The 122,428-nt window shown below is 46.1% G+C and overlaps 2 protein-coding genes and 1 pseudogene across 10 annotated transcripts; 1 reads left to right on the forward strand and 2 right to left on the reverse strand.

Annotated features, from left to right (window-relative positions):
* Positions 1-1,248: 1,248 nt before the first annotated feature.
* Positions 1,249-1,837, reverse strand: LOC308508114 (large ribosomal subunit protein eL19-like; annotated as a pseudogene). Its single transcript has one exon. The product of its transcript is annotated as a large ribosomal subunit protein eL19-like (transcript).
* A 43,535-nt stretch (positions 1,838-45,372) lies between these two features.
* Positions 45,373-88,993, forward strand: ANXA11 (annexin A11). Of its 7 annotated transcripts, XM_081073842.1 has the most exons (16): positions 45,397-45,626; positions 61,624-61,699; positions 69,577-69,639; positions 71,853-71,965; positions 72,958-73,350; positions 74,671-74,758; positions 75,002-75,096; positions 75,852-75,965; positions 77,751-77,841; positions 78,241-78,320; positions 78,462-78,518; positions 80,634-80,727; positions 83,121-83,216; positions 84,245-84,303; positions 84,516-84,638; positions 86,131-88,964. In XM_081073842.1, the coding sequence occupies exons 3-16, from the start codon at positions 69,585-69,587 to the stop codon at positions 86,188-86,190; spliced, it is 1,518 nt and encodes a 505-aa protein (XP_080929968.1). In that variant the 5' UTR covers positions 45,397-45,626; positions 61,624-61,699; positions 69,577-69,584; the 3' UTR covers positions 86,191-88,964. The 7 variants fall into 7 exon arrangements, with proteins under 7 accessions (XP_080929966.1, XP_080929968.1, XP_080929967.1 ...); XM_081073840.1 differs by lacking the exon at positions 61,624-61,699 and having other exon boundaries at positions 45,373-45,626; positions 86,131-88,993; XM_081073841.1 differs by lacking the exons at positions 45,397-45,626; positions 61,624-61,699 and adding an exon at positions 45,892-46,139.
* Positions 88,994-89,076: 83 nt separating this feature from the next.
* Positions 89,077-116,293, reverse strand: PLAC9 (placenta associated 9). Of its 2 annotated transcripts, XM_081073848.1 has the most exons (6): positions 116,076-116,293; positions 109,171-109,199; positions 108,286-108,513; positions 92,066-92,163; positions 90,522-90,645; positions 89,077-90,031 (listed from the first exon to the last, which is right to left on the reverse strand). In XM_081073848.1, the coding sequence occupies exons 1-6, from the start codon at positions 116,126-116,128 to the stop codon at positions 90,021-90,023; spliced, it is 543 nt and encodes a 180-aa protein (XP_080929974.1). In that variant the 5' UTR covers positions 116,129-116,293; the 3' UTR covers positions 89,077-90,020. The 2 variants fall into 2 exon arrangements, with proteins under 2 accessions (XP_080929974.1, XP_080929973.1); XM_081073847.1 differs by lacking the exons at positions 109,171-109,199; positions 116,076-116,293 and adding an exon at positions 98,148-98,217 and having other exon boundaries at positions 108,286-108,631.
* Between the last annotated feature and the right edge of the window lie 6,135 nt (positions 116,294-122,428).

Here is a 122,428-nt window from a genome sequence, read left to right on the forward strand (position 1 = left end):
TGCTGTAATGAGAAGCTCATCTCCTATATTTAGGCAACTCTGATTCCTAGATCTTCTTTCCTCTATTAAGCTTAAATTTGCCTATCTGTAATTTCTTGCCATTGGGCCTAGCTCCTCTTTCTAAGGTCTCAGAGTGACAGGCAGCTCGCTGCTTCCTGGGCCAGTCCTCCAGAGATAGGACAGTTGAATTATAACCTCCTTAGGGCTCATCTTCTGTCAAGTGTACTTCCAGCTCCTCCCTTCATTCCCCCTACCATGCAGGTTCCCACCCTTCTCCATCCTGACCATGCTGCCCAAAGGGCAGTGCCTACTTCCATCCACATATTCTAGGTCCATCTCAACCTTCACAGTTGTGCACACTACCTTATTTCCCTGAAAATAAGACTGGGTCTTACATTATTTTTTGCTCCAAAAGATGCATTAGGGCTTATTTTCAGGGCATGTCTTATTTTTTTCATGTACAACAATCTATATTTATTCATTTATTTCATGTACAAAAATCTAAATTTATTCAAATACAGTCATGTCATCTTCTTCTGGAACATCGTTGTAACTCTCCAAACCCCGAATTCCAGCTTGAATTTCTTGCGCCTTCATTTCCTGTAGAACCATTGGCCCCAATCTCTCATGCCCAGCAATAGAGCTCTCCTTAAACGAGCACTCCTTGTCCATGTCGCCTGCTCGTAGTACATTGGTAGCACAGCTGTCAGTGATTTTATCCCAGGAATTCTTCACCCAAGGCACGACCTCTTGCAGGCCAGGAAACTTCACAAAGTTTCCACGCTGATTTCCCTCCATTTTATTTTCAATGTAGTCATTGATTTCCATGCGCAAATGGGCCTTGAATGGCTTGTTTATTGCAATCTCAAGAGTCTGGAGACAGGCAGTCATTCCTGTGGGAATCATTATTTGATCTATTCTTCTGTCTGCAAGGAAGTTCTTCACGTCTTTAGCACAGTGAGTCCTGGCTAAATCCCAGACTAGCAGGTCTCTTTGGCCACCTCGCAAAACAAGTGGCAGCATTAAATCGACCCACTTCCTTATAACAGCTTGTGTGCAGCAGGCTTTTTTGGTTTCAAGAACATAAATGCCTGAGACACTTTCAACCTGATCTTTTTTCTTTTTCTTTTTTTTTTTTGTAGGCAGATGAAAGCTGTTTTATTGAATGATCGATCCATATACTGGACAGTGGCTAGAAAAGCTGAGTTTAAGTACAGGCCACTATGTACAGGTAAAAGAGATGGAGCTTTATTTCTTGGTCTCTTCTTCCTTGGACAGTCTTGATGATTTCCTCCTTCTTGGCCTGGAGTCGCTCTTCACGGCGCTTGCATGCTTCCTTGGTCTTAGACCTACGGGCCTCAGCCTGGTCAGCAGGAAGCTTCTTGCGAGCCTTGTCTGCCTTCAGCTTGTGGATGTGTTCCATGAGAATCCGCTTGTTTTTGAACACGTTACCCTTCACTTTCAAGTATAGGCTGTGATACATGTGGCGGTCAATCTTCTTAGATTCACGGTATCTTCTGAGCAGTCGGTGAAGAATTCTCATCCTTCTCATCCAGGTTACCTTCTCAGGCATTCGAGCATTGGCAGTACCCTTTCGCTTACCTATGCCCATACGCCTGCCCTTCCTATGGGCCAAAGTGTTTTTTCGGCATCGAGTTCGGGAATGGACAGTCACAGGCTTCTGGATGATCAGCCCATCTTTGATCAGCTTCTGAATCTGCTGGCGGGAGTTGGCATTGGCGATTTCATTGGTTTCATTGGGGTCCAACCAGACCTTCTTTTTGCCACAGCGGAGGACACTGGAGGCAAGCCTCTTCTGAAGCCTGAGCATACTCATGGCTGCAGCCCCAGCAGGGAAAGGAAAGAAACTCAACCTTATCTTTCTTGCCCTTAGTGATGATTAGAGGTGGGGCTTTCTTTCTATCCAGACAAATTGCCAAAACATAGGTAACACGTGCACTTTCGTAACCACTGGAGGGAATGTAGATTGACGAGGCACCCCTTTGATCAATTGTCGTTTGAAATGCTTGGCCCCTAAACTCTGCAGTTTCAGCCATAGCAATCATGTTGGAGAGCTGGTATTTAGAAAAGTCAATGCCATCAACAAAGAACTTGAATGCAAGTGCAAGTTTAGTAAGTTCAGTATCTTCCCGCTTGAACAGTGTTGTCGATCTTAGAGACAGTTCATATCGCTGAAGCAAGCCATCCAGCCAGCGTTGTGATGCTTTGAATTCTTCTGGGGATATTTCTAAGTGTGGTGCCATTGCAAGGGCAAATGCTTGAATATCAGCCCTGCACACAACCAAAGCCTTTGCTCTCCTGGCAGCAATCCATTCACAGAGGATGTCTTCCAGCTCAGGAAATAATGGTTGCCGACCTGATCCACACCTGTGCTTCTTAGCATTTTCCTCGTCCACCTGTTGATGGAAGTTATCATCTCTGCTCGCCATTTTTGGACCATTTGGAGATCCAACTTCTTCTCTTTGCAGAAAGCCATAAGATTCTTGCCCTGGGAGTTCTCCACGATTCCTTTCTTATACTCGATGGAATAGCTCTTTCTTTTTGCACTCATCTTGTCTGGGGGTCAAAATATTATTCCCTTTAAATCTACCATTAAATCAAGTGATAATTGAAGACTACGAGACAGGAGTGGCAACAAAAATGGTAACAGTTAAGAATGATGGTCCACACAAAAGCGAGGAAAAGTTGCAGGCACCGAAATTCAGAAAACGTTTCTTTATTTCACACGAGTACATTAAGTATGTCCATTACAGCACATGACGTATTGAATTATGAAGAGTCATATTAGACTCAGCCACGTTCATTCGTTATCTAGTGTGCACATTATTCGTGCCTTGTGTCTGTATTCCGATCGGTCATTCGGCAATAAGTCTCGAGTTCATCTGTTTACATAGGTGTTTACCTCTCATCCAAAGATGCCTGCTTGGGTATTTACAAATACTTCATTATAATTTATGTTATCATTTATTTTAGTATTAGTGTCAATAATATTATTTATTTATATTTAATTATATATTAATATTATTATTTTATAATTCAATACATCCGTTGTGTGTTCCAACAGACATAACTAAATGTGTCCGTCTGGCTGACAATCTTAACTGGGGCTTATTTTTGGGATAAGGCTTATATTACGAGCATCCTGAAAAATCATGCTAGGGCTTATTTTCTGGTTAGGTCTTATTTTCGGGGAAATACGGTAGATGTGCAGATGGTATCATTTTTTAAAAATCTCAATCCTTGGAACAGCCTGAGGACCAAATATAGAGAACAATGGTGATAATATCTCCCTTTCATTTAGAATGTCAGGTCTTGATAGTTCATGAAATATATACCGAAAGTCCAGTACTGGCACCCCTTAGTATTGCAATCACAACAGAGCGAGAACTGTGCTCAAACCAGGTGCTCATGTTGGCTTCCTCCCCAAACCTTGGCCCAAAAACACAAGCTGCTTTACAGTGAGTTTCTCACTTGTTTGTGCAAAATAGAAAAATTGAGGACAGTATAATGAAATTCCATAAAGTTAAATTTATTAACTTAGAGGACTTTATTCAAACTGTTTCTTTTCCTTGTTTTGATATTAAAATAAAAGTATTGATATTAAAATTTGTATGATAATTATTTTATAAAATGATGACTGATTCCCAAAGGCTCTAGGAACAACATTTTGAGAAAAACAAAGTGTAGATCAGATAATATTTTAATGGGATTCTTGGCAAAATCATACGTCGAGAACCTTACTTGTCCCTCCAAATTGGGGGAGGAGGAAGAGGGTTGCTTACAGGCCCTTGAAATACAAAAGTCCATTACCTGGAAACTGCTATGGAAAATAGGGGAGAAAAGGGTGAAGAGGTTTGATGGGCTAAGATCTCAGAAACCTTGAACCTGAGATTCTGTCTCTCCTGTGTATAAGAAGAATGTGGGGTGGGAATTAAACATGCAGATTCCTGGGCTCCACCTCCTGACAGAAGATCTGGCACAGGGCTCAGGAATCTGCCATCTACAAACTGATTCCCATGTAAGGGCTCTAGGGACCACCTTTTGAGAACCTGGAGAGCTGCTGAGAGCAGAAGGCCTGGAGACTATAGTCTAGACGGCAAATATGAATTCAAGCCTCTGTGGGGGTAGAGGGCTGAGAGCTGAGAACCCACTCTGCATGTCTTGCTCCTGCTCAAAGGTATGAAGGTGGGGAGAACGGAGTCTCCTTTTTTTCATCTGAGCAGAGGGATCCCTGCAAAGCCACTTGTCTCCCCCCTGGTGTCCGAACGACGTACTGCAGGTGAGGGCTTACAGACCCAGCGAGCTGGTTGACCAGCAGAAGGCCTGGGAAAAGTAAGCGGATGAGGCTCTGTTCAAACCTTGCCTCTTCCAGAAAGCCTCTTTCAACTTCCGCCTCTTCTCTATGCTCCTGCAGCACTCATTTTTGAAACACACCACCTCACTTTCCCACATCTCCTGATGTCTCTAAAGCGATTGTTTTAAAGCTTATGGTGACACTGAGAGCTTCATCTCAGAGAGGGCAAAGCCTTAGGGATAACGTCTACAGCTGAAGGTCACACATATTAATTAGAGTTACAGAGATAGGTAGCAACCAAGGAACAAATACCAGTGATAAACTGGACAGGGAGAAAGGGGGAGGAGAGAGAGGGTCACCTACCATCTACTATGGCCGAACTGCAATGAAGCGGATGAATCAAGAGACAGCAGAAAGTCTACATACCCTAAATCTCCATTTATTTGACATTGTGAAAAAGGCAAAATCATGGAGAAAGTAATGACATCAATTGTTGTCAGAGAAGATTTGGGAATGAGCTGAAGAAGATAATTGCTTTGTAGTCAGGAGACAGGAGGAAAGGGAAATACATTAGGGAGAAGGGGTGAGTTAGAGAAAGTACCAGAAAGCATCTGCCTCTGTAGGCCATGCAACAGTAGTGGGAAAGCAGTCGCTTGGCCAGCGCACAGAACTCTCCCAGCTCTGCCCTGGCTGCTGACCAATGTCTTAGGGATGTGAGAGGCCCAGGAAGGCATGAGGCCAAGGATTCCGAGAGAGGTGGTCACAGGATCTTGGGTAGGAATGGGAACAACAAAAGCAACTGACTCGATTAGAGCTTCCATGTGCCAGCATGGTGTGCTACACATAGGCTTGCCGTATACTATCTCATTTAATCCTCACAAGAATCCTGTGGAGTATTATTGCCCCCACATAACAGAGGAGGAGACTAAAGCCCAGAGATGTTCGGTAATCTGCACAAAGTAACAGCTAGTAAGAGAGTGGGACTTGAGCATAGGCACCTCTGGCTCCAGAGCCCTTGTCCTTAGCCACCACTGCCCTTTACTGCCACGCAGTTCATCCCCGTCACCCCAGTGATGGTGGACTCTCTTCCTCAGTATACCCATCCTGCTTTGGCTTACACACCTGTGTTGGCAGGTACTATTTCCCTGGCAAGTTCACGTTTCCATGGTCTTAGAGTCAACTTCTTATGCATTCACCCATAGCTCTAGTTACGCTTTTGGGCCTTGAAACAGTCCTTAGCGGTGCCATCGAACAATCCCATCTGCTCCTGGGCACTGCGAGAGATTGTATTTCCTGGGCACTGAAGTTAGGTATTTCCAAGTGACTCCTTTCGGCCAGTAAAATTAAAAGGCAGTGCACAGTGAAACTCTTCCATGCATCAGCGTTTGGGGGAGCTTGTGTCTGGAGGAAACCCCACTTGGCTTGGATCCTTGAGTGACTAAGGCAAGGAGAGACCCTTCTGACTTGTGCTGAACCTGTGATGTGAGCAAGAAATAAACCTTGGTTGTGTGGGCCACTCAGATTTGGGGATGGTTCAATATCACAGCAAAACCTAGCCTATGTTGGCTGAATCCGCCCCACAGAACAAGTCGGCTCAGGGCCCAGAACAACCCGACCTCCTCGGGGAAGCCGTCTTGGGGGAGGAGGGGTTAGATTAGGCTTGCATGTCTAGGGGAGAGCTAGGGTGTGGTATAGAAATGGGAAAATGCATGCTGTTTGCAGGGAGCAAAGGGACGGACAAGCATCCAAACATCAAAGCTGGGCCCGAGGTTCCAGCCAAACGAAGAGCAGCCGGAAATGTGTCTCTGAGTTGAAAGACCCAGGAAACCCCATGTTTCTGAACTCCCTGTGGTTTCAGAGACCTGGACTGAGCCCTAAGTCTTTAAACTAGAGAGACCAGTTTTTTTCAGCTGAGCCTCTTATGACTTGATTAGTTGACATTTCACCTGACTCTTTTCTTCCAGACATTGCGATGTAAGACCTGGGTGTAATAGTCTGAGAGCAATTTGCAAAGCCTGTTGCCTCTTCCTTCCTTCTCACTGCTCTACCTCAGTGAGGCAGCCAATGATACCCTGAGCTGAGGGCAGGCAAACGAGGCTAGCCCCACCCCTGGCTTCCATTCTGACTTGCCTAGTTCTAATTCTTTGAGTCCCAGAGGAAGAGAGGGCTCAAGATTTAGAATTAGATTGGCTCTACTACTAACTTACTGGATCACTGCAGGAAAGTTACTCAACCTCTCTGAGCCTGTTTTCTCAAATGAAGGATGGAAATAATAAGACCAACCTTGAGATAGGTACAAGTATCAGGTAAAGTGGCCAGCACTGCCCTGGTATCCAGTGGTCTCTTACAGATGCTATTTCCCTTCCTTTCCTTCTTGCCCCCACCTCCTTCAGGCTCACAAAATGGGGGAAGGGGAAAGCATTTCTGGAATGAGGCCCCAGGCTTCTCCTGTACCATTGCTGTGTCCTAATCCCTGAGTTTTAGGCCAGTGTGTGTAGGGGGGACTCCTTAACCCCCCTCCAGGTGGCAGCTGTCTATTCCCTCTTCCCCCATCACAGGAGGCTCCCCTCTGGGGCTGCGAGAGGGATGCAGACTCTAGGCTGCAGATGTTCAGAGCTCAGAGAAGGCTGCTGAGCTAATCCCAGGGCTGCTGGCAAGGCTGGGCCAGCGCGTCAGAAGTCTGCTTCCAAGAGGTCCTCTCCTGCCTGTGGCAGCCTGTGGCTTAGCTCGAATTTCCAAGGCCCCCAGCTCAGGAACAGCTGCGTGCCTTCCCCTCCCCTGCCTCCGTTTTCTCTCCTCTCTTTTCCCAACATGAATCAAATAGATAGTTGAGCAGGGCTAGCCAGGGGTCTGGACAAAATCCAGAATGCTTGCAGAAAACCAAGTCCAGGTCTCTGAAGCCTCAAGGAACTCAAAAACATAGGGTTTCCTGGGCCTTTCAACTCAACAACACATTTCCTGCCACTCTTCATTTGGCCGAAACCTCGGGCCCAGCTTTGATGTTGGATGCTTGTCCACCGCTTTGCTCCCTGGCTGGCTAGCCTTTCCAAGTCACCTTCTACTCAGTGTAAGGCGGGATCAAACTTGGACCCTGGCCCAGGGAGCAGTGTTCACTCCAATACCAGCTATATCTTGCCTAGGGCCCCTTGAAGCCTCTGCCCACCACTGGTGGTTGTTTTCGGTGCAGGACTGGTCTGCTTCCAGGGACCGTGTCATCGCCTAATCTTCTAGGTGAGAAAAACACCTTTGTTGCCTGGGGGCCTGTAAAGCCTCCCCTGGCCTTCCCAATAACTCCACTCTCTGTTCCCTTAGCTACAAGCCTCCCTGTTCTGGCACCACCCTATCCAGCCCTGCTCTTCTGTTGAACCTCAGGTTCAGGTCCTCACAGGGCTCCCCCCACACTAACTAGGTGTCCCCATTCCCTGAAGGACTGCCTCCTGTCCTTTTCCTCTGCTTCAAAAAAGTCTATGTTTTGGGGTGGCCGGTTAGCTCAGTTGGTTAGAGTGTGCTGCTGGTAGCACTAAGGTTGCCGGTTTGATCCCCGCGTGGGCCACTGCGAGCTGCGCCCTCCTTAAAATAAATACATAAATAAAATAAATCTGTGTTTTGGTTTAACATAGTCATGGCCCTAATTGCCTTTTAGCGCCAGCTGGTGACCTTGGACAGGTTTCTTCCGCTCTCTGAGCCTTAGCTTTGACATTTGTGAAACAGGAACTGCAATCATAACAGTAATTCGGGAAGCAACCTTGTGTTGGGAGCTTCCCACGAAACAGGCTGAAAACCAAGTCGTCACAACAAGCCAGCGAAATGAGGGCAGTTGTCTCTCAGATAAGGAACTTGAGGTTCCGCTAGGTGAAGTAACTTGCCTAAGGTCGCACAGCAAGTAAGTGGTGGAACTGGGACTAAACACAGGACTTCCAGCTGCAGAGGCCGCCTGTTGGGGTATCATGTCACACTGTACTTCTGGGACCCTTGTGAAGCTGGAGTGAGACGACAGTGCAGAGGAACTCAGCATAGGAATAGCAGATTTTTCCCCATAACCTTATTGTATCAAAGTTATCACATCCAGTGGGTCTTCCTGTTGAAGCTGGGAGCAGATGGTCATCTCTGAAGTCCTGGAGACCACATACTAGAAGGAAGAGTCAAGCCCTGGTCTTAGGCCCGTGTCCCGGGAAGGCCAGGCCTGCCCCAGAGGGCCTCTGGCCCCCACTATCTCTGTTTTCTGTCTTTTAGGTGTACTTATTCCAGATGTTTCAGGTACATGGATTCACACAACAGGTCACTTTTTGCGACTGGCTTCTTTCACTTAGCATATAATGTTTCCAAGGCTCACCCATGTTGTTGAATGAATCAGTATTCCATTCCCTTTTTATGGCTAAATAACACGCCATTGGATGGATACATCTTGTTTATCCGTTCATTCATTGGTGGACGTTTGGGTTGTTTCCACCATTGGCTCCATTTTGAAGTGAAAGTCATTGAAAGCCTGGGACCACGTCATCATCACTCAAACCGTGGGGTGAGTAGAGCTCCCACCAGATCCCCCCATAAAGTGTCGGTCCTTTCATGGGGTGTGCACCAGTAGGAGTGACCACACCAGGTACCTTCCCGCCCAGACAGATGCTGCGACAGCCCCAGTGGAGCCGACAATGGGCCCTGAAGAGCAGCTCTGAGTTGCTCTGAACTGTGTTCAGATCCCACAGCCCAGGGCAGGATGAGATGGGAAGAGAATGGGAAAAGAAAGGGAAGGTGGGAGGAAAGAGAAAGGGTGAGAATGAGGTCTTGTGGAAGCCCCTGGAAGCTCCTGGTCAGTGAGAGGAGTCCATGGAGTACAAAGCCTAAAGGTGTCTGAGTGTCACAAAAGCCCACGTGGGTACCACCAACTCAGAGTGGAAACTGAGTCCCAGGGAGCAGCAGTAGCTTGACTAATCTACAGTCAAACTGGGAATCAAACCTGGATATTCTGATTCCCAGCCTCCTGACGTCAGCACGGGGCCTGGGTATAGGCTTGGAGGGACTGCTCTGCCTCCAGTGGGACTCATTGCATAGCCCGGGAGGCAGATGAGTGTGTCAGCCTCCTGCCATCATATGGGCTGGTAACAGAAAAGCGAGTACTGGCCCTGCAGCCCTGGAGGCAGGGTTCCAGCCACCACCAGCTGCTCCTACAGGCCTCTCGCGCCCTCGCACTTCTTCTCCTCCCTCCGTCTCTTTCTTTCACTCATATTTCTGAGTGCCTTCTAAATGTCCAGCACATGAGGAAGCAAAACACTGGTCCCTGCCCTCAAGGAGCTTACATTCTAGTGAGGGGGGGACAAATAATAAATAAGTGAAGTAAATTATACAGAATGTTAGATGGTGATTAAACAGAAAAGAGGGACCACCAAGAGGAGATCAGGAGTGCAAGGGAGTCGGGGGGAGAGGTGGCACTGCCATCTGAAAGGGGAGGTCTGGACAGGCCTCCCTGAAAGGATGACAGCTGAGGAGACCACCAGACCTCCCCCAGCCAAAGGATTTAAGTGTTTAGAATGCTGGCGTCAGGCACTCGTTTTGACTTTTTTCCGGGGTGGGGAGGACAAAGGCCAGGCTGGGGCTGGCTTCTCCCTGTCCTGGGCTGGGAGAGGGCTCTTCTGTGGGTGGAGGTCCCCCCTGGAGCTCGGGGCAGCTGGTGTGGCCCAGACGGTGTCTGCAGTGGGGATGGGGCCAGCATGAAATCCCGGTCTGGGCCAAGCACTTGGCTTTGTTTAAAACAAAAGAGCACACAGTCAACACATGGAAACAGGCCTCGGCTGGACATGCTGACCTAGCAAGCAGTGACGTGGGGGCCTGGGGGCCCTGAGCCACGACACATGTGCTGCCAGAGGCATAGGTGGCCTGTTCCTGCGCCCTCGGTGCCAGACCTGCCCTCCCCACATACACATGCTTGTGCTCACTCACACACATTGTACGCACAGACTCACGCATTCGTCTACGCATACAAGAATGTACCCAATACACACACACACACACACTCACACACACTCACACACACACACACACACAGACTCATCACCAGACTCAGACGCGCCGTGCACATTCGCACACATGACTCATCACACAGCATGGGCACACAGCACACACACACACACACACACACACACACACACTGTATCACACACACACACCATCCATCATATGTCACACACATGATACGCCCACCCTCACATACCCTCACGGGAACACACTAGTCCACACAGACATACACAGCACACGTCATAAATTCACCCCCCATCACATACACGCTCGTGCCATACACACCCACAAAGCCTGGAGCATCTAGACAAGCGCTCTGCAACTGTCTCTGTCACTTATAAAGTTGGGTGCGTTCCAACTTCCCGACCTAGTCCCTAGGAGGTATCCACCTGACGACTATTTTATCTCTATTCCAGGGCAGGGAGGGCGGAGTAGGTCAGAATTTTCTAAGCTCACTTCATAAATATGCTCGATAAGGAAGGGGAGTTTTTCTTTCACCACGTGAAGCTCTCTGGGACAAGGGGAAGACCCTCTGGCATAAATATCAGAAAACGGGCTTTACTCCTACCCTGACTGGTTACATGTCACTGGGTAAGTTACTTACCCCATCTACACCTCAGTTTTTTCATCTGAAAAATGGGAACAAAAAACTGCTTTTTTCCAAACGACTCAGATGGAGTGCCACACTATGTGAAATTGCACTGTTGAAGAAATACCAATATAAAATTGGATTATCAGTAATTCACACCAATTGCATATGCCTTGTTGCTCCTCCCTCGTTTCGCCTCCTCTACCGGCTGTCAGGTCCTGGATATCCTGCACTCCACGGGGTCTGAGCAGGGACCCCTGCTGCTTCCGGGGGGAGACTCAGTGTAGTCACACGGGAGTGAGATGGTGCTGCACAATGGGCCATCTCTTCTCATCTCAGGACCCAGCAGGAAGTGATTCTTGCCAGCAACTGCCCTCCAGTGGGCTGTCTCAGAACAGAGAAGTCTCAGCCATGATGAGACCACCAGTGTAGGACAGAGACGCAGAGAGCAGCAGCCTCCATCATCCAGCCCCAGCCTTCCTGGCCTGCTCGGGGCTGACGCCAGCCTTTTGCAGAGAGCACTTCTCTACCAGAAGAATAAGAGAGGTTCTCTGAGCAAGGTGAGAGCTGCTCTAAGCAATGGCAGGGCTGGGGTGTGGGGCGACTGACAAGAAGGGGACTAGACTCTGGATCACTGTAAAAACATGCAGTAAATCTTCAAGCGTCCTGAGCGATGGGGACACCATCCTTCTCCAAATCTACAAGAGGCTGTGGGTGAGTGGACACTTTGGCAGCTCTGAGCCACTGGACTTTGGGTCTCTCTAAAGGAACAATCCTAATGGCAGCTGTCTGGAGCTGGGGCTGTCGCCCTGTGGCTTTGGGGACAAGGCTCACTGTAATTCCTCTGCTCTGTGGGGGTTTTGCCCTCATCTTCATGGTGGCAAATGGCCCACTGACGCTGCATTCCAGGCAGCAGGATATTGTGGGGCAGCCTGCAGCCTCTGTGACAAAGGGCAAGGAAAGGAGCCTGTATCCCTGCTTCCTCCTTCTTTCTTCACCTGTCTCTCTGCTCTGTGCTCAGGGACACTCACCCTGCAAACCGAATCCTCCTGGCCCTTTGTCTCTGGTTTCTGGTTGGGTTATCCAGTGGGAGGTACAGTGGATTCTGGAGGGCGGGAGAGAGAATGCTGGGGGTATTTCTCCCCTCTCCCCACTCTCTTCACCAGCATGTCTCCATCTACTGGTGTGATCTCCATGATCTCAGTTCCCTCAGGAGACCCCTCCTTCATGGCTCCGGCTCTCGGGCTCTCAAGGGATACAAATACGATTTCCTCTCGTAATCCCTTTAGCCTGGGGGTGGTAAAGGCTTTCCACTGTTGCTAGGGGCTCCTCTCCCTTCCCTGTCTGCTCCCTTAACCTGCCTACACCTTTACTGATAGTCTTTTTATTACAGCATCTTCCTGGGAGCCATCTGAGGGGATTCTGTTTCCTGCAGAGAGCCTAATGGATACAGCCCTCAAGGGAAAATGATGTATAAACAAACACCTGGCCCAAATGGAATATTCTAGACTCTTGGGAGTTTAAACTCTGGATCATTATCGACAACTTTTCTCCCTCCCCTCTCCTTGAAGATTGGGCCTTCTCTTAACCTTCTTTCTAGACACGCCATGTGTCACCTAAGCCGTAGTCTGAGTTTAACATCTTCCATTAACTGAAAACTGACTGTCTCAGTGCCTGAATGAATTGGCTGAGACTGGAGGACCCAAGGGGATGAGCCTGCCTCTCTCAGCCTCAGTCAAAACCTTAGGGACCTCAGAGTCACCAATCATGTCCTCACCTCCTGCAGGAATCAGCTGTGCAGCCCCCCGGCAGGTGGCTGTCCAACTTCTGCTTGTGTACTTCCAGCGATGGGGAGCTCAGCACTTCTTGAATTAGGGGATTCTGTTTCTAAATGGCTTGCTGTAATGTAAGTTAGAATCAGTCTATCTTCCTTTATTTCTACCCACAGGGACAGTTCTGACCTTCATACAAACCTGTTTGTTCTTTCACACAAAAACCCTTCGAAAACATCAGTAATTGGGTTCTCCAGAGTCTTCTTTTCTCTTGTCATTTCACATCTGCCCCAGACTCCATGCGATTTCCCTCCCTCCCTTCTTACCTTGATATGAATTGTTTTCAGAATATTTTCCAGGGAGATGGAAGGAGAATCACGTCTCACCTCACATAGCAGAAACTTAATAACATTTCCCTTTACACTCTTCTGATTTCCCCTCCAAAGTCCACTGATCCTGTCACTAAGTACATCATCTTTCCCCTCCTCCCCCTCTTCCAGAGTGACCCTGTCACCCTCCTACTCAGAATTCCTCAGTGGCCTCCAGGCCCACAGCAGAGTGTATGAGGCTGTGCTCTCTTCTCCGTCACAGCTGAGGTCTGGCTCCTTTCCCAAGCTGCCCTGCTCCTCTGACTCTGTGGTTTTGCACATGCTGTTCCCTCTCAGGATTGCCATTGTAACAGTGTCCATTTTGGGCCATCTGGATTAAAATGTAATTATTTTTCAGATATCAGGTGACAGAGGTCTCCGGGGAGCCTTCCTGACTGCCCTCCCTTACCATTCTAGTTCTGCACCATTAGTTAACCTTGCCTCAGCACTATCTGTACCCCCACAAAAGTACTCATTACATGGTTCTCTCAGTGTAATTGCTTTGCTTTTCTATCCTTGACCGTAAGCTTCATACATTTTATATCCTTGTGGGGACAGAGCCAGGAGTGCAGTTTCCAGACTCTTACCCTCACGTGGAAAGTCAGGTAGTAAATGGCCATCAACTGTGATTGCATGGCCATCAGCTGTGGCTAGTTGGCTGTCAGCTGTAACCAGTGAGCCATTGGCCACTAATATAACTGCTGTGGCTACGCTAGCAGCAAATGGGGGCTAGCAAGAAGATGGTGGCTGAGCTAGCAAGAGTGGCGGATTGCAGCTAGCAAGTGAGGATGGTTGGCAGAGAGAGAGAAGTGAATGGCAGGTTGCAGAGAGTGTGGCTCCTGCTTCCTGTGTCTCCAACCCAGCCGCCAGCGAGAATATAGCAGTATGACTCCCCTATCTATGGCTCCGTGGGTGTTCCTTTTTGGCCTCACCATGTCCTGCGTTCTTATGTGGGGAGCGGGAGCAGAGACCCCGCCTGACACCCTACATGACAATCTTCAACACCAAATACACAAATACACTGACCAATGTAGAGTGGGACTGTCACCTCCCTTGTTCTTGTTTTTGTGTCTTTATTAATCTTGCTAAAGATGGCAAGATTTTGTTATCTTTTGTTTTGTTTTTCAGTCTTGGACCCAACCCAAACCACTAGACTTTTCCCCAAGGACTCTTTCTGAGTCAAATCTTTCCCTATCCTGAATTTATGGGAAAAAAATTTTAATTGGGGAATATTGGGGAACAGTGTGTTTTTCCAGGACCCATCAGCTCCAAGTTGCTGTCCTTCAATCTAGTTGTGGAGGGTGCAGCTCACTGGCCCATGTGGGAATCAAACTGGCAACCCTGTTGTTAAGAGCTCGCACTCTAACGAACCAAGCCATCCGGCCGCCCCTGAATTAATTAAATGAATCACTTGAACCCAAGGAGAGAATGTTCACCTGAACCTGTAGCAAATTGCTCCTTGTTCATTTTGGCCTCCCACCCGTCTTATCCAGGTCTTTTTGAATCTTGATTATGCGCACAAATCCCAAGGTTTTTGTTCATTAGCCCCACAGCAGACAAATGAGGGCGTACCTTCCCCCATTACTCCCAGACTCAGCACACAGCCAGCAAAATGCAGCAACTTCCCCTCCTTTGAAGGCCAACTCTGATCATTTCTGTCACTGCTTTATATTCAAAGTCAACCAAATTGCAAGACACTCTCCCATAATCTTGGACACTTAGTACCACTCAGGAAATATAGTTCTCGAGCTCTCTCCCAGTCTGAGCCTCACGGGCCTCTCCCCAGGAGACCATGGCAGTCATCCCACCCCTGCCCCACAGTAACCATGTGCAGTTGAAAGGCTGCCATCAAAAATGCTGATATGTCGGAGGAGATGCAGCAAGACTCGCTGGTGTGTGTCCCTCAGGCGTTGGAGAAATGTGACATGGAGAAAGACAGGTCATAAGCTCCTAGTAAGGAGCTTGACAAGAGCTCCAACCCCACATGACACTGCATTGTTGGGTGGGACTTCAGTAATTATGAGACACGTGAGACCAAACCCCTCATCTATGTCTACCTGGGCCAAGTGGCCGTTTTTCTGTTCAAATCTGGTTAAAAGTATGGACTGTGCCACTTGCCCAGTGATCCATCCAAAACAAGAATTGCAGCTTAAATTCAAAATGCCAGAGACTGAAAGCTTCAGCTTTGCCTGAAGCTTTGCTTGACCCTTTATTGTGTTGTTTTCTAGGAGGCATTCTCTGTACTAGTTTGTTATGGTTATAAACAATTAGCAAAACAAAACAGAAATGTTAGTTCCCTTTAACCCTACACAATGTTCTCAATACCTTCATGTTACTAATTAATTAAAAAAATAAAATAACATACTTCCAGCATATATTTGTTCTGGAAGATTAAAAAAAATTTAAACTATATTAAGATTTCACCAAAAAAAAAAGAAAAAAATTAAAAATACATGCTCCCTGCCAACAAAGAGCTTAAAATAAAATATAAGCAAGCAAATGATAAGACAGTATAATCAGCATTATGTAGTCCCTCCTTCTAGAGCTTTGAAAATTAGACTAAAAAATTAGTTTCCTGGAATATTTTAGGGTGTGGTAGTATCTCAACCCTGGGGATAACCATAAACAGAACAAACATTCATACAAAAAAAATTCTTAAGATTTGGGGAGAGAGTGTACCTCCCATATGTCCAATTCCACATCAACAGATAGATATCTGTATGCATTCATTCAACCAGCAAACTGTTAGATAAAACACAGGTTAGGTTGCTACAACAAAGGTGCCCAAATTACAGAGCTTAAAGCCACACAGGATTTATTTCTCTGTCATATGAAGTATGGGAAGGTAGTCCAGGGCTAATAGGGAGGCTTGACAATGTCAGGAACTCGGGTTCTTTCTGTGTTTTTGCTCATGAGTGTTTTCCGTCTCAATAGTTCAACATGGCTGCATTAACTCCTGCCATCACATCGAAATCCAGCAGGTATGAAGAGGAAAACAGAAAGAATACCCTTCCTTTTTAAAAAATACCTTTATTGAGAGATAGTTCACGTACCATTTAAAGTGTACAATTAAATGTCTTTATTGTAGTCAGAGTTGGGCAACCATCTCCACAATTAATTTTAGAACATTTCATTATCCCCCAAAGAAATCCTGTATCCATTAGCAGTCACTCCCCATTTCTCTCCAATCCTTCCTCAACCCTGTGTAACCACTAATTTACTTTCTATCTCTAGAGATTTTCCTATTCTGGACATTTCGTATAAATGGAATATAATATACGGTCCTTTATGAATGTCTTCTTTCCACTTAACATGGTTTTTATTCATTCATGCTGCAGCATTTATCAATACTTCATTTCTTTTTATTGCTGCATAATACTCTATCGTATGGATACACCACATCATATTTACTGGTTGATGACATTGTGCTGTTTGCACTTTTGGGCTATTATGAACAATGCTGTTATGAACATTTGTGTACAAGATTTTGTGTGGACATATGTCCTCATTTCTCTTGAGTCTATACCTACAAGTGAAATTTCTGAGTCAAATGATAACTATGTTTAACATTTTGAGGAATCGCCCATTTTGCACAGCAGCTGTACTATTTTACATTCACACTAGCAATATTGGTATTTTGATGGTGATTGCATTGAATCTGTAAATCACTTTAAGGAATATTGCCATCTTAACTATATTCAGTCTTCCAGGTCATGAATACATGATATCTTTTTATTTATTTATGTCTTCTTTAATTTCTTTCAACAATGTCTTATCATCTTTGGAGTACAAGTTTGTGCTTATTTTATTATATTTAGTCCTAAGTATTATATTTTATTCTTTTCAATGCTACTGTAAATGGAATTTTTTTTAAAGTTCATTTTTGGATTGTTGATTGCAGACACCTTCCTTTTAAAATCATGAAAAAGAGGATATAAATGCAGATGGAGAAGAACCTTTTATACTAAAGAGAAGCACAGTGGGTGGAGCTAAAGGAGAAACCATGTATACAAGCCATATTTGCATAAAGTCCTCTGTGAATGAAGCAGGATGGAGGAGAAAGATTGTTTACTGTGAGTCTGTTAACATGGAAAAGGTAAATGCTAATATAACTCAGACACACAGCCCTATGTCCTGGGGAGGATTCTGTCTGTCCTTCCACACAGGTCTGCTCTCCTCCCCAGTGAGTGTCTTACAAATACCTAGTTGAGGAAGAACTCATCTCATTTTTAGATAGTCAGAGAGAAACACAGTATTTATAAAAAGATACTCCATAAAAATTTTAAAAATGACAGAATATTTGTCAGAAGAATGCCAGAATGGTAGAAAAATATTACTACATAGCAGTTGAAAATTGTGTTCAAATGCATCAGCATGAATTTTATAAGTGTCATAAAGCAAATCCTTCTATTATGCAAAAATTCTAAACAGGTACTTTAGAACTCAGGGAAGATCAGACAAGACAACAGAAGAGATGAGATAGCAGCTAGCGGAGGTCTTAAAAAGAATGGAAGAGAAAAGAAATATTCCAGAGAAGATACATTCCAGCAAAAGACAACACACTGGAAAACACAAAATAAGATGGAATATTTCTTTATTTTATCCCAAATCAAGTGGCATATGCTTGGAGTGAACAATTTAACAATTAGAGAGAAAATTATAGACATGGAAGACAGATGAAGAACATCCAATATAGGGAAAATATACCCCAAACACATAATAAGAATTAAAAGAACCAAAGGAAATATTGAAAGATCTAGTTGAAAGCTTCTGGAACATGACAGATTGAAAGGGCTGCATTGTGCTGAGCTCCCAGATGGCTCAGTTGGTTGGAGCGTGTCCTCTCCACCACAAGGTTGCCGGTTTGACTCCCACCAGGGAGGGTGGGCTGAGCCCCCTGCAACTAGTAACAGCAACTGGACCTGGACCTGAGCTGTGCCCTCCACAACTACGATTGACTTGGAAAAAAAAAAGTCCTGGAAGTACACACTATTCCCCAATAAAATCTTAAAAAAATATATATATATATAAAAAGAAAGGGCTGCATTGTGTAAGAATGTAATGAACATAGATCACCCTCACAAAGCCCAAACCCAGCCTTGAACCATCTCAGTCACTGATTGGAACAAGGTAATTTGCCCATACTCTCACTGCATGACAGAAGAAAATTATATCCTCTCTTATAGAAGATAACACCATCCACAGTCTACAATTAGTCATACACCAGGTCTTCCATTCCATTAAAAATAACCAGGTGTGCCAGGAGATAGGGCCAAACAATAGAAAAACCAAGAGAAAAAAATAGCAACAGACCCACAAATGATCCAGGTTTTGGAATTAGGAGACAAAAATGTAAACATAACCATGATTAATAGGCATAAAGAACAGATGGGAACATGGAGAATTTCACCAAATACCTGGAATTTATTTTTTAGAGGAATTAAATAAAACTTGCCACTGAAGATGAGTAAGTCTGGAGATCTAATGCATAGGATAGTAATTATAGCCAACAATACTGTAGTACATACTTCCGAGTTGCTAGGAGACTAGATCTTAAATGTCTTCACCACAAAAATGAAATGATAATTATGTGACACGATAGAGGTGTTAGTTAACTCTACAGTGATAATCATATCACAACATATAAATGAATCAAATCAGTACGTTGCACACCTTAAATTTACACAATGTTATATGTCGATTATATCTCAATTTTTAAAAAAGGTAAAGGGAATACAGGGAAACCTATAGTAACTGCAAATAAATAAATAAATAGAAATTATAAGATTGAAAAGAATAATGGAGATTAAGAATCCAGGGGTGGCTGGATGGCTCAGTTGCTTAGAGCACGAGTTCTGAACAATAGGGTTGCTGGTTTGATTCCCACATGGGCCAATGAGCTGTGCCCTCCACAACTAGACTGAAGGACAATGACTTGGAGCTGATGGGGCCTGGAGAAACACACTGTCCCCAATATTCCCCAATAAAAAAAAATGGGGAAAAAAAAGAATCCAATAGATGGGTTTAACTGCAAGACAAAACAGCAGAGATTAAGGAAGTAGAAGTTAGGTCAATAGAAAAACTGGAATTGAAACTCAGAGATTTAAAAACAAAAGGATGGAAAATATAAAAAAGCGAATGAGAGATAAGAGACATATTGGAAAGGTCTCACGTGTGAATAATGTAAAAAATTTATCAGCTTAAACAGCCCCCACCGGTTTACTCACAAGTGAGTAGGCCAAAAGCCAAAGTATGGCATGGCTGGTTTCTCGGCTCAGGGTCTCACAGGCTGAAACCAAGGTGTTGGTCAGGCTGTGCTCTCCTCTGTAGCTCTGGGTCCTCTTCCCAGCTTGTGGGGTGGTGGCAGATTCAGCTCGTTAAGGGTGTAGGACGGAGATCCCCGGGTCTGTTGGCTGTCAGTCAGGATGTGTTCTCAGTTCCTAGAGACAAGCTGCATTGCCACAGAGCTCCCTCCATCTTCAAAGTCATCAGCCGCATGTTGAATCTCTCCTGCTTTGAATCTCTCTGACTTTTTCTGTTCCTGTCTCTAGACCCACATTTAAAGGGATCATGTAACTTGTCAGGTCCATTGGGATCATCTCCATCTTGATTAACTCATATTCGAATGATGAGTAATCCTAGTTATATCTGCCATTAATATCCCATGATTATGAATGACACCTGTCATATTCACAGGTTTTGTCCACGCTTCAGTGGGGGGAGGACATTATGGGGGTGAGGGTCATAGGGGTTATCTTAGAATTCTGTCTACCTCAGCTACATTATAATTAATGACTTCTGTTTTTCAGGAGATCCAAGAAAGTGGACAGGTAAGCTACAGAATGGGATAAAAATTTTACAATATGTATAAATGATAAAAGAGTTGTATCTAGAATATATTTTTAACTCTTACATATTATTAAAAAAGACAAAACAAGGGAAAAATAAACCAAAGAAATAAACAGATATTTCATAGAAGGAACTCAAAATATCAACAAATATGAAAACACCCTCATTATTAATTGAGGAAAAGTAAAGGGAAACCCATTTCATCCCACCACATTAGCAAAATTTTAAAAAAAATTTGACAATAAGTGCTTGTAGTGAATTTGAAGTTATAGGGACTTACACACACACTTCTGATGTGAGCTTTATTTGGGTTAATAAACTATACTTATCTATAAAGTTGCAAATGCATGCTGTCTACAACCTAAGAATTCCCCCCTGGATACATACTTGACAGAAATTCATGCTCATGGATGTGCAAGGCAGCAAAGTACTGGAAACATTGGGGAACGATTAAAATGTCCACTCACAGCAGAATGTGTAAATAAATGATAATATATTCATATAATAGGATGCTTTAAAGGTAATGATGTGGTTCTATTTCTTCAAGTTGGTGGAGACTATACAGGTGTTTATTTCATCCTTCCTTCAGAAAGTCTTTCAACAGTAAGTCTTTCCCTTACTTTGAGCAGATGTCAGAAGAGGACATGTACTCAGAGATCTGGAGCCCAACCCTCAGCTTCATAAGCAAGGCTACACACGTCAGGATTTCCCAGGACGTCTCGTGAAACCCACCTCTTAGCGTAGAATGCCTTCTCCTTTTCTTCTCAGTAGACACCTGTGACATCCTCTTCATCTTTTAAGACCCTCCCTCTGGATTTTTGGAGATCATGCTAGTTTATCCCCTGATCCTCCTCCCTTAATTAAGTTTAATTAAGAGTTTTGTAAAACTATTAATAAAATGTTGATGCTGCTGTACAAAAAATAACCAGCAGGTGGCAGAAGTTAGCTTTGCCAGCTCCTAACTCTTCTCAATTTCAGGTCTAGGGAGAGAAAGGTTGGTTTTTCTTTTCCATTCTCCAAACTCTGCCGTCAGTGCCTCCAGAATGCCCATTGCTCCCATTAGAAGCACTCATCCTCCTGCACCTTTGCTGAGAAACTGTACTGAACATCTGCAGCAGCTCCAGTTTTAGACACGGTGGCAGGAGGACAGCACAGGGATACGCCACAAGAACATGAACCCTTCTACTCTCTACAGAGCCTCAAGAAATGCTGATTCCCATGGCAGCTCTGGGGCACAGTGGACAGGGAAAGTATCTTAAGGTTCCCATTTTCACTTAGGAAATTGAGACTCAAGGAGGCAAGGAAATATGCTCAAGTTCACACAGCATGGTCAGATATCCTGACTCCTAACCCAGTACACTTTCTGTGTCACCATGTTAAGTCTCAAAGGCAAAAACCGGAAGGTATTTTCAGCCTATATGTACAGACAGGAGGCCCTAAAGTTTTGAAATAATCCAGAATGTCATGTTGTGACTAAAAAGGAACAGCATACAAAGCCTGACAATTAAGTTTGAGAACTTGTTTTCAACGATGTTGCTAACCTTTTTTGATACCAGAGGGATTATTCATTATGAGTTTGTACCAATTGGACAAACAGTTAACTAAGTTTACTATTTGGAAGTGCTGAAAAGGCTGCATAAAAAAGTTAGACAACCTGAACTTTTCGCCAATAATTCATGGCTCTTGCATCACGACAATGCACCAGCTCACAGGGCACTGTCTGTGAGGGAGTTTTTAGCCAGTAAACAAACAACTGTATTGGAACACCCTCCCTACTCACTGATCTGGCCCCCAGTGACTTCTTTCTTTAAACAAAGATAAAGGAAATATTGAAAGGAAGACATGTTGATGACATTCAGGACATCAGGGTAATAGGACGACAGCTCTGATGGCCATTCCAGAAAAAGAGTTCCAAAATGGCTTTGAAGGGTGGACTAGGCACTGGCGTCAGTGCACAGCTTCCCAAGGGGAGAACTTCGAAGGTGACTGTCGTGATATTCAGCAATGAGGTATGTAGCACTTTTTCTAGGATGAGTTCATGACCTTAATTGTCAGTCCTCGTATGTATGCCCAACTTTCTTCAAATACTTCCAAGGTGTCTGTACTAGTTATCAATTTATATTCCTCAGCTCTAAGTTCACCCACCAATAATTGCTCTGTGATAATGGGCAGAATTCCCACAAGCTTCTTTTCTTTATGGTGAGCATAATGCTATGCTTTCTCAGTAGAGGATTCTGGGAAAACATGCAAGACGAAAGGGCTTCTCACATTGGTTTAGGCGGGTGTAGGACAGCTGGTGGTGCTCTGCCCCAGGTACATGCCCAGAAGGTCCCTTGGAGACCTTGCAGTCCTGCCTGACCTGGTAATCACCTTCCCATGAACCTCCGTGCTGCTGACTCCCTCCACCTGCCCTCACGCCCACCCACCAGGTTGTGGCTCACCTGTGCCCCGAAGATTTGCCTCCTGCTTTTCCAACAACTGCAATTTAGCTCTGGTCTGGGTACCATCAAATTTCTTTGCCATCCAGGGGGCTGCCATAACACCTTCTCCATCAAGGTTTGATCCCTAGCCTGAGGAGGGGGTTCCCTTCCCAGGCTGTCCTTCTTTGGGTACCCTTCCTCAGCTATAGGGAGAAAATCTGCCCTATGGTTTCTCCTGATACCCTATAGTTACTTTTTTCTTTTTATTAGTTTTAGGTGCACAAGACAAGGTAATACTTAGACGTTCATCATTTATATCCCTCACACTGTGGACCCCCATCCCCCATCCCCCCATCCACTATCCCTCCGACCTTGCACCGAGCCATCACATTATATATATAAAATCATAGGTGGCATTCATTAATGTTTAGCTTCCGGTGTACAGTGCCGTGATCAGGCATACTTTTTATCATAGCCTAATAATTCTTTATATTAAACTCCCATTGCTTGAACCTCTAGGTGGTTTCTGTCTCCTAATTGGACCCAGATTGATACAGTACTTGTGGCCCCTGAAATATTAAGATCCACCATACCTAGTCCCAGATAAAACAAAAATATTAAAATCCTCATGTCATTGCCTAGGACAGAGAAAACAGTAAATCTAAGCAGCTGTATTACTACTGTATGTTGGAGATAGAGATCAATTTCCCATTACCACTGAGGTTCGGCAGCTCTCAGGAGCCTCTCTCAGGCAGTCCCTCTTGCCCGTGTAGCTTGAACAGTAAATAACAAGCAATCAGAGTTATCACTTATGGAGCACACACTTCATAGCAAGCAGTGTGCCAAGAGTTTTATATGTATTATGAACCCATTTTACGGATGAAAAAAGCTGAGCACTACAGAAGTTAGAAACATGCCCAAAATTTCACTGGTGGCAAGGGAAGTGCTGGAATTTGAACTCAGGTACATTCAATTCCAAGGCCCAAACTCTTTTTTTAAAAAATTTTTTTCAGTTACACTGACATTCAACACTATTTTCCATCAGTGTCAGGTGCACAGCATAGTGGTTAGACGTTTATATAATTTATGCAGTGCTCCCCCCACCCACAGTCTAGTACCCACCTGACACTAGACATACTCGTTGCCAAGGCCCAAACTCTTAAGCACCCGGATGTGTTTCTTCATAGCGAACCGCTATTGCTGTGTTAGATGGTTCAGAGCAGTTACATCAACTGTCTCCTGTAACAACTGTTTGCTAAGCAGTGTTTTTGTTCCTGTTTTACAGATGAAGAGATTAAACGTCCTACCCACGGCCACCCAGCCAGTGAGTGTGGAGGCAGGATTTGAAATTGGACCTCTGATCCCAGAGCCCCCACTTTTAACATGTACAGTGTACCACTTCCCTGGCTCACATAACAGACGTTGGGGAAAACTGTACCTAGACCTGGGGACCATGAAGGGTGAAACAGTGGCAAGCCCATGGCGCTTGACTTCACATATGGTGCCCACTAGTTCCCACGATGCCATGTGAGTTAAAAGAGAACAGTTAAAAGAGAACAGTGAAGGAGAAGGGTGAAGGACCAGATACGCCTCTTTCCCCATGTCACCGCCCTACTATAGCTGACCCTAACCCTAACTCTAGGGAGAGGGATGACCTCCAGGCACCTCAATAAGACTGGTTTGCAGGGACCTGTGTTCATCTCAACCCTCATCCAGGGAGGGAATTCTCTGACACCCAACCTGACAGGTCTCCAGAGCATCTCGCCAATGTCCTATGCTCTGATTCCATACTCACAAGTGGTGCCAACCTGAGTGATGAGTCTTTTTTATATGGTCTGATGGTTATTCACCAGCTTAGCTCTAAGACCCTAGCAGCTGATGGGGAGAGGGAAATATGACCCATTTTAAGATCCGGCATATTTGCGTGTTGCTAAGGAAAAGCAGCTACAGTGGTACCTTGGTTTTTGAATGTAATCCATTCCAGAATATCGTTCGAGTTCTGAAACGTTCGAAAATTAAAGCACGGTTTCCCCATAGAAAGTAATGCAAAATGGATTAATCTGTTCCAGACCTTTAAAACTGCAAATTTAGCATGAATTTTGCTATCTAATTGTACCATAGAGCCATAAAATTTACGTTGTTTGTAAACTGAAATGTTTGTCAATGGAGAGTTCGAAAACCAAGGTACCACTGTATTCCAAATAGTGGACCAAAGAGCACATTCGCTTCTGTGAGTGGCCTCATAGACAGTCCTCTATGAACATAATAAGTAATATCCTGAACAACATCCTCCAGCAGATAGGAGATCCATGTTCCAAACCATATTTTGTGCAATGCCCCCTGTGTATAGGCTGAGAGCCACCAACAAAAGCACAAAGCATTAAAAGTAATTCTTCAAGAAGCCATGGGAAGCAGTCAAGCACAAAACTCTGGTGCTCTGGCTAAATTGGTAACATTTAAAAATACGCATCTGGAAAGTGAATTGAATCCACAGTTTTTCAGGCACTCGGCCACAAACAACGTTTCCCTTAGCCAAGTTTTTCAAAAGTACATCGTGGCTATGAGGTTGACATTCTATTTGGAGTGTTGGTACCTTCCACTGCCAATTAAGAAATTAGCCACATGCCTTAATTATAAACTGACCTGGGACTTCCATTAGATTCTCTTCTGAAAAGTCAGGCTCCAGCAAGAACATGTTCCTCAAGAGAAGGCCAACCCATATCCCCTCCAAAGTGCTTCGGGGAGTCCTGCTGGCAAAGCCAAGATTTGCTTTGGGAGGAACTCTGAGAGTGCTCTAACAATACACAAACGGGTAATTGAGGTCCCACCATTCCACATCAGAATGTGCCTTGGCAGTAAAAATTAGCCTGCAAAAACTGGAAAGCAGGTGTGTAACTATATACCCTATTTGGCCACCCATGTAAAATCTGCAGCATGTCTCATGTTGCACTAGGTCCTGCTATCGTGTTTCCCCGAAAATAAGACCTAGCCGGACAGTCAGCTCTAATGCGTCTTTTGGAGCAAAAATTAATATAAGACCCTGTCTTATATTACATTATACTAATATTATATTATATTATATTATATTATATTATATTATATTATATTATATTATTATATTATTATATTATTATATTATATCATATTATATTATATTGTATTTTATTATATTATACCTGGTCTTATAATAAAATAAGACCGGGTCTTATATTAATTTTTGCTCCAAAAGACGCATTAGAGCTGATTGTCCGGCTAGGTCTTATTTTCGGGGAAACATGGTAGTTAAACTGCTGGTGAGGTGGACTCCCAAGCTAACCTAATAAAGTAACTTACTGTTTATAATTATTTTCTATAAATCTCTAAAGTTAGAGCATATCTATTAAAACGATTATTTTTAAGCCAGAATTGGTAGCCCTTTTTTCTGGAAGTAATGGAATAGCAGGATCAACTATCTATTGAGAAAGACCATTCCCAGTTCATGACATCAAAATCAGGTAACTCGCATCCAAGACAACACTTAGGTCTCTGATCTCTAGTGCAGGGCAGGATGGCACAGTGGTATCACCTTTAACGACCTGCATGGCGCAGACCCTCCAGAACTGACACTGGCTGGTGGGCAGCCCTGAGTCCAGCAGGAAAGCATGCCTGCAGCCCCATCCAAAACTGGTTTCAAGTGATGAAAGATCAAGTTAAAAATAAAAGGAGCCAGGACACATTCTTGTTTTCCCCAACTGGAAAGTACGAAGTGTCATCCATATTTTCCCCTACATCTTACATCAAAGGCTGGAAGAGGATCAGCGAAAGGCACAAGCAGTTCATACAGCTTTTGGCAGGTTTGGCCACAAGATCCTGTAAGTTAGAGCAGTTGACTGCTCTCAGCTTGTAAGCTGTGCACATAGAACATCAGGCTTGCAAATTATTAAGCAAAAGCCAAGCTTCTGGATCTTGCTCTTGGAGTAGAGTGACCAACTTGTGCTGGTTTGCCAGAGACTTTTCCAGTTTTAGTGTGGAATGTCCCATGTCCTGGGAAACACCTCAGTCCCTGGCAAACCAGGATGGCTGGTGACCGTACCTGGAGGCCTTCCTCACAAATTGGTAATCCCAGGATGGACACTTACATTTAGGGATGAGGCACAAAACACTGACTGGAATTTCTGTGTAGGGGTGGGGCTTGTGGACTAATGGCATTCACTGCAGGGTGTTGGAGGATCCAGCAGCTTTTGCACCGAGGGGACCAGCAAATGTCAGTCCCCTGACATTTGGGGACCTGGGATGTTCGTTTTCCCCACTGCCCAACCCTCCAGTGTCCTGCTTGTGGATTGTAAATCAGGCTGCTCATGCCTTGGGGATTGGATCCCATCATTCAACATGCAAAGTATTGCTTAATCCTTGTGGTTAGTCTTACCTCCTCCTAAATTCATTGCCTCACATCTCCCATTCTGCAGTCCCCACAGTTCAATTTACATGACAGATAAGTCTCTTTTCTCCCATGGGTGGAGGAGACCTCTGCTGAAGGGGATAGGGAAAGTGACCTAGGGTTTCCACCTATGTCCCTTTGTCTGCTTTCAGCCTCACCCAGAACCTTACATCTTTAAAGGCTAAACCTTTCTGAGACTCTGGAAGTGCCATGGGGAAAATCAGCTGGCTTCTCTTTGTTTATTCCCGCAGGGCGGAATGCAAGTTAAAGCATCCTCTGTTCTGCCAAGTTCCAAGTCAGTTACCCCTCCTCCATACGCTTTTTTTTTTTTTTTAAAGATTTTTATTGGGGAAGGGGAACAGGACTTTATTAAAGAACAGTGTGCACTTCCAGGACTTTTTTCCAAGTCAAGTTGTTGTTCTTTCAATCTTAGTTGTGGAGGGCACATCTCAGCTCCAGGTCCAGTTGCCGTTGCTAGTTGCAGGGGGCGCAGCACACCATCCCTTGAGGGAGTTGAACTGGCAACCTTGTGGTTGAGAGCCCACTGGCCCATGTGGGAATCGAACCAGCAGCCTTCGGAGTTAGGAGCATGGAGCTCCAACCGTCTGAGCTACAGGGCCGGCCCCATATGCTGTCTATTTTCAGAAAGTGTGTTGGAAATTCTTATCCACTTTTCCTTTCCTCTTGTTCCTTTTGCCATTGCAAGTTTTTACCTATGCTGTTCCTCTATGGTCATTTTATTGGTGTTTGGGGATATAGGGGAAACAATCAAGTGTGTTTAACTGGACATCCATTACTCTAGTCTCTCTGTTTGTAAGTCCTGATGGATGGATGTTGGCACTTCTGGAACTATCTTCCATATCTATTATCTTTTCTTTTCTACTTTCCACTGATTTATCCCTTTCTGTTATTTTCGGGAAAATTGTTGGTCCAGTCTTGTAGCTCACTAGCTTTTCCACTGCAGACATTCTGCTACTGAGCTCATCTACTGAGGCAGGACTTTTAAATTATAAATATAATTTTCAGGGGGGGCCAGATGGCTCAGTTGGTTAGAGCACGAAGGTTGCTGGTTCAATTCCCACATGGGATGGTGGGCTGCACCCCCTGCACTAAAGATTGAAAAAGGCAACTGGACTTGGAGCTAAGCTGCGCCTCCACAACTAGATTGAACGCCGACTTAGAGCTGATGGGCCCTGGAGAAACACACTGTTTCCTAATATTCCCCAATTAATTTTTTTAATTGTTAAAAAATATATATATATATTTTTTCATTTTCAACATCTCTAATTGATTCTTTTCTAGCTTCTCTTGTTGGAGAATATTAGTTGTATTTACTTCAAAGCTCACTACTAGTTGTCTTACTTGTTCTGTTCAGTCTTGGAGTCTGAAGGCAGGCAGCCTCGAGTTGAATTGTGGCTTCACAGACTAAGCCATATGACTTTGTGTAAAGTTACTGAATCACTTGCACCTTAGTTTCCATTTGTATAATGGGGTTAAAAATAGTCCCACCTTGGGTCGGCCTGGTGGCTCAGGCAGTTAGAGCTCCGCGCTCCTAACTCCGAAGGCTGCCGGTTCAATTCCCACATGGGCCAGTGGGCTCTCAACCACAAGGTTGCCGGTTCAACTCCTCGAGTCCCGCAAGGGATGGTGGGCTCCTCACCCTGCAACTAAGATTGAACACAGCACCTTGAGCTGAGCTGCCGCTGAGCGCCCAGATGGCTCAGTTGGTTGGAGCGCTTCCTCTCAACCAAGGTTGCTGGCAGTTCGACTCCCGCAAGGGATGGTGGGCTGTGCCCCCTGCAACTAGCAAAGGCAACTGGACTTGGAGCTGAGCTGTGCCCTCCACAACTAAGACTGAAAGGACAACAACTTGAAGCTGAACAGCACCCTCTACAACTAAGATTGAAAGGACAACAATTTGACTTGGAAAAAAAAAAAGTCCTGGAAGTACACACTGTTCCCCAATAAAGTTCTGTTCCCCTTCCCCAATAAAATCTTTTTAAAAACCCACCAAAAACGTCTATACCTTACACACCCTACACCCCAAACACACACACACATTTAAAAAAAAAACAGTCCCACCATAAAAGACTGCTGTTAGGGTTGAAGTTTTTTTTAGAAAAACGCATTATGTTTAGAATAGTGCCTGACACACAAATGCTCAGTAAATTTAGCAATGATTATTCTTTTTCCTCAGTTATAAGTCTCCCTTTCATAGCGTTGGTGCTTCTCCAGTGATATTTAATTTTTTGATGGTGAACTCATGTTTGCCCACGAGATTTCCTGCAAGAAATCTGATGGCATAATTTGCTCTGATCAAGGGGTGAAAACCATTTCGTGAATGTAAGTGCCACACTGCTTTCAGGGAGAGTGCAGAATGGGCAGGATACACCGTCAGGTGGACACTCTTATAGTTGGCCTTGGGGCTTAGCTGGTGCCATTCCTGGCTTTGCCATTTATCTGGGGCCTGCCCTGTCTCTCACTCCCTAACACAGCTCATACCTGGAGAAAGACACACATGTCATGGCCATCTTGTCTGCAAGGGTGGGGTATAGGAAGATGTTCAGAAGTCAACTCATCTAGCTGGTGCCATTGGCTCTTGTTTAACCCACCCATCAGTACCCCGGTGGCCCCTCCTACTCCAGGTCTTCCCTGCCTCTGGGCATGAGTGCTTCTGAGGCTGTTCCCACCTTTGTAATATATATTGTAGTACGTAGATTCAAGGACATTCTTGGCCACTGTTCGTGAGCTGGCTGCCAATGTTAAATCTCATCCTGTCTGCTTTCAGCTCTTCAGAAATTCCTCAGTGCTTCTGATCCTCTGCACATTCCTTGGTATTGTTTTTGAGGACACTCGTTTTTTCCTTTTCTGTCATTTCTGGGGTTTCGGGCTGAGAAGAAAAACTATAGTATGGGTTCAGTCCACTTTGGTAAAAAGGGAAGTCAGAGAGTTTCTGTTTAAAAAAAAAAAGACAATTATGCAGGGTGTTGGAGAATGAGTAGGAACAGTGAAAGTGAAAAGAGGAGAGAAGAGCATTGCAGACTTAAGAGACAGCATGAGCAAAGGTATGGGGACACAGCACGGTACGGTAGGTGAGGAGGATTTAGACATTTCCAGAGAGGTAAGTCTAAATCTTACATTGCCAGACATTTCCAGAGAGGTAGGTGAGGAGCAATTAGACATTTCCAGAGAGGTAAGACTTCTGTGGGCTGTGAAGGGAGAGACATGGTCGTAGGTGTCAGGTTAAGAGGCTTAACCTTATCCTGGAGAGCTTCTGAGGGTTTTAAAGGAGTGATACAGTCAGGTGTGCATTCTGTACCACTCTTGGAGGGTAGATTTGAGGGGAATGAGACTGGAGTCAGGAAGACCAGTTAGGAAGCTCCTGCAGAAATCCAGGCTAGACATCACAAGGGCCTGGAAGCTAAGACCGTGGCCGTTAAGGGATGGAGAACAAGGGTCAGATGCAAGAAATAGGAAGAAAATTCTGGAGACAGGGAGAATTTTCTAGTATTTATTTTCTTCAGGTAGAAAAAATAAGAGACTCCAATTCTTCCAGTGTGGTCATGTTTTTGTAAAATTTACAAAAGGAATCCTTTTTAGCGGCAAACAGTGAATATCACTGGCAATATCACACAAATTTTCATAACGATTGTCAAAGTTGGAAATCAAGTTTTATGTATGAGCTATGAGATTTCAAGGCATTTTCAATTTTCTTGTGCAGTTTCTAATTTTAAATACATACATCCTGAATTGATAACAAGTATTTTCCAGTTTGTCAGGGATATTCTTACTGAAGTGATGAATTGAGTTTTGTGTTTACTTGTAGATTTAAGTATTTCATATTGAGTTATATAAAATTTAGTCTTTTCTTAGTGTGTGCATCTAGAAATTTACAGACTTCATAAGGACAAAATATGTCAAATAAGCTGAGATGCAATCTGATATGGTAGATACATAAACCACTTAATTTCACATGCAGGAATACCTCTATTTGTAGTACTTTTGCAGCCTGTGCTTTATGATACAGGAGTTGTGGTAAAATTATTTCCTGAATTGTTCAAAAAAGATGTATTTATATATGTGTGCAGGATAGAATTGTGTATGTTGCCTTGTCGAGCATATTCCCTGCAGGAGAAAACTTCCATTTTAAATAAGTATGGATGAGAATAGACTTACATGCTTAAAACTTTACACTTATGATGATTGAAAGAATTTTCCATAGACTAGTTTCTGGCTCCATTTATGTCAAATCTTGTTTCTACTCTGCTGCCTACATATTTCCGAAAACAGGTGCTATGGGACATGTTTATAACTGAGCTGGCTGAATCAGAATGGTGATCGTAGAAGCCATTACTACACTGGGAATGTAACTACATATACAAGTGACTGCAAACGACATGGACATAGCCTACAAAACCCAAACTAAGTGTATCCCCAGCTCACCTTTCCCTAGCCAGATCCCAAAAATGCCTGTGGCCACTCCAGTATGAGGGGCTTGAGGAAAACTGAGATGGAGTAGAAATCAGAGTAGAAAGAGCCATCTGTCTTCACTGTTTGCATTAAAAATAGTTTACATATGCAAATTCTACAAAAACATATGACCATCTAAAACACTGCTGAGACTCTCTCCCATGAGGAGCCCACACAAGCGAGAGGCTCTGCAGCTTCATGCGGAATCCTCCTCAATCTATAGGATTTGAAAAGTGATTCTGGCAGAGGAAAATCAAGTAGCTATCAGATCTCTAGCTTGGGTGCCTTGGCAGAAAGGGGTATTTCACCTGGGATACAGAACCCAGGAGAAAAAACAGGTTGAGGGAGAAAGGTGGTATGTTAATTTTCTGACATGATAAATTTGAAGTTTTTGAGGGATATTCTGGTGAATGTGTCTAATAGGCAGTTATTTATTGATATATTTGTAATTCCAACATCACACCTCTGTTTAAACAAAGAAAATTCAAACAATCCAAAGGAAGGTAGAAAAAGTAAAAAGAGAAAGCATATTTCACATGATATTGAAAATATTAAACCACCATCTGGCCTATTTGATGACCAGTTAGAGACTTGGAAAACTTCCTGGAGGGCTTCTCTGTGACAAGCACTGCCCATTTTGTTGCTACACCAGGGGAATTCTGGTCAGGGGTAGGGCACTGTGAGTATGAAGTCTCAAAGTAACAAGCAGGACAGAAGAATTTCAGTTTGTAATACTCTACAGGGTTATACCAATCTGTTCTAGGTGACTATCAGCCCTGAGGGTATGTGTGTGTATATATACAAATGGCAGAAATAAGTCCAAATGTTTCTATAATCATTATCAGTGTAGACATTTTACACTCACAAATTAAAAGCAGATACTCAGATAAATTTTTAAAATCTTGTAAAAAAAATTGTATATCATTTCCAAGAGACTGACCTAAAGAACAACACAGAAAGAGTGATTAAAAAAAGAGAAAATAGGGCTGGCCTGGTGGCTCAGGTGGTTAGAGCTCCATGCTCTTAACTCCGAAGGCTGCTTTTCCGTATGGTCCAGTGGGCTCTCACCCACAAGGTTGCCATTTCGATTCCTCGAGTCCCGCAAGGGATGGTGGGCAGTGCCCCTTGCAACTAAGATTGAACACGGCACCTTGAGCTGAGCTGCTGCTGAGCTCCCGGATGGCTCAGTTGGTTGGAGCTCTTCCTCTCAACCACAGGTTGCTGGTTTGACTCCCACAAGGGATGGTGGGTGCAACCCTGGCAATTAGCAACGGCAACTGGACCTGGAGCTGAGCTGTGCCCTCCACAACTAAGACTGAAAGGACAACAACTTGAAGCTGAACGGCACCCTCCACAACTAAGATTGAAAGGACAACAACTGGACTTGGAAAAAAAAAAAGTCCTGGAAGTACACACTGTTCCCCAATAAAGTCCTGTTCCCCTTCCCCAATAAAATCTTAAAAAAAAAAAAGAGAGAGAAAATATATACTAGACAAATACTGTCTTAGATAGAATATTAATAGCAGGCATAATATTTTTAAGGAGAAAAATATTAAAGGAGGTATAAGTCACCAAAAGATAAAACAATTATGAACTCGTATGAACCTAATAATTTGCTCTTAAAATTATAAGGCAACATCAGACCAAATTATAGGAGGAATTGACAAACTGTTAACTTAAAAATAAAAAGGACTTTCAAAGTGAGAGGCAAACAAGCATTTATATGTGATCAATAAGAATAACTATTTGGGAATCATTAATTCAGGCAGAAACCCAAATAATGTTCCAATTAGGAGACAAATGGGTTATTCATGAGAGGGAAACAATTACATCAATAGAAAGAAGGCATTTCTATTGGTGCAGATAAGATAACATAATGATGTTAATTCTAAACAATGTTTTTAATGTTCAGTCAGTGTCATCAGTCCAGTAGTCATAATAACTGCTTCCGTGTTATCTTTGCAAACAGTTTTTTGGGACCCAAGGTTGCTGGAGGCCCAGTTCAAAGGTTGTTTTGCCCTGCTTTTAATATTTCAAGGTCTGAGGCATAGAAACGTGTCACAGTTCCTCTGGCATGGCAGCTCCGGCTCTATTTTAAAGTGGTTTCGTTTGTGTTATTGTTTATACTACAATAAAAGTAGAAAATGTCAAAGCACTCTGTCAGATCAATGAATCGAATTTAAAAAAGTCCTGGCACGTAAACAATGTAAATAACCAGATTATCAAACTGGATAGCAATGTAGAGAGAGAAACTTGACACAAGTAAAAAGTAAATATACATTCACAAAAACTGGGACATTTTTTAAAAAGTTTGTGTTAGGCCGCAAAGAGTCTCACAAACTTCTAAAAATAGCACATTTTCTCATCTCCAAGCGTTAAAGTTAGAAATATATGGCAAAATGTTATTTATTTATTTATGTATGATTGTTTTATTTTTCAATTACAATTGACATAAAATATTATATTAGTTTCAGGTGTACAACATAGTGATTAGACATTTATATAACTTATTAAGTGATCCCCCTGATAAATTTAGTACACATCTGACACCATGTATAGTTGTTACAATAGTATTGCCTATGTTCCTTATCCCCAAGACTATTTTGTAACTACTATGATTTTGTACGTCTTCATCCCTTCCCCTTTTTCACCCACCCCCTTCCCAGCTGGCAACAATCAAAATACTCTCTGCATCGATGAGTTTGTTTACTGATTTATTTTGTTCTTTAGATTCCAAATATAAGTGAAATCATACGGCATTTGTCTTCTCTGTCTGACTTAGTCAGCTCAGCACAATACCCTCTAGGTCCATCCATGTTGATGCAGATGCCAAGATTTCTTTTTTTATGGCTGAGTAATATTCCATTACTCAGTATATATGTACCACCTCTTCTTTATCCACTCATCCATTGATGGACACCCAGGCTGCCTCCACGTCTTGTCTCCTGTAAATGTGCTGCAATGAACATATGGTTGCACATGTCCCTTCAAAGTAATGTTTTTGGTTTCTTCAGATAAATACCCAGAAGTGGGATTACGGGTCCTTCTTTGTCTTTTGTTATAGACTTTGTTTTAAAGTCTATTTTGTCTAGTATAAATATTACTACTTTAGCCTTTTTAAATTTCTTTTGGTTTCTTTTTTCACGAAATATCTTTTTCTATCCCTTTACTTTCAGTCTGTGTCTTTTGATATGATGAGAGGTTTTTTTTTATAGGCATTGTATGTAAAGATCTTGTTTTCTTATCATTCAGCTATCCTTTCTTTTGATTGGAGCATTTAATCCATTTACATTTAAAATGATTGTTAGTAGATATGTAATTATTGTCATTTTATTAGTTATAGTTTTGATCCCTTCTCCTTTTTCTTCAAGAAATCCTTCTAACATTTCTTTAATACTGGTCTGGTAGTGATGAATTCCTTTAGCTTTTTCTTGTCTGGGAAGCTCTTTATCTATCCTTTGATTCTGAATGATAGTTTTGCTGGGTAGAGTAATTTTGGTTGTAGGTCCTTATTTTTCATCACTTTGAACATTTCCTGCCAATCCCTTCTGGCCTGCAAAGTTTCTGTTCAGAAATCATCTGACAGTCTTATGGGAGCTCTTTTGTAGGTAACTAAGTGCTTTTCTCTTGTTGCTTTTAAGATTCTTTCTTTTTCTTTAAACTTGGCATTTTAATTATGATGTTTCTTGGTGTTGGGCTATTTGGGTTCATATTGTTTGGGACTCTCTGAACTTCCTTTGCTTGTATGTCTATTTTCTTTGCCAGATTAAGAAAGTTTTCCATCATATTTCTTCAAATAGGTTTTTAATTCCTTGCTCTTTCTCTTCTTCTTCTGGTACCCCTATGATACAGATGTTGTTATGCTTGATGTTGTCCCAGAGACCCCTTAAACTATCCTCATTTTGGAGGGATTCTTTTTTTTTCTTTTTTTTTGCTGTTCTGATTGGGTGTTTTCTACTACCTTATCTTCTAAATCACTGATTCCAACCTCTGCTTCTTCTAATGTATCGTTGATTCTCTCTAATGTATTCTTTACTTCTGACTAAAGTTATTGTAGTCTTTATTTTTGACAGGTTCTTTTTTTATGTTTTCTATCTCCACTTTTAGGTTTCCTATCTCTTTGTTAAAGTTTTCACTTAGTTCATTGAGCATCCTTATAACCAGTGTTTTGAATTCTGCATCTGGTAGGTTGCTTGTCTCCATTTTGTTTAGTCCTTTTTTTAGAGCTTTGTTCTCTTATTTCATTTGAGACATGTTTCTTTGTCTCCCCATTTTAGCTGCCTCCCTGTGTTTGTTTCTATGTGTTAGGTAGGGCTGCTATGTTTCCCAGTCTTAGTAGAGTGGCCTTATGTAGTAGGTGCCCTGTGGGGCCCAGCTGCGCCATCTCTCACCTGAGCCAGGTGCTGCATATGTGTCCCTTGTGTGTGTTGTGTACACCATCCTGTTGTAGTTGAGCCTTGGTTGCTGTTTGCATGTCAATGGGAGGCATTGACCCTCAGGCTGATTATAGTTGTAAGGACTGCCCATGACTACAGTGGAGGAGTTATTGTACAGGGGCTGACCCTATGGAACAGGATTTGCTTTAGCAGAGCTCTGGTGCCTGCCCAGTCTGCTCTTTGGGTGTGTTGTCGTTGGAGATGTCTGGGTAATACTGCAGTTTGGTGTGAAGCTAGCCATGAGGTATGCTAACCCCAGGCTCTCCTGGGAGGGGCGCCACCCCAGGCCAAGTTCAGCCATAGCATGTGCTCTGTCTGGGGCCACCCGGCATGAGCCACAAAGCAATCCACAGATGGCTGCCAACCACGCTGGGCTTGGAGGTGCCTGGGAGAGGCCAAGTCATGAACCAAGCCCAACTATCACTAGTGCCAGGCTTGGGGATGCTCAGTATGAGGTACAGGACACACCAAGGTCAGATTCTGCTTTGGGGGGGGTGGGTGGGTTGTGAACCTTTGAGAGATTTTAGGAAAGTCCACAGCATGAGCCAAGACAGGCCATTTGTATGGAAAAGCCACTGGAAGTGGCTTGGGTGGGCCCAAAAGTTGGGTGGGGTCTCAGGGAACCACCAGGGTGGGTTGACCAGTGTTATTCAGATTGATGGATACTCAGATAAGGAGGGCGCCTGTGTCTGCACATCGGGAATGCGGAGGGCTCAACAAAAAAATAATGGATTCTAACAGCACTTCTTTCTGTCTGGGAGAAAGCTGCCACTTTCTCCCAGCCCTTACCCTGCAGCCAGACTATGCAATTCCTCCCCCTATGTACTGGTGTCTTTTAAGCACCTGTCCCAGTACCGTAGCTCAGAGAGAGTGAGCCCATCAGCCAGTAAGTTCATGTGCATGCCCTTTAAGAGGAACAACTGGGACTGCAACCACCCTAGTCTCACTCAGCTACAATCTCCCCTGGTGTTTACAGCCAGAAGTTATGAGACTCTCTTCCCAGCACTGGAACCCTGGGCTGCAGAGCTTGGTCTGGGACTGGGATCCTTTACTCTTGCTCCTCCAGGGGGTCCTCTGCAACCAAGATATCCCTCCTAATTTTTAACTGCCATACGCGGGTGTAGGACCAGCCTGTTTTGCGTCTCCACCCCTCCTACCAATCTCAACGTGCCTTCTTTTGTATGTCCTTAGTCGCAGGATTTCTGTTCAGCTAGACTTCAGGTGATTCTCAATGATGGTTGTTCTGTAGCATAGCTGTAATTTTGATGTAATCGTGAGAAGAGGCATGCAGTGTTTACCTATTCTGCTATCTTGACCAGATTAGTGAAATGTTTTTTTAAAAGCTGTAACTTTAAAAACAAAACCAGAAAACACCTTTCTAAATAATCTATGAATTAGAATGAAATCTTAATGGAAAAAAAAAACAACACCAAAATATTTATAAATGAGATATAACAAACGCATGACATATTAAAACTTATGATATGTAACTAAAGAAGGATTTATGGGGACAATTATAGTCTTATATACACTTATTAGAAAACAACCAAACATTTTCAAACTAAATGACCCTAATGTTCAACTCTAAAAACTCAAAAATAAAAAGCACCAGAACAAACCCACAGAAAGTAGAAGGAACAGAACTCAAAAATAAAAGCAGAAATTAAAGCAATAGATGATCTTTAAAAAGAATTAACATGATTTTAAAAATTAAAAGTCAGTTCTTTGAAAAGTCTGGCAAGCCTTTCTGGGTTAGATCCTCTCACCTGCCTCTCACCCCAGGGATCAATTTTGGAGCCTCTATTATGTGGGGTACTTACAATTTATTTATTTCTCCATTAGATAAAGACCTTTACTTAGAGCAAGGGAGTTTTCTTTTGTCCCTCTGTCAGTGGCACCAAGCATGGGGCCAGTCACATTGGCTGTACTCAACCATCGTCTGTCCAACAAATAGTGTAAGGAAGATTATACAACGGTACTACTCAGAGCTCTACAGCACATGATGTCCTTATAAGGCATTTACTTTCCCTTATCTCATTTGATGTGTGGGGGACCAGGGCAGGTTGTCCCATGGTATTCCACAATGGCATATTATTTTGAATTATGATCACTTAAGAAGCAGTAAGAGCAGGAAGAGCTCTCTGACTTTCCTCTGTCTCCCTTAAAGCAGAAATTAAATCACCATGATAGGTGCCCTCCTTGCTCTTGAAGGACTGAGGAAAAACCTTATCACAAGAAATATAAAATCTATAGTCAAGAAAGCATGTACAAACAAATCTTGTTACTCCTTTGCTATCCAAAGCCCAACTTTGTTTAGAATCTTCACTAACAAATACCCAAGCTTTGCTTAGGTTCTTTTCTAATGAACACTTTCTTTGTTCTGTCAATTTCTCACAAATTTGTTTTTTGTCTAAAAAATACCAGGGCTACCCCAAAAATGTAGACAAGTGGACACTTTGGTCAGCGTTGCTCAAGCAGTAGTTCACCGTAATCAGAATGCTGAGGGGACCCACTTTGAGCACCTCTTGTCATTGCAGAAGTCAAACGCGACTTGTGCTCACCTTTTGTTACTGGTATACGTTGAGTATTACAATTTTAATGTTTTTTCCTTTCTTAAAATGTGTATACATTTTTTGGCACCCTCTATGTATAAAAAGGGGGGCTGGCTCAATCATTTCTTTGAGCCTCATTTTATGATCTGAGCATTATATTGTGATTCTCCCATATGCACATGTTAAATTGTGGAGTTTTTTTCCTGTTAATCTAGCCTTGTGCCAATTTTATGATTATTGTAACTACTCCAGCCATAAGTGAAACTGAGGGTCTTTATTGTAATGGTGATATTCAGGGAATCAATAACGCAGTTAAACTTAGTTTGCAGTTTAACTCACTGAACAGCTCACTATCCAGCCACCTGTAATTAGACTTAGTTTGTTTGCAGTTTGATCCATCCTCATGTTTACCTGTTTTCTCTTTGTTTCTTTCTTCCCTCGCTGATTAACTGAAGAACTCTGCTTGTTCCCTTTCTCAAGTAAACCCATACTTTGTTAATTAATAACATCCTAACCTGGGAAAGAGCAATTTCTTAATTCTCAGGCGCCCAGACACTGGAATCCAAATGACAACTCCCTTGCAGTTTATACCGGTGACGCATTAAAGTCCCACGCCTTGATGACCAAGTCTGAGTCCAGAGTCTGGAGACAACATCATCTTCAAACAGGCCAGACCCCAGGAAAGATGTCAGCCCTCAAACCTCCCCATTTCCTATGTAAGAAACATTAACCTGAAGTTAGGGACAGCTGTCTATCAGACTGCCCTGGCAAAGGAGTCTGCCAGTATTTCTCTCTTATCCCTGTCTCAGTAGCTGTCTACTCTCAGACTCTGGACTCTGTCCCAGTGAACCCCCCACCCAGCGTTGCTCTCCTTCCTACCCAAGGCAGCCATCATCTTTGGACACTGCCATGGGCATTCTCTCTCTGCCATAACTTTAATAAAAACTTCCTTTGTAGTAGAGTCTGTGAATGCTTTTACGTTTTGTGAATGACCAGGGATTAATTCCATGGTCATTTTTTCCATGACATTTATGACTTTGATTAGTTTTAAATCTTAGCTCTAGAAATCATCTCTCTTTCTCTCTCTCTCTCCATATATATATATATATATATATATATATATATATATGCATATGTATATATATATTTCCTCAGAGACCTAGCCTTTCTCCCAGAAAATCGGCAACCACAGAGGCAGCAGAAGACAGTAGCCAGGGCCTGACTAATGTCATAAGGTCAGCACCTCTGGTAGGTTAAAGATAACATCTTGACCTAAGTTATGTTGCAGCTCCTGAGCCCTGAGGTGGAATGACCCCCCTGGCTACTTTTCCATGAGATCAGACAGAGGAACACTGGAAAAGACCTTAGAACTATCCTTAAGACTTAAAGAAATGATTCATTACCCTTACCTCACCTCCAATCAGTCAACTCCAAGCATGGTACCCAACCCCCTAACCCATGGTGTCTTGCGATTTTGCTCTATATAACCTGTTACCTACAGTCCTGGGGCATCAAGTTTTCAGAGCATAAGCTCCCCATCTCCATAGTGGTCACTTCAATATTAAACTATTTTTTCTTTCTATAATGCAAACTCCTACTCATGCATTTCTTTGGGCCAGTCCATGCAGGTAGGCAGACTCAAAACCAAGCAAAACATAACAAAACATTGGAGTTCGGGTAACACATAAACCAAAGGAGGGTAGAGTAGGGAGGTGATTCTATCTCTCCTCAGCAGATGTTTGTATCAGCCCTGAGAAGCAATGAAGCCAAAGTTATTTTACGGACTTTTAGAAATCATCTTGAAGATTTTAAGGGTGAGAAAACAGAGGCTGAGTGAACGTATCACTTCCAAGGGCAGAATTGGAACTAGAACCCAGGTATTGGAACACCAACTCTAGAATCTTTTTACCCACCCCGTGTTCTGACCAAGTTGGGGGTTTGTTGAAAATGAACGGTTGAAAATCATAAAAAGGTGAGCACAGTGGTAGCTATTCACCATTCTGGCCTTGAAGAGAGCTGAGTTCTGAGGCAGGAAAGTGTATACTACATACAGAAGGAACCCCACCCTAAATGATTTATTATTTTTCAACGTGGTGTTTAAAGAACCATTCACTCAGCTGGGAGAAAAGTGCTTGCCTTTGTGACGGCATGGGCACAGGGTGTACAGGCAGAAGAGTCGGGTGGTCGCCAGGTGATCTTAATGGAAAAATCCCCTCTCCAGAGAGCGACGGGGCCCAGATGCTCCATGGGAATGCTGCCGTTGTGTGGAGGCTTCACTGCGTGCTGCGAGTCCCACCAGCTACTGCACAGACCTGGCACCCCCACCAGAGTAATGACCCACCCCCGGGAGAGACTCCTGGTACTTTGATCCTTTGCTCCTCTTTTGCGGGGTGTGTGTGGCGGGGTGGGAGGGTTGGGAGGGGGTTCCTCTGAGTTGCTCTGGAGCCTTTGGTCTTAGTTTTGCCCTCACTCTCCTACGACTCCAAAAATTGTAGTCCAGGCCTGAAAAAAAGCCACGCCTTGTGGGAGGGGTGGGTGTTGGAGGTGCCTCGGAAGATGAGGGGTTCCTGGAGGCTGGTGCCGCTGTGGCTAGGCTACCTGAAGGCACAGCTTCCACCCAGCACCCACTCCCCTGCTGAGGCAGAGAGGAGACCAGAGCCTCCCCTTGGGCCAACCATGTCCAGTCCTACCCTCTCTGTTAGTTGTCAAAAGGCAAACAGGACCATTAGCGCAGTTTGTAATATAAGGGTCAAACTCAGTAAATCGATAACTAATTAGACTTAGCTAATTTGCAGTTTGACTCACCGCATAGATCGCTATCTAGCCACCTGGCAGTTCCATCCTCCCTGATATTCAGCTATTTTCTCTTTGTTTCTGTCCTCACTGACTGACTTAAGAACTCCGTTTTGTTCCCTTTCTCAAGGCTACCCATACCTCCTTAATCCATTTAATCAACAGAATCCTAACCTGGAAAGGGCAATTTCTTAATCCTCAGGCGTCCAGACACGGGAATACACATAAAGCCCCAGGCCGAGATGGCTGAGTCAGAGTCCAGAATCCAGAGATAACATTATCTTAAAGCAGACCAGACCCCAGGAAGGATGTCAGCCCTCAGGCCCCCCTGATGGACTCCCCCTCTTTTATTCTTCTTGTGTACCTATAAAACCATCTGCCTGTTCTAGGAAGGGGGCGGTAGACTTTGGACAGGAGTCACCATCCTCCCAGAACGCCGGCATTCTGAATAAACCTGCTTTTCTTTCCATTAGCCTTGTCTCTTGACTTTTAACTTTTTCAAGCAGCCGGCAGCCAGACCTTAGCATGGCATCAGTAATAGCCCCAGACAGGAAACAACCTAAATATCTTTCCATAAGGAGCTAGGTGGTAAAGAATGGTGACACGCACGACGGCGCATACTGTGCTGTCATTAGGAAGAAATGAGCTGATCCAGGTCCGCTTGCATTGAAAGAGCCTCCAAGATAATAATTGTTAAGAGAGAGGGATTGTAATGGTGTCACTAAATCTTCTATTTTTGAGATTTGGATCTCTGGTATAATTCAAATTAATAAGTAATTTAGCTTGGGATTTTTTTTTTAAATTTAAGTGTGTTTTTCCAGGACCCATCAACTCCAAGTTAAGTAGTTGTTTCAATCTAGTTGTGGAGGGCGCAGCTCACAGTGGCCCTTGCGGGGACTGAACCCGCAACCTTATTGTTAAGAGCACTGCGCTCTAACCAACTGAGCCATCTGGTTGCCAAAGCTTGGGACTTTCTGAAAGCTTTCTTTTCTTTGCCTCTCAATGATTCTGCTTCCTATACATTTACTACGCAGTTTCAATGTTTGTATTTACTTAGGCCCAGTGCTAGCCCTGTGACTTGGGAGAGGTTATACATCTGTATGGGATCCACTCTCTGGCTCCATCCTAAATCCACAAAACGTACGCAAAAGTTGTGATAAGCGGTTTTACTACACCTTCCCCCATTCCCAACTATAGGAAAACATAAAACTTGAGACCAAAGAATCGATGCAGTAGTTTGCAGTAGTTTTTAGCAGACTCTGCCCAGTTGAGTTCCTCTTATATTAATAAATCTTCTATATTTCTGACTCATGAATTCTTTCACGGTATTCGAACAAGTAGACACAACAATAATGAGAACAATTGTACAACACAGCTTTGTAAACAATTTGTCTGCATGAATACGCACACACACGCACACACATATACATGTACATACACACAGAGTGTGTGGCAGAGAGAAAGATCTGGAAAGGCAACCTAAAAAGTGTGTTGAGGGAGTCAAGAATGAATTTCAGTTTGTGGGGGAAAAAGAGGCCACATACTAAACCCGACAAGCTCAGGGGAGGTCAGCATGGCAGGCCCAACAAACTCAGAGACCGAAGTTCACCACACGGGATGGTCTGAACATAAAAATTCCTCACTAAAAGTGGGTTATGGCCAGTGGTCACATCCTTGGCCTGTAGCTTCTTTGACAAAGGTCAATCTTTACCTTAAGTGAGCCTTCCTATTGTCTTTTTTGCATCTAAGATAACATACCCTTGGAAGTGTCAGAGTAATCCCTTTTTCGGACCCTCCAAGGCATAACCCACCACTCCAGGCAGGAAACTACAGAATCCCTCATTGTTTTTCTTGTCCCAATTACCATCTCTATGTGATGTTACCATCTCTAAGTGATAGTAAAATGCTATTAACTATCCTGTACCCACCAATATAAAAGAAGTACTATCTGTCTCTCCAATTGACTTTTTATCCAATCCCAGAGATTTTGAGACAGGTTAGTTAGCATGTCCTTAAGTAGACAAGGAGGTCCCTGGTGGAATAAACAAAGACAGCCACATCCTAAATCTCCAGGTTTTGAAATCACTCCTTTGCTCCAAGACAAAATGTAACTACGCCTTGAGGTTAACCATAAAATTTCTTTTGGCCTGACAAATGCAGCAGATCTGATCACTTTTTGCTAATCCCTTCAGGGTAGGCAAGCAGAACAAACACGGTAGATGAATTTCATTAAAAGTCTCCAGCTCCCCTACCCCAAACAGGCAAAGGAAGGTATAAAAGTAAGAGCTTTTGCCTCAGTCACTGGGCACCCCCTTTGGGGACACCTTCCCGGCTCGGGAGCTCTGACCCTTTGCTTTCAATAAACTGTCCACTTTTTAAAACTCTTTGCCTCTCCTGGGTCCGTGTTTCCATTCTTCGGTCATGATCCCGGCACTCACACTCACTCCTAAGTTCCCTACATCATTTGGGAACTCAGACACATATTCCTCCTTCAATTCCCCCCCCCCCACCTTTGTTTTCTCCCTTGCCCTTAATCTACCACCAGTGGATTTCATGTAACCCTCCTTCTTTGGTTCTAATACTTAAAATAAATTGTAAAACCGCCATTTTCTAGAGCAAAATCTCAATCCGTTGAGATTTTGTTTCCCGGCAATTGCCATCAGTTTGGCTCAAATAAACTCATAAGCTTTCTCTTAGGCTGGACGTTCTTTCACAGATAATTTCTTTTTAAAAGATTTTATTGGGGAAAGGGAACAGGACTTTATTGGGGAACAGTGTATACTTCCAGGACATCTTTCCAAGTCAAGTTGTTGTCCTTTCAATCTTAGTTATGGAGGGTGACGTTCAGCTTCAAGTTGTTGTCCTTTCAATCTTAGTTATGGAGGGTGACGTTCAGCTTCAAGTTGTTGTCCTTTCAGTCTTAGTTATGGAGGGCTCAGCTCAGCTCCAGGTCCAGTTGATACAGGATAGTTAGCATGTCCCCAGGTAGACAGGGAGGTCCCTGGTGGAACAAACAAAGAGTCATATCCTAAAACTTCAGGTTTTGAAATCACTCCTTCTCTCCAGGACATAATGTAACAAGGCCTTGAGGTTAATCATAAAATTCATTTTGGCCTGACAAATGGAGCAGATCTGATAGATAAAGAGTGGGTTATTTTGCTAATTCCTTTAGGATGGGCAAGCAGAACAAACCTGGTAGATGAATTTCATAAGGCGCCAGTTCCCTTCTTCAATCAAGTTCTCTAGTTCAAACAGTTCCCTTTCCCCAAGCAGGCAAGGGAAGATATAAAAATAAGAGCTTTTGCCTCAGTCATGGGGCACCCCCATTTGGGAACCCCTCCCACTCAGGAGCTGCAACCTCTTCTCCTGCCTCTAATAAACTATCCTCTTTTTAAAACTTTTTGCCTCTCCCTGGTCCGTGTTTCCATTCTTCGGCTTCAGGAGACATGATCCCGGCCCACACTGAGAAACTGCTAGCAGATCCAACATCACCTACATCACAGTTGCCGTTGCTAGTTGCAGGGGGTGTGCAGCCCACCATCCCTTGCGACTAGAGGAGTTAAACTGGTAACCTTGTGGTTGAGAGCCTACCAGCCCATGTGGGAATTGAACCGGCAGCCTTCGGAGTTAGGAGCACAGAGCTCCAACCGCCTGAGTCACTGGGCCGGCCCTTTCATAGATAAGTTTTTAAAAAATATTTTATCACAGGATAAAATGTCCTTTTACCAGGAGCCCATCCAGGATACTACAATACATTTAGTGTTCATGTCTCCTTAGGCTTCTCTTGATTGAGACAGAGGGTGTCTCAGATTTTCTGTTTTTGATGACCTCCCGGTTTTGAGATGTACCGGTTAGGTATTTTGCAGAATAGTCCTCAAGTGGGATATTTTTCCCTCATGATTAGACTGGGATTATGTGTTCTTGGAAGGAAAAACACATTGGTACACACTGTCACTTGTTTTATTACTCTTGGTGTTGACCTTGATCACCCGCGGAGATAGTTTGTCAGAGCTCTCTACCCTAAAGCTATTCTTCCCACTCTTACCCGCTGTCTGTACTATTGGGTGACCTTTTCAATGCAGTAAATTTTCTTTACCTTAAAGAGCTACAAGGGTACACAGGCTTGGAGGGGGTATGGAGAATCCCCTCCCCGAGAGGGCGGCGCTTGCGGGGCCCTTCGCGGAAAGGATGGGGAAGAAGGGGCTCCTTGCCGACCTCAAGGCGCTTCAGGCCACTGGCCGCAGGAAGGCCAGCAGCTTCCATCACCGAGCTCCAGGAGGTGGCTCCCAGCTTTCTGGCCCGGGAAGGTTCTCACCTGGGGGCGGGACCGCGCTCAGGCCACGCCCCCGGCCCCCCGGCCCCGCCCCTGGAACGAACGCTCCGCCCCCGGGTGCGTTCAGACTGCCGCGCTCCGGGAGTTTTCCTCCCAGCTGGCTCCTCCTCCTGCCCTGCCCTGGTAGCTGCTGCGCCCCCAGGTCGCGAGTGTCCCCGGTGCCCTGAGTATCCCGAGAGCCGGATCGGGACAGAGCTCCACGTCGACCCAAGGCGCCGCGCCCGGAACGCCGGCGGAGAGAGCCGCTGCTGCCCGCGTCCCTTCTCGCTCCTCGCGGCCCCCACCCCTGTGGCCAGTGGCCAGGTGAGTGAGGGTCCCCGGCCGACCGAGGGCACGGACTGGGCAGCGGCAGTGCGCCGCGATCCCCGCGGCTGAGGCCGGGGACTGCCCGCCGTGCCCGGTCCCGGCCCGGCCCTGCGGCTTCCTGGTTGCCCTGCAAGACGGCGCGGGGCGGGGCGGGGGGGGTCTGGCTGGTCCCGGACGGGCTGCATCGGCCTGCAGCAGCTCGGTCTACAGCGGGGACTGCCCCCATGGCCAGGGTCACGTGGTTGTGCTGTGCAGCCGGGGTGGGACTCAGCGGGCCTGGGCCGGCTTGGGGACCTGGTGATCCTGCGACCAGAAGGCAACTGGCTGGTGGGGGCCATGGCCAGTGGCCCGGTCCCCTCTGACCCAGCCGAGTTCTCGAGTGGTGTGTGCGTGCCCTTCCGGGAAAGGCTTGTGCCTAGGAGAGCTAGTAGAGAAGGCTGCCTTCAGGAACTTTTCCCCAGAACTGGGAGGACACAAATTCCTGGTGGCTGGTACTGTTGGAGTTTGTTTGTAAGGCACTTTATTTGGGGAATGTGGGGTTCATCCTGGGTGCTACGTTCACCGATAAGTTTACCTTCTCTCTGTTTTCCCCCATTTTCAGCCTTGAGAGTGTTTCAGGGATGGATTCTTGGACTTTTATGTCCCCTGAAGGCTTAACAAGGTAGAAACCGAGTTTGTTGTTTTAAAGGAGTGTTGTGAAGTTCCTCACATAGAGACTTTGGAGGGCAAAAGTTAAGCTAGCCAGTGCTCGCCTAAGTGGGGAACAGTCTGCCTGGGGTATTTCTGCCCCCATCCCTCTGATCAGTGACTTTTCTGTGGAGAGGGGTGTTTTAGGACAGACCCTGGGTATTGAGGTAGCCAGCTGCTCTCTCTCTCCCCGCCCTTCACTTTGTTCCCGGCTGCCCTGACCTGGGCACTCGTAGTGCTGTGAGGGGCCAGCCTCTGCCCTGCCCACACGACAGGAGCAAAAGCTTGCAGGGCAGAGCTCTGCTGAGTCCAGGAGCTGGACAGGCAGCACATGTTACCTTGCTCACCACTAACTGGCTCTCATTAAGTCCCTTCATTCCTTCCTTGCTCAGTCAATTGTTGAGAATTCCAGGAGGATTAACAGGTACCCTTCCCTCAGGCACTTTCAGTGATGTAAGGTGATCCGTAAGCGAGGACAGGGCAATGTGTTGCCCTGGCATTGGGTGCTAACCTCGGGCTTCTGCATCCCTCCCTAATCTTGTCTCTTACTGGTCTTGGTTTCCTCATCTTTAAAATGGGTTTAATAACAATACCTACCTCACAGGGTAATTGTGAGGATTAAATGAGTTAATATATTTAATAACTGTAGGGCTCAGGCACTGACCTGAACAGGTGGTGACTGTTATACCATGCCTGTGTGATCAGGTGGCTGTCACCCAGAGTAGACATAAAGCTTACAGCAGGGCCTGGTGCAAACAACTGTGACTATCAACTATAATACTAATAATAGCTGTCACTCCCTTCATGCAGCCGAAGGTCCAGCCAAATTGAATTGCTCTTCTCCTGACCCGTCCCTGTCTTAGCTCATGCTGTTCCACCCGTCAGGAATGCTCTCCTTCCCCCATTTCTGCCCATTATTCACCACTCTCCTAGGAACCATCCAGGTGCTGTTCACAGCAGGAAGGGAAAAGACAAGCTGTGAGCCCGTGCAGCTCTCCTCCAGTCCTTTGGTACTAACCCACTTCTCGATGGGCGTAGTATTTGTATGGCCACGAGACTTTGCTCTGTCTTTTGTCTCTGGAGGGTGGGGGCTCTTTCTTACTCATCTCTTGGTCTCACAGCACCCAGAATGGGCCTGGCCTAATGTGAGTGCCCAGCAGATGTTAGGTGAGTGAGAGGCAGGCCAGGGAAGTAAGTTTTCCTTGTTGTTAAAATATTAGACATGGAGATGGACATGAGTCCAGACTGAAAGGTGGGAGTAGGAGCTGGCTGAGACGCCAATAGGAGGCCCTTTGACTGCTTTATGTAGCTTTTATGTAGCCAGGGCAAGGATGACAGACAGGGCCCATCCTGGATGGCTGTTCCTAGAAGGCCAAGATAGATTAGTGATGCCTTGGTCACATGATTTGGAGGAGGATGGGGAGTTTGGGATAAAGGAATGAGAATTGAGTCAGAATAGGTTAGTATCGGTTCTTCTTGAGAATTCACTGCAGAATACGGTGTGGCGGGGGTGGGGGGTGGAGAGTGGGGGGGAAGCCCATGTGGGCAGGAGGTGAATGTAGAAACGGAACCTGTGCTGAGTGCTGGATGTCCAGGGCTCCCAGGGCCTTTCTGGCGCTCTCCCTCCTTGTCTTTTTTTAGCTGCCATCTTCTCCCGGTAAGCCTGAAGCAGTTCCTGACGCTTGGTCCCATGAGGGCACGTGGGGGAGAGTCTGTATGTGGGTGTGCTGCATAATCACAGCCGAGCAGGCACACTCAGGTTTCTCTGGATTTTTCCCTTATAACACCCTCTGATCTCATTGCCCCAGAACGTCAGGAATTTGAGTGGTCTCTAGATAGGAAAGCTCTTAGGGGAAAGGAAGAAACTGGTTTCCTTGGTGGGAAATTGGACTTTTAAAAGGAGTTGTTGAAATTCAGTGGCGCTTTCTAATAACCACTGAAACCATACCACCTTTGGCCTACCGACCCTGACTCCTGTACCCTGTGAAATAAAGGTCTGATGTCACATGTATGGACTTGGGAGTCCATACTTAGTCCATATTAAGGGGGATCATAACAGGACAGCCTGAACAGTGACTCGAACCACCGCTGACCATGTTACACTGATGTGAGCGCTTAATGGGTGAGGGCGACCAAGGTGTCAGGAGATAGCTCATCCGAGCTGGGTGACCTGGGACAAGCCATGTAGCCACTTAGGCTCCCAGTGTTCTGGATGGTGAAATGCTTACCTCCAAGGATTGTTTGCAGAATCTGGTGAGAACATGTTTGTTAAAGGGGTTTGAGACCAATTAGGGGTGGTGATGACAGTGATGATATCTTGGGTGTGTCATTGCAAGGAACCTTGAAGCTGGGGGTGTCATGTGCAGGTGGTTGACGCCTGTCTCTGCGATCCCTTAGTGTCTAGTCTTTAAGGGGCTTGTACTCCTGAAGTTACCATGGTCTTAGCAGAACCAAAGGGAGGAATCACTTCCGAAATTCAGAGGGAAGTCAGGTGTTCCCCGCCTCTTACACCTGGAGCGTGGGGAGAGGCTAGCTTAGAGGACAGTGAGATAGGAACAGTCTGAGGGAGGGGAGAGAGGAAGAAAAGGCAGAGGTTGATAATTGGGACGTGGAGGGAGCAGATGGCAGATTAAGCCCTAGGAGTGGCAACTCGGGGAAAAGGGTGTGTATGTGGGAGGGCTGGTGATAGCAGATGTGAGTTTGTTCTGTCCACCTAAAAAAGGTCATGGCTATTTTTAGGAAGTGGGTGACAAGGCATGTTTCTGTTGAACTCAGCATTAATGAGTACCCACTGTTTGCCTAGCCCCATGTTGTGTGCACAAAAGCAGAGGCCACCCCCACCCACCCTAGGCTGTTCCTCTGCATGCCCGAGACATGGGACACTGGATGAGAAACAGGTCCGGAACCAGGGAGATCATGGCTTCAGTTTTAGACATGTTGTGTTAGAGGTGGTTTGGAGATACCAAGTAGGCAGGAGGGGTCCTGGCTAGAGGAATAGTTCTGTCTAGGTTGCATCTGATACCAAGGGCTTGGTGAGATTGAGGAACTTACCTGGAACAGCTGAGTAAAGGAAGATGAGCCAATAAAGGATCCAGAAAAAGAGCAGTTTGAGGGTGGGGAGGAAAACCCAGACAGAGTCCCACACAGAAGCCAGGTGAGCCTGCTTCAGTAGGAGGGAGTGGCCAGCGGTGGCCGTGAAGTGATGTGGAGAAAATTGGGCACCTTAGCTGTGTCTATTTTTGTGGAGCCAGATGGAATGAATGGGTGGGGGAGTAGCAGGAGGTGAGTTGCTGGGTGTAGATAGGCATTGAAGACGTGGGCTTTGAAGGAGAGGGGAAAGGTTGGGTGGTGCTGGAGAGGACTGCCTTCAGGGGCGTTTCTGTTTCCTCCACCCATTTTCCCATTCCACCCCAGACGTTAGCAGTGTGGGTGCCGCTCTGTCTCTTTCCATGTCACATTGACACAGGTACCTGCGTGTTTCACCAAATGGATACATGCTGTACAACATATGATGTAGCTTGTGCTTTTGATTAATTTATCATGGACAGTAACAGTAACTCTGGGTCACTGTTCTCCAGGTCAGTAGCGGCTGTGGAATGTTCTATGTATAATGTTCAGATGTACCATAATTTATTCAGCATTTCCCTTATTGATGGATATTGAGACTGTTGACTATTTTTACAACTTGGAACAGTGTTGGAGTACACATGTCATTGAATGTATTTATTTATAAAGAAAAGTTGACTTTTTTTGATCTTAAGGTTTCCAAATTAGGGACAGATTACAGACCTTGTAGTATGTCTTTACTAGATACTGTGAACAGGATTCTAACTGGAAATGCTGGAATTTCAATTTATATATATAGAGAGAGAATGTTTTGTATCCTTTCTACTTTTTTTGTGTTTGTTGGTCATTAATTTCAACCTTTATCTCTAGTCATTACTTTTTGCATATTTTATTGCTCTACTTTTCATATATAAATTAGTGTGTTTATTTTTAGTCACTTATTTTAATTTAAAAAGCACATAAAGCTCCACATTTTCCTTTACGTACAGCTCTAGCTACTGGACTTTTGTGTGAAATGTTCACCTTTTCATTGCTTTCTAGTTATTATATAGATAAGTTTTGATCTAAGGATTATTTAGAAGATGGGGTCCTGAGTTTATGAGTCGTTTCGTAGGGGACGCAGCATGGTCAGATTTTATTGTTGACCATTATATTTATTGAGTTATGACTAGTACAATGTGATCAGCAAACTCTCTTTTTAATGGGCTGTATTAAGATTTTCCTTGTGGCCAACTACACAATCTATACTGAAAGGCTTGGTGGACATGAAAGAAGACTATGTATTCTCAGTGGGACACAGACTAGAGATTCTTACTACCTTGAGCTCGCCCTCTCTATCCTTGTTTATTGATCTGTCAGATTCTGAGAAGTGTATCAAAAACTCTCGCTGTCATCTTCTGTTTCAGTCAGGCTCTACTTAACATTTGTTCTAGCTTGGTGAATTCGGCCTTCATATTCGATATATGCAGGTTTATCAAGCTTGTCTTTGTGGATTGTACCCGGTGTCACTTGTTGCTTACTTAGTGCTTTTGGCCTTTGGCCTTAAATTTCATATTATCTATGTTTTAGGAGAATAGATTGCCAAGGATCTGGGAGGATCCCTCCTTTATAGTCCCCAAAACTAATAAATAAGTGCATTTTATGACAGTAGCTGAAAGGCTTAGAAATTTAGAGGTAAGCGTCAGTCAGTTAGAAGCCCGTCTGCCATGCCCTTTTAGTTTCACTTCAGGCTTATGTGGAGTACGTAGTAATTGGGTCTTCCCCATCTGTTTCTCAGCTCTCGAGCTCCCCCTCCTTGACTGTCACAGTGTTCCCCCCATAAGCAGATTTTTTGGAGGGATGGGTAGAATGAGATTTGCCTGCAAGCCCAGGGGACAGGCCTCTTCCTTCCCTTTGTGGTTCCTGCTTCCTTTAGATCCAAGGACACTCTGACTTGCAGTTATGTTTCCTTCCTCATTTTGTGGTAGCAAGATGGACTTTCTCTGCTCCCCAAGAGATACGACAAAACAGTACACAAAAAGGACCCATGGCCAAATACATCTGATATTTTCTGTGCTCTTTTCTGTGCTTGTGTTTTAAGTCACATAACTGTTTCAAGGGACTAGGATGTCTCAATCTTGTTTTCCAAGTTCTGTTTTTCCAGATAAAGGTAAATGGCCGAAAAATGGCTGGAAAAAACCCCTCAGCCTGCGGAGGCAGTGTTATTGAAAAGTCCTCAACATATTGTTCATGCCATTATTTCCACGTGTAGTTTTTCTCTGTTTGTATAATATGTTCTTTGCCCAACCCTTAATTTTTAACCTTTACTTACTCACTTAAAAAAAAAAAAATGTTTCTCCTACAATCAGCATGTGACTGGGGCGGGGGAGGGAGAAATGACGTCAGAAGGCGATGATGGTAGCAAACTGAATGTAGCTTGTCTTTGGTAGAGAACTCAGCCTGTTCACATACCAGATATTCTTGATTCTGCTCCTTGCATCTTGTTTTCTGTTTATTATCTATTGTACTTGGTTGTTACCTTTTTCCTGATTTCTGCTTTGTTGGTTAATGTGCTCGTCATTCCTCATGCCCACCCGCCTGCATTAGCTTCAAAGTCAGTCGTGAATGAAGAGAGGTGCTTCTCTCTCTCTGCAGCAATCGGGAGTTCAGGGTTAATACGTGTCTGTTCCATGAAGTTGTCCAGGCACCACACGCTATATGTACATATGTAAAGTGGCTCCCAGGATCCTCTAGGGCTATGGTTTTTAAACTTGAACGTGCATGAGAACAACCTGGAAGGTTTGGTAAAACAGAGATTACTGGACGTCACCCCTAAAGGTCCTGATGTAGGTGGTGTGTGGTGGGGCCTGAGAATTTTCATTTCTAATAGGTACCCAAGTTGTGCGGATGCCACCAGTCTGATGACCACATTTTGGGGTGCACTGCTCTTCCTGATTGGCAGCATTTCCCTTACCTGCCTGGTCCAGGACAGTTGACTTTCACATCTCCACAACAGGGCCCTTGCTTGGCTGCCAGGGAGGCTCCGAAACATAGTCCTTAGGACTATGGACTTCCATGTGCCAGGCTACAGTTAGTGTTCTGTTATAGAAGCAAGAGCTAAGGGGGACAACTAGAAGTTTCTAGAACACTGCCCATTGCTGTCCTTAATTTGAAGCTACTACTGTGCTTGTCAGTGTTGCCATTGGCTAAACCAGCATTCCTCAGTTTAGGATGTGGGAATGGTGCCTCGTGACAGTGGAGAGCCAGCCGGTAGTGCAAGGCATGGTGGCCTCTGATCCTGTGGGCTGGTGAAGAAACTGGCAGGCTGCTGCTGCTGCTCTGAGAGTCCTTACTGCTTCCAGGCTGTTCCCAGTAGTCAGGTCTGGCAGCCACACATTCTGCCACTTGGAACCACATCCTGATCTCACAGTCCCCATGGGATTGGGGCGCCCCTCTAAGACCCAACTTCGGGATGGGGAGTATCTTGCTGTGCTTTCTCCCTTCAGATTGCCTCCCTCAACTCCAGACATTGCACACAAATGACTAGTTTGGGTAGAGCTTGGGGCCAGAGGCCATTTGAACCTTGAACTGAGCTGGGGCTGATGGTCAGCCTTTTCCTTTCCCGAGTCCATATTCCAGCGGGAAGGTGGAGTGGAGCCCAGAAGTGTGCTGACTGGAGGAGAGCCTCCTGGGCCTAATGCATGCGCCTGGAAGGGGAGAAACATGGCTCTAGTGTTTGTCCTGCCCCAGCCAGTCCTGAACCTCTGCAGGCCCCTCTGCTCTCTGGGCCTCGACTCCTACCTCAGGAAAATGAGCCATTTGAACCAAATGATTTCACGAAGGCCCCTTCCAGCTCTAGCGTTGTAGAAGTCCTGTGTGATCCAAATGCCAATGCACTGGGAATTGACATTTGATTTCTAAGAGGTCTTTCAGAGCCTCCTTGCTCAAGTTTAGTCCCTTAGTTGGGCCTAGACACTGTCTCATTGCCAGTCCCCCAGCCAGTTTTGCCCAGATTTCTCCAGGCTGGGCAGCCCCAGGTGCAGCCCTGTCTGAGGTTCTGCTTGGCTAATGATTGATGTAGGCTTCAGCTATTCTTAATCCGTGGCATGTGGGTGGGGAGTTGAATGTTTACCAGCAACTTCTGTGGGGTTTTTGTTCAGTGCCTGGGAAAACACGGATGGTAAGGGTTGGTGGAGTGATGCCCTGGGCTCCCTGGCTTGTTTTGTGGCTTAATGGCATGCGTGACCCACACCTCAGAGGTGAGGCAGAGCCCCTGCAGAGATTAGGGCCATCTACCCGCTTCCTAGGATTAGGGATGTTCGTTACACCTTTGAGGTCCTGCCTTGGGGTGGGGAGGGCAATGTCCTAGTGTCCTCTGCCCCCAGAATTCCTGGAGCCTACGTGCCAGAAGCTCTAGCAAAAGCGGCCGTCAGAACAGGTGCCACCCAGGGTGTGGGAGAGATGAATCAGAGTCCACTGGTGTCCTGTCGGTGTGTGTCACGGACCTCGCTGTGCTAGCCCTGTACTAGCTGGTGGCAGGAGGAGGAGAGAGCTGCCCTACAGCCTGGGCACTGATTCACTGGGAGACCTCGGCAAAAGTCATTCTGGCTCTGGCACTGGTTGGGTGTCTAACCCTCGCTTGTTGGTGATCGTCTCCGAACCTTAGTTCCCCCGAGATGGCAATACCTATCCTGTAGCAACACTGTGAAAGTTAATGAGGGGTATATAATGAGGTAATATATGTACCTATCATAAGTATTGAAAAAATAGGAATATTATTAGAACACTAGAGAGCATAGAGAACGTTTTAGGCCAAGTGCTGGAAAGCTCCAGGAAGGAGAATCATTGTGAGTGGAGAAATAAGGTGGGCTTCCTGAAAGAGGTGGGGCTTCATCTGGCTTAAAAGAAGGCCAGGGTTGACAGAGGCTTAAGGAAGGCTTAAAGGAGACAGGAGGACAGACCAGGTAGAGGGGCTGTCTGAGCAAAAGTCCTAAAGATGCAAAGTGCTGAGGTTTCGGCTTGGCTGAGCTACGGATAGGCATTTCCTGCAATTTTTTTACATCGCACGTATACCTCCGGGAACCTTGCATTTTCTTGCCATGGCACAGTGTCACTCTTGGGTGGAGAGAGTGGCACTTTGGCAGTGCTTAGGATCCCACCTGCACAGGGGTCAGCCCATGCCTGAGATCTGAAAGAGAATCTTTTCCTCCAGTGTGTTCTGTAGGCTCTGGTGGGGATTTATTTTCAGCTTCCAGTTGTGCAAGGCTGACTGGGGATCTTGCCACCGTTAGAAGAGCAGCCCTCAGGAAGTGCTGTGGATGAAAAAAAAAGGGTTCTATGGAAAGTAACCGCACATGATCTGATCAGTGATCTGATCGTAAATTCCTAACTGGGCAGGTCATGAATAGTGACACCCCAGGCCTATCACTTCTTTAGTAAAAGGTTTATCTTTGCCTTAAGGAAGCCCTGTCCATTGTTTCTGTGCACCTAGAGTTGACACACCTTTAAACTGTAACCACCCTCCGATCACAGAACTTTAGACTATCCTGTAATCTGATCCCCGTTTTGCTTTCCCCCACCTCCATGTAATTTTCCTTACTTCCATCCTTAATTTTCTTAAAATTAAGTCCATAAAAGAAGCTGCAAACGTGTTATTATTCTACAGAGTATTTGGGATCTTGCTCCCCGCCATATGTTGTCAGTTTGGCTCAAATAAACTACTATAAAAATTCTCTACAGGTTGGACATTTCTTACGTCGACAGTGCAGGGTGCCTCAGCCACTGGGAGCTGGAATAAATACTGTCAGGTCTTCTAGGTTTGAAGGGACTGGGCTTTCCCAGAGCTGTTTGAACAGGCTCTAAGGGCTGGGTCATGGCCTGTCTGGGCCTCCCTGGTAGAGGGCAGGGGACTGACTCCCTGCTGCCTTTAGCTCTTTAGTCTTACCCACCATCCCTCTCTCCCTTGTGTATTGTGAGAGAGGATCTGTGACAGACTTTCCTATGGAGGTGAGATGGCTCATGCGTCTTAACTGGCAGAGCCCCAAGTAACATCTATTCAAATCTTTGACTGCAAATACAGGTGCCTGGAGGGCCGGCCCAGGTAGGGAGAGTGGGCAGCTGAAGCAGGCACACCTGGCTGAAGGGGGCAGCTGCTATGGCCTTAGCTGTGTCACCACCCAGAAATGGAGGACCCTTGTTGGCAGGTCTCCTATTTTTCCATTTAAAAAAATCAAGTCAGAGAATCTCTTGCAGCCCCACCCCTCCCCACAAAGAAATAAATGTTTGTGAACCTCAAAATAAAAAACCTTCACAGAGCACCAGGTTCTGGGCAGCAGAAGTTGACAACGTGGATCCCTCCCAGCCCCACTCATTTAACTTAACAGGTGAGGGAGAGAGGTGTCCAGGAGAGTTTTGGGTTTGCCCATCAGTGGGGAGAAATGGTTTTCTAGACACTTGTCCCACACCTCCTCAGCTCATCCTACCCCTCCTCAGCTCCCAAAGATCGAATTACCTGATCTGCTTTATCTCATTCTTCCAGGAATGGCTTTTAAACAGGTCCACAGAACAGCTCATGGGTATTTTCCTGTAATGGCCCTATTGTGTTTCTCTCTCTGGCTGAAGGGAGAGCCTGGAGTAAGCGAGGACTTTGTTTTTTCCTCCTCTGTCCCCTGGGAGTCTAGCTGAGAGATGGAATTGCTTTGAAGCTAATAGAAGTTCAGCTTCAGCCCTGCCTCCCTTCTTAGGCCAATGGCCCTTCCAAGGCCCTGGGGGTGAATTCACAAAGTCTTGTGGTTTTGTAAAATTTGCCAAAAAGTGTTGTTATGTATTGATTTATTAAAAAGGGCCCCTAAAGTTGTGTAGACTCCAGGCCCCTTAAAATCTGGACCTCCCCTACAGATGTTGGTAAAAACCCAGGGATTGGCTGGTGTCTTGCCTTTTGGACAGGGAGCTCTTCTCTGCTTGGGGGCAGAAGGTGGGGGTCCTGAGCCAGACTTGTTAGGATCTTGCTGTGTCACCTGGGCATGTCACTTCTCCCTCTCAGGTTGTCAGTTTCCCCATTTGTGAAATGAGAGTGGAGGCGGGGCGGATGGGAATGAACTGAGTCATCTCTTGGGCCGGGTGACCTCAGGTCCTGGCTGACTGGGTGTGATTGCCCAGCCTTTGCAGATCAGACCTTTCCCCTCCCTAGAGTATTTGCATGGCTGGCTGGGTGTGTCTGGCCTATCAAATGGCTGGGTGTGTCAGGCTGGGTCACACAGAACTGTTGAGACCCTCCAGCCCTGAGTCTCAGCATGATGATTCATGTTGACTGATAGTGCAGGTGAGCAAAGCTTTCTTGAGCCCTTATACCCAGACATGCAGGAGAGGTGAGCTCCTGATGCCTCCTTTCTCAGTTGGGGTTGGATTTTTTTGTGGTCTTGGTGGTTTATTACTTTTCTTGTCAAAGAAAACTTGCAGAGTTAGAGCGACTTGTGCATAGATCTCTTATACAAAGAGAGCAGAGGCCTTTTCAAAGAGGACACCATGGAAGGATCTGGAGGGAAGGAGAAAAGCAGTGGCAACTGTATATTCGTTTTCTATTGCTGCTATACAAATTACCACAAACTTAGTGGCTTAAAGTCACAACCTTTTTGTGGTAAAACATATATAACATAACATTGACCATTTTAACCATTTTTAATGGCATTAAGTGGCATTAAGTACATTCACATTGTTGTGCTCCTATCACCACCATCCACATCCAGAACTTTTTCATCTTCCCAAACGAAAACTCTGTCCCCATTAAAGAGTAACTGGCCATTTCCCCACCCCGAGTCCCAGGCAACCACCCTTCTACTTTTTGTTTGAATTTGACTACTCTGGGTACTTCGTGGAAGTGGAATCATGGAGTATTTATCTTTTTGTGACTGGTGTTAAAAAACAAAATTGAACTGAGTAAATTGGAAGATCTAAAATTGGCTTTATTAAGCGAGTGATTCGTGAATCGGGCAGTATCCCATCTACTAGTAGCTAGAAGGGTGCTCTGAGGGGTTGTACAAAGTGGAAGGTTTTTATAGGAAGAAGGGTGAGGCAAGGGAGCTATTAAGAAAAGAAAGGATTATTTTTGGGCCTGGACAAATCCTGGACAAAGGGTTATTTTGGGGCTCTTTTCTTTGGGGGAAGAAAATGGAAGAGGTTTTTATCATGCAGATTGCCTCTTTCTATGGTGGGGGTGGTTGGGGGCTGTGGAGAGGGCCCACGTGACATTACCTCCTTCATGTTGGTCAGAAAACTCCTGACCTGTTGATTATGATTATGTCTCTGTGAGGGGTTGAAAGTGCAAGTAGATCAGGTATTTAATCTAGATTTGGTATCATGGGCTTCTAGTGGTGCCATTTTGGGCCTGTGGTTTTTTTCTTTAACGCTGGCGTATTTCATCTTCAAGGTTCATCCATGTTATAGCATGTGTCAGAATTTCCTTCCTTTTTAAGGCCACATAATATTCTGTTATGTATATATATTACCACATTTTATCTGTTCATCTGTTGATGAACATTGGGGTTATTTCCACATTTTGGCTGTTGTGAATAATACTGCTATGAACACGGGTGTACAAATATGAGTCCCAGCTTCCAGAGTTCGTTTGGGTATATATACCCAGAAGTGCAATTGCTGGATCATGTTTAATGTTTTGAGGAACCAGCCTACTGTTTGCCACTCACTGTACCATTTTACCCTGTGACTTTCGTGTCTTGCAGTTTTGTCTCATGGTTCTCCCAGTGCTTATTGGCAGCGTTGTTTCTTTTCTGGAGGCTCTAGAGGAGATTCCGTTTCCTTGTCTTTTCCAGTTTCTAGAGGCCATCTGCTTTTCTCCACTCATGGCCCCTTCCTCCACGGATGGAGTCCCGCTCATGCTTCTTATCTTTTCCTTTCATCCTTGTTTCTCCTTATCCTTTCTTTTCATCCTTAACACAGCCAGGAAAGGACTCCTGTAACTAGATTGGCCCACCTGGATAATCTGGGCTAATCCCCCATCTCAGGGTTGGTCATCTTAATCACATCTGCAAAGTCCCTATTATCATGTAAGGTTAACAGTCCCAGGTTCTGGGGAGAAGGGTATGGGCTTTCTTTTGGGATTTTTAAAAAAAAAAATTAATTTTCATTTAAAGATTTTATTGGGGAAGAGGAACAGGACTTTATTGGGGAATAGTGTGTACTTCCAGGACTTTTTTCCAAGTCAAGTTGTCCTTTCAATCTTAGTTGTGGAGGGTGCTGTTGAGCTTCAACTTGTTGTCCTTTCAGTCTTAGTTGTGGAGGACGCGGCTCAGCTCCAGGTCCAGTTGCCAGTTGCTAGTTGCAGGGGGCACAGCCCACCATCCCTTGCGGGAGTCGAATCAGCAACCTTGTGGTTGAGAGGACGTGCTCCAACCAACTGAGCCATCCCGGAGGCAGCTTAGTTCAAGGTGCCGTGTTCAATCTTAGTTGCAGGGGGCGCTGCCCACCATCCCTTGCGGGAGTCGAGGAATTGAACTGGCAACCTTGTGGTTGAGAGCCCACTGGCCCATGTGGGAATTGAACCGGCAGCCTTCGGAGTTAGGAGCATGGAGCTCTAGCCGCCTGAGCCACTGGGCCGGCCCTCTTTTGGGATATTTTTGAGGGACCTAGTCAAGGACCCAGATGTTGTCTTCATCTTGGGCTTTGAAATGCCCTCCCCTCCCTCCCCTTCCTCCTTCCCAACACTGCACTGAACCCCCCACGCCCACTTCCCACCCCCGTGTAGGCTGGACTACTGATAGAACAAGTTTGGGTGCATGTCCAGGATCTATGATGATCCTTTTATTCCTCTCTGAACATCAGAGCCTGCTTTTTTTAGCCACGTGGGAGAGAATAACACTGGGTGAGCTGGTCACAGAGTGAAGAGAATTGTCCATACTTTACAAAGGTCTTTCCTGCTCTTTATTCAGTCCTCACAGTAACTCCAAGGTAGATGGGCGGGCTATATCTTTCCAGACAGATTGGAAGTCCAGAGAGGTTAGGTTGTCAGTGAAGGTCGTACAGTAAGTGGCGGACCCAGACCCTAGCTCCCAGGCTAATAGGTCCTAGGGAGTAAGTTAAAATTAACTGAGTACCTACTACATGCTAATAAGCGACATGGTGAATAACTTTATATGTGTATATCAGTGCATTTGATCCTCACAGCCACATAGTAAGATGGATGTATTTTCCCCAATTTTACAGGTAAGGAGAAAGGCCCAAAGAAGTCAAGCAACATGCCCAAGGTCACACAGCCAGCAAGTGGTAGGGCTAGGACTAGAATCATTGTCATTGTACTCTAAACCCTGTGTGTCACCCTGCTTGCCCAGCAGCCCTGTTAGAAGGTGATATCAGAGCTGTGGGCTGTGGGTAGAATCCATACAGCAAAATCGAGAAGTCTCTTGTGACTGTCCTGTGATGTTTGTGGCTCTTGATGGGGAGTGTGGGTTGTGCTGAGATGGGGGAACTGGTTTAGAATGTAGGAGAGACAGTGATTGGGGTGGTAGAAGGTCCTGCAGAGAATCTGGGGTTGGACCTTCTGAGACTCAGTGTCACGATGCTTACTTAGGCTCTGTGACCTGGCATGAGCCACTCAGCTTCCCCATCCCTCACCCGGACGAGGGAGGGGTTCAGAGAAGGTGCTCCCCAAGTTCTCTTCCAACTGAGCCATGGAAAGTTTGCGTTGTACAGACAGTAACTGCTGTGGGGCTTGGAGTGTGGGGCACCTCTGTGGGCCGAGGTGATGCTGGAGAAATGGCACGTGGGTTGGACTTTGCAGGAAGTGGAGGGACTTGAGAGCTAAGTGGAAGCTGCAAGGAGGGCTCTGCCTCTGGCACTTGTGCTTGATTTACATCTGCTGGTCCCTCCTACCTTGTTTCTCAGGCTGGTCCTGGGAGGAGCCCCTTCTGATCAGGTGGTGTGATTGGGAGCAGCTTCTCCCATCGGAAGTGGTGAAACGAAGACACAGACCTGTCTCCCCAATCTGAACTGCACTTAGAAACACAGCCCACAATTTCCTTTTACTTTAGGGGAAGGGGAGTGTTTTCTTCTGTCCTGACTATGCCTTGAACTTAGGACTTGGGTGAGGGGCTTTTTTTTGTTGCTGCTACTGGCTTGTCACAAGAACCTTGGTGTCTACAAGGACTAAGTGTTGGATCTTCCGGAAGCCTGTTTGGTGTGGGCAGGTGGCAAAGGGCAGTCTCCCCATGAACAGGAATGAGCCAGGCATGCCAGGGAGCTGTGCTGTGGAGGGGTCGGGAGAGAGACCTCTTGTGTGAATCTCTGTGCATGTGAAAGTGGTCCTTCTTGCCTCAGTCCCTCCCCTTCTCATTTCCAAAGACCTGGTCTGGACAGGCAGCTGAGAGGAGAGAAAACAGTTTCTGTCAGGGTGGAGGGCTCAGAGTAGAAGTATAGGCAGTATTTACAGAGGGTTGGTGCCAGGACCCCCGCAAAATCCAAGGCTGTTTAATTCCCTTTTATAAAATGGCATAGTGTTTACGTATAGACTATGCAATCTGTCTATATACTTTAAATTATCGCTAGGTTACTTATAATACCTAATACAGTGGACGTAGTTGTTATACTATATTGTTGGTTGAACCCGTGGTTGCGGAACCTGTGGATACGGAGGGCTGGCTGTCCTGACAACAAGGTCTAGGTGCCGACAGGACTGGAACTTTGTGCAGACCGAGGCCCCGCTTCTGCCAGTCCTTCTTCCCAGGCAGGTTATTTTCCAAGAGGCCTTTTCAAAGATCCCTCCCCGCCCTCCCCACAACCTCCCCTCACAGTCAGCTTCTTGTCTCTGCTTCCTGCTTTCCCCATTCCTGGAAGTTGGACCAGACTCTGGGCACCCAGGGATGCGGAGGGGATGGAAAGAAAACATTGCCGATTTCCTTTTGGTGGTTTCTCCTTGGGGAGATCGGAAAATCCGACACAGCCATGTGCAGGACCTGCTAGTACAGGGCTGGGCCTAGTGTGGGAGAAGGAGCTGGCAGACTTCATTCCACACCTCCCATCCTCTGCCCTTCATACTGTCCCGACTCTCCCACCTCTCCTGCTACTCCCCCACCCCTACCCCATCCTCTCCCTGCCCCCACATTTCTCATCCTGACTATTATCAAAAGGCCCAGAGTCCTCTGGGACCCTTTAATCCTGTTTGCTATTTTATATTGGAGAAATTGATATGATGAGAGATTAAGTGATATCAGAATATATTTGATATTAAATGGTTACCATTCACATTTTACAGATGTGGGAAACTGAGGTCCAGAAAGGCTAAGTAACCTGCCGAAGACACACCTAGTGGAGAGCACTGGGATTTGAAGGTAGTCTGGCCTCACAGTTCATGTTCTTCCCACTGCCTTTAATGAAGTACCTGGGATCATGGTGAAACTTGACATCCTGATTCCTAATCCCTTGCTGTTCCAGTTGCTGTTTTTAAAGTTTCAGTCTTTAAAATACACGTTTCTGGGGCCGGTGGGCTCCGTGAGGAAGTAAAGCAGGGGTGAAAGTCATGGGTTTTGGAGCCTGACTGCCTGGATTGGAATTGTGGCTCATTTAACCAGCTGTAACCTCGCACAAATTACATAATCTCTCCACACCTCAGTTTCCTTATCTCTAATATGGGGATCATAATCTTTTTATTTGTCTTTTAGAGTTGTTATAAAGTTAAATTCCATGTAAAACAGTTAACACAGTGCCTAGTCCATAATAAGTATTTAACAAATGTTAATAATTATTATTATTATTGCCTAGTAAGTTTGGGAAATTTGAGTTAAAGTTAAGCAAGCTCCTTTGTTACAGGACTTCTCAGAGTCTTTATTATACTATAATGAATTGGCACTTTTTTGGAAGGGGATGTAGTAGGCAGCATATTCCAAAAGTTTTGGACACTAATCTCTTTATTTATTTAACTGGGTAGCTGGTAAATTCTCAACTTGCAAGATGTCAACCTGGCCGCAGAACACGGTTCAGAAAGCACTGAGCTGTACATCATGCAGCCTGTTACTGCTTGGAAGACTGAGCTGGGGACGGGGGTCCAGGTTAGGTCTGAGCCAGACTTCGAATGACTGTATGTGGCAGAGCTTGGGTTTCCCTCCTCCCTTCCCCATAGGTATGGGGAGCTGAGACTCCTGAGGGTTTCTGGAACCTCCCAGGCATGAGAAATGGTCTTGGCCAACCCCAGTTCAAAGCACAGTTACTGCACTGTCTTCCTTTTGCCCTTGGAGGAGGGGTTTGAAAGTAGGTCACCAACTAACGGCAGGGCTGGCTGGGACCACCAAACAAGCCAACCAGCTTAGGGAGAAATGGTCACAGGTTCTGCAACATGGCCCTGTTACGGGAAGGAAGGCAGCTCTGTTCTCAACAGGCCAAGTTCTAGCACAGACCCTCACCCTAATGTGTCTGTGACTTCAGTAAGCTGTGTTCTGGCGTATTTTAGCTGCAAACAGAGTCGATTAGAACCTAGATAATCCTTAAGGTCCCTTCCAGTGTGGGAGTCTATAAATATAGGATTAGAGTGAAAACCTAAAGAAGTGTCCCCCTCAGGAGTCCTAAAGTTCAAGAGGAGACCAGAGTCTTGCAAGGTGAAGTCCCCATGTCACACCCATGGGATAGCGAGATGTGTGGAGACGAGGGCCTGGCTCCAGGTCACTGAGTGGGATACTTTTCCGTGCGAGATTCTCGGAACTGGACTACCTTAAATACACATTTCTGTCTTGCTTTGGACCCCATTCATGCAGTGCTCTGGGTTGTTGCCTCTCACTGTCCAGCACAGTGACCTGGGGAGGAGTGCCCAGCACTCCCTGGGCGGTGTGTGTAGAGGCCAGGAGCTGCTCAGACAGGCTGAGGGCTGGCTAACTCATCTCCCCAACAGCGTCAGGGGGTTCACCAGGCAGGAATGTGGATGACCAAGTATACTGACCTGACAAAACCTAGCTTTGTGAAATACTCAGTGGTGACCTTTGGGTCGGGGGCTGAGGGGGGGAAGGACTTTTGCTTTTTACTTTGTGCCTTTCTGTTCTGTTTGAATTTCCCTACAGTGTGCTTGTGTTCCTTTTATGTTTTTTAATTTTGAAATGTAATTTATTTTTAGAGCAGTTTTAGGTTCACAGCAAAATTGAGTGGAAAGTGCAGGTTTTCCCCTTCCCCCACACATGTGCAGCCTCCCATCCCTCCTTTTTCTTCCATGTCCCTGGAAGTCAGGCAGGACATGAGAAGATGTGCGTGGTGTATATAGCCCAGCCTATATCTCCATCTTCCGTTGTGGGCTGGGGGAGTGAGGTTCTTCTTGTTCTGTGTGATTTTTTTGCCTCTTCCAACATAGCATTTCTATCTTCCTGTGTTTGGGGACTCCATCTAGGGCCCTTGTGGAGCCCTTGAAATTTAATGGTGTATTTGTGTACGTACACGGAGGTGTGACAACTAAGTTGGCGAACTTGTTGCAATGACGTTGCTAACCTTTTTTGATATCAGAGGGATTATTCATTATGAGTTTGTACCAGCTGGACAAACAGTTAACCAAGTTTACTATTAGGAAGTGCTAAAAAGGCTACATGAAAAAGTTAAGACGACCAGAACTTTTTGCCAACAATTCACGGCTCTTGCATCGCGACAATGCACCAGCTCACACGGCACTGTCTGTGAGGGAGTTTTTAGCCAGTAAACAAATAACTATTGGAACACCCTCCCTACCCACCTGATCTGGCCCCCAGTGGCTTCTTTCTTTATTCAAAGATAAAAGAAATAATTGAAAGGAAGACATTTTGATGACACTCAGGACATCATGGGTAATATGACGACAGCTCTGATGGCCATTCCAGAAAAAGAGTTCCAAAATTCCTTTTTTTTGGTGGGGGAATAGGGGAACAGGACTTTATTGGGGAACAGTGTGCACTTCTAGGATTTTTTCCAAGTCAAATTGTCCTTTCAATCGTAGTTGAAGAGGGTGCAGCTCAGCTCCAGGTCCAGTTGCCGTTGTTAGTTGCTTGGGTGCTGCCCACCATCCCTTGTGGGATTTGAGGAGTCAAATCAGCAACCTTGTGGTTGAGAGCCCACTGGTTCATGTGGGAATCGAACCGGCAGCCTTCGGCATTAGGAGCACAGAGCTCCAACCGCCTGAGCCACTGGGCCAGCCCCCAAAACTGCTTTGAAGGGTGGACTAGGTGTTGGCGTAGGTGCACAGCTTCCCAAGGGGAGGACTTCGAAGGTGACCATAGTGACATTCAGCAATGAGATATGTAGCACTTTTTCTAGGATGAGTTCGCGAACTTAATTGTCAGACCATATACACAGCTTTAGGGAACAGGCCCTATTACGGTCCCTGCAAAGCCCCCTATGTACCTGCTGTATATTTTCAACTTTCCCCTAGAGCCCTGCGGCTCGGTTCTGATCGGATCCTGGGACGCCCGGGTTCTGGAGCCTGTCCACAGAGCCTACTGCTGGGGATAAAGGCTAGAGAGTGTAAGCTGGAAAGTGTCCAAATACCTCAAAGACAGAGTGTTTCCTAGAGTGTGGAGCGCAGAATCTCTGGGGTGGGGTTGGAAATGGTGCCTATTTAAATTTCAGATTCCCGGGCCCATCCAGGTTGAAGGGCCCAGGATGACAGGCCCAGGCATTTGCATTTTTAGCGAGCTCTCAGGTGATTCTCACGCATGATGATGCAGTTACCCAAAGTCTGGTCCATAGTCAAACAGCATTGGGAGCATGTTGGAAATGCAGATTTTGGGGGCCCATCCCAAACCTGATTCAGACCGTGTGGGCGAGGGACCCAGCAGCCTGGCTTTTAACAGCCCAGCAGATGGTTGTTTTGCAGACTGACGTGGAAAAGCACCAATGGAGCCAGAGGGGGCCACAGCTAGATGTAATTAGGTGCACAGCTGCAGGTAGATGGGCCCAACGAGGAGGGAAGGGGGGGTGTTGGTGCTGCAGTGGCCCCAAAGGAGGCAGGACCAGAGACTGGAAGTTCCCCGGATCCCGCTTTCTAAGAATTGGAGCAAACCTGAAAGAGGCCAGCTGGCTGCCCTGTGTCACCATGTCAGAGCACCTGACCAGAGCAGGCATAGAATGGGGATGTGCCCTGGCCTGTCAGAATCGCATCAGCAATGTGAAGCGTCCCCACCCAGACACTGGTTTACTTTGTGCAAGGACAGAAGTAGGAAGACGGCATTGGAGAGCACGGGAGGTGGGATACTCGGGGCTGCTGGAGAGAAGGCACACTGCTGGGTTGTAATGCACTGTGTTCCCTTCTCTTGTGGACAGTGAGGTTGGATAGGCATTGGGAGGGGTCGGTGGGGGGTCTCTGGAAGCCCTGCCTGAGCTCCCCTCTGAGCCAGGATATGGCAGCCCCAGGGGTCCCAGGAATGACTTCACCAAGAACAACAGGCCCTGATGGTGGCTTCTTTTGAGAAGTGGAGGCCAGTTACCCAAAGACTGGATGATGAGTAGACCTCTTAATTTTCAAAAAAGGGGAGGATGTGGACGTCGTGAGTCAGCTGCATGAGGATTCCCGCCGCCTCCTAGGACGAGTGATAGCTGGGTAGTCCCTGGGAGCCAGGGTGGGTTGCCCCAAGCTCTCTGGCTGGTTTGCTTTTCTCCTGGGGGTTATTAGAAGTTAAACTGGAGGGCTCTGTGCATGGAGATGGGTTAGAACCCTCATTTGATGGAGGCCCTCTTTTTCCTATTGTGAACGCCATGGGGAAATGTGTGCTGGGTTGTGGTGGAGTTAGGTGGCCAGATAGGTGGTTGAGTACGGTACCCTCTGTCGTCAAGCCAGGGAGTGGTCAGCAGTGACAGTTCAGGAGTGTCCATCCCTGGCCCTTTCTCTATGGGTGGATATGAAACAGCTAAGTGAGAGCCCTCTGAGATGTTTGCTGTCTGTCAGAATCCCAGATGACAGTAGGTTATAACCCCGGGCAGAAGGCAAGGGAGGAATTTAACCACAGGTTTCCATTTTCCAGAACCTAAGTGTTAGCAGCCCTGGGAGGTGGGGAGGAGGGAAGGGGTGGTCGGTGCTACCCTGACCTCTCCAAAACACACCTGGGGCTTCTGGTTCTAAAGAGACTCACAGAAGGAGAAGGGAGTGGTCACAGACTCAACTATTTCAGGCAGAAAGAAATGGTGGGGAAAGTGACTGTTGTTTCAGGAGAAGAAATTTGGAGCTTTCTTGGGGAAAGGGGGAAGACCCAGGGATAAAGGACTGCTTCTCGGACCTGGGATTACACCCGGTTTATGGGGCACTCCAGGGCAGAGCTTATTGCCAGGGGACAGATTCTGACTCTTGCCAGGAACTCTGAAACCCTGATGGGAGTGAGTGCCCTCACCCTAGGAGCAGGCTGAGGCTGGCCAGGGGAACACCCAGGTGGGGAATACCAGTTGCCGAGTCTCATGATATATTTATATAATAATGCTAACCCCAGGCCCAGAGCGGGGCTGCCTCAGACTGAATAGACCCTGTGTGAGTTATTTAAATCTGGGAAGAACAGCCACAGCCTCCAGTGAGCTCAGAAATCCCCACCTGAATCGGGCCTTTTTTAAAGTTGTTTTTTTAAATGGTCAATACATACATGTGGCAAAAAAAAAAAAAAAAGCAAATATATAAACAGTAAGTTCATTTCTTCCCCAGTTTTTTTCTCTAAAGGCAACCAGTGTTACCCAGTTTCTTGTTTATTGTTCCAGGGATGGTCTCTCTGCATATATATATATATATATATATACACACACATCACTAAGTTTGTATGTTTGAGTTTTCTTTTTTAAAAGAAATAGCTTGGTATGATACCTTGATTTGATTAATAATGGTGACCATTTCATGTCCCCCTATAGAGAGCTGGCTAATTCTAAAAATAGCTTTACTCGAGTGTGCGTTGTATGGCTCTGTTGTGATTTATTTCACCAGCCACTTTCAGTGGACCTTCAGGAGTTTGTTTTTGTAACAATACTGCAGTCAAATCCATGTGTACATGTCATCTCACACGTGTATCTGTGAAATAGATTTCCCGAAGTCGAGTTTTTGGGTCAAAGAGTATGTCATTTTTACTTTTGACATCTCTATATTTTTAATTGGCAATTCTCAGCATATTAATGAGTGTGAACATCTTTAATCTTTAGTTCTTTTTCTATAATTGCCTGTTCACATTATTTGAGTTTCTCTAGTCATTATTGGTCCCTTTCTTAGTGTAAAATATTTTCCTTAAACTTGTCATTTCTCTCGTCTTGATGGTTTTTTATTTATTTCTTATCATGCAGAAGTTTAATTTTATATCTGGGGTTCAGGACCACTTCTTACATTTAAATCTTTGGTCTGGGTGAAATTTATTTTGGGGTTTGGAACAGGGTAGCATCCAGCTTTTGTTTTGTTTTGGGTGTTTTCCCCATCTGGCTGTGGCTGGGGCCTTTTGACCTCATTGCTCTGGGAAGAGATGAGAAGTGGAAGGGGCATCTTTGGTGCCCAAAGCTTCTGTATAGTGGTGATCTCCAGAAAGAAAGGTGGCAGGAACACAACTGCAACTCACCTTGTTCTCTCACAGGGGACTTCCTCTTTTCCCCATCAGAAGGTTCCTGAGCCATCCCTCATTCAGATCCCAAGGGTATGGGGTTCTGGCCGAAGGGTCAGGCCCAGGGCAGGGCCTGGCGGGCTTTGTGCTGACCTTCCACCAGCCACAGAAGAGTCAGCCTGAGGTCAGCACCACTGGAGTCTCAACCATTACACCGCAGTGTGCAAGGGAAAGGGTCTTTGGCCTACCCTCAGGTAACCAGTTCTAGCTCTCTCCAAGGTCACTTGGCCATCATCTGGCCTCCCATGGCCTTGCCTACAGTCACCTCTGGGCCCACTAACCAAAACAAATGACCTCACCCATTGGGCTGAGAACCAGGCCCACTCTGTGGGAACTGGTGGCACTTTAAGAAAGTCCTTCCGCTTTCTTGGAAACAGCATGCCCAGTTCACCAGCATAGCCAAGAAGGGCAATGAGAATTTTGTAGATGGAGAGCAGCCTCTTGAGCAGTGTTTCTCAAAGTGGAGCCCCAGGACCAGCAGCATCTCCTGGGAACTTGTTAAATATGCAAATTCTGGTTCTACTGACTCAAACTCTGCCCCGGTGGAGCGCCCACCATTGTATTCAACAAGCCCTCCTAGGGGTTCTGGTGTACTGCAGCTTGAGAACCAGTGGTCTGTGCTGGCTTGGGGTCCAGGGCGACCAAGGTGGGCTTACCTCGGGCCAGCAGATGTGATTGTTAAGGGCGCCTGCGGGTTTCCTCACACACCCTCACCTGTCATTGGTTGCCTCTGCAAACTGCGGCATTCATTGATTAGCAAGAGTAGGCAGGTTTCATGGCAGTCTCTGGGAGGCTGGTGTCACCACCAATCTGTGTACCTCCTGGGTAGTTTGTCATGGGACACGGCAGAGAGATCTGTACACAAAGGGACTTGGTGAGAGCAAGTATCCCACTCAGCACCAGCAGGTAGGAACCCCGGGTTCCAGGCCTTTCTCCTTCCTTTACTACTGACATGCAAGTCACGTACCCTTTCTGAGCTCCACCTGCCTCTTAGAAACAGGATGGTGCTACCTCACTTGCCTGATTCCAGATCCTGGATCAGATGAGCTTTCCTGAGGTCCCTTCTTATTTCGGAGAACAGTGATTCCATTTCAGGATCCCTCGCTGGATGAACCAGACGTTGGGGAATGAAAAGTGTAGCCTGGTTAGAGAATGAAAAGTGTACCCTGGAGCTGATCCAGTCTGGGGGCCTCTGAGAATTTGGGGTCTGCAGGTTGGGCACAGGGAGACGGGGGCTCTGGTCCCCTGTTGGATGGATGGTGGTAAGGACACTGGAAGACAAAGGCAAACAGATCTGGGTCCCTGAGAATGAAGCAGTGCGCTCTCTCCTGAAGCAAGAGAACATCTCTACACAGAAGCAGCCCTCCTTGTCAGGAGAGGTGGGAGGGAAGCTTGGGTGGGAGGGGTTTTCACGGTAACCCACTGCTTATGGATGGTGAATCCTGTCGTGTTGGGTGTGCATGTGAGTCTGGCCCTGAAGACAGTGCTATTTCTAGCTAGAGGCCCTGGCAGGTAGAGGGTAAACGGGTTGCCACAATCTAGCCTGAAGCAGCTTGTCCTACAGGGGCCTGGCTTGCGGGTGTTGCTGTTTACCCAAGAAGTTTCTGGAAAGGCTGGCAGAGCCTGAGTGGCATTCCTCTTCCTTACAGATCTGACCATGAGCTACCCAGGCTACCCCCCACCCGCAGGCGGCTACCCACCAGCTGCACCAGGTAAGAGGGTCTGAGGGGTGGGGGAGGCGATGCCCTCTGCTCTGTGTCCAGGAGTGGAGGGGAGGAGTAAGAGTGCTTTCCAGTCATTTCCCCGTTCCCAGTTCCCATAATCCTCAACCGTGCAGCGGCGGGGCGGAGTGGGCTGGAGGAGAGCAGGGACCGTAAGGCCTGGAGAGGCCTGGGTTTGCAGCTGCCCCTGGAAGCCCAGGACTGGGTCTCTGACTTATTAGCTATAGCAGTGGGCAAGTGCCTTCTCTCTGGCTCAGTTTTCTTTGCAAATGGCTTCAAGGATCGTTTCCTCACTGGCCTGTCCTGAATATTAAGACAGCCAGGTAAAGCCTCTCGTACCGTGTCCTTGAAGCACTGTTACGTGACGTGTCACTTCTCCTACCCTGTGCTCAGGATGCATGGTTTGCAACAGCAGGGTTCCCCTGCTGAGAGAGGAAGTGGAGGCAGTCACTAAGCGTCAAATGTTCCTGCTGCCGTGACTACCGTGCTTCCCCAAAAATAAGCCCTCCCCGGACCATCAGCTCTAATGCGTCTTTTAGAGCAAAAATTAATATAAGACCCAGTCTTACATAATATAATATAATATAATATAATATAATATAATATAATATAATATAACATAACATAACATAACATAACATAACATAACATAACATAACATAACATAATATATACTGGGTATAATATAATACCAGGTCTTATATTAATTTTTGCTCCAAAAGACGCATGAGAGCTGATTGTCCACTTAGGTCTTATTTCCTGGGAAACGGTACCAGAAACTATGGGCCGATACCACGAGGCTGCCCCAGCTAGTGTGGTGGTCAGAACCTGGCCGGGCCACAGTGCTGCTCTTCACACTTAGAAGTCATCTTCTCTGGCCTTGGCTCTTCCTGGGTTCCTGAATTGAGATTTGGTCTCCAGGGTAGGAAAGGAAACATGAGGGCTTCTGGGACAAGGGGGAAAGAAGAGACAGTTCCAGGCTGGGCATCCTGAGGTTGCCAGAGCTACTCTGCCCATTGCCCCACAAGACCCCCTGGGCACATTCATTTCCCTAGAGCTGAGGTCCTTGGGTCTGGGCACAGAGTGCCCTGCGGGCCATTTGGACCCACCTTCCCATTCAACAGCTGAAGGACAGGCCTGGAGGTCGGAGGCAGCTCAGCCAGTGTCTCATGGCTTATCGGGTTGAGCTGGGCCATTTTGTGCTGAACAAGCCCTAGCCCAGATCTGCCAGCACTTGCCTCAGTCCCCTCTCTAGTAGGAATCCTACCATCCGTATCCTACCGTTGCCACCTCTGTCAGCACCTGAGCAGCAAGAGAGGGAGCAGGCAGGTGATTCCAGGAAGACTGTCCTGAGTGCCTTGGATCCCCGGAGCTGAGAAGCCAAACTTGTGGCTTCCAGGGCCTTTTTGCTGCTTACAACAGAAATGTACCTGACAGGCCAGCGGCCCGAATGATGACCGATGACATTAGCTGTCATGTTGCTTGTCACAGTGACAGCTGTAACGAGCTGATCGGCCACCCAGCTAAGCCCTGCGTATGCATTTCCTCTCTTAGTCCTTAGCACGGCAATTTGAGGCAAACACTAATTATTATCTCCTCTGCTGAGAGGACACTGAACTAGCATGGTGAGTGCCTTGCCCCAGGGCTCATACCCTGGTTCTGCTGGTATCAGAGCTGGGGCTTTTCACGGCTGTCCCCCTCCTGCCCCCCTTACAAGGACGATGTCTGTTTTCTGTGACCCAGCCCATCTCCCTCTATCCTCCCATGCTGCTTCTCCCTGCCTTACACACCTGTGATAGCAAACAGACTCCCCCCCTCCACCCCATGCTTTTTCCATCTCCCTGGATCCTCGGTGCTCCCTGAGCTCACCGCTGTTATGGGCTCAGCACAGGGCTTTGAAATGACCTGTCCCTCTGTTGCACTCCCGCCCCACAGTGGTGAGCCCCCGAGGACAGGCCTGCCCTTGGCCCTCTTGCCGTCTTCGTAGCCCACAAAGGGAGTGTTTGCTGAAGGGTCCCTCTTCTCTGTCTCTGGCAACAGGATTGGATTAGATTTTCTTGCCTGGGTGTTTTCTCCGTGGTCTGCAGCGCTGTCCCTGAGCCCTGCTTGGCCTCCCCTCCTGACCACCTGGGAGCTTGCTGTCTCTGTCTTTTCCTGTTGGGGGGGCCAACTGTGAAAGCTAACGGGCTTGGTGTTGCTTTCAGGTGGTGGTCCCTGGGGAGGTGCTGGCTACCCCCCGCCCAGCATGCCCCCCATTGGGCTGGATAACGTGGCCAACTACGCAGGGCAGTTCAGCCAGGACTACCTCTCAGGAATGGTGAGTCCAGCCCCCCGCGGGCTGCCCCTGGGCTGCCCCTGGGCCCACCCCCTTGGCCAGAGGGATAAAGGCTGCTGGTGTCAGAGGTGTCCGTGTGTGTGTTACCTGTGAGTGCTGAGTGTGTTGAGGGGCATCTTAGGATACACGGGTTTTCTTCAGGGCTCCCACCTCCTGTCTCTCTGCATTTTGATTTGCCCAGGTGTGAAATCAGGGAAGGGGAATGCATTGGGCCGCACGGTCTGTCAGGTCCCTTTTGGCTCTGGGGAATTGGGTAGGGGTGGTGCCTACACAGAATGTGTTGAGCACCTTCTGTAGGAGCTCAGCGTGTGGTCAGCAGGGAGGTAAGAGTGGGTACGTGCGTGCGCATGTACCGTGGATACGTGTCCACATGCGTGTCTGTATTTGTGTGTGTGTCCATATGGACAGCTATTCTGGTTGGGCCTGGGAGTGGGTGACGTACCATGGGCAGACAATGCTACTTATGTTGATTTGTTTTTGAAATAGTATTTGTTTGTAACCTGGAAACAAATGTATGCTCAATGTAAACAGTACAGCCAACAGGCCATCTAATTTGTTCCACGCCCATTCTGGGCACTGGGATATGTGAGTAAAACAAATCACAGTCTCATCCCTTGAGTACTTATCTCCATTGGGAAGAGACAGCGGTCCCCATAAGTAAACCATGTGGAGTTAGAGCAAGTGTGTGGGCTCTGGGCACAGGAGCAGGTCGGGCTCAGCAGCACAGGTGGAGGGCATGTGGGCTAGTGTCAAGGTGCTCAGACGCTGCCCGAGCTCTGCCTGCAGGTCCTGGGAGCCCGCTGCAGGGCTCAGGGAGGGAATGAAGAAGGAAAAGGCTCCCTCTTCTCTTCCTCTGGCAGCAGGATTAGGTTAGACTTTCTCGCCTGGGTGTTTTCCGTGTCGTCTGCAGTGCTGTCCTGGGGGCCCTTCTTGGTGTCCTCGTTAGTCTTAGGCTCTGCTTTCTGGACTTTCAGACGGCCAACATGTCCGGGACATTCGGAGGAGCCAACGTGCCAAACCTGTACCCTGGGGCCCCCGGGGGCGGTTACCCTCCAATACCCCCTGGGGGTTTTGGGCAGCCGCCTTCCACCCAGCAGCCCGTTCCTCCCTATGGAATGTACCCATCCCCTGGCGGAAACCCACCCTCTGGGATGCCTTCATACCCACCATACCCAGGGGCCCCTGTGCCAGGCCAGCCCATGCCACCTCCTGGACAGCAGACCCCAGGGGCCTACCCTGGGCAGCCACCAATGACTTACCCTGGGCAGCCCTCAATGCCCCCTCCTGGGCAGCAGCAACAGCCGGTGCCAAGTTACCCAGGATATCAAGGGTCCGGGACCGTCACCCCTGCTGTGCCCCCATCCCAGGTGAGTGCCAGCCCTGCAGTCCCCTCAGTCCTGGCCCTTCCCCAAAGGTCCAAGACACATGAGCCAGTGTCCTCTGCTAGCAAGGTCAGGGAAGGTGTGGAGGGACAGGGCAGGGCTCCGTCCTCCAGCCATAACTTTTGCTTTAACAGTGTCGCTTTCTCACGGGCTCCCAGCCCCGGTGTTTATCCCTGAAGACCTAGGGAGCTGCCTGTCTCTCCCCGTTTGGTTAGATGTTCTCTGTGCGAGTTGGGTCTGAGTGTCCTGAGGTGTTCTTCATTCCTCTGTCGTTTACCTCCTGGGCTCTGTGTTCTGTGAGAGCTGCGCAGGCCACTGGGCCCAGGCTTCCTGTCCAATGGCTCTCAGTCTTCAACCCCTGGATGCTCCCTCCCAGGCTGGCTTCAGAGGATTTGTAAAACCTCCTTTGGGTAGAGAAGATTGTTTGCAGTTCCCTCAGTGCTGCTCTTGGCTCGTTTTGGAGAGCAGTTCATGTTTGCAGAACCTAGAATGCATTGCCATGGTTACATAGCCAAGCCAGCCAAGCACAGGGCTAGTGGTATGTGCTTGATGACTATTCTTAGACAGAGGGTCCCCTCTGCTCCCGTCCCCCATGCCTGCCCTGCTCTCCATCCTCCCTCCCTGCCTCCTACCTCATCTTTGAGCTTATCTCTTTAACTCTGTTAAAATCAGTTTGTATTAGCTCTAGAAGATAATCCACCAGGAGACTGTTTAATCAGTAAAATTCAAGTTTGCCAAGGACCACAGCTGTCAGTGTTAGGAAGAAGTAAGGCTGGCAAACAGGTTGCAGAGTCTAAGAAGCAGTGCCAGGAAACCGGGGCTGGTCTCGGAGGTAGTCTAGCTGCATGTACCATCGTGAAAGTGGGACACCTATATCCCCCAGAGGGAGCACCGTTTTCTGATTTGCACCGCGGTGCCCTGTGGGCTAGCCAGCCACTGTTAGGGGCACCTCACGTGTGCTGTGGTGGTGAGGCATTGAGGAGAAGCCTGTGGCCCCGGCACCTTAAGCAGGGACCCTGGCCAGCCCTGGAGGACCTGGGTGTAGGGCAGATTTTCAGCATCAGGGCTCAGCTGTAGGTGGGCTCCTAGCCGTGGGAGCCAGGCAGAAGCTTCAGTGCTAGGACACAAGGACAGATAAGAGTCACGTTAGATCCCCTCAATGTAGAGTCCTCTGTGCTGATGATCGAGAATTCCTTCAGGTACCCCAGCTTTTGGAGCAGAGGTCATTCCCAGAACCTGGGGTGGAAGGAACAGTCTCACATCTGGGAGGTGCCACCTCTCACCTAAATCTGTTTGTCCAAGCAGTTTGGAACACGAGGCACCATCACAGATGCTCCTGGCTTTGACCCCTTGCGAGATGCTGAGGTCCTGCGGAAGGCCATGAAAGGCTTTGGTGAGAGCTCCTGGCGGCTCAAGTGCTAACCACCCCACCCCGGTACCCAGGGTGGTTACGCAGCAGCTCTGGGCTGGGCTCGCTGGGTGGAGGCAACCTGACCAGTGGCGGGGGACAAGAAGGTGGATGTGGGGTCCAGTTGGGCGCCCAGGAGAATGGGAGGACCCACACCCGGGGAGTCTCCAGCTGCAGAACATGCCCACAACCCCCAGCCCTGCCCACTCCCACCTCTTCTTCCTCTAGGGACTGACGAGCAGGCCATCATCGACTGCCTAGGAAGTCGTTCCAACAAGCAGCGGCAGCAGATTCTTCTGTCCTTCAAGACAGCTTACGGGAAGGTGAGTGAGAGTGAGTGAGTGAGTGTGTGTGTGTGTGTGTGTGTGTGTGTAACACACGCGTAGGGAGGGTGCACAGGGAGGCCCGGTCCTTCCTGAATAGAAGCACATCCTCCAACACAGCCCTACTCACCCCTGCTCTCCCTTGGGGCCAAGTGGGCCTACATGTCCTGGATTAGACGGTGCTGCCCATTTAGCCAGCGGCCATGACACCTTCTAGGGGTGTTGGATGCTCTGAGGGAGAAATCTCAGAGTCCTTAGGGTAGTGAGGTTTGCTGAGGAGCCCGGAGATCTGGGTTCCCGCCCTGACTCTGCCACCACTCACCGGGACCCTGGGCAAGTCATTTCCCCTCCACACCCGCCCCCTGGTAACCTTGGCTGCTGTCCCTGCCCTCTTAACAGCCACGCTGGGAGGTTCAGCTGGTAGAAAGGCTTTGAAGGAAAAGGCTTTGAGTACTGAACCAATGCAAGGGGGACATATTTCGAGCTTTTGGGATTTTGAATCTTAGAAAGGTAAAAACTGGGTAAATATTGAGTAGGCTAGCTTCTAACCCAGTGCTTCTCCAACATTAATATGCAATGGACCCCCTGGGAGTGGGTTCCAATGCAGACTCGGATTCTGCAGGTCTGGGCTGGGGCCTGAGATTTGGCTTTTCTGCTGACGCTCCCAGTCCTCAGATCTGGGGTATTGTCCCTGTTAGTCACCTTTTAGGGAGTCTCAACATAGGGTTTTTTTGTTTCTTTGAATATCCAATCAGGATTTGATCAAAGATCTGAAATCTGAACTATCAGGAAACTTTGAGAAGACAATCTTGGCTATGATGAAGACTCCAATCCTCTTCGATGTTTATGAGATAAAGGAAGCCATCAAGGTTTGTTTGTGTGTGTGCGTGTGTGCTTACACGTGTGGACATACAGCCCAGGGGAAGGCCAGGACCGCGTGGTGTGTCTTAGCTCACTGACTAGCTACTGTTGCCACTGCGGCCCTAGGACCCCCTCAGGCTGGAGTCCAAGTACCATATATAGAAAGGGGGACTTTCGGTGACGTTTGCAAGAGGCAGATGAGGTGTTATTCATTGTCAGGCAACATCTAAGTCTCTCCCCGTCTCAAAAACAGTGGGAGCTGGGGTTGTAGAGGAAGCTAGTGGTGCAGTGACAAGGAGGGGTGAGAGGCGTGGGTGGAGTCATCCTCATTCATTAGGACTCTGTGCAGCTAACAGAACACCCTAGGGGACTTTAAGCAGAACAAAGTGGAAAATCGGTTATGAGGATAGAAACAAGCAGCCTGTCCCTTTACCCATCGGCCACAGAAGAGACCAGCTGCCCCTGAGTCCGGATGCCAAATAGGGGGCAGGTTTGGATGGGCTTAGTCTGGTTCTCTATCTCCCCCCACCCACTCCCCCAGTGATGACCAAGCGAAGGGTCCTCCACATTCCATATGCTCCTGTGGCTCCCAGGACCCACAGCAGCTATCCTATGGAATCCTGTGTATCATGAAGATGCTTCAGAAGGAACCTAACATTCCTCAGAGGCCTGATGGACACGACAACTTTCCCTGGCCCCAGGAGGAGAGGCAGGGCATTCAGTGAGGGAGGGAGAGAGGCCTCCATTGAAACCTGCTACGAGCTTTCTCCTACAGAGGGGGTCAGGAGGCAGTTGGGGAGGGTACCTGGGGGTGGCTCCCAGACCTCGGTCCAGTCCCCACCGCCAGCCATTCATGGGGTGATGCAGTTGTGGGGTGCTGGGAACAACACAGGTTTGAGGTCAGCTATCAGACTAGCTGTGTGGCCTCGAGCATCTGTAAAATGGGAATGGGGTTGCTCTTGTGTGATGTGTGGTGAGCACTGAGCCAGGAGGCTGACGGAAGCACTTTGTCAACTCGAATAAGTCACTAACAGTAATCGTAAAATAGCTAACTCTGTGTTGTGCTTCCTGTGTGACAAGCACTGTTCTAAGTGCCTAAGTGTTTTACTTACGTAACTCGTTCAATCCTTGCAACTTCCCTATGAAGTAGGTTTCAGTATCACTTCCACTTTATTATGGACAAGGAATCTGAGGCACAGAGAGGTTAAGTAACATGCCAGAGACACACAGCTAGCCAGAAGCAGAGCCGAGCTTCAACCGACATAGAAACTGGGCTAGCGACCTTGTCCCCCTCCTCCTCCTGTCCCTGATGTGGTCATCCGTCACTCTCATTGCTGCCCTTTCTGAGATGTCTCCAGAAGCTCCACGTTCCACTCTAAGACTCGTTTTTCCACGTGTCCACTCTTGCTTTAAACCCAGTTTTTCAGTTGTTTCTCATCTCATTCTTGGAATAAAACAGTGCTGGGTTCACATCTCAGCCCACAGTTTACTGTGTGGCCTTGGACAAGTCTCTGTACCTCTCTGGTTTTCAGTTCCCTGGTGGGTAGAATGGGGATGAACCTTCCCGTGATCTCTACTCACCATCATGTCACTGTCATCTGGCACTTGCCTGGGACTGTGGAGGGAGATTGGCTGCTCTCAGCAGCAGCAGCACCAGGGGCGTGTCTCTGTTGGTGGCTTCTGTTGTTGGGCATTGTACCCTGGGGGGTAGGGCAGTGGCATGGCACCTGTTCTCTTTCCTGGGTGCCAGTGAGGGAGCTGTAACGAGCCTGTGGTTTCTTGTGTTCCCACAGGGGGCTGGCACCGATGAAGCCTGCCTGATTGAGATCCTTGCCTCCCGCAGCAACGAACATATCCGGGAACTGAGCAGAGCCTACAAAACAGGTTAGGCGGGCCCTCGACCCTCTGCAGATCCCTGTGTGTTCGGGGCTTGGCCACACCCTCTCCCAGGGCCTTTGTTCCTTCCTGGCATTCTTACCACCTCATCTTCTGCCCCAACTAGCACATGGGGCTTTGATCCAAGACCCAACCCTGCCTCTGTTTGCAAATAGGTCAGGACTAAGGTAAGGGAGGGCTAGGAGAACATCTTGGGTGTGGTTTGGGTCAAGTCTGACCAGAAGCCAGATCAACCGGAAGGTCACAGCCCCTCCTGAATCTCCAGTTATGTGGCCCTGGAGAGCCCTGTGGGCCATCTTTCTCCTCGGGCCCAAGATCCCAGGCCCTTCTCTTGCCAGTGCCCTCTGTCTGTGGGGCTACAAGGTGGGCCTTCACTGTGTCCCTCAGAATTCAAAAAGACCCTGGAGGAGGCCATTCGAAGCGACACATCAGGGCACTTTCAGCGGCTCCTCATCTCTCTTTCTCAGGTACCTTTCCCACAACCGCTCAGAGCTCAGGGCTGGAGGGGTGGGGGATGGGTGGGGATCTGAGCCAGGAGGAAAAGGAGCAGGGAGGGGATGGTACAGCTCCACAGAGTGACCCTGACTACACAGCCTGCTTCCTTTCAGGGAAACAGGGATGAAAGCTCAAATGTGGACATGTCGCTCGTCCAGAGAGATGTCCAGGTGAGTGAGATGGCCAAACCAGGCACCCCACCGAGGCTTCCTAAGCTGGGGTGGGGATGCAGGGGGCCCTTTTCTTGCTCCCCAAGGGAAGAGCTGTGGGATGGAAACAGAACCAGTAAGGAAATAAGGAGTGGGTTCTAGATGCTGTGACTTTCAGACAGTCCCTGCTGCATATCAACTGTGTGGCCCTGAGCAGCTCACCCAGCCTCTCTGGGCTTCGGTTTCCCCACCTGGAAGAGGGACCACAGGAGATAAGAAATATCACAGCAGTTGGTAGGTCACAGTTATGGATGTGGGACAGCATGTGACTTGATACTTACCTTGTTTGGTTGCATATACCATTATGTTTGCAGACGGACAGAATTAACACTTGCCTGTGAAATTTTTGACGGTTTGAGCCTGGAAACCAGCCATCCCGTTAGTTGTGCAGCCTTAGAATTCTGCCCTTGTCCTCAGCCTGGTGTGAACCTCTGACAAAAGGGGAAAAGTCACCATTTCTTCTCTTTGTCCAGGCATCTGAGTACCCGTCTAGAGGAGTGTGGGTTTCCCGCTAATGAATTCAGACCACAGCAGTTCTGGCTGGAGAGATCCATGGCTTCCTGGTGGGGTAGAGCTGGCCGTACCTCTCTCCCTCTTCACGGCTCCTGCCACCACCTGCAGGGCATTGCCCAGGAATTGCCCGTGGTCTCCTTACCTCACCTGTCTGCCAGGTTGAAGAGTACCTCTGTGGACTGCTCTCATGTTAGGACTAGAAGAGAGCCACTTTTATGGTCTGGTCCATTTGCTTTCCAGATGGGGAAACTGAGGCTCAGAAAGGCTGAGCACTGTACCCAGAGATACGTGGAGGCAGAGCTCAGACTCCTGGCTTTGTTCTCTGTGCAGGCAGCAAGGACCTCCTGGTCCCAGACACCCTCCTGCAGGGTTGGCCTTAACACCTCCCTGCCTTGAGAAATCCATTCTCATTTCCAGACTCATGGCGTGACACCCTCAAAGCTCTAGGGCTCTGGCTCCGGTCCCATTGGGGATTTTCCTGTTCCTATTTCCCGTATAGGCTATTTCCCAGCTGAGGCAGAAAGTGCCTCAGTTTCAAGGTCTCATGTCTGCTGCTCTGCCTTCTTCGTTCTGGACCTGCTCCTATCTTACTTTGAGCCCTTAACGGCCACCCTCCTCCCCTGCGTATCAGTGGCTTTAGCTCCAAGAGCTGCTCCCTGACGCTGGAAGGCACTTTCAAGCCACCTCGTGCAGGGGTTGCAAATTGGCAAATATTTTGGGGTCACACTTTCAAAAGCTTAACAGGCAAGTGCAAATTCTGCCCATTTTGCAAACATAATGGCATATGCGATCAAACATTGGGAAAACACCTATCACGTGAAACCCTGCATCAGTAACTGATTTATAAATTGTTGTAGTATTATTGTCTCACATGTTCCTTCTCATAGATAGGGAAGCTGCTTTTATAGATTGGGCAACTTGACACAGAGATCAGTTTCTGGCTCCTCATGAGACATGGATGTGGCAGCTATGAGCCTGCATTCCCCTGTCATTGTACTCAGCTTGTGCTGAGATGTAACCGGCCCTCCCTCCCTGTGTTAGCTTTGGTCCTCACCACTCTCTGGCCTTACAACTGGCCTGTTTCCCTTGGGTTACTCAGCTGGCTGGCCCCCTTGGGCTTTCAGGTTTGTGACCCCAAATCTAACCCAACCTTTACATTGTAGAGATGAGGAGATGAGGCTCACAGAGAGAGCCCATGGCCTGTCTAGAGTCCCAGGGCAGGTTGGCCACAGAGCTAGGACTCAAGCCCAGGACTCTGGTTCCATTCTTTCCTTTGTGCTGCTGCTCCCTGGGTTGGGTTAAAGCTATTCCTTGTCCATGCTGGGCCTCAGTTCTGCTCCTGAGTTCTCCCCGGCCTTAGAATCCTCTGTGTTGCTCAGAGAGGGATGTGTGGACGGTATCTGGTTCCACACAGTGAATGAAACACAGCCGAAGCACTGCTCCCATTTCCTTCCCCTCGACCTGTAGGGTCCGGAGTCTCTGCCCAGCTCTCATAGGTGATCTGGGCCTGGTGTCTGGGGTGAGGCCTGCATTGCACATGCGTCTTCCCCTCTGTCTGTTCAGGAGCTATACGCAGCTGGCGAGAACCGCCTGGGAACAGACGAATCCAAGTTCAATGCAATCCTGTGCTCCCGCAGCCGGACCCACCTGGTGGCAGGTAAGGCAGTCCCAGGCCTCCCTGGGGCCAGGTAATGAGGGAAGACAAGATGTGGTGGGGAAACAGAGATTGTAGGAACACTTGGTGGTTCCTTTCTGCATGGGGCTTTCACTTCCTTAAAAGAGCCTCCTGGTGGTGACTTAAAATATTAGCGGGTTTCCTGAGTTTCGGCAAGCATCCAGTTCTGGAGGAAAGCAAAGCCAAGAGGTGAGGAAATGGCCGCCTGCTGGTGGCTGGTATCTTTATGTGCTAGAATGTGGGCTATTAGACTTGCGAGAACCCTCAAGAGCACCTAAGTCAATGTTTCCAAAGTGTGGCATAAAAATCATAAACACAATTAATAATGCTGAGTAAATTCATTAATTCAACATATATAAATGGAACTCCTGCATGTTCCAGGTCATGGAGCAGGTGTGGGAAGCAGTGGAACAGCACTACACAATCTGTTCTGATGGGACTCACCTTCTTGTTCAGGGAGACAGGCAGTAAACAAAAACTCACTAAACTGCACCAGATGGCAAGTCATTTAGAGAAAAATAACTGTTAGAAATAGGGAGTGATGGGGGCCGGGGCGGTGCTTGAGGCAATACTCCAGGCGGTAATGACATTTGAGTTAAAGACATGAAGGAGCTGCGGGTGCAGAGGCCTTGAGCAGGGGGCTCCCAGGGCGACCGAGAAGCAGTGAAAGGGCGTCCAAGGGCATCCGTGAGGCTGGAGCAGGTGGAGTGAGTGAGAGTGGTCAGGTCAGAGATGGCAGGAGGCCCGGCTCACAACTGCGTGGACCTAATGAGGTTTTTATCCTGAGTAAAACAGGAAGCCATCAAAGGGTTTGAGTGGAGGAGGGACGTGATTTGACTTAGGTTTTGCAAATTCACTGGCTATTGTGCCGAGAAGAGTGAAGGGGTTGATGGCAGAGCAGGAAATCCATTAGGAGGCTGCTGCTATATCCAGAGGAGAAGTGGTGGCTTGGACCAGGTGGCAGGGGCAGGTGGTAAAAAAGGGGTGAGATTCTGGCCTTGTTTGATGAATTGGACGTGGAGTGTGAGAGGAAGCCGTCAAGGATATGACGCAAGCATTTCTTCCAGCTGAGCCGGTGGAGGAATGAGATTGGAAGCTGTGGACAAAGCAGGTTTTAGGAGGGCAGGAACTGGGAGCCTTGGGCTAGAGATAATCAGGTCGGCAAGTGGGTTTCTGAGTCTGGAGGTCAGGAGAGCTCTGGCTAGAGATGGAAATTTGGGAGCTAGGAATGGTTTGAGGGCGGTTGAGGCTCTGGGATGACAAGAGCATTATAATGGAGCATGAGTGAACATTTTCATCTGAGTCATTTATTTTAATGCGTACAGAACATATAAGTAGCACGTGAAACCCTGGTTTCACAAACCTTATTACTTAGAAGAAAAGAGGAGCTGACCTGAAGTTGAATAATGAAAGTAGATACAGGCATAGCAAAAATCACAGCACTGATAAGCAAACGTCAGAAGTTTGGAGAACAGTGATAGGAACTGAGACCCTGGCTGGGGGACAGGACATTTATATCCGGGGTCAGAGCTCGAGTTAAGACCCAGGACTCCAGGGTGCTACCTGCGTCCCTGGGAACCTACAATCACTTCCAGTGGGGCTCCGCTCATCCTGTTAGTTGGGGGGCTGGAGGGGTGTTAGCTCACAGTCAGATAGAGAAAGACAAGACTGACGCATGGAACAATGGGGAGGGAATGGTGTAGACTGGAGAAGAGAGGGATCACTGTTGTGTGTGGATGGGGGATTAGGCACGATTTGGGTAAGCAGTCTGGTGAGGGCGGTCCTGGGAAGAGGGCCGCATGAGCAGGCCTGGGGTGCACGTGACCTGTGGGTGAAGCCCCCGGCTGACTTGAGAGCTGGGCAGGCACAGTGCGGGCGGCCGTCCAGGTGCCAGGAGCAGAGTGGGAGAGGCGGGCAGGAGAAGGGGCAGGGGCCTCCTCACCATGTGGCCTACGTTAGTTTGCTCTGGCTGCTGTAATAGAACACCACAGGCTGGGTGACTTTAACAGGAATTGATTTTCTCACGGTTCTGAAAGCTAGAAGCCCAAGATCAAGGTGCCAGCAGGTTTGGTTGCCTCTGAGGCCTCTCTCTCTGGCTTGTGGATGGCCACCTTCCTGCTGCGTCTTCACGTGGTCTTTCCTCTGTGTGCACATCCCTGGTGTTCCCTTGTGTGTCCGAATTTCTTATAAGGACACCAGTCAGGACACCATGAATTGGCTTAGCGCACATGGTAAGGGCCTTATCTCTTTATAGGTAATTAGGTATCTCCGAATTTTGTTACATTCCGAGGTACTGGGGGCTAGGACTTCAACATATGAATTAGGAGGGAACCAGTGCAGGCCATACATAACATGTCCCTTCTCCTTCTCCTTAGTTTTCAATGAGTATCAGCGAATGACAGGCCGAGACATTGAGAAGAGCATCTGTCGGGAGATGTCCGGAGACCTGGAGCAGGGCATGCTGGCCGTGGGTAGGTGTCTCGGGCCTGCCTTGCCTGCCCGCCTGCAGGCCAGGGACTGGCAAGCATTGTAAGCTTTCACGGTGCCCATCATACTCTGGTTGAGGGGCAGTGCACGAAAGAAACACAGGAGCCAAGATTGCTAAATCCAGCATGGCTGAATGGTGGAAAGTCATACTGCTTCCCGGATCACCACGTAGTTGTACCCCCAGCGGTCCTGGAGGTGTCTTGTTTCTATTTCTTATTTCTATTTCAAGTGTAGCTCTGGGAGGGGAGCTGCAGTGTGGGCATTAGTGGGAAAGCAACCGACTGCCGTGTTGGAGGAGATGACTCATATCCTACCATGTTTCCTCTAAAAATACCTCCCTGCAGGCAGTTGTCAGATGTTTGTGATGGAAACACATGGTTGCAACAGCAACACGTGCCCTTGCTAAAGCAAAGCTGGCCTAGCTCCCGGGACGATGGGGTGCTTCTCCTGGTGTCCATGCCCTGCCCTCTAAAAACGGGCCTGACGGGCTCCAGGTCCTGCCTCCTGTGGGGGGCTGACCCCTCTTTACAGTCACTTGGGAAAATCGTGGTTTACCGTCTGTTGCTATGCTTTTCTTGGAGCTCTCTGATGGGGCAGATGGTGACTCCTCCTCATTTCCCTGTGTGCCCCCACGGTAGGTTTCATGGCCTGAGAACACCAGGGACACATTTGTCCCCCTTGGCCATGCTTTCTCCAGGAGGCTCACAGCGTGTCCCGTTTGCGCCTTCCCAAACCTGAGCAACATCACTGTCCCGGTGCTTCCGTGCACACCTCCTTTCACCATGTTGGTTGCCAGGAAGGAGGTTGGGTTGGTGTCCAGGCTCTGCATGTTTCTGTTCCAAAGAGCTGGAGCCAAGACTAGGGATAATTGAGCTTGGAGGAGAAGGGGGAGAGGGCGATGGCTGCAGTGATGGGTTAGACCTCCGGCTCCTAAGAGAAGAGGACACTGTACCCTGTGCCCTCTCGACTGACAGTTTCCGGCAGATCGAGTTATGCTGTTTCTCCCTTCTAGTGAAATGTCTCAAGAATACCCCTGCTTTCTTTGCTGAAAGGCTCAACAAAGCCATGAGGGTACGTAACTCCCATATGCAGAGTCTGGGTGGGAGGTGTCTCAGCCCCCCCCCCCCGAGACTGGGACCAAGGGCTCAGGGCAGGAGGCATGGGGAGAGCTACACCTCAGCAAAGAGGTCAGGGGCCCACGGGCAGGAGGGGACCAGAGTGTCTGGGGAGGGTGGGACGGTGAGGGAGGCCCCTTGCTCACATCCTTGGTGGCCTCTCTTCAGGGAGCAGGAACGAAGGACCGGACCCTGATTCGTATCATGGTGTCTCGCAGTGAGACTGACCTGCTAGACATCAGAATGGAGTATAAGCGGCTGTATGGCAAGTCACTGTACCACGACATTACGGTACGTGCCTCTAGGGGGGACTGGGCGGCCTCGGGGTGTCCCACTCACCTGGGGACCTCCCTGGCCACCCCCACTGTCCCCTTTACCTCTCCTTCAGAACTCCCACAGCTTGACCTCTGCAGCTCATGAGCATCTTGTTTATGGGCCTGTACTTTCTCTCTTCACCTTAAACTTGTTTAGCCATTTGCCTCCAAACCGATTGCACGCTCCTGGGGACACTCCCACCCTGGGTCGCCAGCATCCAGCACACCTGCTGCTCGGTGAATGGATGGGGAGGGAGTTCCAAACACTGGAGTCAGAGAAAACTCAGGACCTTCCCTACCTGGGTGCCGGCCTTCAGAGTCCCCCCGTCCTGTGATTCTGTTACTGTCAGGGTCACCGAGACTCCTGTCCCAAGGCTCCCTGGAGTGCAGCTCCTCTCTCAGCTTTATTATGGCGGTGGCAGTGAGGGAGGCTGTTCAGAGTGACAGCTCTAGGGACAGGTCATGCTGTTGGGAGTCCAGTTTTGGCTTTTCTGCTTACTCGCTGTGTGATCTCAAGCAGCTTCCTTAACACTCTGAACCCCATCCGTAAGACAGTTATAATAATAGTTCACTCAGGAGGGTTGAGTCGTGAGCACGGCGGGCCGTGTAAAGCATATTGAGTGATGTGTATTAAGTGTCTGACAAGCACCAGCTACTCTTTTTTATCACAGTGTGCTGGAGCCAGTCTGGCAAAATGTATTCCTATCTGGGTGATATGACGGTTAAATTCTGAACTCAGATGGACCTTGCAGCCAAAGTCAGCATGACCAAGTTCTGGTTTCAGGTTTACTAGCATTTGATGTTGGGCACGTCACTGAGAGAGGCTAACCTCCGTTTCCCTGGCTATAGAAGTGATGCTGTGGGTAGGAGACAATTAGTAATTTGTCACAAAGTATCTTCTGTCTGCCAGGGGGCAGTGGGCATCTGGAAGAAGCCACACGCCTTGTCCTCAGGAAGGAAATGATTAGAGAGAAATTAGCTAAGCGAGGGGTAGACTTCTGAATTAACGCCCGTAGACCCAGAGGAAGAGCAATGTGGATTGGGATGCCCAAATGATAATAGCACTCCCTACTGGAAGGTCACGTCATAGTACATTTCCTGAGAGGGACAGACTCCTGCGTTATGGTAATAAACCCACCTGACTGCAACAAAAATGCACTGGGAAAACGCTACCGTTAGTTAAAATTTTTGTGTTTATTTTTCAACTTCTGGCTTTGATCATTGTGATGATTGCAGCTTTCTGGTTTTTAAAGGGGAGTTGGGAAGGTTAAACTGTAGTCCAAGGCCTGTGCTGCCCTCGCTGTCTATTATGTGAGCCTCTCGGCTGCTCTGGGGCCTGTGTGATGGGGCATTTCCCTGGATGGGGCCTGCCTCTCTAAGGGCACGGGTCAGAAGAAAAGGAAGAGCCAGGAGGCCCAAACTGGGAGGTTAAGTACCTCCCTTAACTGATGTACTTGTTTTATGACCAGGGAGATACTTCAGGGGATTACCGGAAGATTCTGCTGAAGATCTGTGGTGGCAATGACTGAGTGCTGCCTGGTGGCTCACTTCTTCCACCTGCCAGCAACGGTGATGCCAGGAAAAGGCCCAGAGAATGTCTGTTCGTTTCTGTCAAACCCACAAAATAGCCCCCACGTGTCCCAGTGCCCTGCCCTCCACCCTCCCCTCCTGGTCGCGTATCGTGCTTGTGCGGAAGGGCCTGGGTTGGTCTGGAACTCGCTCAGGATGCCTTTTCCTCCCTACCCCTCACAGCCTTTTGCTGCTAAAGTAGATATTTTATTTCCTGACCCACACAATCATTCCCCTTTGCTTGTCGCTGAGACACTCGGCTTCATGTTAGTCATGTAATTTTATATGTTTATTTGGAAGCATTTCTTTTTTTCTTTTCTTTCAGTCATTGCCAGACAGACGCATACAAGTCACTTTGCTGCCGTACACATTTCAGTGAGAGAGGTTGGGTGGGAAACACCATGTCCTCACTGAGGAGTGAAAGGGAGGACCTTTAAGGGTAGTCTTTGAATCTGGTAAGGATGTGTCATGAGCTTTGTTATTGCCAAATTCACTGCTTATTAGAAAAGAAAAAAAACGAAAGAGGGCCAGAAAGTCATCTGTTCCTTCTTCCATGTAAAACCACGAGAACAAACCCAGCTCCCTGCCAGTGACAGGGCTTCATGTAATTGAGAATGTGCCTTAAATCTGAATGTTGATAGCTAAAAGCTTTTTTCTAAATTAAAGCCAGCCAGCTCTGGAACATTCTGGAAATATTTTCCTGGTGCCAGTTTGTTTTCTTCCTCTTTAGGATTCTGCCCTGTAGCCCACGGGTTCCAGCCTTAGTAGCCAGTGAAAATTTATATGACTTTAAATAGAAATTTGTGCTCAGGAAACCCTGAGCATAAGTAATTTTCAGAGTCCCAGGTTGGAAGGACAAGAGAAAGGGACGTTCCTGAAATCCATGCTCGTGGCCCAGGGTACTGATAGGCCGCAGGGATTTGGGTCACAGCAGACACAGTGAGAACAAGGTAGGAAGGGTCTGGTCCTTCCCTAGGTCCTGAAGGAGAGGCATAGGTAGGAGGGTGTGTGCATGACTCTTGGGGTGGGCTTCACAGTTGGGGGCCAGAGAGGCATAAGGTCAGCACCTTCCCTTGGGGACCCTTCAGTCTGAAAAGGGGGTCCTGGCGGGCCCCTTGCCCCTTGGTTGATGGTGTTAGGAGAGGGCGAGTCTAGTTAGGAAGGGGCAGAGTTTCTAGAAATTACTGTCATGTCCAGAAGCCCAGAGCTCACCTTGCAGGGGTCTCTATTGCTTTCTGACCTCCTATGTGGAAAGTTTAGACGGGAGAGAATCCAGAGACGAGGCTGAGAGATCGACCTGCTCAGTTCTGGCTAGGGGCCCCAGGGCTGTCTTGTCCAAGAGTAGACATCTGCTTGGGGATACTGACTCCTCACTGCTCCTTGGACATAGTGAGAGGAGGGGATGACTCAAGGGGCATGGAGAAGCCATGAGCTGGACATTAGCTGTTGTACCCAGACCTGCCTTCAGCCAGGGAAGACCGATGGACTCTGGAATCAATGGCAAACCCTACTCATCACTTCACTTCTGCCTCAGTTTCCATGCCTGGAGCCTCGACCAAGACCCAGCATACTTGGCTAAGGTGCTTCTCCCCTAGGGCAGGCCTTTTGCCCTTGGGTGCCAGGTGGGACATGCCTGGTGGGATGGTTTACCCGGCACTGCACAACTTGCTATGAACTCAGGCTGACCCCAGTGGCCTCTGGAAATGTTCTGTGACAGTACTTTGCCCTGCTGTCTATACCAGTAGTTTCAACCTGGTGACCAACAGGTAGTATCTAACCTATATATTCATTTACTTTAGTCCCTAGTCTTTTTAGACATTTGAAATTATTGCCAACATTTAAGCATTGAAAGATTTTATATTTTAAAAAATCTAGACTTCTAACTTCTCTTGAAAAAACAAACTTTGGCAACACTGGCCCAGGATTCCTGCACAGCAGTTGCTGCTGGAACCAAGTTGCAGCTGCCCCCTTTAGGCATGTACTCTGCATTTCAGCGCAGGCCCACCTACTCCCTAATGCATCACACCATCGTATGTTACCCATTTGGCCCCAGCAGGCCTCTGAATTGATACCCTGGTCTTTGCATTTGGGGCCACCTGTGTTCATCTTGGTGTTGGTTCTCTCTGCCTTGCTGTACCTCTGGCCGCCCTCTCAATCTTGCCCGTGGGACCCAGCCCATAGTAAGTATGGCCTAGAGGACTGTGAACTCTGTTTTCTTAGAAGAAAATGAATAAATATCCACGGACTTGGATTTGGCAATGGACTTATAGATATGAATGACACCAAAAGCACAAGCAACAACAAAATAGATAAATTTGGCTTCGTCAAAATTAAAACTTGTGTTCAAAGAACATCAAGAAAGTAAAAAGACAACCCACAGAATGGGAGAAAATACTTGCAAATTATGTATCTGATAGAAGCCTAGTATTCACAACACATAAAGAACACTTACAACTCAACAACAAAAGGCAACCCAATTTTTTAAATGGGCAAAGGACTTGAATAGTCATTTTTCCAAAAGAAAGAAGACGTAGAAATAGCCAACAAACACACACAAAGATGCTCAGCATTACTAGTCATTAGGTGAATAAAACTAGTAACCACAAATGGTACACCACTGCACACCTAATATGATGGCTATAATAAAAAACACAGATGTTGGCGAGAATGTGGAAAACTGGAACCCTTATACATGCATTGCTGTTGGGAATATAAAATGGTACAGCTGCTGTGCAAAAACGTTTGGTGGTTCTTCAAAAACTTAAAAAGAGTTGCTATTTGACTCAGCAATTCCATCCCTAGTTATAGACCCAAGAGAAATGAAAACATGTCCACACAAAAACATCTGTGAATGCTTACAGTATTATTCATAATAGCCAAAAAGTGCAAACAACGTGCAATGGAACATTATTCAACCGTAAAAGGGAAACTGATACAGGCTACAATGTGGACGAACCTTGAACACATTCTGCTAAATAGAAAAAAGTCTGACACAGGCCACATATTCTATGATTCCATTTATATGAAATGTCCAGAATAGAATACGTTAAGTCCATAAAGACAGAAATATTAGTTTCCAAGGGGTGGTGGGAGGGAGGGGAAATGGGAAGTGATGCTTAATAGGTACAGGGTTTCCTTTTGGGATGAACAAAATGTTCTGGAATTAGAGAGTGGTGACGATTGCACAATACTGTGCAGCCACTGAATTTGTGTAGTTTAAAATGGTTAACAACTTGAATTTTGTGCCATGTGAATTTTACCTCAATAGAAAAAATTTAAAAAACTTTAGTGTGCAGACACTTCCCCTGGGGATCACATTAAAATGTAGCTTCTGATTCAGGAAGTCTGGGTGGAGCCCCAAATTCCGCATTTCTGACAAGTTCCCAGGTGAGGCTCCTGCTGCTCCTCCGTGGCCATCGTTTGAGTAGCAAGGCTACCCAAAGGGCCCTTCCTCTGTGTCACCTTAGATTCTGGGTCTCAGGGGCTTCACCTCTGCCAACCAACCCTACCTGTCCGCCCCTGTAAAGGAGGGCAAGGAAGAACGGACCGATGGGGGGCTCCCAGGTCTGAGCCTGCAGGGAGTGGTGGGCCTCAGGGCGTGGGATTAGATGAAGGAGGGGCTGCAGCTATCGGGGGTCACTCTGTTAGCAGACACAGAGGGGACCAAAGGAGTAGATTTTATTTTGCACAGAGCTGAGGAAGAACAGCCAGAATGCACGGCTCTGTTTCAGAGGAGAGCTGTTCAGCGGGTTTGTCACTTTCCAATATTGGGCAACTCGGGCTCCGGTGCTCAAAAATGATCTGAAAGAAAGAAGTGTGAGCAAGCAGGGGCTGCTGAAGGCACCCTGCCCTCCCCTCCCAATCCCCAGGGAACTCCTGTGCCAGGGAACAGAGCTCAAGGAGAAAGCAGGGTGGCAATCCGTCCACTGCAGGGTCAGAGGGATGCCAGTCTTGGCACAATGGTATTCTTTGGAAGGGAGATGAGAGGAACTGAGGAGCTTGGAGGGATGAAAATGGTCAGTGAAGGAGTCATCTGCTCTGTGTTAGGTTCGTAAGCGGGGCCAGCTCCCCCAGGAACCCTGACCTGATGCTGGGCTGCAGCAACCCCAGGGTAGGGGTGGGCGCCGAGAACATTTGGGGTGAGCTGGGGGGGAATGCCTTCCCACTTCTGTCCCAAGGAGGAGCTGGAGCCTCTCCCAGCTTGTGCAGGCTACACCCAGGCTATACCCGTGCGGTGGAGCACCCATCCCCAGCCCCAAAGCCTGTCATCTCTGCCCCTAGAGCTGCTCACCATCTCCGAGGAGGTCGGAGGTCGGGCTGAAGGGCCCCGGGGGCAGGTTCCAGGCCAGCTCCTCCAGCTGGCTCAGCAGGCCTTTCACTTCTGCCTCCAGGTGCTCCACTGTCTTCTCCACCGTCTAGAACAAGGAGAGATGGGAACAGGGTGGGGTGGGGGCAGGAAGAGTCAAGGACAAGAGTGGTGCCAAGTCCTGCTTAATCAGGAGCACCTGGTGATCCAGTGGGAAGAGAACTGGGTGCCAGGGGACCTGAGTCCTCCTCGTCCACTATCTGCCCCTGCCTGCTTCTCAGTTGCCCAGATCACAGAATCCTAGGGGCCTGCTCTCGAAGTCCACTCCTGCTTTTGGCGCTCAGCGGTTTTTCTCAGGCATCGGTTTGGCCAGGAGCGGCTCAAGGATTCGTCTTTTGTTCACCACGGGGAGCTCACATTCCTTTTGTTGCCCCGCCCCCTGGTGGCAACTCTGCCAAATGACAGGTTTGGGATTTTGAAATTTTCTTTATTCAGGGTTCTTAACTTTTTTCCTAAATGAACCCCATTAGTTAGGTGTCTGGTGAAAGTTACAGACCCCTTCTCAGAAAAATGATTTAATTGAAAAAAATAAAACAAGAATTACAAGGACACCAATTGCATTAAAATATCATTCAAGAATTAAAAATTAAAATTTTACTGAGCTCCGGGATGGCTCAGTTGGTTGGAGTGCGTCCTCTCAACCACAAGGTTGCTGGTTCGACTCCCGCAAGGGATGGTGGGCTGCACCCCCTGCAACTAGAAATGGCAACTGGACCTGGAGCTGAGCTGTGCCCTCCACTACTAAGACTGAAAGGACAACAACTTGACTTGGAAAAAAAGTCCTGGAAGTACGCACTGTTTCCCCATAAAGTCCTGTTCCCTTTCCCCAATAAAATCTTAAAAAAAAAAAAAAAAAAAAAAACACATAAAAAAACATTTTAGAAAAATTAAAATTTTGATGTAAAAAATTCATGTATTTATTAACTCATTAAATAATATGACCTAACATCAGGTCTAACAACGACTACAATTTTGATATACTTATTAGAATTAATGATATGTCGAGATAACAACCATAATGGGATGAAATTATCTGATTTCTGTTGATGACAAAAATCACAGTACTTTTAACACTACTATGGTTAGATGTCTGTATTTATAATGAAAGGGATGTTATGCTAAGGTTTTTGAAAACAATGCACAATTCCCCCCCCCCCAAGTTTATGGACCCCAGGTTACAAACTGGCTGTGTACCAAAACACAGTGACTGAATTTCCACCTCCCTGTCTGGTCATTATGCAGAGATCTCTGATGGGTGTAAGCAAAGCCACAGGCGTCGGGGTCTGTTGGGGGCTGATCAGCCAACAGCCCAGGTAGGGCAGGGAGATGATTAACATGGTGGCCAAGGAACTAGATTGGCCAGGATTTCCCCAATTTTCTAAAGCAAGGTTGGCCCGAGCCCTATAAAGCCACCAGCCTGGCAGGTGGCCCTGAAGCTGCATGTCCTCCCAGGTCACCCTTATTATTACCTCTTCTATGACGTCTAAACGGCCGTGCACAGCCATGTGTGTGTCACACCCTGTGCTCCGAGTGGAGTCTCCTCGGGAGGGGATGAAGGGTTCAGGAGCTGTGGGAAAACAAGTCTAGTCACTATAGGGTCCTCAGTTTCCCTGTAACACTGGAAGCTCCTATAAAGCACTCAAGTGAAAACCATCACAAAGAGAAGCCAAAGAAGGCTAAGTGGGGGTTAGGGAGCAAATATGGAGCTGCCCCCTTGGGTCTGGCCATGGTCACCTGCAGACCCAGATGAGCCTCCTGAAGGAGGTGCTGCCTGAACTGGGTAAGGTAAGGGAGGGAGGAAAAGTCTCCTCGACGGAGAATGGCATGTGCAAAGACAGGCATGAGTTAGCATGGTTCAGTGTACAAACCCTCGGCAGTTTGGAGTGGCTGGAAACTACAGGTGATGGGAGATGACACTGGAGAGGTGGATCACGGAAACAAAGCCAGAGGCCCTACAAAACAATCACGATGCTTGTTTTAGGGTTTGTGTTAACTGAAGAGTCACATAGTCATATATGGATGTTTTAAATACAGAGAATGGATGGGAGGCATGTGTCTTTGAAGGGAGGAGTTTACTGGAGTAATCAGTGTAAGAAGTAATGAAAGGGAGCAGTGGCAGTAGGAATAGAGAGGAAGAAACTGGGTGGAGATATTTCAGTGGTAGCATTGACATTGCTGACCAGTTAGTAACAACTAACATTTGAGAAGTGCTTACCACATATCACATAGTGTGCTAAACAAATACGTTCACTGAGTCAACCTCTACAACAATATATTATTAGCCCCAATTTACACATAAGGAAATTGAGGCACAGAGGGGTAAAATGATATGTCCAATGTCACTCAGCTAGTAAGTGGAAGATTTGAGGTTCAACCCTTGATTCATCATTTTTATCCCCAATGTTGGTTCCTCCCTGGTTCTTCCTGGCACCACCAATCCTCACAAGGGAAGTCTTAGATGCCTGGTTCTGTAAGGTGACACTATATTTTCTATTTTGAGATTTAAACCTCTAGTGTAATTCGATTTAACAGTGTAGTTTGGCTTGGAATTTTTTCAGTTTTTCTTTGCTTTGTTTCCCTCCCCCTCCTGCCAGACCGTAATAATTCTGTTTACTATACATTTATTTTGCATTCAATGGTTCTCTTTACTTCCAGGCCATGTGCATGCCTGGCCCAGTGACATGAAGTTTTTGTATCTGCATAGGAACCACTTCTATCCCTGGGACATACCAGCCTCTGGGAAGTGCTTTTTTCCTGGAGTTACCTGGCCAGTTTCTCCTTTCCTTTGTTCTGCCTCTCCTTGCATGCCTATAAAAGCTTTTGGCAATATTAAGAGCAGGAAGGCAATCTATGCAACAGAGTCCACTGCCTTCCCTTTATGCTGGCATTTTGGAATAAATGTGCTTTTCTTTCCACCAACCTCACCTCTTGAGTCTTGGCTTTTGTGTGGCAAGCAGCCCACCCTTTGCATGGTAACAGTTCTGAGCTGAGGTTTCAGGGTTGGTGCTCTGCAATGCCTGCAGGGTATCAGTTAGCTGGAACCTTGGAGACCGCTGACACTCAGGAAGAAGGATACTGTCCCAGAAACTAAGAAGTAAAGAGCTTTCCAAAAGATGAAGTGGTCAGCATGAAAGCATCATGGAGGTATAGCAAAGGCTGGAAAAACAGAGCAATGGGAAAGTTACAGCTAAATTCCACCCCAGCACATTCAGCAAAGTGGTGGAAGTGATAAAAGTGAACTGGCATCTTAAGATGACTAACCATGGAGCTGGGAGGACTACGGGTGGAGCTGGGTCCCTTGTTAACTCTCTAGTCCTGACTTCCTGTTAAACTTTGTGGTAACTTTCGGGGTGGGGGGGGGGGCGAGAGATGCTAATAAATAGAATAGCCACCTTGGAATTGGGGCTCTTCTTCACATGGGCGGTCAGTAGGTCGTGAGTGTGCATTCGCACACTCCTGGGGTGACCTCGTTTCTTTTTCTTTTCCCGAATAAACCGTTCTTTCGGTGAATTTTCTGAAGAGTTATTTTTTTTGCCAATCGACAGAAGCAAAGCAAAGTTTAGACTGCTGTGGGATGAGAAAGGAAGGAGAGGTCAGAACTTGGATCCTGGAAAACGTTTTCAGGAAGCAAGGCTGTGAAGGAAAGGAGATCAGATCGCAAAGTCTAGAAGATGTTTATTGTTGTCGATTCTGTTGTTTTAAGCATTGAAGAAACACAGCCATGCTCATAGGCTGAAGGATAGGAAGAAGACAGAACTGAAGGAATGCATTTCCTGAAGAGATGAGAGGCCACAGAATCCAGAAAGGGTGGTGGGGGTTAGGGGCAATACATGGAAGGAAGAGAGGGGGGACGCAGCAAAAATGGGTAAAAAACGTTCTATGTAGAGGGCCAAAATGTTGAGTGAGTTCCCACCTGACAGCTTCTATTCATCCTGTAAAATGAGAATCGTCTGCTGAAAATTCACGTAGGGTTAAGAAAGAGGAGAGCTAGTTGTTGAATTTTCAGGAATTCTGTGAGTGGGTTATTAAACATAGCCACTAATAAGGCAGGGGTTGTAATGGTGGCACTATTCATAAATCTTCTATTTTGAGATTTAGCCCTCTGATATAATTCAATTTAACAAGTGTAATTTAGCTTGGGACTTTCAGAAAGTTTTTTTCCCTTTTCTTTGCCTTCCTTCCTCCTGAGAAACCTTAATGACTCTGTTTACTATATGTTTAATATGCATACCAATTTCAATGGTTCTGTTTACTTTGTCCATGCAGGCCCTATGACTTGGGAAAGGTTTTGCACCTGTATGGGATTCACTCCTGGTTCCAACTTAAATCTACATAACATATACAAAGGTTCTGATAATCAGTTTAACTCCACCTTCCCCTACCTCAGTGGACAAAGCCGAACTCAACTGAAAATTCCACTGCAGGCTGAAGCAATTTACATCCTGGTTAGCAAATAAAAAACTGCCGAGGAAACAAAGACTGTGCAATAATTCTGAGCAGACTCTGCCCAGCTGACCCTCCTCTTACTTTAATAAATCTTCCTTCTGTATTTCTAACTGCCTCATGAATACTTTCACAACCCGTGAATTAGCAGCCACAACAGCCAATAAAATGGGAGCGATAGTGAGAGAATTTACACCACGAAAATTGGCAATTTTTTCTCTTTTTCTTTTGTTTAGAGCCAGTCCACCAGCACACCATTGAGTAGGGGGCTTGAATAAAGAGAAGGCTCCCAGGCTGGCCCGGTGGCTCAAGGGGTTGGAGCACCGCGCTCCTAATGCCGAGGTCGCAGGTTCGATTCCCACATGGGCCAGCGAGCTGTGCCCTCTACAGCTAAGATTGTGAACAACAGCTCTCCCTGGAGCTGGGCTGCCGTGAGCAGCTGGAGGGTGGTGTGAGTTGCCACCGGCTACCATGTGCCACCATGTGAGGCCAGTACCCAGTGTGAGTGGCCGGCAGCCATCGTGAGCAGCCAGTAGCAGCTCAAGCAACCCATGGTTGACTGGCGACTGACTGCCTCAGCCGGGGGGAGCGCAAGGCTCATAATACCAGCCTGGGCCAGGGAGCTGTGCCCTACACAACTAGACTGAGAAACAATGGCTTGAACCGGAGTGGGTGGTGGGAGGTGGAAGAAGGCGGGAAAATAAAAAGAGGGCTCCCAAAAGGGATGAGGAGGACGAGGAGACTGTGCAGGAAGACCTAACATCCATGAGGAAGGTTGGAAGCACCAGTGCTCCCCCAGCAGCTCAGCAGGCTGGGTGTAGAGCAGCAAAGACAGATGGCTGGATGGAGCTGAAACCTGGGAGTCTGCAGGATGAATGTGGTGGACAGCAAGAGAGCAAAGGAATTGCAGATTTGGCTAGCGAGGGGTTGAGGGGTGAGCTCTGGAGTCTAGCTTGCATAGGAAGGAAGGAGGCTAATAAGAGGGTCAATAAATTGGGGAAAATGGAGGGGCTGAAGGGACTGGAGGTCTTGATGCGATGATGGGAGGAGCCAAAGGCAAAAGTGGTAAGGGATACTGCAACTTTAGCTTCTAGAGGCGGAGTAGCTTCATATTGGCAATATCAAGGTTGTGGCCAGGCATGTAGCCATCTGAAGCAGAGAGGGTTTAAGAGTTACTGGACTTGATGGCTCAAGATACAAAACTCTTGTAACTGTAAGACCTTGGTGTTAGTTGTATTGCCCAAAAGGACGTTTAAAGTTGCCCAGAAGGTTGGCAGGGCTTGAGGTCAGGAAGGAGATGATGAGCTATTTTGCTGGTGATGAATGTGTCACTCTGAGAGGTTGAGTGACTTGCTTAAGGTCACACAATCAGCAAATGACTGGATCCCAAGCACCCTGGCCTTCTCTTGACCACACTTCAGCAAGCTGGCTGACCCCTCCCTCTGGAGCTCTGCTAGAGTCCCCCTACCCTGAGATTCTCTGGTTCCAACTCTGTCTGGATCCCAGCTCTTCCACTTAGGAGCGAGAACCAAGAGCAGAGACAAAACTTCCTTCCACTCTGAGCATCTTTTGAGGAGAACAGTTTGTGTTTTACATTCTCTATTTCATTTTTCCCCTCCACTGAACTTACAAAAAGCCCCTTCAAAGGACAATGGTCTTCATGTTGACTCTGGGAAAAGAGGGGGATGCTATTGTGGTGCCTTGGGTTACTTTTTGTTTTAAGGGAGTCTTTTAGAGAGCCATATTGAAATATTTACAGATGAAATGCTATGATGTCTTGAGATTTATTTTACAATAAACAAGAGCTGGGAGTGGGAGGAGGCATGGGTGGGAAAACAGAGCAAACAAGATTGGCCAAGATTAGTAATTGTTGAAATTGGGTGATGGGACATGGGAGTTCATTGCACTCTTCTCTCTACTTTCATGTATGTGGCTTAAAATTTTCCATAATAAAAGCCAGGTGTCTGATGGATTCTTAGCAAAAAGTACAAGCCACTGTGGGCTGCATGCATTAATGTAAAATGTTCATAACAAGGGAGGAGGATGGTCTGAGAGGCCCCACCTGGAGGGCTGTGCTTCATTCTGGGCCATGTGTCCTGAGAAGGGCTTCGATGGGCTGAACAGGTCTAGAACTGGCCAGGGTGAAGGGACTCCGAATTCTGATTCATTTGTCTCAGCTGAAAGAACTGGGGTGCTCAGCCTGGAGAGGAAAAACTTCAAGGGGGCCAGGAAGAGCTCTTCTGGCCCACAGGGAGGGCTGTCAGAGAAGAGGTGGCTGTTCCAGAGTGGGTCTGTGTCCACACCCACCCTCTGCAGGCTCTGCCCCGGGGCCTTTGGCCAAATTTTTCTCCTGAGCCTCTTCTGGCCTCTCTCAGACCCTAACCTACTCTTCCCTGCTCACGCTCTCCTCAGCTTAGGCCAAGAGGAAGCACTGTGACCCTGCAGGCCAAGTGGGGACCTGCCAGCTTTGTAAGTCATGAACAACATGAATCTGCTCCCCCCATTGGCCTAAAACATACTGTTCTTTACGTGTCTGTGATGAGGTCTAACTTGGCTCCAAAGCCCCTCCAGGGAAAAGGCTGGGCTGAGGTTGCTCTCCACATCACACAGCGCTAATCTCTCACATCTGGATAGAACTGCGCCCCGAGCTCCACCGCCCCACTGTCCATGAGCTCATCCCAGCCTCCCAACCAGCTCATCTGAGACAGCTGGGACAGAGCCAGGGCCAGGGCTCTGCACTGCTGCTGTCCCCCACATGGGTCCCCACGGCATTGACCTCAATGCATGGTGGCAGAAAACACAGTGGACAGCCTCATTCTCAGCCCAGCTCAGCCACAAATTGGTGTGGGACTGTGGGACACGTTGTGCTGCCTCCTCTGTAACCGGGTGGGATAGGCCTATTATCTGAGGCACTGCCGCCCAGATAGAGCTCATCCACGATGTTGCTCTGTCTTTCAGAGCCTGCCGAGAGGCCTCAAAAATTAACTACAAGGATAGAAATGAGATGAGTCAAGGATAAGTTGCTTCCTAAACCAGAAGCTCCACCAACGCAAGACCTGGGGTATGCCTGCCTTTTTCTTTTTCTTTTTCTTCAGCTTGTGCACGTACCACACACGTCTTGGTGCCTCAGCTTCTTCATTGGTAGAAAGGAGCTCATGATCACACCTGTTTCCTGGGGCTTAGGAAGCGCAAACAAGAGAAGGAATGGGGAAGGTTGTAGTTACCCAGTCTTCTCTTCCTTCCTTCCTTCACTCCCTCCCTCCCTGCCTGAGCCAGTTGGGAAATGGACTTTCTTGGATGCCGGATTGTTTTCTCTGGCCTGGCTCCCACTCAGGGCCTTTCTGCACCCTGGATGGTGGCCAGGGGTGGAATGTTGTGCGCTGGTGAAAACAAGCTGCCAGTGGAGGCCAGAGGCCCAGGGGGAGGCGCTGGCTCACTTTTCCAGTTAAAGAGACATGGCCACTGGGTCCCCCTTAGAGGCGGGAAGTACGGCTCACTCTCAATTACAAGCAGAGGAGACCCTTTGTATCTGGGACTCCAACACTAAGAAAGCACCCACAACTCACATGATTTCTGCCATGCTGGTGATGACAAATACTTTCTCTGGTGACCCTGAAAGGTGCTAGTGTGCCTCCTAAATCATCAAAAGCACTCTGCTTTGACCAGCAACTCTTGTCACTTGGGGGTTAATTATATTTGACCACATTCAATATAATAGAATAATAAAATTTTACCACATTCAATATTTGTATTACAATTTGTGATTCATTCAAAACCATCAGTGGTTTTAAAAAATTATTTTAAGCAGAAGAATATTATTTTTAAACAATTATGTGAAGAACTCCAATCTGTGGAACTGCTCTGGCTGAAACAGGAGAGGGACCCTTAGGCCCCCAAACAGACAGCTCAGATTCTGAGGAACATTTTTGTTTTGTTTTGTTTTGGGAGAGAGACATGTCCTGCTCCCTTGGTCTCTGTTTGTTTTCCAGATGGGATTTGAGCCTAGCCAATCACTCTGAGAGCTTAGAAATGTTATTCCAAGACCTTCAGTATCTGGTTAAGTTAGTATTTTGCTTGATACAAGCTAGGCTGCTGTAACAAAGAGCCCTCTTCAATTACACACATGTTTATTTTTTTCTCATGTATCAGTTCAGAGGTAGACTGGCTGGTGGTCAGGGCTGGCAGGAAGCTATGCTCCATGAGGCTGTACAGAAACCAAGATTCCTTCTATCTTGGAATACTATGTTTTTAATTCACTGGGCTATAATGTACTAGAACATTCCAAAACTCCTGCAATGCCGAGAAGGTCTAAAAAGCCATCCAGGATAAACCTCTCTCTCTGCGCTCTGACGCAGTCCCACCTCCACTCTTACTGACCACACTCTTTGCCTCTCACTACCTTCCTCATCGGCAAGGGATCTGCCCTGCTCTGTCTACTCTGCAGGACGACTGTGTTGCTCAGACGGGATCCTGCACTTCAAGATGCCTCGGCACTGCCACGTGATGTGAAATGCCACGTAGGGGTATTTACCAGGTGAGCTGAAGACAGAGCCAGCAGTGCCAGGCCCTCATGGCTCCCCTTCTCCACATGGAGCCAGTGCTCTTCGCTACATCATTCCAACCAGCTCTCCCCAAGACGGGGAGGCATCTGCTCTAGAACTAAACCCGCGCAGGGGTCTAAGTGATACTTGCGAGGGGCTTCTCCATCAAGCACACAAAGGGCGCAGCACCCGGTTCTCCGGGCTCTTTGAAGCCATTCCCACTTTCTGGACTCTTGCTTTCTTCCCCTTTAGAATGAGCGTACTCTATATTCAAAGTTACTCTCAATTTGTGATCACTTATTATATGCCAAAGTTTCTGTTGAGTCTGTACATGGATTATCTCATTTAATTCTGTGAGTTCCGTATGCTTGTATCTTTTATTCACAGATTAGAAAAGCAAAGAACAGAGAGATTGAGTAATATACCCCAGATTATGCAGCTTGCAGGGGGTGGGGACAAGATTTGAATCTGCCTGACACTGTCTACACTATGCCCTGGCAGTGGTGTGACCTGTAATCTCAGGGCCTCCCACTTGGGGCCTCAGCTGCCTCCTCTGTAAAAGGAGGCGATGGACAGGTGTGGGCCAAAGGGGACCCGTATACCTGACACCTTTGCAGCTGTCTTGAGTCCCCACAAAAGCTCAAATGTGTGCCTTGGATCCAACTGTCTTTGAAGCTTCACTCCCCACATTTATTTTTGTAAGAAGATATGCTGTGATCCTCACAACAGCCCTTCAGCATCTTCCTCTTTCACCCACAGCAAAAAGCAGAATCGCAATGGAAGATAGATATTCACAGGACCTGGAGTGGTCAGTGGTGGACAGTGAGAGCTTCCCCAATGGCCCCGAGGCATGAGTGAGAATGGTTACACTGGCTGAAAGGACCAGGCTCTAGTACTTCAGATCCTCCTGATAGCAAAATAGAAAAGGAACTCAGCTGAAGCCTTAACTTAAAACAACAACAACAAAAATTCTCTACAAATGACACAAAACACTTTGCTTCACTTAATAAGACCTTTTACAGATCCTATAAAAAAATCTCAATACCATGTGGCGACCGGATGGCTCAGTTGGTTAGAGCACGAGCTCTGAACAACAGGGTTGTTAGTTCGATTCCCACTTGGGCCAGTGGGCTGTGCCCTCCACAACTAGATTGAAGACAATGAGCTGCCACTGAGCTTCTCGAGGAGCGGCCAGATGGTTAAGAGTGCAAGCTCTCAGAAACAAGGTTGCCGGTTCAGTTCCAGCATGGAATGGTGGGCTGCGCCCCCTGCAACTAAAGGTTGAAAACAGCAACTGGATTTGGAGCTGAGCTGCGCCCTCCACAACAAAGATTGAAGGACAACTTGACTTGGAGCTGATGGATCCTGGAGAAACACACTGTTCCCCAATATTTGCCAATTAAAAAAAATCTCATTAACAGAGAAGAAGCCTGTCTCCCAGGGAATCCTCCCATTGTGTGAGAAGCTGGAATAGTGCAGAGAAAACATAGCACTACTGTGTGAGAGAGAGAAAACAGGCTGCAGTCGGACAGAAAATAAAACATTCTACCAACAAGTACTGGAAAACAAAAGAAAGACCTCTTCCTATCAACCTGTTGCAGAAGCCACTCCTGTAGATGTCTAGGAAGAGAAATAATAAATCAGTAATTGCCATGAATAACAGAGGCAACAAGACAGCTCAGAAAGAAAGTGAAAAGTCTCCAGAAAAAGAACTTAAAGATATGGAAATATGTGACTTAAATGACAGAGAATTCAAGATTGCAGTTCTGAAAAAACTCAACAAAATGAAAAAACACAGAAAGGCACTTTAATGAACTCAGAAACACAATCAAAGAACAATACGAGCATTTTACCAAAGAGATGGAAATTTTAAAAAAGAACCAAATAGAATTTCTGGAGATTAAGAACTCAATAGAAGAAATTAAGAATGAAATAACCAGCTTAGGTAGTAGAGTTGACCAGATGGAGGAAAGAATCAGTGACATCGAAGGTAGCAACATGGAAATTACACAGATGGAAGAAGAAAGAGACTTGAGACTTAAAAGAAATGAAAGAATTCTACAAGAACTTTCTGACTCTATCAGAAAGAGCAATATAAGAATAATGGGTGTACCAGAAGGAGAAGAAAGAGAGACGGGAACAGAGACTATATTTAATCAAACTGTTGATGAGAACTTCCCAAACTGTGGACAGAACTGGATCCTCGAATCCAAGGAGCAAATAGAACACCTAATTACCTCAATCCCAACAGGCCTTCTCCAAGGCACATTGTATTGAAGCTGTCAAAAATCAATGACAAAGAAAGAATCCTCAAGGCAGCCAGGGAAAAGAAGACGGTAACCTACAAAGGAAAGTCCATTAGATTATCATTAGATTTTTCAGCAGAAACTCTACAAGCCAGGAGGGAGTGGAACCAAATATTCAAACTATTGAAAGAGAGAAATTATGAGCCAAGAATAATATATCCAGCAAAGATATCCTTTAGATATGAAGGAGGAATAAAGACCTTTCCAGACATACAGAAGCTGAGGGAATTTTCTAATACACGACCTGCACTAATAGAAATACTAAAGGAGGCTATTCGACCACCATCAACAGAGACAATTTGTGGCAACCGAGACATAAAAAGGGGAGAGTAAAGGCCTGAACCGGAATATGGGAATGGAGAAAGTAATACTCTAAAGAAAGTAATACTCTAAAGAAAATGAAATATTCTAAATATCAAACTTTCTTTTACATAAATTTAAGAGTAACCACTCAAAAAAAATCCAAAACTGAAATATATACTGCAATAAAAGAAGAAACAGAGGGAAACATCATAGAATACCACCACACAGAAATAATAGACAACAAAAAGGCAAAGAAACAATGGAGACACAGCCTTACCAGAAAGCTAAAGATAGAATGACAGGAAATCCTCACATATCAATAAACACCCTAAATGTAAATGGACTGAACTCACCAATAAAAAGGCACAGAGTAGCAGATTGGATCAAAAAACTAAACCCAACCATATGCTGTCTCCAAGAGACACATCTCAGCTACAAGTACAAGCATAAAATCAAAGTGAAAGGGTGGAAATTGACACTCCAAGCAAATGGTACCCAGGGAAAATCATGTATAGCCATAATGATATCAGATGAAACAGACTTCAGGGTGAAAAAGATAACAAGAGACAAAGATGGACATTTCATAATGGTAAAGGGGACTATACAACAAGAAGACATAACAGTCATCAATATTTATGCCCCCAATCAGGGAGCACCGAAATATACCAAGCAACTACTAACAGAACTAAGGGGAGAAATTGACCAAAACACAATTATACTAGGGGACTTAAATACATCATTGACAGCAATGGATAGATCATCCAAACAGAAAATAAATAACAAAATAGCAGCCCTAAATGACACATTAGACATAATCGACATATATAGAGCACTTCATCCTAAAACATCAGACTATACATTCTTTTTGAGTGTACATGGAACATTCTCAAGGATAGACCATATATTGGGACATAAAATCAGCCTCAGCAAATTTAAGAAGATTGAAATCATACCAAGCATATTCTCTGATCACAAGGCTTTGAAATTGGGTATCAACTTCAATAAGAAAACAGGAAAAAACACAAATACATGGAAATTAAACAACATACTTTTAAAGAACGACTGGGTCAAAAGAAATTAGAGGAGAGATCAAAAGATACATAGAAACAAATAACAATGAAAATACATCCTACCAAAATTTTTGGGATGCAGCGAAAGCAGTTTTAAGAGGGAAATTTATATCATTACAGCCTATCTCAAGAAACAAGAAAAATCCCAAATAAATAACCTCATGTTACACCTTAAAGAACTAGAAAAAGAAGAACAAGTGAAACCCACGGTCAGCAGAAGAAAGGAAATAACAAAAATCAGAGTAGAACTAAATGAAATAGAGAACAAAAAGACAATAGAAAAAATTAATGTGACAAAGAGCTGGTTCTTTGAAAAGATTAACAAAATTGACAAACCCTTGGCTAGACTCACTAAGATAAGAAGAGAGAAGACACTAATTAACAAAATCAGAAATGAAAAGGGGAAGTTATCATGGACACCACAGAAATACAAAGGATCATCCAAGAATACTATAAAGGCCTATATGCCACCAAATTCAATAACCTAGAAGAAATGGACAAGTTCTTAGAAGCATAGAGACTTCCAAGGCTGAACCATGAAGAACTGGAAAACCTAAACAGACTGATCACCAGTAACGAAATTGAATCAGTCATCCAAAACCTCCAAAAAGCAAAAGTCAGGGACCAGATGGCTTCACTAGTGAATTCTACCAAACCTTCAAAGAGGATCTAATACCAATCCTGCTCAAACTCTTCCAAAAAATTGAAAAAGAGACAGTACTCCCTAACTCATTTTATGAGGCCAACATTACCCTGATACCAAAACCTGGTAAGGACAACACAAAAAAAGAAAACTACAGACCAACATCTTTAATGAATACAGATGCAAAAAATCCTAAACAAAATTCTAGCAAATCGAATACAACAATGCATTAAAAAGATTATTCATCATGACCAAGTGGGGTTCATCCCCGGGGCACAAGGATGGTTCAACATCCGCAAATCCATCAATGTGATACATCACATAAACAAAATAAAGGATAAAAATCATATGATTATATCAATTGATGCAGAAAAAGCATTTGACAAGATACAACATCCATTTATGATTAAAACACTTAATAAAATAGGTATAGAAGGAAAATACCTTAACATAATAAAGGCCATATATGACAAGCTCTCAGCTAATCTCATAATTAATGGTGAAAAACTGAAGCCTTTTGCTCTACGTTCAGGAACACGACAGGGCTGTCCCCTATCACCTCTGCTTTTCAACATAGTGTTGGAAGTCCTTGCTAGAGCAATCAGGCAAGAGAAAGAAATATAAGGCATCCAAATTGGGAATGAAGAAGTTAAATTATCACTCTTTGCAGATGACATGATGCTATATGTAGAAAACACTAAAGACTCCACCAAAAAGCTATTAGAAACAATCAGTGAATATGGTAAAGTTGCCGGCTACAAAATCAACGTACAAAAGTCCATTGCATTCCTATATACTAACAATGAAATCTTAGAAAAAGAAATACAAAAAACAATTCCTTTTCCAATTGCAGCAAAAAGAATAAAATACCTAGGAATAAACTTAACCAAGGATGTGAAGGACCTATATGCTGAAAACTGTAAGACATTTTTGAAAGAAATTGAAGAAGACACAAAGAAATGGAGAGACATTCCGTGCTCATGGATTGGAAGAATAAACATAGTTAAAATGGCCATATTACCCAAAGCAATATACAGATTTAATGTAATCCCAATGGCATTTTTTAAAGAAATAGAACAAAAAATCATCAGATTTGTTTGGAACCACAAAAGACCCTGAACAGCCAAAGCAATCTTAAGAAAAAAGAACAATACTAGAGGTATCACACTCCCTGACTTTAGCTTGTACTACAGGACTACAATAATCAAACCAGCATGGTATTGGCAGAAAAACAGACACATAGACCAATGGAATAGAATTGAGAACCCAGAAATAAAACCACATAAATATGGACAGATAATTTTTGACAAAGAAGCTAAAAACATACAATGGAGGAAAGACAGCCTCTTCAATAAATGGTGCTAGGAGAATTGGATAGCCATGTGCAAAAGAATGAAACTGGACTGCTATCTGTCACCATGTACCAAAATGAATTCAAAATGGATCAAAGACTTAAGCATAAGACCTGAGACAATAAACTGCATAGAAGAAAACGTAGGTACTAAACTTATGGACCTTGGGTTCGAAGAGCATTTTATGAATTTGACTCCAAAGGCAATGGAAGTAAAAGCTAAAATAAACGAATGGGATTATATGAAACTTAAAAGCTTCTGCACAGCAAAAGAAACCATCGACAAAATAAAGAGGCAACCGACTGAATGGGAGAAGTCATTTGCAAACAGTGCCTCTGGTAAGGGGCTAATATCCAAAATATACAAGGAACTCATGCAACTCAACAACAAAATAACAAACAACCCAATTGAAAAATGGGCAGAGGACCTGAAGAGACATTTCTCCAAAGAGGACACACAAATGGCAAATAGACATATGAAAAAATGCTCAACATCACTAATCATCAGAGAAATGCAAATAAAAACCACAATGAGATATCACCTCACCCCAGTCAGAATGACTGTCATCAACAAGACAAATAGTAACAAGTGTTGGAGAGGCTGTGGAGAAAAAGGAACCCTCATACACTGTTGGTGGGAATGCAGACTGGTGCAGCCACTATTGAAGGCAGTGTGGAGGTTCCCTAAAAAATTACAAATAGAATTACCATATGACCCAGCAATCCCTCTCCTGGGTATCTACCCAAAAGATCTGAAAACATTTATCCATAAAGACACGTGTGCTCCAATGTTCATTGCAGCTTTGTTTACGGTGGCCAAGACATGGAAACAACCAAAATGTCCTTCGGTAGATGAATGGATGAAGAAGTTGCGGGTACATATACACAATGGAATACTATTCGGCTGTAAGAAAAGATGATATAGGAACATTTCTGACAACATGGATGGATCTTGAGAGTATAATGCTAAGTGAAATAAGTCAGACAGAAAAAGCAGAGAACCATATGATTTCACTGATATGTGGCATATAAACCAAAAATAAAAGAAGAGCAAGACAAACAAATGAGAAACAAAAACTCATAGACACAGACAATAGTTTAGTGGTTACCAAAGGGTAAGGGCTGTGGGGGGAGGGAGATGAGGGTAAAGGGGATCTAATATGTGGTGATGGAAGGAGAACTGACTCTGGGTGGTGAACACACAATGGGATTTATAGATGATGTAATACAGGATTATACACCTGAAATCTATGTAATTTTACTAACAATTGTCACCCCAATAAATTAAGAAAAAAAATTAAAGAGTATGTACCAGTCATGGCTAAAGGGGCCAGAAAAAGTCAGCCACTTGTGGGCAGTGGCCCGCTCCTCCCCTCTGAGGAACACAGACTACTTTGTCTTCTCTGATCCAGGAGGTGGGGGCTGCAGGGGAGGGTAAGGGTAAGGGAAAGAAAAAGAAAAAGAAGGACGTGTACTGGGCAGACCCATTCCTCACTGAGACTGTGAGGTCCTCTTAACAGGTGAAGAAACTGAGGCTCAGAGAGATCAATGGAGCTGAAGGGACGAGAGAAGTACCCAGTGTGTTGACACCTGTTCCACACGGGGCTCTTCCTCTTTTGTCCAATCCCCCCAGACAGCTCTGTGGGATGGGTATCGTTCTCCCAACTTACAGAGGAGGAAACAGACTCGGAGAGGTGAAGCACCTTACCCAAGGTTACTCAGCCAGAGGCTGCTCAGGGTCAGGATTGGCCTCCATTCTTTCCCTGCGCTCACTCCCACAGTTCATTGTACCCTGAGATGGTCTTGGGGGGTGCAGGTGGGGCTTCCATCCTAAAGCAGAGCACTTTGCCTGGCTGACTCAACATCCACTGGCTCCAGGGTGATGGGGGAGCAGCCTGGCCTGGGGACAAGGGCCTGACTGAGGGGGCAGGAGGTCTGGATGCTCTCTCTGGGCACCATTGTGAAACCCGAGCCTTCTGCTCACCTGAACAACTAGGATGAGCACAAGCTGCCTCTGGTGAAGACCTGTGTGAGAAGCTGGGTAACTGGGAACGTGGCTTGTAAACTTTCAGTATTGTACAATACGCAGAGTCTCGGGGTGGAGGAATGAGCATCTGTGTGGACAGGAAGTACACTTGCCTCACCTGAGCACTAGCACTGCTGGCAGGAGAGCAGAGGGGATAGTACAAGGCAAAGAACCCAGGCAGCACAGCACCCAGAGGGCCTCTCCCTCTTGAATCCCTTCCCTCTCTGCCCAAAGTAGCTCAGGCCCTTGGTGAACTCTGGAAGCCTGGAGACTAGCCTCGTCACCCCAACTGCAGAGCTCCTCAGGCCACCTGAGAAGTGAAGCCCTGGCCTTTATCCTGGGACCACCTGCCTGGCCCTTGACTGGCTGTGCTGGGCCAGGCCTCGGGCATCTGCATGTTGGAGCTCAGCTTCCAAGACCAGGGCTTACCAGGCCTGGGCGCCTCCGCGGCCCTCGGGAAGGAGCTCGGGATGGGCGGGGTGGGGGCTGCCCCACCCTGAGGGTGATGCTAGTCTCCTCCTCTCTTACCTTCAATCATCGGGTTTCAACACTCTCTTCCTTTTGGTCTCTCAAATCTTTCTCTTTCCCTCAATTCTCTCTCTCTCTCTCTCTCTCTCTCTCTCACACACACACACACACACACACACACCTCTTGCCATGTTAGTTGCTCTATTGCTTTCCCTCTTGTTCCGTTTGCCTCTCACACTTTTTTCTTTCTACCTCCTTTCATAGTTCATAGTTCACACCCATCTGTTTATCTCCAAAGTCTCTCTGCCTCAGCCCCTACCTTCCTTTTATTCTTCCCCCTCGCCTCTCTCCAATCTCCTCTGTCCTTCTGCCTTTATTTCTCTGCCTGTTTTCTCTCACCACGTTCCCTCTCCCTTCCTCTCTCTCTCTCTCTCTCTCTCTGCATCTGGCTGTTCCCATCTCACTCCCTCCTCCATCTCGAGCTCTCTCCCACCTCGCCACGCTCTCCCCTGAGCCCGCCCGCCCGGGCCCCACTCACCGGCGTCGGCGCCCGCGGCGCGGAGCAGGGCGAGCCCGGCCAGCGCGCAGAGCAGGGGCCGCATGGTGCCGTCTGCCCGCCGCCACCCTCCCCGGGATCGCGCCGGTCCGCCCGGGAGGAAATGCTCGCAGTCCCGGCCAAAATTCCTGGGCGGCTCCGGGCTTTCTGGCTCAAACGAATCCGCCCCCTCCAGAGGCCCCTCCACGCCCCGCGCGGAGCCCAGAGACCCTGCGGGCGGAGGGCGGACATGCCAGCCTTGGGCGCCTGCCCGGGAAGGGGCCTCCCTGGAGTCCCCGTTATGAGCCCATTTTACAGACCAGCCAACTGAAGCTTAGAGAGCAGTGCCTTCCTCCGGGTCCCCACAGCTATGGCACTGCACCCCTGACTGCACGGAGTGTGAGAGCTTTTCTCTGACCGCATACAAATAAGTCCTTAACTCTAATTACACGGGACAGTGTCTGGCCTTGAGAAGTGGTATCTGCCTTCTATAGAAACGTTCTGGTCTGCTAACGGTGTAATAATATTAGAAGGTATTTTTCAAGAAAAGGTAAAATCATGACCTTCATACAGATGTAAAATGAGCATGTGCTGAAGATTTTACTTAACTCATTATTAATGAGGGAGTCAATAAGAGGTGACAACCAGCTGAAAGGATAGACACAGACTTGGAATATTGACGCGAACGTGCAAATAGAGGTAAAACTTGCTTCTTCCACACAGTAAAGGGGAGAATTAATTGAACCTACAACAGGAATAATTTGCATACCTATAGAAAAGAATTATTTTGCTTTGCTATTTATGACTTACAGACTTGTAAAATGGCTTAAGAGCAACGAAAGAGAATGAGAATCAGAATCAGAATCAGAGTGTTCAGCAAACACTTACCCTCTGTTTGAGACAGTGTTAGGTAGAATCTAGGGGAGGAAAGAAACAAAAGAATTTTCATATTCACATATAGGGTTTCCCCACCCATTCTCAGGATTTTTTTTTTGTTTGTTTTTCTGTTCCCAAATCCTGAGAAAAGTTGGTCGGGAAATCGGGAAAATCGGCTTCTTGAACCCAGTAATACCCACAATGGGAAATAAACATACTACTCACAATGTATGTCTTAGACATTTTTCCTATTTATCGCTAGGGTTTCCGGGTGAAAATTCACGCCTGTTTTCAGGAATTTTTTTCGCTTTACCATTCCCGAATCCAGAGAAAAGTTGGTTGGGAAATCGGGAAAATCGGCTCCTTGAACCCAGGTGGTTGGTAGTGTCGGCCATCACTTTGAGGAAACGATTCATTGTGGAGAACAGAAAATAGTTTATATCTCGGGATTCGGGAAAGGGAAAGCGAAAAAAATTCCTGAGAACAGGTGGGGATTCCCGCCAGGAGAGTCTATTCACACGTCTGGCCTCAAGGAGTTCAGTCTGTTATCCACCATAATATTAATAAACATTGATCGGTTTACCTCTGTATACACTCCCTCTCTGATCTGAACTGCAACTCCATGAAGGGCAGAGGGTCAGAGATGTTAAGAACCTTGCTGCTAGTCACCAGCTGGTGAAATGTAGTCATATTTGAATCCAGTTCTGCTACCGCTATAGGCTGGCCCTCAGATAATAATATAAACCGCATCCCTGAGACCCTGGTTGTCTTTCTTCGTTCTAAGCAAGCCAAGAATAAGAGCTGGATGGGTTTTTCAGGGAACTTCAAATCCACCTCCCTCCAGTTTAGAACCTAATTCTAACTCTCATTCACGAGAAACACCCACCGAACAACTGCAAAAAAAAAGTTATGTTTGCGTGAAAACAAAAGCAGCCCTCATATCTGTGCTGCAGAGTCTTCAGTGCAAGTGGAGCGAGCACCTTCATCACCAAGCCCAGGAGGATGTCTTTATCTAGCAAGGGCCCCATCAGGGTTAACGGGAGCCCTTGCAGATCAAGGTTGCCCCTCTACATTTCCTGTTACCAACTGTGGCTGTGCAGTTGTCCGGGACAGTTACCACACTAACAAGAAACCCTCACTTCTCACTTCTTCCTCCAAGGTAACAGTCTAAGGCACAGAAATTCCCATTCTGAGTCAGCAGATCTTGGATCTAATTTTTCAGACTCTCCTGGGGATTAGGATGCCCAGATGAGCTGGTTCAGAAGAAGGATTTATTACAAGAATGCCAAGAATTTCTCACACTAGGCAGTAGGACATTCCTCAGTAAGTCAGGTGGGACGTTGACAAGCAACAGCCAAACCCACAGGGATTCTTGCAGCTCAGAAGCAGTGGCTTACCTAATATTTTGAATTTTTAATAAAAACGACACACATATAGTACTTTCTTGTTGTGGTGGAGTCACAAAGGAAGAAAGCAGACAGAGGAAAACAAGAAACTTCTCCGCATCACTAACTCCCCCTACCCAGCAATTCCAGTTCAGTCCCCTCAACTTGGTGGACGCTTCAGTTCCTTGTCTGTGCATTCCCTATCTATCTAATATATGTTCAGACACAAACATGTGTACATGGGATTGAATAATAGACATTTTGGGGATTTGCTTTCACACTCATGTCATAACATCAAATCTGGAAGATCATTCTATTAGTACACATAAATCTAACTTAGTCCTTTGAAAAGCTGCAAAATATCTCATGCATGATGGTCTGTTATTGGTCCAGACAATCCATTACTGATGGATATGTAGTTTGTTTCTTTTTTCATCCCAGATATAAATCATGCTTCAATGAGCATACTTTTGCATGTATCTTTAGGTACGTGTTACATATTCATGGATTTCTGAAAGGCTAGATTCCTGGAAAAGAAATCTTTGAGTCAGAGGGCCTTTTACATTTTGCTAGATGTGTCCCAAACTGCTACTAAGCCGCAACACAGGGCCTGGCCCTGAGAACGGTTACTCCAAGGGCCCCCCATTAATCCAATTCTGTGTTGGATCCAATTCTGTGTGCTACAGGGGGCGCCATTTACAGAAAGTACTTCCCTAGAGGAGAGACCTGAAGTTGTAGACCTAGCAGCCTTGTACATTCTCCAACACTGGATATCTATCTTTTAAACTTTGGTCAATTTGATGATGAAAAATGTTACCTTGTTGTTGTTTTATTTACTTGCAATTCATTATGAGTGAAGTTGAGATTTATTTGCCTTTTCAAATACTTTTTTTCTTTCCCCCTTGTCTTTACATATTCTGATTATTAAGTCAGTGTCTGTTATATATATTGGCAACGTTTTCTTCCATTCTACCATTGTCTTCAACTTTCTTTAGGGTGTCTTTCATCATACAGAAGTTTTAGATATTTAAATAGGTAGTCAAATCTCTCAATATTTTCTTTTATAGCTTGTAGGTTTTACAACTTGCTTATAATTCCTCACATCAAGACCATAAAAATATATTTCAATATTTTCTTCAAATACTTTAAAGATTTTTTTTTAAAGGCATAATCTTTAATTCATGTAGAATTTTTATGTGGTTGCAAGGACAGATTCAAACTTAAATATTCTTCCCTAATGGACATCTAAATGTCCTAATGCTCTTCATTGCATAGTTCATCCTTTAGCCACTAATTTGAACGTAAAATAAATTGTTGGTTAGCTATTCACTCCCCAGTGGAGTTACAGAAAATCTCTGGCCATCATTTCCATTATAAGGTCAAAGAAACAAAAATGAAAACTTATAATTTCAGTAAATACTAAAACTATTATTTTATTAAATTAAATAGCTATCCCAGACGTAAAAACAACCACAAACTCTAAGAGGTAGAAATAAAGGAAATAAAGGGGCATTTTCTTAACAAGTGAACTACTTTTATCTAAACAAGTATTTTACACATTTGCACTGGAAAAAGGACAGAGACGTTCTTTATTAAGCCAGGAATGAGGTAAAGACACCACCATCACCACTATTTATTATCTACGGTCTGATCAAGGCAATGAAGCACAAATGAAAAGAAGAGACAAAAATTATGAAAGAGACAAAATACTGCAGACAGCGGAAGGTTCAATTGCTTCCTTAGAAAATCCAGTAGAACTAGAAGAACTACTTGAATTAATACTCCATAAACTGGGTGAATTTAAGGTAAGTGTTTAGAAATCAATTTATTTCTTTACACCAACAGAAATCAGCGTGAACACGTAAAGGAAAACTTCTGGGCATGAGGATAGTAAGGACTCAGTTAGCTAATGCCCTCCTTCCAACATTCTCTAGCAATGACCAATGGAACTAAAAATAGGGGAAACTGGCATCAGGGCCAGGAAATAGAGAAATATGCCACCCATATGCCAGACCTCGGAGCAGGTTGGTGGCCAGCTGGGACTAAGTATAAGCAATAAGTATAATTATATATCATTACTGTATTATTTGCTAAACTTCTTTGAACCTAGTATTGTGCTGAGGCTATACCTGGGATATCTCGTGTAATGTAATCCTTGCACCAATAAATTTATAAGTTTAGGTATCCTTAGCTCCATTTTTCAAATATGATATACAGTGGTACCTCAGTTTTCGAACATAATCCGTTCTGGAAGACCGTTCGAGTTCTGAAACCGAGGCACAGTTTCCCCATAGAAAGTAACGCAAAATGGACTAATCCGTTCCAGACCTTTAAAGTCAATCCCTAAACCGCAAATTTAGCATGAATTTTACTATCTAATGATACCATAGATCCATAAAATTTACGGCGTTCGCAAACCGAAATGTTCGTCAACGGAGACGTTCAAAAACTGAGATACCACTGTACACGTATTTGATCAAGGTGAGAGGGTGGCAGATTCCAGATTGGCAGCAGATAGGTCTTGTTCTAAAGTCCATGCTGGTAAGCATTTTCAGGCCTCTTGACTCTCAGGCACCCGGGAAGTAGCTAGGTAGTGAGGGAATCTGGAGGGAGGTGGAGGTAAGAAAAGGACAAATGGATTATTTGTGGGCTCAAAGTGGCAAATTCTTAGCAGTTAGAAGGAGCCCACCCATAACTGCCTGCAGAAATTAAGTGATGTAATGTGCACAGCTTCCCTTTTATTTAATGTTCCTGTCACCCTGGCAGGTCGCATTAAGACCCACAGTCAACACAGTGTGAGGCTTGGAGAAATTAGGAGGTGCCCATGTAGAAATGTGGGGATTTGCTCCTAGGGTGCCCGTGCTTCCAGAGGCAATGCTGCATGATGCCCACTCACCTCCCAGCCTGGTTGTGCTGAAAGGGCAAATGGTGGGGAGTTTGGCTGGGGGCCAGGGAAACAGGAAGTAGGGGCTGGCCATGTCTCTGGGGGTGGAGGTGGGAGGAGCTCCACTGAAAGAGTCTTAGTGGCTGGGAGGCTGATAGCTGCACAAAGCCTCCTTGTCTTCTTGTCTTGGCATAGGCAAGACCAGGTCCAGGAGAGCCCTTAGCACTGCGTGGGCCAGGCCACCCCGTCTCCGCACAGACTGAGGGGCTACGAGTCCAGGGCCAAACGTTATGGTCAGAGAAAGCAAACCAGTGGATATGTGTATAAATGTCTCTGTTGGGGGATGGAAAGAGGGAGGACTTGACAAGTTGAGATTTAAGAAGTTTTCTGTTTTTTTAAAAAAATCTCCCCCCTTTTTTGCATGCAGTGCCAAGTCCTCCCAGATAAGGAAGCTGTAGAAAGGTGGGAAAATCTGCTGGGTACAGGGAGAAGTGAAGTATGGGAGGATGGTAGGGGTTTATTATTAACTATTTTAATATAAAAAAGTATAGTTCTAATAGCCAACATTCATTGATTCTGACTTTGTGTATGCACTATTCAAAGTCCCGTGGGCTTTCTCAATTAATCTTGGCTACTGCTGTATGGGGTGGGTTCTGCAGTTATCCCAGAGCTTAGCAATAGCAGTTTCCCAGTGTTTTTTGAAGAGATGAATCCACATTTAAAGGTGGAGGAAACTGGCCTAATGGGGTCCAGCGAGGCGGCCTGCCTGCTTGGCTTTGAGGTATTTTTTGCGCAGCTTCACATTGCTTATTGTCGAGTCAGTTAATCATAAGCCATTGACATTTCCTGAGAATGTGTTAATCCATGATTCTGGATCCTTGGTGAGTTTGGGGGTGGGTGGGTAGTGAGTCCGTTGGCATTTTCCGCAGCTGTTTGAGAACCTTGTCTGCAATGCTCTCTAGGGACATCTCATTTTCCTCCTTGACGTTGGAGTTGGGGTAAAATGTAAACTGTTGGAGGACAGGCTTGCTGACTACTCCAAGCTTTTCAACTAAAATCCATTGTGAGGGGAGGTTTCAAGTCCTGAGTTTATCCTTACTGGCTGTGTAGCCTCAGGCAGGTCACCTCCTTTCTCTGAGCTTCAATTTCCTTACCAGCAAAGAAGGGTAGCAATAACACCTACCTAAGTGGAAAATGTGAATTCCCTTGCCTGCCTCTGACCTGCTTTTCCAAGTTTTTCCAAGCCTGTCACTATATTTTCCTTGCCTTATTTATTTGCAGGTTGGGAGTTTCCTGAGGGTAGAAAGGGTGTGAGCAATGCCTGCCAGGCCTACAGAGGCCTTGGGGGGTGCGGGGGGGAGGGGTTCAAGGTTTTCAAGGAGTCAGGAAAGTCAACTGCTGACCAAGTAAGAGCCAGCAACTGACTCTGCTTCCTGAAGGTGCAGATCACAGGCTTTTCTTCTTAATCTCTTTTGGATCATGGACCCCTTGTAGTATTTGATGCAAGCAGGGGACCTGTGCCGTGAGTACACATACTCGCACATATGCAGATGCAATTTTGCATACAATTTCCAAGAGCTAACCCATAATCTCAGTGTATAAGACACCATGTAAAAAGCCCCAATTAACCTTCTGGAGGACAAGCTACCATGTAGAGTCTTAAGTCGTTCTAGCCCAGGGGTGTCCAAACTTTTTTCAGCGTTTTTTATCATGGGCCATATGCAGTAAAATACACGAACAGCCGGCCCACTCACTCGAGGTGAAGTACGTATGGCCTCACCTGGTTTATTTAAGTAAACTAAATATGTTTTTGGAATGTGCTGCGGGCCAATTCACAATGGATTGCGGACCGCAGTTGGCCCGTGGGCCGCAGTTTTGACACCCCTGTATCTAGCCCTTCCAAACATGGTGCTGATCACAGGTTTGTAAGTAAGCCCACCTGAGATTAGCAAAGACTAGCAGATAAACCACCCAGCTGAGTCCAGCCCAAATTGATAATGCGCAGAATAAGGAACTAAATAACGGCTGTTGTTTAAAACCATTGAGTTTGCGGATGGTTCTTGTATGACAAGAGCTAACTGATACAATCTCTATGAAGAAAACTTGGAAATACTATTGGGGGGACACAAAAGAAAATTTAAACAAATGGAACGACGTAGCGTGTTCTTGGACAGGAAGAATCAAGATGATAGAAATGTCAATTTTCCCTAAATCATTCTATAAATTAAATAATCTACAAACAAAACGCAAATGGAATCTTTTTATGACCAGATGAACTGATTCTCAAGTTCATATAGAAAAATAGTCAAGAAGAACCACGAAAAATATCCAAAAGAGAAGAAAAGGAATTATGTGTCTGTTGGGCCTCTTTGGATTCCAGACAGTATCAAATTTTTACTGACCCATCGATGGACCCCAGGATAAGAACCTCTATTTTAGAACTTTTAAATGATGATGGTCGGGTTCTTCTTTCTACATTCTGCAAGACTATCCTCTCCCTTCCACCCCCAGTGTCACAGGGATGATTCAGCTCCTCCCCGTTCCTGGCACACCCAGTCCCAGGGGCCTCTTAATTTCCACCTTGATCCTGCTTAAAGCTTCCTGGTCTCTGACTTGTAGATCCTGAAGGCCAATGTCTATTTACCTACCTGCACCAACGTAGTCCGGATGTAGCAGTTACCGCTGACTTGCTTGGGGTCATCTTCCAGAAGTGACCATGCAAGAATGGCTTGGTTTTGTATACCTAAAACTAACAAAATAATCACACACACACACACACACACACACACACACACTCTCTCTCTCTCTCTCTCTCTCTCTCTCTCTCTCTCTCTCTCTCTCTCTCTCTCTCACACACACACACACAGAATGGCATGGTATCTGCTCAGCGGTAGGGCCTGGCCACTCCCACCTACAGAATCCCTCAATGTCACTGACATGACCTTGGATCATGCCTGTTAGCCACATCAACCCTGCCTCCCAAATAGGCAGCATGGTTGGCTCTGTGCTCCTTTGTTGGCCCTCCGTCCTCGTCCTCCTCCTCCTCCTCCTCCTCTCCTGCTGCCCTTGAATTAACTCCTTAGAGTGAGAAATCAGGGAGCCTCACTGTTATCTGTTACAAGACCCGACCTTCTGCTGCACGGTTTCCCAGTGGCTTCAGAGGAGGCTGCTCTACCCAGTCCTTGCTCAGACTCATGTTCAGATGGAAACGTATTTTCCTACTAGATGCCATTTCGAAGAGACATTTCAACTGCCTCCCTTGCTTGAAGTAGAAATGGAATAATTTCTATATAAGGAATTAGATGGCGGAGTCCATTTTAACCATGTATTTCACAGAGTCATGTACTTCACTGTGAATATATTGATGCCAGGGAGTGATTTATGCTATGGTTACACCTGCAATTTACAAGGAATAGGCCACAAACACATATTACAATCAGACTTTGGAGTCACAGGGATCTAAGTTTTAGTCCTGGTTCTCCCACACATTACCTCTAGTAGTTAACAAGCTACTAAATTTCATTAGGCCTCAGTTTCTAACTGGAAAAATGGCATAACAGCGCCTACCCTCTAGGGGTTAAAAAGAGGATTAAGTGAGAAAAAAGCAAGCGAGGTCCTAAGCATAATGCCTAGCACATAATGAGTGTTCAATTAATGTTTGCTCTTATACTATTAACATAGAGGCATTGTGTGGGACTCCTGCAGATTCAAATGAGAACAGAATGGGATTACATAAGAAATTCCTGTCTCTGGCCAACAGTGTATTTTGCAATGGGCATGACAGGATGCCAGGACAATATTAGTGACACATTGAAAATTGAAATTTTATATTTATTTTCAGTTTCCTAGGAAATACTCTGTAACACCCAGAACACAAGCCCAGCAAACTCCCTAACTGCGCAGATGTTACAGCTTCATATATGTTATAAACAGCCTTATTCTGTATATAAGTGCAACATATTACTGCTGCATCTTTAACCAATAGTGAAAAAACCTCTAGGTCTGCAGAGTGTTTGTGACATTTGTCCATTGCTAGGGACACAGTATCCAAGGCAGGCGCCAGTAACATGAACAGGATGTAGGGATTTAGCGCAGCTAACAATAATGGAAACTATTCTCACTGTTATTGGGTCATTCTTGGATACTATTTGTAAAATATTTTGGAGGTGAGACATGCTGTTGAGAACATTGCTTTGGATGTTTCATCCAAACATTACTGACAAGCAGCTGGGTGAAATATCGAGGCGTCAGGGACCTAGGTCTGCCACCAAATTGGCTGTGTGACATTGGTGGTTACCTTGCTTTGTAGGCGCTCAATTTCTCCCAGTGTAAAACGAGGGGGTCTATCTGAAGATCTCTGCAGTCCTTCCCAGCATCCTCATTACACGTGGACACAAACATGATTTCATCTCATATCCTGTGTAGTTTAATGCAATTCTGGCTAAGTCCAGCAAAATTAAGATAGATTTGTGGAGGCATCCAAGATGAGCTTGGCTAGGTAGCCAGCCTGCATTATTCTTTTTCTGTTGTGACCTGTTTTGTTCACAAACCTCGTAGATTCCAGTTGGCTCTCACGCTGTCTTAGAGACAGATATTTTTTTCTTCTCCAAAGGAGCCACATGAAATGTAGGTAACTCAGCTCTTGTTAGCAAATTGTCAAGAATTAAATGAAAATCAGATTAAATGACCAAACTCACTGTCCTCAGTCCTTCTCAAGATGCCAAAGTTTAGTCACAGTTGACATATTGCAACGCGATGGGGTCTTTAAGTCAAATATATCACAACACTATTTAAATTAAAAATACATGCTCACAAAAGAACAGTGTACATTTTGCAAGAATCCGTGCACAGCAAACACACTGGAATTGATGCCCGAGAGTGGGGGCAGGAGGGAAATGGGGATAAAAGGAAATGAACAAACCAAGAGGGGAGTAGACACTGAAAAGATGAAATTTACCTACGGTGATACTGAGACAGGTTAGTTAGCATGTTGTTAGGTAGACAGGAAGGTCTCTGGTGGAATAAACAAAAAAGCAGCCATTTCCTGAAACTCCAGGTCCTGGAATGTCTCCTTCATTCTAGGACAGGGACATGAGAACATGCCTTGAGGTTAATAAATAATCTCAAATCCCTTCTGGCAGGACAAAGGAGCAGATCTGATAGATAGGAATGGATTATTTCGTTAATCCCTGGGCATGGCAAACAGGACAAACCTAACAGATGAATTTCATTAGAAGGCTCCACCCCCCTTCCCCAAGCAGACAAGGGAAGGTATAAAACTAAGAGCTTTTGCCTCAGTCACTGGGCACCCCCATTCGGGACCCCTCCCGCTTGGGAGCTCTGACCCTTTGCTTTCAACAAACTGTCTTATTTTTATAACTTCTTGTCTCTCCGTGGTCCGTGTGTCCATTCTTCGGCTTCACGAGACACGATCCTGGCCCACACCCAGAAACTGTCGACAGATCCAACATCACCTACATCAATGTAACCATTAGGTTGGTGCAAAAGTAATTGTGGTTTTTACCATTATTTTCAACCTTTTAAACTGCAATTACTTTTGCATCAATCTAATAGTAAGTAGTGGGTAAGAATTCTTTTTTTTTGTGGTAGCTTAATTTTTTTTTTTAATTTATTGGGGTGACAATTGTTAGTGAAATTACATAATTTCAGGTGTACAATTCTGTATTACATCATCTATAAATCCCATTGTGTGTTCACCACCCAGAGTCAGTTCTCCTTCCATCACCACATATTTGATCCCCCTTACCCTCATCTCACTCCCCCCACCATCCCCTTACCCTCTGGTAACCACTAAACTATTGTCTGTGTCTATGAGTTTTTGTTTCTCATTTGTTTGTCTTGTTCTTTTGTTGTTTTTGGTTTATATACCACATATCAGTGAAATCATAGGGTTCTCTGCTTTTTCTGTCTGACTTATTTTGCTTAGTGGGTAAGAATCTGAATAGAGCTGCCACTCAAAAGCCAAGGACCCTATTCCATTACACTGCTGCCTTTTGCTCTTAATGGAAACAAAGACAATAACAACAAACGATGGAGATATGAATTGTTATTTATCAGTTCTCTCAGAGAGTAGCTATGTTTTTACTTTTTCTTTGGAAAGTAAAGTACCTGCAAGATTCCCTCTTAGGGAGCTTTCTCTATCAGATCATATTTTGGGGGTAATTTCATTTTCCAGTAGCACAAAAGGTAAGGTAAATTAATTCAACTCAGGTTTTCTGAAACCGTTTCAGAGTAAATTATTCCAGCTCATGGAGATTTTAGAGGACTCTAGAGGGTTAGAGAGTGGAAAACATTTTAAAATTTGTTTCTTAATCTGGTATACCACTCTCCCAGGGATGGGAACTGAAAACATTACATCAGGTGTTTTGTGAAAGAGCCTCTGCCTATTTTTGTCTAGAGAATCAACACTATCATGGCACCTATCATAGGAATTAACACCTAGGGAAAAAGGAAAAAAAATAAGAATACTCCTAGGTATTTGCTTTAATTTGCAAAATTACACACAGTAAGGATAAACCAGAAATTAATATTTGTTATATAAAGGTAAATGAAAATAAGACAGAATTTTCCCTATTGCCTAAAGGGAAAAAGAGATCTTCCCCTCCCTTTTCTTTTCTTGGAGAATGTTCTTGAGAAACTGTATTTATGACTGTATAATTAATATAATAATATATGTATAATATGTCACTGATTGTAATATAATTGTATTTATTAGCAAACTATATTTATGAGTACTTTCCCTGTCATTTACATACATCTCAGTGCAGTATACATATAAAAGCTTAATAAGCCTCTTGACAACCTTACCACCCATGGAATGTTTTTAAGGGCCTGGGAGCCATCGCTTTGAAATGTAAATATCAAGGAAGGCAGCACCCTGACTCCTTGTCACCGAGGGAGTTTAGCCTCGGTGCCTTGCTCCAAGCAGTAACTATCTGCTTGTCTTACAGACAGAAGGTGTGTCTTTCCTTAGGATATGAAGGCAATTAATACAGATGGCCACCACAATTATTAGGTGAGTTTAGGAGAAAGCAGGAAAGCCTGTACAGCAAATGGTGCTGTCAAATCCTCGTACATGAGGACTAGCTGTCGTTTATCTTGCGCACATAGATGTAATGGATTGTATCTGCTGGGCCATACGGAAGGGTGAGATTTCTGTCTTTGCAATCTCAGTAGCAGATTGCCTGACACACAGAGCAGTCTGATTTAGTGCTTATTCAATAATAAAACTGTTTTCTTTCTTTTCTGCATATGTGGAGAGGACTTTCTGGGTTGGCAAGGGACTTTAAAATATTAATAAATACAGTTATCTGTAGGGATGAAAGTGAATGAGCTGAAAGGGACGGAGGAGGGAATAGACTTCTCTGAGTTACCTTTTTATATAGTTTTGCCTTTTGAACTTTGTCTTATACATTAAAGGACGTAAGGGAACATTAACGAGGATGGGAAAAAAGAAAGCTCTAAAATTGAATACAATTCAGCAAATGAAACTAAAACTTAACTAGATACCGATTAATAGCATACTCATAGGGAAAAAATATAACTCCTATGACATATATTGTAAGGATTAAAAGAACTACAAAGAAAGTCTGTTTGTTGTCAGTAATATTGGCTGACCAACAGTGCTATTCTGAAATGATTCTGTGTTGTAGGATTGAGTGATTAATTAAATATGTTGATGTTATTCTAACTATGGTTCTCACTGTGGGAGAAGGAGACACAGGAGAGGAAAAATCTCCTGTGGGAACAACAGGAATTCCAAGGTATCAGTATTAATTCATGATTAAAAAACCCCCAAAACCTACGTCCTTAGCTCTGTCCACCATACAGTTCTAAAGCAATGACACCCTTGGCAGCAAGGAACACACCAGATCTTGATTTCTGAATACTTTTCTCCAATAAAAGTAAGTCAAACTGTTTGGAGAAATGGCTGATTCTAGGGGTAAAGTACGAAAATTACATCTTGTTAAAAGTACTGAAAAACTGATGAGGGCATTTTGAAAGGATACAGGAACCACCTTGGAGGGGGTCCTCCCACTGGCCAAATTTGAGCATTGAAATAAATAATGATATACTCGTAAATGGCTTATAACATTGAATTTAAAAAAAGAATTCATACCGATACCTCCCATATTAAACAAATAAATAAAAATAGGAGGTGGGGAAGGGAAAGTCTTTGCAGAAGAATGCCAACTAATAAATGTGGAAGAAATGATAGAAATAGGAAAATCACCAGTTTATAAACATGGTGAAGATTGGCTGAGGCAAGAAGCATCAGTGGACGCTTTGGTGGGGAACATGCGGCCATGTCGTATTGAAATATCACCCCACAGATCCCTTATTAATTCAAAGGGATGGGAGACAGCTTTAAGATGGAGAAAACCGTGAACACTGGCTTAACCAAGTGATGAAATTTAAGACCATCAATAATGGGACAAACATCATCATATGTCTCTTGATGCGATACACTGAAAGGGACACAGCGTGACTGGGTACTACACCTACTAGAGTGTTTTAGTTCAGTCTGATCACCAAGAAGCAGACAAAGTTGAGGGACATTCTGCAACATAACTGGCCTGGACTCTTCAAAAATGTCAGTCATTAAAGGCAAAAACAAAAGCAAAGAAACAAAAACAAAAACAAAAGGCAGAGGAATCCTTCTAGATTAGAGGAGACTCAAAAGATCCGATAACGATATGGTCTGGGTGATCCTGGATGGGACCCTGGTCTCTCCCTCCCCACCCGCCATAAGATCCTTAAAGATAGCAGCAGCACAATGGGGGAAGTTGATATCTGAAGTGTGAATACAATAATGTTCAGTTTCCCAAGTGTAATAGTATGTTGGGTTTATGTAACACAACGCCTATCTTCTCAGCAGATGCACACTGAAGGTGAAATGTCATGGTGTGCACGTGCTCTCAAATGATTCAGAAGGGAATAAGGAAAAATATATATATGGAGAGAGAAAAAGAGAGTGGTA

This window comes from Rhinolophus hipposideros, assembly GCF_964194185.1.
Source record: "Rhinolophus hipposideros genome assembly, chromosome: 15".
Classification (NCBI taxonomy): Eukaryota; Metazoa; Chordata; class Mammalia; order Chiroptera; family Rhinolophidae; genus Rhinolophus; species Rhinolophus hipposideros.

Excerpts from the sequence above, each read along its gene's own strand:
- ANXA11 (XM_081073840.1), top strand. The coding sequence starts at position 69,585 with ATGAGCTACCCAGGCTACCCCCCACCCGCAGGCGGCTACCCACCAGCT. Across the intron at positions 69,640-71,852 it reads CTACCCACCAGCTGCACCAG|GTGGTGGTCCCTGGGGAGGT; the intron begins GTAAGAGGGTCT and ends TGTTGCTTTCAG. Across the intron at positions 73,351-74,670 it reads CTGCTGTGCCCCCATCCCAG|TTTGGAACACGAGGCACCAT; the intron begins GTGAGTGCCAGC and ends TTGTCCAAGCAG.
- PLAC9 (XM_081073847.1), bottom strand. The coding sequence starts at position 108,534 with ATGTCCGCCCTCCGCCCGCAGGGTCTCTGGGCTCCGCGCGGGGCGTGG. Across the intron at positions 98,218-108,285 it reads CGCCGCGGGCGCCGACGCCG|CCCCAGGAAACAGGTGTGAT; the intron begins GTGAGTGGGGCC and ends GCGCTTCCTAAG. Across the intron at positions 92,164-98,147 it reads GAGGCACCAAGACGTGTGTG|CTCCTGAACCCTTCATCCCC; the intron begins GTACGTGCACAA and ends GTTTTCCCACAG.